This window comes from Rattus rattus, chromosome 5 (assembly GCF_011064425.1).
Source record: "Rattus rattus isolate New Zealand chromosome 5, Rrattus_CSIRO_v1, whole genome shotgun sequence".
Classification (NCBI taxonomy): Eukaryota; Metazoa; Chordata; class Mammalia; order Rodentia; family Muridae; genus Rattus; species Rattus rattus.
Window position 1 is genome coordinate 113,991,100 of NC_046158.1, and position 144,179 is coordinate 114,135,278.

Genomic DNA, 144,179 nt, shown 5'->3' on the forward strand with positions numbered 1-144,179 from the left:
ATGAATGTGAACTCTGCTGGAGTGAGGTTATACTTAGGTGTTGTTTCAGATAATACGGTCTGAACAGGGAGCAGAAAGAATAAGTTTTATGTGAGAAATCTGACTCTCCCTTGGCGTTATGAGAGAGCTTAATACCTTCAGCAATAAACTTTGTTCTTTATACATATCATTAATGTAATGGGTTTTAAATGGCATCTCTGGGCTTCCTCAGTTGTGCCAACTCTCTGCCTCAAATCTAATAGAGAGAGAAGCTACAGTAAGCCAATGGAAAGCTTATCAGGATTATCTGTGCTTTATGGGTCACCAAAGCCAAAGAAATTCTCAGAGGCCATCAATGGCTGGGGATACTTGAGGAGATAATGTGAGAAGATGCTCCGTGATGGATGCCTGGAGCTTGCCTAAAGAGATGCTGTGGGCAGACACAGCATGAGGCATTAATTACTTTTTGTTTATATGATAAAATACCTGACAAGAGCAACTGAAGTGAGCAGTGGCTTATTTTAGTTCATGGTTTCTGAGAGATTTCATTCCACAATAGTAAGGGAAACACAATATAATAAAAGATTATCACCACAGGGTAGAGAGCATGATCACAAAACAAGAGCAGAAGGGAAGCAGAGAGAGAATAGGTCAGAAGCTGGAAGTCATTTCCTAGTGACCCATTTCCAGCAGCCAGGCCCCATCATTTCAATTTTCCATGGCTTTTTAAAATAGTGTCACAAAATAGGGATAATGTATTCAAAATAAGATTCTTTGAGGGACATTTTTAGATTTGTAGCACAATACAGTATCTTGACACAGAAAAGAGAAATTAGGTAAAAACAAACACCAAACACCAAATGTGATTCCAGCAAGGCATGGATGTTAGACTATGAGGAACTACTATAGGTCATTAGCTCTACACTGTATCTCACAGTCGAGAGCAGCAGGGTATAGGGTGTATGGGAACTTAGTAACATTCTTGACACACATATGAGTCTACAGTTACCCTAAATTTCTTTAGTTTATTAAGTATAGAAGTAAAAACATAAGGTAAAAATTTATCCATGGTTGTACATCTACCTCAGACCACAGGAGTAGGCTTTAAGGCATGGAGAAAAAGCTTAAAGTTAGATCTTTGTTAATAACCCAACATTTTGTAATAATATAAGCTTCTTTTCTAATCATCAGTTGTGACTCTTTACAATTTCTGCCCAGGAGAGGTTTGCTTTGCTGTCATTTGGGAATAATTGCAGACACCAGTCTGTCTGTTAGAGAAATTTGTTGATCAAATCGTTATTTTTATATAGTACCGTAAGTCAATATTTAATATTGCATCAACAGTTCGGGACATTCCAGACTCACAACTATGAATATGATTCAGGCTAAAGAGAAATTACACTTCCTTGGTAGGAGGACCCCATGACTGTGTAAAATGTATATGAGGATGTATTTATTTGAAAAACAAACCCTTCTGAAGTACTTATTATGAGTCATAGATTCTTGTAAACAGTTCACAAATACTGCATAATAAAGTGGTAATTAAAACCCTTCCTGAGAAGGCACTAGTATCACCTGAATGCTAATTTTGATTCCGTATTCCTAGTGTCATCTCTTTACTGAAAATAAACAGACATACAATAGAAGACTTGCCCAATTTGCCTTGCAGCTTGCTTCCAACGTCTTCCCTACTTCTCAGAATGCTTATGACCTTCTTCTGGAGACATCCCTTCGGGCACTTTTGATCATTATGGATTCGGCTGTCAATGAACAAGTTCTTTTTCTAGTATTCAGTTGATGTTATGTGCCAGAAACTTTAAGTTCAGAGACTGTTAATGACCTGATCCACACCATCAAAGCCAGATTATCAGAACTCATCAAGAATGGTTAATGGGTCTAAAACTTTCAAGAAAAGACAACCAGGATGCTCAAATAACCTAAAGATTAGAAGTTATACATTCAAAGGGCACTGAGCACTCAGTCAGTGTTGCCTAGGACTGAGAGATAACAGGCTGTACAGTTTTCATAATTATCTAGACACAGCCACATCAGATACCAACAAAGATGTGAGTTACGTGATAGGATCCAAGAACCAAAGACATTAAGAAATGGCCTTTATATTCCTCCTCAGGACCAGTTAGTTAAGAATAGAAAATCAATTAACTAGCCAAAAGGTTTCCCCTCATCAAATTATGAGTACTATGCTTATGATTTATAAATAATGATTATTTGCATCACAATAATTAATAAAGAAAACTTGTTGATAAACCAGAATGAAATCAAGCTATATTATTAATTCTCCAACACCATCAGAAAGAATATATAAATGATGACCATTGTTTATATTAAATTCAAATTTTTAGAATAATTTAACCAACTTATGCATGATACATGTACATTGGCAGAGATAAATGTTCTTGTGTACCTTGCCTTCTCTTATAATGGCATCCCCAGGACTGACTGAGGTGACTACAACCTGCCACCACATATGTGTATTTAATGAGTATATATATTCATTAAACATATATATATATATATATATGCATTCCTTGTCTTCTTAATAAATGTGCATTTTCCGTCCTCCTCTCCATATGCAATAATGAGGCTTGTGTTTTTGTACTGTTTTAATCTCTGTAAGATAAAAGGTCCACAGTGCTGAACACTGTCTCTCTGTGCTGAGGGATGAAGTAGCCTTTTCCATGTTTATTGGCATTTGCTGTTCTCCTTCTTAGACTGGCTCATTCATCTCTTGCCCAATTTCCATCAGATTATTTATTCTTTTTTCATTGTTTTGGAGGAAAGCCTTATGTATTTTGGCTCCCAAACTGTTCGTGGCAATGTTCATTGTTAATATCTTCTGCCAGTCTGTGCTGCGGGTTTAAGTTTTATTCATTGTGTACTTTTTTCCACAGACTTTATTCATTTTAGTGTGGTCAATTTATCACTCATTTCCTTTTTATGAACTGTGTGTTTTGTCGTGTTTGTGACGTTCCCTTTTGCTTTACAGCCATCAAGGGACTTTGCCTTAGCATCTTCTAATAGTTTGAAGTTTGTGCTGTTCTCATTAGACTTGAAATCAATTTTTTTGCCTCTCTCATAATAATATAGCTTTATTTTGTCTGTTTCTGTTCACAATAATTAATAAAGAAAATGTGTATAAATGCTGGCACAAACACATAGATCCCTCTCCTCTCCATTCCATCCTCGGTCCATTAAGCATACACTCATCTACTACCCATACCAGCACCTCAGTATGAGGTTGGACATAGTATTTATCTGATAAGATAAATTATTTATTTGCTATTTTACCAAATTTGTCTTTCAAAAATTGTATTTCAAATTTTATTCCAAATTGTATTTCATTCCATTAGATTTATAATGTTTTTTGAGAACTGTTAAAAAAAATCCAACTATTTTAGGGTTTTATCTGCAAATGAATTATAACTATGGATTGTTTTATTGAAATTGTCATTGTCATTTCATCTGTTGACACTGCTACATCTCTTATATTAAGATTAAATAGTTTACAATAAAATAAAGAAATTTTCTTCAGGAACTCAAGGCCTGCACTGAAGCCTTCCAGGAAACCCTTTTCCTAGTCTGTTTCAGTGTTCACGGTTTCCTGTGTCTAGTCTCCTCTCATACTTCTTCACAGTCTCAGGGGCACAACCCTCAGGAACCTAGAATTTAGTACCCTTCCTCAGTAAGAGGACCCCAGACTGTGCTGTCCCAGAGATCCTCCATTCGTGTGTTTTGTCAGGATAGACATGAGAGAGAAGGCATGGGCATGGACTCTGTTTCCAACTTCTCATATACACTATCTGTGGAGGTGATTGAAGACTTCTTTCTTAAAGATTTCTTTCAGTTTTGGTTTGTTGCTTTAAGCATTTACTTTGAGAAGTGACATCTTAGCTCTCTGGTTCATCCTAGCTGAGCTTACAACAACTCCACAACCTACCTCAAACCACAGCATTAGCCTTGGATCAATAAGATTAGATAAAAATCTTAACTTTGAGTGATGAGGAGAGACCCTGGTATCCAGAAGCCTGGAAACAGGTAAAGTTGAGTATTATTTTAGTTCCTTTTTCTGCTAGACCATGATCCCTAAGCATTGGGAATTTGTAAAGACGAAGGGTTTATTCCTTCCCACTAGAATTCACTAGAATCTCCAAAGTTCAAAACCAAGGAGACCATGCCGCGTAAGGACGTTCTCACAGTATCATTCAAGGAGAGTAGGAGAAGGACCAGGGAAGAGAAAAAGGCCCAACTCCCCATTGTAGCCTTCAGTAGTAGAGTGGAGAACATGTTCCTGGGACAGTGATAGAGACTCAGGCTCTAACTGTAGGAGCTATGATCCAAACTCCAGCTCTCAGCACTACCAACTGGAGATGAGTTTCCCGGCGTGGGAACTTTGGGGACACATTCAAACCATGGCAGTTATGAAGGAACTAATTTCTACTGGGCCTCAGAGGCATGACGTGAGAGGAAAAGTTTAGAAGTTTCTAGCATAGCCTAAAAGAAATCATTCAAGTTGATATTTTTTGTTATCCAAACTTTTCGAAACTGAGTTTCCATAGATAAGTCCATCGTATAGAGCTACATAAAGACATTACTAAATCAGTCTCCATTCATTTTCTTTCAGCAGTAACTATCAGTGTTGGGCTTTCTCCCATCTATCTCTAGACAGTATATAAGCAGTTTTTTAATCCTAAAACAAGCTGAAAGAATGATAAACTATCAAGTTTACAACTTCACACTAAGAACAACAAAGACTACAAAGAAGACGGTGACCGTCCATCTGATTACTCCATCTGTATTGCTCACAACCTCCTGCCATTCCTGAAACATTGTGGCACGTTTTCCTTCACAAGCAACAGCTTCTAAGAGTTTCCACATTCCAAAGACAATGAGGGCATCAAGCCAGTATTCCAGACACAAGATCTGTGACATAAAAGAATGTATGAAATCACCATTGTGGCTGCTAAACACTCATTAGATGTTGAAAGCAATTGAACTTAATTTTCAGGTAATTTTTTTCTGAATAGCATTTTATTTATTCCACACTGTGAAACAAAGGTTTTAAAAATATGTTTCAGAGTCATAATCCATACATTAATAAAGTTTCTAAAAGAAACAGAAAATAACGAACTCGATTGTTTTTTTAAGTTGTCTTGCATTCTCTTTGGAATTGACATTTTATGCCAAGATGATTTTAGAATAAGAGCAGGAATTTACCTTGTAATATTTTTGAAAAGAAAAGCTGACTTGGAGTTTGAGAGATGTGGGAAGCATAGTCTCTTAATGATGTGAAATATGCCCCAGCATTTCTGCCCACATATTCCAAATGCCAGCCATGTAGGTTCAGATTTAATGCTACTACTCACCAACAGTGATTAGAGCATGGCTGTCAGTCACTTTGTCCAGTTCGTATGTCATGAGGAGAAGGAGTGTGAGTCACTCTGAGCAGCTCCAGAAATAGCAAGGGAGTTTTTGTTGTTGTTTGTTTTCCCATAACTGCTGTGGTTGGCTGCATTTCAGGATCCTTCTGGATCACCAAACTGACTTCTGCAATCTTTACAAAATTAAAAGGGAGTTTATATCACTTCAAGAGCTGAATAGCATGGAGCCCTTGGCAAGCCTAGCTCATGAGAAGCTGAAGGAGGAAAACCCGGAGTTTTAGGATTGCTTCAGCTCTACAGCAAGGCCCTTCCTCAACACGTTAGGCTTGCCATTTTCTCATTGCAGCTATGAGTCAGATGTTTCTCCCTTTTTATTGCAAATCCTTCTTTGATAGTTTTATCAGAAGTCATTTTCCTGTTCCATTACACCACAGAAGAAAAGAGAAAGGAGGAATTGCTAATAAAATCATCTCTCCTTTGCTTAATCATTTTACACTCTCAAGCAACACAGCAAAAGTACTCCAGGGTGTGATTGCTGAACACTACTGCAAGTCTGAAAATAGACTAAAGGCATCCATTGGTGTTTACCCAGTGCTAGATGTGGCACAGCAATGCCTGGAGATTCCTGGAGTGTTTAAAGATGGACCTAGGAGAGTGTATTTTGCTATAGGTAGAACAGCCTTGTAAATCTCTAGGGACAAAGTGAATCTGTAGAAAAATAACAAGGCGAGTGATTCCCAATGTCAAGGAGTTAGTCCCTCATGACATCTGAACTCATGAGATATACATGATAGATAAATAATTTACATTCTTTTGTTCTGTAGTAGGAATTGAATAAAATATAACACTTTACTTTCTTACAAGAAATTCATTACTCTAAATTATTAAAAATTTTGTTTGCCATTCACAACAACTCATATGTTTGTGTCACCAAAGCATAGTGGCACACGCCTGTACTAGAGAGACTGAAACAGAAGGGCTATGATGTTGATGCCAGGCTGTCTTTAAAAAGAAAAGAGAGAAAGCAGTAAATAAAAAGAATGTATATATATATATATATATATGTTGTGTGTGTGTGTGTGTGTGTGTGTGTATGTGTGTGTGCATGTAATCCTGTATTTGAATGTATGTTTTGTGTGTGTGCTATGTATTGTTTATGTGTATATGAATTAATATGTATATATATTTAAAGGTCTATGTGTTTATATGCATATGTACGTTTATGTACATATATATTTGTGTGTATGTTTGCATATATGTATATATTTACATGTGCGCATGTATTTATATATTTAAATATATGTGTGTTTGTATGTGATTTTTGTGTGTTTCTGTTAATTTGTATGTGTTTGTGTTTATTTATGTATATACATGCATGTGGATGTATTTGTTCATATATGTATGTATATGTGCACATGTATATGTAATTGTGTACATATGTCTATGTTTTGGTGTGTGCATGTGTGTATATATATATATGTATGTATATGTATGTTTTTAATATTACCCCTACTACCTTATTTGGTCACTTCATAATTGGCATTAAAGTACTATTTAGCACAAAGTGATTTCATTTTGTATGAAAATTATGTATTTTGTATGAAAGTTATGTATTTAACTTTTTGACACTTTTAAATTTTGAGACAGTTTTAGAATAGTGCTCACTTTTAAGAAACAACACAGACATCCAATAGACTTTGTTAAGTATTTTCTCTTACAAAACTTGTTGATAAAATCACAGCCAAGAAATGGTCAGTGCTAATAACCCAAGAAAGAGAAAGAATGTCATCATCATCTTGTTACCCACAGAAAGTCACACCACTTGTCCTTTTCAAACCTCCCTCCCTAACCCTGGTTCATTAGTGTACTTTGTTTCCACAATTGCGAGAGCACAGCAATGCTATAGAATTGAAGTCGTGCCCCTGCAACCTTACAAGATTAGCTTTCACACTGGACACACAACAGTGTCAAGTTGTTTAAGGTCTGAGTCGCTTTCCACCTTTTTGTTCCTAACTAATATTCCTTGCTAAACATCTGCTACAGTTTGTTCAGACAGTCAGCAGTTAAAATCCATCTGTGGTGCTCACCTTGGGTCACTGTGAATAAAGTTGCTATGAATATACGTGTGCAGGCTTTTGTGTCAATGTAAGTATTACTTATGTGAGCTTAGTACTCAATGCAATTATAGATCTGCTGCCAGTGTTTACTTCATAGGCCATTGACACGCTGCTTCCAGAGTAGACACAGTGCTTTGCATTTTAGTCAGGAGCACATAACAACACATACATAGCACAGAGCAGTTGCTCTGTGCATTCGTAGCAGTGGGTGTCAATGCTGTGCCTTTTTTCTCCATTCTGCTAGAGGCGTGGTGTTGTCTCACCTTGCTTTTGCTTTGCTCTCCCCAGTGGGGATGGTGCAGCGTCTTTCCTTGTGCTCATTTTCTTCCTTACGAAAGGCCTATACTGAATTATGATGCTTAAACCTTAGTAGCAAGAGTCTGTACAGTCCAAGCAGTGGTCCTGTGTCCTGTGTGTGATATATGGTTGCAACCAGAAATGGTTTAAATCTAGTTATTTCCAGTTTCGTTTATCTTTTTTTTTTAAACCATCCTTTTATTGTTAATTTTGAGAACTCTTCAATGTAACCTAAACCCCTAAATCTCAGAGAACTCCTGTCTTTATTCGGGTCTTTGACACATCTCAGGTACACATTTCAATTTTGGTTTTAATTGCTGAGTAAAATGTAAGGTTCAAGTCAAGGTTTTGTTTTAATTTTTGTGTATTTTCCTATAAACTGATGCAATGCAGTCTGTTAGATGGAAAGAATCTTTCTCCAGAGACTTGCTTTTCCACCTCTGCCCAAACCAATTTATATATTTACTTAAATATATGTTTAGGATCTCTTTCTGTTCGTCTAATAGAGCACCATGTAATTACCACACCTGTGTAGACTTGAACAGTGGGCACGGTGATCCCGTACATTTCACTCTTTGTAAGGTACTTTATCCATTCAGTGACTTTTCTCTCCCCACATACATTTTACCATGAATTTTGCATGCCCATAAAAACAAAAGCAAGCCATTGGCATGTTTAGGGATTTGCATTAAATCTCCAATGTGATTCCAGATATATCTCACAGAAAGACCATAGCTCAGTGTAGACTCTGTCCTCTGTGTGGTCTTTAGAGAGAGAGAGATGGGGTGGGGGAGGAAAAGAAAGGTCTACAAATTATATGCGTTAGGCTGGCATTTTCTTTTTATCCCACAGAAAAGCTGGGGATAATTTTTGTCTTCCTTGTGAATCTCTTGACATTGCTGGAATTATTAATTTATTAGTGAGTTCTGCATTTAGGGGTTGGTGTTTACATTTCTGGGTATATATTGGGATTTTGGGGTTATTTTCTTTCAAACTGGTTTGTTTATGCATTTAATCTGTTTTCTTTGAGACGAGGTCTCACAATACAATACTTTTGTTTGTTCCATTGTAATCCAATGTCGCTATGTCCTTCTCTTTCATTTGTTTCTTGTTTATACTTTGTTTTTGCCTATATTGCAAGAGGAGAAAGACTGAAATTCCTGTTCAGTTTTGAGTAAGAAAATGACTTGCTGCATTTTCGGAAATTTTTTTTTTACTATTTTCATTTTTTCCCACCTTTATTAAATTGGGTATTTATTATTTACATTTCAAATGTTATTCCCTTTCCCGGTTTCCAGGCCAAAATCCCCCTAACCCCTCCTCCTCTCCTTCTCTCTGGGTGTTCCCACTGGGGGTTCAGTCCTGGCAGGACCAAGGGCTTCCCCTTCCACTGGTGCTCTTACTAGGATATTCATTGCTACCTATGAGGTTGGAGACCAGGGTCAGTCCATGTATAGTCTTTGGGTAGTGGCTTAGTCCCTGGAAGCTCTGGTTGGTTGGCATTGTTCATATGGGGTCTCGAGCCCCTTCAAACTCTTTCAGTCCTTTCTCTGATTCCTTCAACAGGGGTCCTGTTCTCAGTTCAGTGGTTTAATGACAGTATTCGCCTATTTGCTGTATTCTGGCTGTGTCTCTCAGAAGAGATCTACGTCCGATTCCTGTCGGCCTGCACTTCTTTGCTTCATCCATCTTATCTAGTTTGGTGGCTCTATATGTATGGGCCACATGTGGGGCAGACTCTGAATGGGTGTTCCTTCTGACTATCCATTTTTAAATTGTTGCTTCTAATGGTGACGTTCATATTAAAATCCCTCTTTGATCATAGCATAGCTCTGATTTTTATCCCCAGTTTAATTTATGTAATTTGTTAGTGTTGTGAAAATTCGCTCATTGTGATTACTTTTCTATATGTTTGGCTTTTATTGATCTACTCGTCTCATTATTTCTTTGATTTTTCTGCTTTGTACTCATTACACTTTTTTTTCTATTATCTGTGGTACATTTGGATTACTAACTGGAAACTTTATCATCTCCTAATGCAGTCGTCTTTTTTGTCTTTAATGATGGGATAATGTTTATGTTCTTTTTGTAAGAAAGATTAATTTGCTTTAGTTAACATGAGTATGCTATCACTGTCTTCAGACACAGGCACACCAGAAAAAGGCATCAGACCCCATTACAGATGGGGGAGTCAGTGTGAGGATGATGGGAACTGAACTCAAGAGCAGTCAGTGCTCTTAACTGCTGAGCCATTTCTTCAGCCCCATCTTTGCATTCTTTTACTTTGAGTCTGTTTGTATATATGCACATTGCACAAGTTTCCTGCTCACGTGGGGCTGTGTTTTCTTATCTAATATGCTAATTTTGACTTTTAATTGCTGTATTAGAAGTTACTGCTATCATTTAGGTTTTGGTTTTGTAATTATTTTTCCAATGATTTCCTTTCATGGTGTTTACAGTAAGCCATGGTCTTCCACAGCAGGATATATCTGGAATCTGGAAGACAAAAAGAGGGCAAAGTGTCACACTTTATTTTATTTTATTTCATTTTATTTTATTTTAAATAGTGTTGCAGAAATCCAAATGTTTCTATTTCTAGATAAAACGTTTTTCTCTCTTTGTTATTTTAAATTTTCCTAAAGAGTATAAGATTTGGTCTCAATTTGTTTGTAGTGATTTTTGGTGTCATTTTGTGTGGTTCCCCAGTGATTTGTTTCTGTATTACCTGTCTGGCCAAAGGTGACTGACACCTGAGCTTCAGCTACAGAGGGAGGTCCTGAAGCATCTTCTTTCAGCCATGATTCATTCCCTGTGCCCTGAAAAATAATCGTCTCCAGGATCATATGATTTTGTAATAATCAAGTTTATTACAATCTGCGTGCTTCTCCTCTGTGGCATGGAGACTCACCTAATTTGTAGGAATGCCTTCCTAGTTAAGTGAGGTAAGGCATGTTTGCATAGCCTTGGTCATGCATTGAAAACTCGTGAAATGATAGCTGTGTGTCACAGTGAGCTATCTGTGCCCCATGAGCAGAGACTAAACAGTATACTATCTCTTAGAAATGTATGGATCTTCTTAAATATGCAGAAAACCGATTCGCGGTTATTTTCACTACCACCCAATATCATACATAAGATATGCCTCATTTTAAAGAAGAGATAAATTGTACAAATGATTAAATGATGTTCCTTCTTGTAAAACTTGACTGTCCTCCATAAGCAAGATAACTCTACACATTTGGAAGGTGAATGTGTGTCCCAAAACACAACTAGAAATCTCAGTACAAATGAACAATGGAAGAGAAAAGAAGGCCAAATTCGAAAATGACTGACAGGGGCCACACTTTTATGTTTGGTTAACTTGGAGGGGAAAAATTGTTTTCATTTAGAGATTGTCTGGCCTAATACAAATTACTACTCACAGTTTATGACAACTAGTCTTGGGTAAGTTCAAATGTTGTTTCTGTTTCTAAATAATATGCCAAAGATAATTTAAGAGCATTATAATTAAAGTTGGAATCATAAAACTAATTCGAAGTTAATGATCCCACAAAATACCACCAAATTAGACCATTATCTCTGTGAGACAAACAGCAGTAGAAATAAGCTTAAGGCCTAACAGCACTTGTCATTGTTGTATGTTCTGTTGTGCAGAAGCAAACCTGAGGCCATCATGTGCTCAAGCAAAGGGACATAAAGAATGACATGATAGAAAAATGAAAAGCATGCCGACCCATGTACTCTTCCCTGAATAGACATGTGATTATTATTCTGTGAGGGCTTGGCATTAACCAGGTTCCAACTGAGTGTCTGAGGTATAACATGTACTTTAGACCTGGTGCCCCCTGGATATACTAAGGTGTACATCTTACCTGGGGTCATTAGATTTGGGCTGTCATAACACAACAGTCTTGAATCTAAGCTAAGGTATTTCACAGCTTTCCTTAATGTTCTTTGGTGTGATAGCTTGGGCACTCCAGTATAGCTGCTTACTGCCAAAAGTAACTCAGTTTCATTTGGTTTTTATTTCTCTTTCCTTTTCACTGTTTTTTTTTTGTAATTCAGCTTTACACATGGTATTTAGAATTAATTTTTGATTGTTGTCCATTCAGAAATTTTTTACTATTGTCAGATTTTCTTTGACACCCATACTCAGCATCATGACCCTCATAGAGTAACAAATCATAGTTCATGAAGTTGGAGTGTAGACATGTGAAGGACATGCATGGTCTTGCTTGGAACCAAAATTATCCCACACCTCATTAAGCGAGTGCTGTACATAAGGAAACAGAAGTTTAAAGAACACGACTAAGAAAGTGTACACTTCTTGACAATTTATTGTGCTCCTTCTGGAACTATGACAATAATGAGTATCTGAAAAGTTGTGGTAAATGTTAAATGTTCGTATTCACAAAAAAGAAAAGAAAACCACACGTTATAACCATACATGTCTGCATAGAGTTGCAAAAAAATTGATTCTTCAGTGAGACTCACAGTTGAATTGCTAATATCTCCTCTGAACCACTTGACCTTGATTTAGCCTTCACATCAGCACTGGAACAGTAACCAAGCTCAGAAGACCCAAGAAAGTCACGTAAGGGGCAATATGTCTATCTGTGCTACCAAAATATTTGAAAGTCTACAGCTGAACCAAAAGAGCCATTGCTTACAATGAGAAACCTGGCAGACTTATTCTCTGGAGGAACACATGGGTTGGTCAAGAGGACTTGGAGAACAATGAAAGAAAGGGGGTTAAAGTCTCATTTCCTGCAACTTACTTTCCTAAAGCTGTCCACATCCTGTCCACACATAATAGTGACATCCCCACCCTTCTAGCATAGATCCTATCAGTGCTTAACAACTCCGTGTGTGTCACTCTAGGCAAGCATAAGGAATACTGTTTTCATGTTACCTTTGCAGATGTTCTCCTTACGTCCTAGCTGTTTGATATGTAGCAACAGTAAAGTCTGGCGATGTCCCGTGGCTCAATGGTCTCCCTCAACATGCCTTCCCACTCTTCAAAATCTTGCCATATTCCAGGGGAAAGAGTAGTGAAGTACATTCCTGAGGAGTAGGTACTTAGTGAGGTGCAAAGTAGCCATGGCTTGTAGAACTTTAAGGATGACTTTCTGTCCTCATCTCAAATAAATGGACAAAACAGGTTTTTGTTTTTAATATGTGACACACACACACACACACACACTTGATGAATTTCCCTTGAGAATTTCTGTGTGACCTCCTCCAGCTTCAGAAAGAGGACTTGACCTGCATCTTTGAAACTAATTGATAATGAAGTCACGTTTCACTGTCACTGGTGTAATACATACAACCTTTTCTTACAAGCAAACCACAGGTGCCGTGAGATTCAGTCCAAAAAGCATTCCTTTTCACAGTGCATTTAGCCTGGCTGTTTTCACTGTCTCTGCCCATGTATCTTTATTTCTTTCCAAGACACTCAGACTCCAGGTAAGTTGTGTGCCAGGCTCTTTATGATGCCTCAAGATAAAAACCATCCACCTACCTTTCCAAGTAATTCTGTCAATTCAGGTTCCCAGCGCCAGGAACTTAGACCACTAAATGACTCCAATGAGAAGTGGAAGGAAGCTTTCTCCATCCTGACCTCTATTTTAAGGATCATTCATTTAAGGGCTCTTGTCTTGGTAGGAAGCAGTGTATCACAGAACAGGATAGGAAGTGCTGATTAAACACTGATATCCACAACACTTGGGCAGGGAAAGTGCAAACTTTGGAAATATTACAGGGACTTAGGCAAGAAAACAAGCCGAGGTGCATTGAATCTTCGTTGACTCAGAACCTAAGTAGATGTTCTTTCATTGCTGTGAAATACAATGACAGGCAGGGCTTCAGATAACCATCCTCAAATCCGGATACTTATCTGACAGCTGAGAATCCTTTTAATTAAAAAAAATAGAGCCTGAATTCATGATGATCCTGGCTTCCTAGGTAATATAGGGCAGTTCCTGTGTTTAGTAAGGAATATTTTTAAAGAAAAGAATTTATTTCCTCCCCACCCCTATTCCCTCCAGAATGAACTCAGACCATGAAAACAAATACAGAGCAAAGCTCACCAAACAATAAAGGTTAAATAAGTAGTAAAGAAGAAAGGTGCGTATTGTTATTCCTGACAGCTCCATTTTTAAACAGGACAGCTTTCCTAGTTTCCATTTATATGCTAGCCCTTTTAATGCTTTTTAAAATCAATTTGCTGTGACATTGGGGGTTCTTTGGATATCTGATATATAAAAAGTATTCCTATGTAGCAGCGCAGGCTCCAGCTAATCTGTGAAAAGAAGGGTGTCTAAACTGAGAACATTCTAGCTAAATGTCTAAGCACCAACTCTCTGCTCTTCTCGTAGATGCATCAGTTCCAACACACTCCTTTATTCTCCCTGCTTGGTCTTTGTTCATTAAATATTAGTTAAGTCATTACCTGACACTCTTTATCTTCTTCCAAATATCTTCATAAGAACTTTGAGGAAAATTTTATAGTCAATGTTTCTCAAGGCATAAATGCTCATTACCCTAGTTTTCTCATGTGAATTCATAGGGGAGGAAAAGTTTCTGTGTCAGTATGTCAGAACCCAGCCCTATGAAGAAAAGACACTGAGTTGAGGCTCAGCTCTCTACAATCTCTTTAGGTAATTGGTACATTGCCTTGTCATGTTATGAACAGAGTCATGGAGTTCCTACTTGGATTTTTTTAAAGGTTATTCGTGTTTAAGGGATATTTTGAATACGTTATGATGGGGGATTTGACTACAAGTCACTGAAGTCTGTTCTGCTGTCTTTGAATTGTCTGCAATGCAGCCTAAATGCTCTCCAGCCTCAGGGAAGGTAAAATTCAGTCATGACAGTCACGGCTTATACCTTCTTACAAGAGAAAACTCAAACTCTTTAGGTTCTCAGAGTCTTAGAAGAGCCAATTGAGTTTCTTTTGTTGACTGTCTCTTCATTCCAAATCTAAGCTGATATGAAGGACGGAGTCAGTAGAGTCTGGAAAAGTCCTTGAAGCCCCAGTGAGCAGCACTGGCTACTAATGGCCTTAGAGCTGGCCTTGATAACAGAAGTTAAAAGGCTTGCTACCAGCTTCTCTTTTGAATTAAAATACAAGAAAAATAAAAATATGTAAATGTCACTTTTATTTCCTGAGATGAAGTGGTGAGATGAGAGCCATACACAAGCTGTGCGAATATATGGCTTAGGCTGAGCCCGGATCATCTCCTTCTCTGTTCTAATTATTCCTGGACGCTTTTAGCCTCTGTATAATCTAATCTTTCAACCTGACTGATGCAATCCGTCTTCTTCTGGCTTTTCACTGAATTGTGCTGACTGGCTTCATATTAACTTTGACCATATAGTCTAATCTTCTGGCTTTGTCTCGATCTCCGGCTTGTCCCGTCTTCACCTGTGTCGAGCTTGATTTTTCTGTAACCTGTTTGTAAAACTGTCCTGGTAAAGCTGTCACACACTCACACACCACACACCGCACACCACAACACATCACCACACCATACATTTTTTCTCTTTTCTTGCTCTTAAGTAGTCTCTTTTCCTCTGCTGTTTTTGTATGAGTTGGGTATATTCTATCTCTGACTCATTCTGTCAAACATTTTTCTGATTCATCACTTTCTCTGCCCTTCAATTAGATGTCACTTTCAAACATGGGTGCTACCTTGTACAAACTAACCCATACTTTTATTGTTAGGGACTAAAGGTGTGTCCTAAATTCATGTCTGTAATCCAGGGAATGTCAGCATTCCAGTTGGATCATACCTTTGAATGAGATTCCTTGCTAAGAGCATCTATATTACTCGATTAAAATTCCTCTACAAAAAGTATTAGTTTTCAACCAACATTATTGTGGATTAACCATTCTGGCAGTAACAGTAAACCACTGTTTGGTGTTTTTTTTTTTTTTTGATAAATAGAAGATGTATTTACAAATACTTTAAAGACGCAGAGGACATATTTAGTAATTGTCACAGAACCTAAGGGACTTTTTTACTAAGAGACATGATTTACTATTCTGAAAATAAAAAGGGTAATTTCATAGTGCATAATAATTTAAGAATCTCTTTTAATGCTATGATGGCTACTGATCAGTCTTAGAGCAGATGGTCTCTAAACTCAATTAAAGTATAATAGGCATTTCTCCTTGATCTCATGGACTGTTAGCTGTCTGTATAACTACAACCACTTCCACCATTATTGCATGAGTAAGTCACAACTCTGTGTGCAGTTATTTATGAAAATATGAGAACAGAAGAACTTGCATCACTCCTAGTCCACAACCTAGCATGGCTACATTAGCATGCTTACAGAACATCCTGAATGCTGCCTCTTGTGGAGTTTTCTGCTCTTGCAGCACAAGTTCACATGGACTTTCATCATTTACTTAGGGAGCTAAACTTGATGATTCTGTGTTAATTTGGAGCTTAGAAACAAATCATTCATGGGTTGCTATATACGATGATATGATTTCTTTAGCCTTCTGGGTACTATGTTTGCATTATAATAGTAAAAGGGAAGAAATGTGAAAAATAATTTGATTAAATTTGAAACCCTCTGTTTCTTGAAAGGCCAAGGTTATTCAGATGCTTAATTTTTAATGTTTTTAGGTTTTTAATTTTATTTATAAAATTTATAAAAACATTTATAAAATATTTTTATGGGGTTGGGGATTTAGCTCAGTGGTAGAGCGCTTGCCTAGGAAGCGCAAGGCTCTGGGTTCGGTCCCCAGCTCCGGAAAAAAAAGAACCAAAAAAAAATATTTTTATTATATTCTTTCCTCTTTCAACTCCACCAAGATCTCTCTCTCCCTACCCACTGATGTAGAGTCTGAGCCAAGCGTTCGTATCCAGGAGAACAGCAGTGGTGCTCAGGTTCTGTCAGATCTACCTAGTTATTTCTTAGACGCTAACTACACTGTCTGTAGTTTGTCTCTCTTTTGTCTTTGTCTGTCTGTCCTTTCTTTCTCTAAAAAATAATCGTAACTTTCAAGAACTGTAACTGTGTCTCAGTTTTTCTAGTATTGTATACTTACACATATATTTTGATAGATTTAATTAGTAATTCAGTAGTCTTCTTGAGGGAAAAATAAGGTTTAATAATGAGGAAAGGAAGCGTCTATGACTCAGAGTCATTTTCATTTTTATGATTTATTTTTGTTTGTGCATATATGTATATCATCTCTGGGTGTAGATTCCTGTAGAAGCTGGAAGAGGATGTCAGATTCCTGTGGTACTGGAGTTTTAGGCAGTTGTGAGCTGCCTGACCTGTGCACTTGAACTTGAACTCTGGCCTTCAGAAGAACATCAATCACTCATAACCACTGAGCCATCTCTCCTGCCCTCAGAGTCATTTTCAAGAGTTAAAACTGAGAATTTCTGTATGTCTGTCACATAGTCCAGCAGTTGACATATGGCATTTGCTGAGTAAATAAGTGTTGAAGGGAGAGTGGAAGAAATGAATGAAAGGTAAGTTATAACTCTTACGGGATTTCCTTCAATCAAGTAATGTCCAATGAAAAATTGTAGGGATCTATAAAAAGCAATGTGATAAAGGCACATTTAAGAGAGGTCCAGATATGTGATTAGCCAGAACACAGCTGGAAGCACAAGTCCAAAGTTCTTGAATATTTTCTCAAGATTATGTGGTGGAAGGTGAGTTTGCTGGCACTCTGAGCAATTCACAGAAAGTCTGTCAGCCATGTATTAAATTTCTATCATTGCCATACTTGACAATAGACAATACATGACATCAAAAAGGAATGATACGAAACAAAGAAATAGCATGCAGAATTCTTTCCTTAATTAAAAATACATTAAAAGCCCAATTAAAACTGATTTTTACACCGAAGAGAGCACTTAACTCCCACATCAACTCTAATGTTTCAGAGACCTCCCTTCCTCGTGCCCAAAAAGATGAGGCTCCCGAGTTCCCTTCTTATTTCCCAAGCCATGCTTAAAGAATATAGCAAATCACACCTTCATTCTTTCCTGGGCCTAGGTCTGTGAAATTCTTTTCAGGTTGTTTTTGTCAATAGGGACATCAGAGTCTGTTATTTGTAGTAAAGTTAGTGAATTATATATAGAACATTGTTCATCTGAAATGCTCTACTCTGGTCAAATCCCATTAGTCCTAGTTTCTTCACCCCCCCCCCACCCCCAACTCACTTTCTGATCAGACTTTCTACATCTAGTGGCTTCCATCAGGGACTGTAGTCAGCAGTCAGATCTCTGCTTCTCTGGCTTTTATGGACTTGACCATATCAGGGAATAGCTCTAGGGACACCAGAACACAGGACACAATTTCCATGAATCAAAATAACCGAAATTTATCTTAATGAAGCTGAAGACACCAAATCCAAGATGTCAGTAAGGAAGCACTTCTGGTGGAGGTATTGAGGAAGATTCTTTTGCTAACCTCTTTCACTTGCTCTTTCTCAAACTTCTGCTCACACAGTAACTTCCTCTCCTCTTCTATCCTCTCCCTTTCTGTTTCTCATAAGGACAGATGCCTTTGGGTCGGGATGATCTCATCTCAAGTTCCTTAATGCAATTATATCTTCAAAGACTCCTTTCATAAACAAGGTAACATGCACAGGTTCCAGATTTTTATGTGAACCATATGAATCAACCCTGTACAGTCTCATGTGATGAGCATCCTGGGTTTCTGACCAAGTTCTCCTTAACCTTCTCAACAGTAAGAAGGAATAACTGCTCTAAATGCATCTCATCCAACCTAATTGCAGCCATCATCATACCTTTGGATGAAAAGAAGGAACTCTTTTTTCCTTGGTCAAGGAGAAAAAGAAATTAATGAAAAAAAATCCTATAAACAGATTCATTCAAGAAAAATTCACTCGATTTTCCTTCTTCCTGAATATCTGGCACTTAACAGGCATTATAAGATGTCTCTTCAGTGGCAGCCTGTGAGAAGATGAGACAAAGGATTACGAGTTCAAATCCAACCTATACTACATGAAGAGTTTGTCAGAAAGACACATTTCTTGAGAAAAGAATAGTATTTTCTATATCTCTACACACACACACACACACAGACGCACACACACACACATGCAACACATACATACAGACACACACACATACACACCACACACACACACGCACACACACATACAGACACACACACATACATACACACACATACACAAACACACACATACACAAACACACACATACACACATACATACACACACAAACATTTATGTCAACAGGTATGACTATGAATAAATAATAGATTCACAATGTTCATTCATGATTGCATATTTTAATACATTCATAATAAATAATAAATTATGATCTCTTTTCTGTGGTTTTTAGGGTAGAACTTTCTTGTTTTTAATTATGTATTGTTTATGAATTTCTGAATTAAGTTTAAGGCTGAGGGTTGAGTTTATGGCTAGGGTTATGGCTATAATTAGATACTTGCTTAGAACTGAGAGAGTTATGATGGGGGTTTAAGCTAGTGTTAGGACCAAGACTAGAGCGAAGGGAGCAACAGAACCACATGGAATTAGGGTTCTGCTTAAGATTAACTGTTGGCTTTAAGCTGGAATCTGAGTTAACTTTCCGGCACAGCCTTCTTAGATGTGGCTGAAATTTAAACCTTGACATTATGTAACTTTAGATTTTATTATTAATGTCATCTGAAACAGAGTTCTCTCTTGTGGAGAATTATATTTGCCTCTAGTGCATTTGTGAAAGTACAAGGAATGAATCTCACTTACTTTCAAACTGAAGTCCAAATGGAGAGGTGTTCAATTCCATGGCAGTATGTAAATCAGAGTTCTAGTTTCCCAGGATAAAGCTGAATAGAGATGTTCTAGTTAATGTTGTGTGGTTTTCATTCAGATATTCTTATTCATAAACACTTCTAATCCATTTCAAAATCATATTAGACAGTTGATATAGGATGTTCATGGGAAAGGGAGTATACTGAATAATGCTTTTGACAAAAGGATTTCTTATTTCTTATTTTTTCAGCAAACCCACCCAAAACTAAGATAAGAATTTGAAGTAAACTATATCTGCAAGTATATGTTTGACTGAAGTTAATATTTGTGAAAAAATTAGTGAGTGTTCTTTTCCTCCTAAAATCCTTAAAGGATGGAGGTTTTATCTGTTACTTAACAATTAACATGGATTTAGAGTGGAGATGGGAGAGGGCATTTTTGTGCAAGAAAATCAGAGAACAGGTTATAAGATACAGATGACTATTTTGTATCTAGGAGTAATTGAGCAAGTAATAACCATGATAAAAGAAAATGTTTTGTAGTTTGAGGGCAAAGGATTCAGGGGTATTGATTCGTGTGTGGAAGCCATTGATAAAGGAACTTTGAAATTCACTCTCAGTCTAAACATCAATCGAAGCTGAAACTGGATGATGGGGGAAACAAAAAGAAAATCTATCAAACTCTTGAAAGAAAAATTCCCTAATGGATGCGAGTGATGTATAGAGGATGGTCAATGGGCACAGAGTAGGATCGAAGGAGTAACTTCCAGTGTTCTGTACAACAGTCAGATAACTGTGGGTTATACAGACTATTTGTTTCAAAGTGACTAGAAAAATGACTTACATATTCCAAAGACAAATAAATATTAATTGCCAACTAACTTGATAACTATGTAGCACATGACTACATCAAATACACCATAGTTTAGCACACTGTGGTAGTGAGTTCTAGTTGTCAGCTTGACATAACCTAGAATTGTCTACAGAGTCTTAATGAAACTGCCTAAGTCAGTGTGAACTGTGTGTAATATATGAAGGTTATCTTGGCTACTCTAGTTGATGCAGGGAGACAGAGATTGAAGGGGGACCGAACCAATCCCTGGGTATGATCCCTGAATTATGTCTCAGTGCTGAGAGGGCTGAGTCTGATGAAGCACAGATACATACATTTCCCTCTGATCCTGACTGTGGACTTGACAGGACCGACTGGTTAAAGTTATCACCTTGGCTTCCCTGCACTAATGGACTTTAATCCATTACTGTAAACTGAGAAACTCTTTTCTCCTAAGTTCCTTCTTGGGGCATTTTATTATAACAACAGAAATGAAAGTTGATACCCCAAAATATATAAATTACTCCCAAATGAGTCTGAATCATTGGAGATGGAACGGACCTCGATTACATACATACAGATACAGATATAGATGTATACTCTTCATGGGATTTTAATCGACCCCCAAGTTAGTTTCTAGAGAGCAGAAGGAAGCATAAACTTCACACAGCATAAAAGCTAGGTAAATGGGTGTTCATGACTCATCTTCCTGGTCCAGTGCTATCCGACTCTGACTCAGTGCCTCTGTGTTGGAGTTGAGTGTTGAATGAGTAAAGGGCAAAAGGGCAGATCCTTGCTAATTCCCCCTTGTTAAATGGGCAGCAGTGTTATGTTTGTGATTGTATAAGTGAGGGATTAAGTTTGTACGTATGTCTGTGTGTGTACATGCATGCATGTGTGTAGGTACATGTATGCATACATGGGAATGTGAGTGTACATGAGTGTGAGTATGTGCATGCTTGTGAGTGTGTTTGTATGCATGTTGGTGGGTATATGTGCACATGTGAGTGTGCATGTATAAGCATGTTAGTGTGTGTGTGCATGAACACACATGTGCCTATGTATGGTCACACATGTACATCTTGAAGATACAGGACAACCTGGGGACTGCTCCTCAGAAGCTGTCCACCTTATTTTTTCCTCACCAATTGGAGGTCACTAAGTCAACTTCTCTGCCTCATCAAGCTGCAGGAATCCACTTGTTTGCACCCTTCCCATATCCCCTGCACTGTGATTACAAGCATGACTTGTTATTTTATGTTGGTCTGGAAGGTTCAATTCAGGTCCACATCCTTGAGCAGTGGAGATGTACAAATTGGTATAGCCCTTATACTCACCGACAGCATGTTTAACTTTCTTGTGAGCTGAAGAATAAATATGGAAGGATCATAAATATTCTGTACATATTTTATTTGACCATAGCATGTCTTGGTCACTGTGAACAAGGCAACGCTTCCCACGTGTCAGAATAGAGGCCAACATTTGCACACTAGCACACCCATCCTGTTGGACATTTACTACTTTATTTTTCTGGTTGTAAAAGCAATACATGTTCATACAAATAAATCGTCCCACTACAGAAATAAAACTTTAACGCAGTCAAGCTGCTCGTATAATTAATTAATTAAATAGAAAAGTGGGGCAAGGGAGGATGTAAGATGGAGTTTTGCTGTGGATGAAGGAGCAGGAAGAATGCAGTAAGAATATTTAGAGAGGAAAAACTCTAACTAGATTTATCAGCTGTTTTCATCTAGAATTTTGAGAACAATGTAACTTAGAAATCTGGACCCATTATATAGACCAGAAGGAAAGTAATTCAAAGTTACTTTGATAGTTTGAAAACAAATACTATGGATACATAGCTCTGGTTATACAGCATTTAGGGTGCAAATACTCCTGCCTTGGTTTCATGATCATGGGAACATGCTGAATCTGTCATGGATGGCTGTGTGCTTGCCGATGTTCCTGTTGTTGTCCCACAGTTGTCATAGACTCTCCACTAACCTCAGCATCTTTTTGTCCACATGGTAGATGCTTTTTGCCACTTGCTTGTCAAGTGAGGGAGGTGAATAGCAATGTATCCCCTGGTAAAGAGCAGACCATCATCAATTGAAACAAAGGGCAGTTTAGGGAATGGCCCCATATTTTATTCTGAATTTAACTTGAAAATTATTTGAGCCACTCTCATCATTCAATGATAGTAACATTCACTGTTATATATTCATATACATAAATACACATACAGAGAGAGAGAGAGAGAGAGAGAGAGAGAGAGAGAGAGAGAGAGAGAGAGAGAGTCGTAAATATAGTTAATGTTGCTCGTCAGTCTTAACATTACCCATGCCAGGCAAGGCGGTGTATATTATTAACTCCAGCACTTGGGAGGCAGAGGCAGGCAGATTTTTAATTTTGAGGCTAGTCTGGTCTACATAGTAAGTTTCAAGAATGCTAGAGATACGCCAAGAGATCCTGTTTTGATAAACATAAATCAAAAACAAAGACACAAAAGAAAGAGAGAAAGAAAGAAAGAGAGAGAGAGAGAGAGAGAGAGAGAGAGAGGAAGGAAGGAAGGAAGGAAGGAAGACTATCATAACTTTTACCTTTACATTTGAAACAAAACAAAAAAATGCATCAGTATGGATGATTGATAATATAATTACAAGAAGAAATCAGGCATTTTGGAAAATACATAAAGCTACCACAGTAAAATTGACCCATGGTAAATGTAAGATATAAAAAGGCAAGAGATGAGATACAATTTCTAAAGATATGCGTCATTCTCAATTTGAGTAGTCCTTGATACTGTGAAGCAGCATCATGCTATTCCTTTGAGCATGCTCAGCAGGATTCCATGCTGGGATATTTCTTATCACACACAGTCAGGCCCAAGGTCATGCCCCATAGCCATTCTTCTCTGTTTCCAAAGTAATTTTCACAATTGGGTGTAGTCTTGTGTAGGCTGTTCTTCATTATTCTCTATCTCAAAAGGTCAATCCATAATATGGAAACTCCTGAACCTAAAGAGACACTCAGCCCAGTTATCCAGCTCTGCCCATATTAAACATCCCAAAATATCATTTATTCTTCCAACAGCCAGGGCTCATATTATGCCCAGGAGAGTTAGAATGTCCTTTAATAAGACTTTTAAATTGTCCTAAATTAAGTCACTCAAAGGTTGCCAAGTCTCAGTAAGATTCTTGCTGAACAAAAAAGAGAAATGAATGTTTGCTCTGTAACGTCATTGTCTGCAATGAGATAAATCCTTCTACCAAAGCCTAGCCATTCTGAGGGTTTCCTGCTATTTACCAAAATAGAACAGTGGGCCAAAGAGCTGGGCTTTGCTTTTTGGAAAGTGGGTATCACTTTGAGAGCAATAACTTGGCCAACTCCTGAGATAAAACAGGAACACACAGAACAAGCTGGGAAAATTAGGAAATGCCATGAATGACAAATCAATATGACAAAAATAACAGTTTTTCACAAGATTGTTACTTGGTGGAAAATTAATTGCTTAATGAGCTGTCTAGTTTTTTGTAACTTGGCCCAAACTGGTGTCACTAGAGAAGACGGAATCTGAACTGAGAAAATGCCTTCATCAAATAGACAGTACTGTAGAAAATTCTCGGGATTGTGATAATCTTGGTGGAGGCAGCATCAATTCTGGAATAGTGGTCCTGGGTGCTATAAGGAAGCAGGAAGAGCAAGCCATAAGGAACAAGCCAGTAAGCAGCGCCCTTCATGGCCTTTCCATCAGCGCCTGCCTCCAGGTTCCTGCTCTTTTTGCATTCCTGGCCTGATTTCCCTAAGTGATGGAGTATGACCTGAGAGTTTTAGATGAAATAAACCCGTCCCTTCTTAGGTGTGTTATTTTGGGTCATGTTGATTTATCAAAGCAATAGAAGCCCTAACCAAGATACCTGGCATTCAGGCTAACGCACAAAATTGCAGAACTATTGGTTTGATTTAAGAGGATAATAAATGATAGAATTATTTGCAGTCTTAAGCAGACTATCCTAATGATTTCATAATTTAAAAAGTTTGCCCTACAGCCTATATATATATATATATATATATATATATATATATATATATATCCACCAAAACTAAATAATATTGATGAAGCCAAGAAGTACATGCTGACAGGAGCCTGATACAGCTGTCTCCTGAGAGGCTCAGCTAGAGCATGACAAATACAGAGGCAAATGCTAGCAGCAAACCATTAAAGTGAGAAAGGGGTCCCTGTTAGAGGAATTAGAGAAAGGATAGAAGGAACTGAATTAAATTGCAACCCCATAAAAAAAGAATACCAACTAACTAGAACACCCAGGGACTAAACTACTATCCAAAGACTACACATGGACAGATCCATGGCTCCAACTGCATATGTAGCAGAGGACGGCCTTGTTGGGCACCAATGGGAGGAGAAGCCAATGGCCCTGACAAGGCTGGACACCCCAGTGCAGGGGAATGTCAGAGGGTGGGAAGGGGAGTGGTTTGGGAGGGGAAACACCCTTATAGAAGCAGGGGATGGGATAGGGGGCTTATGGCCGGGAAACTGGGAAAGGGAAAACATTTGAAATGCAAATAAAAAATAATTTGCCCTAATTGCAGAAGTTACCTTGAAATCTGTTACCCACTATCCAAAAGTTGATAGATTTGGACCTGGGTTACATACACACACATTTCTTCTCTTCCTCCTCCTCCTCCTTCCTTTCCTCTTTCGCCTTCTCTCCTTCATCCCTCTCACCCCTTCTTCATCCTCCCTTGATAAGACCTTGGGTTTGAATACAGAGGCAACTTAGTAGCCTTCCATACATCAAACAGTAGCAGGTAACAAAATTCACACACAGCAGGGAATTTGCAGTGTAAAAAGCACTCAGTCCAGAATCTATCTCTCATAAGAACATGAATCTGAAAGTTGAAGAAACATCTCATCTGTCTTTCATATCCAGTGGAGTATTATACACAATCAGACTTTTATAACTGCTGCTGCACTGTATGTTCTGTGAAACTAAATTCATCTGTGATTACGCCTGTCATGGCACAAAGCAGAATTTATTAAACATGAGATGTATTGGGTAACTGAATGAACCAATAGGTTTTAATTTTATTTCTTAAATTTTATTTGTGTATTTACTTACACATGGGCACCTGTGTGTAAAGGTCAGACATTAACATTGAGTGTCATTATTCTCATTTCTTATATTTCTTATTATTTTCACACCTTATTATTAAAATAAACATGGTGATTTTATTGTACAATTTCACTGTAACTTGTTCTCTTTTTCTTTTTATTGAAAATAGGTTGTTTTCCATGAAATAGACTCCAATTGCAGATTCCCTTCCCCTAACTCCTTCTCGATCCTTCATACCCCACCCCTGAAAACTTGGGAGTATAAACTTGTAAAACCACTCTGAAAATCAATTTGGCAGTTTCTCAAAACCTGGTAATAATTTGACCTCAAGATCCATCTCTATCATTCTTTGGCATCTATTCAAAAGATGCTCCACCATCCCACAAAGACACTTGCTCAACTATGTTCATAGCAGCTTTATTCATAATAGCTGGAAACTGGAGACAGCCTAGTTGTACCTCACCTGAAGAATGGGTAAGGAAATGTGGTACATATGATACACAATGAAATACTATTCACCTATTGAAAACAAGGACATCACGCATTTTCCAGGCAAATGCATAGAACGTGAGAATATCATCCTGAGTGAGGTAACTCAGTCCCAACCAGGCACGTATGATATGTACTCATTTATATGTGGATATCGCTCTCTCTTGCTCTTTGTCCTTCTCTTCTCTGCTCTCTTGCCCTCTCCCCTTTGTCCTTTCTCTCCCCATCCCACCCTTCCCTCCACTGCCCATGGCGGCCTCCTTTACCTCTCTCCTCTTCTACTCTTCTCTCCTTAAACTTTTCCACGTGGGAGAAAACCACACAGAAATCATGTCACACTCCAAGACCCAAAAAGTAGACAAACAGGAAGGAAGGTACAAGTGAGGATGCTTGAATGTCACTTACAAGGGAGAAGAAAATAGTTCTAAGAGACACAAGGAGGGAAGGAACCTGGAGAGAGGGGAATAGGGTGGTTCAGGATCAGTTGTGGGAAGGGACGGGAACAATGGCCAGATGGGGAGGTAGGGAACATCCTCACAATGTGACAGAGACTTGTTCTAAGGGAGGTGCCCAAGAATCAATGGGGAATCTGTGGGATGATGTCACAGGTGAGGCAGGTACAAGATAGAATGGTGCTTGTCATTGGACGAGAAGGAAGGATGGACGGGAGAAAAGTTTGAAGAAAGAGGAGACAGGAATGGAGGAGGAAGGGAGAGAGAGTAGCAGGGGACAATATGGCAACTGACGTTAAGATTCCATGTTGTACCTTTACAGGTTGTTATGAATGTTTTTAAGGGATGGATGTGTTCAGGGCTTTTTATGTCTAGGCGGGCAATTATATCTTATCAATTGGATCAAAGGTTATTGCGTTGTGTGTTCTTTCATGTGTAGATTAAAGTATAAGGGAGTGTGGGGCGGCTGGTCTGGGCCTTCATGGAGTTGGGATGTGTGTTTCTGGCATGGAAACCTGCCTTGGGAACTAGATAGGTAGAGAGATTGCTGCCAGGCTCAGAGCGAGGCCTTCGGCAGTGTGATAGGGGGTGGAGTAAAGTGGGTGAGAGGCTTTGCTGACTGAGTTTTAAGATATCCAGCAGATATCATGGGACACTGCAGTGCTGGATCTAGAGCGGGATAAAATACTGTTTTATTTTTTATATTTTTACAACAACAGGGACCTTGCTGTGACTCATAGCATTAAGGATATGGAACCTGTAGAGGCCACCTCCTGTAGCTGGCAGGAACCCCAGTGGAGCAATAGGGACATCAACCAACTCGCAAAACGTATGGTCCAGTATTTATCCTGTCTGCAGGAAATGCAAGGATAGGGGATGGAGCAGAGACTGAGGGAATGGACAACCAATAATCAGCCCAACTTGAGACCCACCCCATGGGCAAGCACCAATCCCTGACACTATTAGTAATATTCTGTTATGCTTACAGAGTGTAGTCCATCATGGCTGTCCTCTGAGAGGCTCCACACAACAATTGACCCAGACAGAGATGGAGCTTGGGGACACTTATGGAAGAATAGAAGGAAGGATTGCAGGCCCCAAAGGGAATTGAAACTCTACAGGAAGATCAATAGTCAACTAACTTGGACTGATGAGGCTCTCAGTCTGAACTGCCAACCAAAGAACATACATGCCTAGGTCTCCCCACACATATGTAGTAGATATGCAATTTGGTCTTCGTGTGGGTCCCAAAAAACTGGACTGGGGTTATCCAAAGGCTGTTCTCTGTCTGTGGGATATGTTCTTCTAGCTGGACTGCCTTGTCTGGGCTCAGTGGGAGAGGCAGTGCCTAGCCTCTCAGAGGTTTGAAATGCCAGGGTGTAGGGATACCCCACCCACTCAGAGGAGAAGAAGATGGGGGATGAGGGATAGATTGTGGGAGGGAGTGAAGGGAGGGGAGCAGTGAGTGAGATTTCAAAATGAATAAGTAAAAATAATTAAATTAAATTTTAAAAAGGAGTTATTTTTCATGAAATAAATTCTGATTGCAGTTCCTCTCCCCCAACTCCTTCCAGATCCTTCACACCACTCTTACCATCCCAATCTATACTCTTCCACTTGTTAGAAAACAAACTAGCGTATAAAGAGTAAGAGCAAAAACAAAAAACAGAAACAAACCACAATAGCGCAAAACTAATAATCAAGAAAAAGAAAAAGAAACAGACACTTGAACACACAAAAATCTCAAAAAAGCCCAGCATTGGAAACTAGTGTGTGTGTGTGTGTGTGTGTGTGTGTGTGTGTGTGTGTGTGTGTGTGTGTGTGCGTGTATGATGGGGGGACCTATAAGGTAAGGAGAAAGAAAGTGGTGGAGCGGATTCCTGAGAAATATCCTGCACCTTTTACATGATGCATTGGAGATGAGTCCAGTCAATACAGACATAGTGAGATGTTGTCATGATTTTAGCTCAGATGAAATAGGAGGACGATGCCACTCTCCAGTGTGTCCCATCTCCCTTCTATCCATTCTCCTTTGGACACTCCAGAAGATTATATTTACGACCTCTTAGTATTCTATCCTATTTCTCCACTATACAAGTAGATTCATCTCTCCATGGCCCATCATTTTTCTATAGCTCACTTAACCACAATGTTCATCTGATCCTCACTTGCTAATTCATCATGCCAAAATCTTATGTCTAATACCACGACTCCCAACATGGCCTAGTAGAGTATGCACTTGTGTTAGAAAGAAGGCCCCATGACTTAGAACTTCTAACCAATAAATAACTACTTTTTCTTATTCAGGTAGTAACCATCCTCACTTAGAATTTTGTATTCTTTACATCATCTCTGATGGTATTATTTGCATCCCTAAACCAGTGCATCTCAAACATTAATATATGTATTAACTTAAAAATCTAATGAGAATAAAGGATTGGAATGGAGGTATAAAGTCTATACCCCAACCCTCTAACAACGCTTCAGTCCTTCTGTTTTGATATGATTTGAGAAGCAATTCCTTGAACTGTAGCCATACAGTAAAGGATTGTGTGGGTAAAACAGTATCTGTTCTTTCCAACTCAGTTGATTCTATTCTTCAACTAGGGATGCCCTCTTGTCTGTATTGCCCTGTCATAGTTGGTCTCATTTTTCCTGGAACCCTGCTCATTACAGTTAAAGGACCGCAACTTCTTTTCCAATCCAGTCCATACCCACAGGTAATCTGCATAATTGTGTTAGTTCTTACAGAATCGGTGACACCTAGTTTTATAGTTACTTTCTGTGTGGTTTATAGGTTGCCTTTTTCTGGTTTAAAAGGTCTTTAGGAAACAAATGGTAGTGGCAATTTTTTTTTTTTTTTTTTTTTTTTTTTTTTGGAGCTGGGGGAACCCAGGGCCTTGGGCTTGCTAGGCAAGCGTTCTACCACTGAGCCAAATCCCCAACCGGCAATTTTTAACTACCAAGAAAAAGAAAAAAAATTTTCAGAAGAGGGGGAAGGGGTACAGACGCCCTAGTAAGTGATACAGAAACCAAAATGAGTAATATGACCTTTACACATTTCCTTTTATTACCCTTGGCAAAAATTGTAATGATGCATGGTTATGTCATCAGAACACAACACCTGACACATTGCTAGATTTCCATCTTTGTTTACATTTGACAATGTACACACACACACACACATACACACACACACACACACACACACACACACTCACACAGACACACACACTATGCTTAACATTAAGGTATTGGAAGAAAGCCCAGATAAAATGGTCTTCCTTCATCTAGAATTTAAGCAGGTAGGAGATACTCAAAGCAGGGATAAAAACGGGTTATTTGGGAGAATAAGTATCTTCATTCAACTTACAGAACTGAAATTTTATCTTATTCTCTCTCATGGCCGACACATATTTATTTCTTGAGACATAAGACCAGCATCATAGTCAAATGCCCCTTCATATCACTGGGCCCTGGCCTCTTTTATATGGCACATTTATAAAGACAAGACACCAAGTTATTTATTTTTAACGAGGTTCAAAATATATCTTAAGACAATAAAATATTACTCACTGATCAGGTCAACATATGTTAATCTATATGATGGAAAATATATTGTACCTGAATCTTATCTTTATATAAGCTGTCTTTTGTAATTCACCTTATTTTTTTAGAGTTCTAGGGACTCTCAAATGCATGGCTTATACAACCGTACACATCACTTTATCTAACTCCAATCATCAAAGGTCAGAAACATGTCACATCTGTCACTTGCCAAGCTTACTTGCATTGCCAAATATCTCACAGCTTAGGCTTTTTTCTCTTCCAGCCTAGTCTATGTTTTACCATTAGATTTGTCTCCCCAAATTCCAATTACTTTCTTGTGACTTATCTAATCAGAAACATTTGTCTGCATCCAGCTTTCAGATGCGTCATGTTTAAAACGTCAAGTCTTACATTGATGTATATAAATATAGAAACTCTACAGCTTGTATTCTGTTTGTACAGAGTATTATAAGATATATAAGATTTATTTGTAAGCAAATTTACTTGTGATAGCTTGATGTCCATCTATGTGTTCATTAAGTTCTTAAATGAACATATTATCTACTTCTGTGACAAAGAGATCTCCCAATTTAGAGCTCTTGCTCCAATAACTACCATTGGACTTATGGCTATGCCCACTCTAATTCAGTAAGCACCTTCACACGTTCTTTAGCTTATGATTTGGATCTAAGATAGTGGTGCTTTGGGAAACTTTGAGTGAAGCAAATATGCTCTTCAGTGGAACTGAGTGATTCCATGTCTCTGGATCCCACACGGAATAAGTACAGGGTCTGAAAGAATAAAGGCTTTGGGAGCCAGTCTGGAAAGTCCCTGTGAAGGAAAGGCACTGTACTGCAAACTCCTTTGCACTTTCCCCAAATCATGTTCTTTAAAAATATATTCCTCCCACAATGACCCTGAGGTCAGCAGAGTAGCGGACATTTTATCCAATCACCTCATCTCTACCTGAGCTCCTATGCTTTCCCCAGAGTTCACAAGATTAATCACAGAACAGAAAGAAAGCTAATCCCCTATGTGCTAAGCTGGAGCCTTTCATACGGTCTTGGACTTTAGGATACAAAGAGGTTGGGAAGAAGCTAATGCCATGGTAATTGATGACACATCATAAGCAATATTTCTGAAATGCCTAATAGTGGGGAAGAAATCTGGATGCCATAGATGGTGAGATAATTGCAGAAATTAATGTCTGTAGTCATTTGAATGGGAACTGCTTTCCAAGGGCTCAAGGATTGGAACACTTCTTCCTCAGTTCGTGCTGTTTGCAAATGTTTGGGAGTTACAGTTGGCTGGAAGAAGTACATCATTTGAGATGGGATTTGAGAATTTACAGACTCACTGTATTTCCAGTTTGCTTCCTCTGCTTTGACTATGTGGCTGAAGATGTGGTCTCCCAGCTTCCTGCTCTGCTCTCCTACTCACATGCGTCTCATACCACTAGGGACTCTCCTGAAACCATAAACCCAACAAGTTGCCTTTGTCATAGTGCCTTACCACAAAAGAAAGGTAACTAATACAAAGTGTGCATTTACTGAGAACCTACAGAGGGCAAAGAAGAAAAAAATCAGCAGAATCATGAAGTCATTCAGCATCTTGAAAGTTTTGTGAATCTCTCTAACTGTATTTAGTGTCTCAGAAGCCTTACTGTGCTTAAAATGACATCTCAGAATCCATAGTTAAGAAAACCCTCAGATTGTGTTGCCTCAAGTGAATTATTCTTAACTGGTAATCATACTGGTACCATAACCAAATACACAAAAATATACAGGAGGTGTTATATCAAAGAACTTAGGAGCACCAACTTGTACATTTGTTGCCTGAAATCATTCCCAGTGTAACATTTCTGGCTCGTGAAATAAGGCTAGTAGTTTGAAACAAGTTAATGCACACTGTAGAATTTGGATGACAGCGTTTGATACATGCTATTGGTTCTAGTTAACTTTGTGTTGCTGTGTAAAACACCTACAAAATGAAATTAGCGAAAGAAATGTTTTGTTCAGCTTATAGGTTACAGTCCATCATTATGGGAATAAAGTAAAAACTCAAAGAAAGGAATCTGAAGTTAGGAATTGAAAGCAGAGGCCGCAGGAGCATGGCTCACTGGCTTGCTTTTTCTGGCTTGCCTGGCTTTCTTCCTCTTTCTCTTCTTGCTCTTCTTGTTCTTGTTCCTATTCCTCCTCCTCCTTTGCCTCCTCCTCCTCTCCCTCCTCTTCTTCTTCCTCCTTCTTGTCCTTCTCACCTTTTTCATCCTCATCTTTCTTTATATCTTTTTTCTTCTCATTTTCCTTTTAATAACAATAGATTATTTTCTTATACAATATATATTGATTATAGTTTCTTCTCCCTCTACTTCTCAATTCCTACCCACCTCTCCCCATCCTCTCCAGACTCTCGTTAGAAAAGAACAGGCTTCTAAGAGATAACAATCAAATGTGACAAAAATAAAAAAAATAATGAAATCTGGGAGCAATTCTTTTATTAAGTATGCTCTCAGTCACTTGGGGCTACATGTTCCCCAATAACCTCTCCTGGCTCCTTCATGGACTCTAACCCTACTACATGTTGTCCGTTTTCAGCTTAATTCATTGACCTTTTTAACCTTGAGGTTTTCACTGCAGCTGAGCTACTTCTCCTGGTCTCTCTCCAAGTTCACTCCAACCTTGAGAGCCACTGGCAACCCTCAATTGCTTTCTAGCCTACAAAACCAGTACCATGTGGGGGATTCTTACATATTACCAACATAATTGCCAGCTTATTGTGCAGCCTTGGCCTCTAATGGACCACAGCTTCTGTGTGCTGACTTTGAGGAAATACTTCCCAGAAGATCTCACCTCAATGAAGCTGGCACTTATTAATCACAGCTGATAGTTAGGCCTGTATAACCAGTATTGATTGTTTTAGTAAAACACAGAAAGTTTCACTTCCACAGGTTCACATAAACAGCACCAATAGTCTTTACTTCTCTCTGAAACTTCAAGAGCAACGTCTCCATTTCTGAATTTCTTTCAACATTCATGTATTCTAAGCTCAAGCAAGCCAAGGCAGGAACATAAGGCAGGAACTTAGAGACGAGAACTGAGCCAAAGTCCACAAAGGAGCACTGCTTACTGCCTTGCTTTGTTTGTCTTATTCAGATACCTCTCTTAAATACAACCCAGGACGACCCACCCAAGGATGGCTCTGTATAAGTAATCTGCACCCATCCCATCTACATCAACCAAAAATTGGTGACATGGTCCACAGCCATGTCTATAGGTCAAATAGATGGTGGCAATGCCTGAATTTATGCTCTTTCTCCCCATGTAGATGAGGTTGACAACTGAGGCCAGCCATGACTCTATGTATATATCCTTGACTTAATTCCATTTGCTTCCGGGACTCACTATTCTCCACTGTGTGTGGTAAAAGAGGCAGTCTGCAGGAGACGCATCTCTTCCGACTATAGAGTCAGAACTTTGTCTGATAAGGAGCTTTGAGAATCAGCCGTAATCCTCTTTGTTTCTTCCCCACATGAACCAAGATGCAAGAACTAGTCTAGTCTCAGGGAGAACTAAACCTTGAATTGTGCTAAGGAAAGGAAATACCTACCACCACTACTGTTATATATAGTAGTTTCCTCCAAAGACACTTTTCTAAAGGGGAAAGAGGGATAATGAGGGGAGGAAGCAGGAAGGTAGATCAAGAAGGGTTTTGAGGAGTAGCAGGGGTGTCTTGAGAAAACATCAGCGAACAGTTTAAATTGTAGTTATTGATGATCCTGGCAGCTTGCTCAAAGATGTACTATCCAAGCCCAGCTGACCTCTTCGTTGGCTGCAAGAAAAGCACTGTAAGAACAACAAAATTATTAAAGCAAGATCTACTGCTACCAGATTGTCTAAAATGTCCCCTCTCTACCCTTTCCCTTTTGATCTTTTCTCCCATTATTCATTGATAATCATGTTAACTATGTTTCATTGCAAAGATGTGAAAAGGCATATTCTGTTTCTGAGTTCTGAGTCCTTGAGTCCTACAGGTCAAAGCTACACACCGGGTAACACAGGGACATATATTTAAACACAAACAGTCCTACATGTCTCATGATATCCTCCCCAGGGTTATATTTATGTACCTGTAGTTCCAGTATACCAGCATCGATACTATAAAGGAATTCTGTGTGAGAAAAAAAGTGGCAGTGAGTATCCACTGTAACACACACGTTTTACACACACACACACACACGCACACACACACACACACACACACACACACACACACACACACACACTCACTTTCTCTCCTCCCTCCCTTCCTCCCCCCTCTCAGAGAAATGAAGGAAAATGGGTCACATAAGCCTTTTACAATAGGAAGTCTCAACAAGGTACTCTAGAAAAAAAAGGATGCATAGTTCATTTTTACCTTCTATAAATATCTCCATTCTTGTCCCTATCCAATTTCCAAAGCCTTTATTCCTATCATGAAGCCCCTCCAGTATCTTATTCTGCCTACAACTCTATAATTTCTGGTCAACTTTGCAGTCATCCATCCCTGTAAACCTGGTGCTTCCAAATCCACCAACTGTAACAGCAGAGTACCTCAGATGATAGCCGTATTCTCCAGTTCTTAAAATGCAGCATATGCTTGATAAATATTTATAGACAATAGAAATCTGAGGTCTGTGCTCAGTGGTCTTCTAGCTAATTGAGTAACTCGTCCCATATTTTCTTCAACAAAAACAAAGACAAGTCAGCAGGAACCAACCAGAAATATGTGGCCAAATCTATTTGATGGCAGAAGTTGTTCTTTCCAAATGGAAAATAGTCTTGAATTTCTGCTACTTATCTTTTCCATTCTCCATATGTGCCAATTATTTCTTCCATTCACATACATATTCTTAGTGACCTCCAAATGGATGTCAGGAAACATTCCACAGAAGAAAAAATTGCCAAGACCCTTCCAGGTGCTGCAGGGATTGAAAAAAAACTATATTAAATCTCAGAGACTAGCAGCTCAGGGCTTACTTCATCTTTATTCACTGGGCTACAAACAGATTGAAGCTCCTACCCAAGCAAAGCTTAATAGCAGAATTCAGTCAGAAATCTTTGATGCACATATCCTGGACATTTGCAGTTATGCCTGTGATTTGAGGAACACACCCCAGTTCCATGCGTAGATCAACCTCTGAGACATTCTTCAATCAAAATGGCAGCTCTCTTTGAAACAAAAACTGACCTTAATGAAGCTGATGGGATTCCATCGAGCTAAAATGTGGGAGTCAGACTTCTTCTTATTTAAAAATAGAGCAAATCCACTGAGATAGCGGCAGCTGAAAATAGAATTCACCACACCCTTCATTTGGCTCCATCAAGAACTTGACTTGATGGTTGATTAGCCCATAGTCTGGTGGACCTGGTGGATTACTCTGGCATTAATTTTGTTCCTGTGCTGTTGATATCCTCTTTAAATGACAAGTCTCTTTTATCTATAATGTTTTGATGTCTATTGCCCACGAACCCACTGGTAGTTTCCGATGCCACATTTTGGATATCAAGAATAGTTATTGTCATCTTCAAGACTAACAAAATTAAATACATTCAAATATTAATGCGAAATATGTGAATTTAGGACATTCACAACTATGGCTTTAGTATCTGCAATGAGTCTTGGACCCGTTTCTCCGTCAATACAAATATGATTTCCCCCACTGTGTGTGTGTGTGTGTGTGTGTGTTTAAAATAATTTTTAAACTCACAATAGTTATTTTTTTATTCCTGATCTGTGAAAAACTAGAGAAAAGATAGCACCATGTTTGTGGAGAAGAGATAAAGTGTAGAAAGGACAAGTGCGTGTAAAGAAGTCACAACTGTTTGTGCTGGCATCACAGCACCCTGGAAATTTTCCCTATGACTTTTTGGACACATTCTAATGCAAAAGCATTCTTCTGGTTTTCACATACTGGTCCAAGCACCTGCGTATGCAATTGCTTTGGTTTTAACTTTGCGCCTCATCCCTGATCCAGACCTGGCACCTGCAGAAGAAAATACCAGGGGCTAACATAGAGCAAACAGGGCCATGAAACAGTGTAATATCCTCCCTCTGTGGTTCATAAGTGATGTTGTTTCAGCGTGTACGTTTCATCTCACAAGACTCCAGACAACAGAAGAGCTAGACAAAGGGAACTATGTGATGGAGTAGTATTTATATTGCGATCTTTCCAGCATTTCAGGAGGGAATGGTTTGCAGATGTACAGTCTCCAATGACATTTACACATCTATTGTTTTCTTAACCTCTTTCCCCATCTTATTACAAGATTCTTTTCATGCAAAAGATTACAAACTGCCAGTGCTTTTCTGTGATAAAGAACACATGTCCTTCTGATTACAAGGGAAGTCATGATGGCCTAGATGATAGGCCAAGTGTTAATGTCAAATTGGCTTCAGAAAAGGGAATATTTTTATGATTGCCTAAGCATTGGAATTTTTATACCATAAATTCTACTCAGTCTAAAACACAGAGCTTAACCCGGTCTTAGGACATCAAGCTGCTAATTTACACAGTCCTCTGACAGGAGACCATCTACAGTCATGAAGGTGCAGTGGGGGAATTTAACAGAAGCACATCTGGACATGATGCTGAAGAAGACATTTCTCCTTAATAGTCTGTTAAAAGAGAAATACCAATTTCACTTTTGATTGTAAATTCCATCAGGGACTTTATAAGAAGCCTCTTTTTTCCCCCCAACAATTTTCAAAGACTTAATTTATTGATATTTAACTGCGTGTCCTTAAGCCTCATTATGAGTTTTGGAGATTTTAGAATATTGTTGAGTCCACAGTACTGAGGGGAGGACGCGCTTCCTTCGAGTTTCTCTCTATGTCTGTCTCTTTCTCTGTGTATCTCTCTGTGTGCCTATCTATTTTTCTCTGTGGGTGTCTCTCTCTGTCTCTCTGTATGTCTCTCTTTCTCTCTTGTTCTCTCTCCTGGTCTTGTTCTGTCTCTGTCTCTCTCGGTTGGTCTCTGTCTCATTAGTGTATAGCTCCATTAGCAGGTAGTGATTTTATTATTGCAATTGTAATTATATAATTTCATCATTGCCTTTCATTCCTCAATATCCTCTTTTGTTTTGTTTTGACATTTTCATTTCAAAATTCAATAAATAAATGTTAAAGTATGGTCATAACAAATTCCTTTGAAGGCATATGAAGGCTTCTTTAATTCCTCTGGTCCCATGCTCCCTCTGACATAAATTTCTGCATTCTTTCTTCAAGCCACACCTTTCCACTGACACTTCCTTGAGGTTACAAATATGTCCCACTTCTGCCTGCTGACAGATTCTTCCCACCACTTGATTTCTTAGGGATATGTTGCTGTATACTCAGTTTGTTCTGTAGTGTCTCACTTCAGCTATGAGAATGGACCTTCCTGAGAACCTCAACTACTTCCATGTCCCTAGAACTGAGAAAAGCACAAAGTGGATTTGGGGTGAATGTTTTTGTGTGTATAAAGGGATAGGTAAGAGATAAGATGTATGGCGAGCGCATAAAATAGAACAGGACAGCAATGGCACACCTAGAACTTGCCATAGCACCAGGCCTAAGCAGTAAATGCATATCAGAACAGCATAAAGCTAGAAAATAAGGAAGTTAACAAAAACCTAAGCTGAACTAAGTAACACATGAACTAAAGTGAAGGGCCAACCATTCACCAGCATCTCTGAAACACTTACTGAGGGGCACTGAGATGAGATAATACACCCAATTCTATTTTCAGAGTAAATCTGTTGAGCATAAAAAGAACAAGACAGAACATTTTAGAACATATTGTAGTGTTAAAAATGGTGTTCTGATATTCTTAAAATATTAAATGGAGTTACCAAAATGTCTACATCTTTAAGAGAGAGAGAGAGAGAGAAAGAGAGAGAGAGAGAGAGAGAGAGAGAGAGAGAGAGAAGAAGGAGGGGGTGGTTAGATGAGATTAGCTATATACACTAAATTCTACCTCCCTAAAAAATATTCCTAGTATCAGATTTTGTTTAATTTCTAGAAAATATACGCTACTTTATAATATAAAAATGTATTAATGGGATATAATATAAAAAAGTATTAATGGGAAGTACTTCAGTAGTGGATATTATTAATTAACTGGGCAAAACAATTTATTTAAAGCTACTAGTTATTAAATTTATGTAATTGTTTATCAATAGTAAAATACTAAATATGGGTTAGGCTATTTCTAAAGAACCATATAGTGTACCTATTAGAAGAATATAAGAGGGTAGGGATTTAGCTCAGTGATAGAGCGCTTGCCTAGCAAACGCAAGGCCCTGGGTTCGGTCCTCAGCTCCGAAAAAAAAAAAAAGAAAGAAAGAAAAAGAGAAGAATATAAGAAAGAAATATGTATGTATTTAGATATATATGTGGTTTTCTATTCATGTACTTATTTCATACTTATAGAAGTCAATGATGAAATTATTAAAAGACCAACAATTCGTTGGCAAGGGGAAGTATAGAAGAAAGAATGTTAAGGAGTTGTTTTTCAAAAGTAAGATTAAGGTGAAAACACACACATAAATATGCATTTTTTGTTTTAGGGGGTTCTCTTGGATTTGAAAAAGTGGTACCTGATAGAATATAATGAGATGTCACCAACCACACTTCCACTTCTTTCCTATTCAGAAAGACATTCTCCACCGTTTCTGCAGTTAGATTCCGACATGTTGTTCCCACTCTGCTTCCCCACCCATAACAGTGTGATCTCCAGCAAAGACTATCTGGCGGCCTGAAAGGGGAACTGAGGCATGAATATCTGTGGTGATGAGATTTCAGGTAGTGAGTGCCACGGGAAAACACTCATGTTCTGAGAGGCAGGCATCAGTTTGTTTAATTGGGGAGAAGAAAGCTATTTGATGCCCCCCTAAACTGGAAATCCTGCCTCGAAATAAGAGGTAACCACTTTGGTCTCTATATTTTTCTGTGGTAGAAACCTCAGCTAGGGCCACCCATATAGACTCCTTATATCCTCTCCTGTCCCAGGCCTTCAGCTAGTTGCCAAAGATGTCCTCCATTTCCATTCTCACTTCAAGCCCTCTCCAGCCTTTCTCTTTCTCATCACCTGATCCCTATCTCCATTGCCCTCCTCGTTTCCTCTCCTACCCAGTTCCCTCTGTCCACTCACCTCCAATGATTATTTAGTTTCCCCTTCTGAGTGAGATTCACGAATCCTCCCATGGTACTTCCTTATTACCCTTTGAGTCTGTGGATTGTAGCATGGTTGTCCTACCCTTTATGGCTAATATCCACTTATAAGGGAGTACATACATACCGTACATGTCTTTTGGGCTCTGAATTACCTCAGTCAACATGATATTTCCTGGATCCAACTTGCGGTTTGCCTGTACATTTAGTGATGTCCTTGTATTAATAGCTGAATAGTATTCCATTGTGTAGATGTGTCAGATTTTCTTTATCCATTCTTCAATTGAGGGACATCTAGGTTGTTTCCAGTTTCTGGGTATTGTAAATGAAGCTGCTATGATCATAGTTGAGCAAATGTCTCTATGGTATAGTGGGTATCTTTTGAATATATGTCCAGGAGGGCTCTTGAGGTGGAACTCTTCCCAGTTTTATGAAAAAACCACCAAATTGATTTCCAAAGTGGTTGTACAAATTGGCACTCCCAGAACCAATGGAGGTATGTTCCCTTGTTCCTCATTCTTGCCAGCATGTGCTATCAATTGAGTTTTTGACCTTAGCGATTCTAGTGGTTGTGAGGTGGAATCTCAGGGTTAATTTGTTTTGCACTTTCCTGATAACTAAGGACTTTGAACATTTCGTTAAGTGTTTCTTGGCTATTTGAGATTCCTCGGTTGAGAATTCTCTGTTTAGTTCTTTACTCCATTTTTTTAATTGCGTTATTTGGATTGCTGCTGTCTAATATCTTGAGTTCCTTATAAATTTTGGATACTAGCCCTCAGTTGGTAAGTATATTTATCCTTAATGAGATATACCAGGAATTATTACAACTGACATTTGATATTCTCCTTATCAAGTAAAAGGCCAGACAGATAACAAAGCATGCACAAGGGTGAAAGATCACCACAGGATGACAGTAAAATTCCTTCATTCAAATGTTTAAAGAATCTTTTTGTTGTTATATAGCAAACAAAACCCTGAAACATTGGGGTTCCAATCTCAGAGTGTACCAAAATCCAAACCAATTATAACTAGTACTTTTTTAAAAAATCTATTTTGTGACTGAATAACCTCAATGTTGAGTTTATTCCAATACAGAAGTCGGAAAAGAAAACCATACATTTCCCTCTTATTTTCTCCTTTGGCAAATTTTTTAATTCACAGATTGTGTACATATTTTAGTATTCTTATATAAAGCATCTTTATTTATGATTTTGTCCTAGAAGTCTGTTCTGTGGTTAAACCACACGTTGTATACTTCTGATGTTGGACACATGATCTGGGCTAACCAAGGCAAGAAGCAGCCACAGGAAATATCATCTGAGCTGCAAGAAGTTGGGCCAGAAGGCTTTAAATGGCCATTTTATAGGTCACGAAGCAAACTGGGAGTAGGATCAACCAACACAACATTCAGTGAGTAGGAAAAGCAAGTGTGTGATGCTCATATTGAGCCAATGCAGACCTCAAAAGAAACTTATTCACAAGGAACAGTGAAGAGAAATACTTTGGTAAATCCTTTTATAAGCAAAAAGAAGAGAAAAGAATTTGGTAAAAATTAATCCATCCTCAAGAAAACCACATTTTTTGATAAATAACTATTTGTTTGTAGAGATTTGCACCCCCTTGTAGCATGAGGATGAGTCTTTAGATAGAGCACAGTATATATGGAAATGCACTTATATTCTCCATCCTTATGTGTTTGAACTTCAGACAAATATGGAGATTTAATAAATATTCTTGGGCCAATATTTCAAATTCTTTTCTAAGACAAAAACATTATCACCATTTTATAAATCTATACCAAACACTTGAAAAATAGAAACATAAGAAATTATGACACAGCTATCAAGTTATTTTTTAGTTAACCTAAATTTAACTGGAAAAATTATAGAAAATTCAGATCAATTAGGAATTAATTTTTAAAGTATCTGGGTCTAAACTTGTCCTATCAATGATAACATGCACATGAATGAAAGGCTTCTAGACAAGAAACAAATGAAATGAACTGAGGTACACAGGAAATTCCTTGAGATATGAAGATAGCAATTATATTTAGGTATTTAGGGATCGAGGGAGATGGGCTTGATTTTTTCATGAATCAAGAAGTTACACAGAAACATCACAGCCTGACATCTGGTCAGTCTGAGCCATACATGTTCGACTACTTTGTTGAAAGAATTCAAGCATGCTGTTAGGAGCACAATTTCAAGGGGAAGTAAACCACTATTAGATTTTTCTTTTCCTCTGTGGGGCTAAGACACATGACTAAACAGTTTATCTTGTTGCACAGTCCAAATTTCATAAGGTCAACAAGACAGTCAAGCATTCCAGGAAAAAAGTGTGTACATTAAGTTACCAGAGATAGACATTCAGGAACTCTACTGTCTAGATACTATATTCAGACTATAAACATTTGTCCTTGAAGGGCTTGATTTAATATTTTTACAGATTTGGTCATGTGCAAAATTAGAGTTCCCTGTGTAACCCCAGCCAGTAGGCCCAGCATGGATGTGTGCCCTCATTGCAGTCTTGTTGAACCAGGGTCCTAACCACTAACATTGCAATTTGCTTTGAGATCTTCCCTCTCCTGGGTATGAGGTGCTATGAAACCAATTGACAAAAACCATGACATATCTTAGGCTGATATCACTACCTGGTTCATTTATTTGTAAGTTGAGCCATTTAAAGACCAATAAACTTCCTCTTTGAAGAAGGAGGAGGAGAAGGAGGAGGAGGAGGAGAAGGAGGAGGAGAAGGACGAGGAGGAGGAGAAGGATGAGGAGGAGGAGAAGGACGAGGAGGAGGAGAAGGAAGAGGAGGAAGAAGAGGAAGAAGGAAGAAGGAAAAGAAGGAGGAGGAAGAGGAGGAGGAAGAAGAAAAGAAGAAGAAGAAGAAAAGAAGAAGAAAGAAGAAGAAGAAGAAGAAGAAGAAGAAGAAGAAGAAGAAGAAGAAGAAGAAGAAGAAGAAGAAGAAGAAGAAGAAGAAGAAGAAGAAGCAGCAGAGGCAGCAGAGGCAGCAGCAACAGCTACACAGAGTTAAATCAAAATGGGGGTTTCCTAAAGCTCATTTCTAAACACAGAGTTGAACTTTCCCAATGCTTACTAAATAACGAGCAAGAAGTTTTAATTCTGTGCATGAGAACACACTTAGGGAGGCTGACCATGGGAATCTTATCCAGCTGAATTGTGGTAAGTTTATTAAGGGCAGAGAGTATTGACCTACAGTGAGGCTACATCAGCATACAGGGGAAGGATATGAACACGAGTCCACAAAAAGCAAGTATGGAACAAGAAAACTGTTTAAAAACAGGACGGCTGCTGTGCTTCTGTTAATTTTTAAAAACTGGTTATATATCGAGTGTGTTTGTGTGTGTGTGTGTGTGTGTGTGTGTGCACACGCGCGCGTGTGTGTGTATGTGTGTCATCCCCTAAAGCTTGTGTACCAGATGAGTCACGTGATATAGGCACTGGGCTATGATCTGCAGCTCTCTGGAAGAACAGCATGTTCTTAATCACTGAGTCATTTTCTAGCACCTTACCCCACCTTGCCTTATAATAATTAAATAACAGCAAAAAAAAAATAGTGTTATTGGCCTTAAAGCAGGGTCAGATAACGGTGGCCTATTTCTCTAAGATTGTAAGAGTCAGAAGTTCAGGGTGTTAGCTGTGAGGTTGTGTCTCCTGGGACTGTCTGAAGCTACACCCATACAGTCTCACCAACAGGAATACATAAGCATAAGCAAGAAAATTAGCAATGCAGATGTTACAGTAGACAGGGAAAGCCCGTACGGCCCCAACGTTATACAAAGAGCAAGAAAAAATTGCAACAAACAAAGCAGGGTATATTTATTTATTTACAAATATATACCTAGATACATACATACATATGTAATAAAATTTAATAGAAAAAAAAAAGGTCATGAATTTACAAGAGAATAATTTCACCCTTCCATTTCTTACTTTCTGACCTATCCCATGTTCCATCCCATACTCCCAACTCTATTCTCAATCTCACAGCCTGCTTTTTTTTTTTTAATAAATTGTTCTTCTATATGTTTCTTAATGGTTGTAACTAAGATTGTGCAGCCTAAATATTTTACTCTCTGGAAGTCAGAGAAGAGATTCCTGAAAATGGAAAGTAGTAACAACCCATGAGAGAGCTTACAGTAAGTGGAGAGACACAATGTTTGATGCCTCACACAGGAAGAACAGTGGGGAAATGCTGGTCTACTATCTCCCATGGTACCATTACTGTGAGGTGGTGTGAAACTATTTGTGGAAGTACTGTGAGTAAAGAAATGTACTGTGCACTCTAGGACATGATGCCAGATATACAGCAAGTAAAAACCAAATATACATACCCTCCAAACAAACAAACAAACAAATAAACAAAAAAAAAACTCAAAATGATCATGAAGCTAAAGCACAGCTAGGTGGAGACAAAAGGAAAGGGAAGCATGGGTGGAGACTTACGTGTCATAGGCCAGGCAATCGATTTGAGCTGAATCAGGGTGAATTATTATGGTGAATACAGATAACCTGACCCTTCCTTAAATAGCGGTCTTCAAACTACATTTTCAACTGCTTTACACAATACAGGCATTTAAAAAGAGGAAATACATTTAAAGGATTATAAATATACTGGAAAAACACTAATCATATGGTTGTAGGGCAGTATGTATATTGAAAATCTACAGAGAATATACATGTCATGTCATTTAATAGCAATGACTTCAGTCATATATCCGGGTATTTTTTAACATTAACATAAAATGTACTTTAGGACAGGGAGTATCGTTGCAGTAAGGTTAAAAAGGAACGTTTTGTATCAGTTTGCACTAAGCGGATCCACTCTGGCTGCTACTCTACCACGAAGCCGCCCTCTCCCAGCTGTCTGTCTCCCTTTTAGTCACCCTCTCCCAGGTTCCCTAGGCGGTACCACCATGCCTTGTACCCCGCACACACACACACACACACACACACACACACACACACACACACACACACACACACACACACACCAACGTTCTCCTCCAGAGCAACAGAACCAGATCTGCGTGCTCCAACTGCATCTCAGTTGTTTCTTTCACCCACTGTCCTCGTCAGCCCGGTAAACCAAAGTTCCAGAAACTTGTAGTTTAGCAATTAGATTTACATGTTAAATTCCCAATCCACGAGGCATCCACACAACAAATTCAGAGCCAATTAATAAAGATTTAAACCGCCCTTCTAGACAAGACGAAATCGACCCAGTCCACCTGCTCCTCCTCTTCCCCCTCCCTCCTTCCTTGACTTTTTCCCTGCCTACCCTTCCTTCTCATCCAATGATTGGTTATGCCATATCCTGGACCCGCCTTGCTGCATAATGACATCATCCTACAGAGTATTATTACACATTATATGGGATATTCATAATCGTTAATGTTTAGTTCAATCAGAGCATGTATAAAGCAGAAATTGACATAATAACAAGAAAATAATGAAAGGACATAATTAAAGGAAATTAACTAATCTTCAAATATTAATGACTTTTATAAGCAAGTGTTCAGAAAATCAGGCTGACTCTTATGACTGGTCACAACCAGTGTGAACCAACTGGCCATGCCTCCCAAGAAAAGAATAGGAACCTTATTTTAACTGCCAAGGGCATTCATATATATATATGGGTCATGGTCTGGGTTGTAAAGACGGTCTCTAAAATATTGCAAGCATACAAGACATATCATTCCCTTGCAGAATTAACAGGTACATATAAAACAAATGCAATCCAATAAGAAATTACGAAAATAAGTTTATACAATAAACATTCCATTCAAGTTGTTAGGCATAGGGAGAAAGTTCTTCACAATTAACTTTAAACCACCACCTACAATTATTTAATGCTTATCAAAATGATTAGAAATAATAAACCTTAATAGCCCTAAATAGCATAAACAGTGATATTTAAGTATTATTTTATACTAATCAAGTAATAGATGCATATCAACAACAGATTTTTTTCTGAAACACAAACCCACCCAGTTGCCTACTAGCAGCTTGTGTTTTACCCACAGGTGATATAGCCCAAGTGCGTTTGTACAATGGCAGGACAAACGATTGCCACCATCTACAGCCCAATTATTTTTATAGCGTACAAACATTGTCCCAATGCAGTTCATTATGGTAAATCGTAATATCCTCGGGAATTACACTCTACTGTCAAATGGAGACCATCAACATTTTCGCATCTATGCACTCTCTTCTCCCTCTCTCTTCTCCGTGTGTGTGTGTGTGTGTGTGTGTGTGTGTGTGTGTGTGTGTGTACATATATATATATATATATAATTATGTAATTTTATGACAATAAAATATTTAGTGGATTAGAAAATAATTTTTTCCAGGGAACTCTGATTCAAATCTTAAGGCATTTAACAAACCTTAGTTTTATGGTGTAGAATTTGGGAAACAGACTATCAAACCCACCCTTTCAAAAAAGGAGCACATAGGTACATAAGTGAACAATTGTATACAGTTATATTTTCTTAGAATAAAATCACTTATTGGGAATATTTAGAGGCATGTCTATGATCCCAGAGTTTAAGGCAATGCAGTTTTAAGGGAGGAAAGTAAGATCCAGGCCAACATTAAACCCATCATGAAATACTCATATGTAACTCCTATACGGTTAGAATTAATGAGGCATCTTCTCAGCCTCCTGCCTGTGGAAAAGGAAGCAGAGTCATTCTGTCCTAGAGAAGCATTGCCAGCCTTTGTTACCATCGCTTTCAGGACGTATTCTATTGGCATAAAACCATGGAAGGGAAATTTAAACATTTCCTCTTTTTCCACATCTTCTTTCACACAGAAATCTCATAAAAGGAAAAAACCCTAACTTCCTCCTATATCTGGCACTTTTAGAAGCTCAGGATCACTCGCCTTTTGGAAAAATTGTGGTTCCATACAGATCAGAGAGACCATGTCTTCAGAAAAAAAGGAGGAGGAGGAGGAAGAGGAGGAGGAGGAGGAAGAGGAGGAGGAGGAGGAGGAGGAGGAGGAGGAGGAGGAGGAAAAGGCTAATTAAGAAAGGGAGAAAGAAGAACAGAAGAGGCAAGGAAAGGGAGGGAGAGGTAGAAGAAAAGAAAGAAGGGAAAAGGTTTGTCTTCATATTTATGTAATTTATTTTTATGGCAAAATAATACCTGAGAAAAATAAAAAGAGATCTTTAATTTCCAAAAAAAATATAATATATGAAGACTTTCTCTGCTACTCTAACCCTATAGATACTACATATTTAACTGACAGGTTGAATTATGGACTCTAAGATTATCTGTCAATTTCTACCCAAGTGCTTAAGCTATTACCTTGGTACTTGTAGTTTTAATTCATTTTATATCTTACTGAACATGTGTATGAAACATTTTGTACTTTATATAAATAAAAGATAATTCCAGAGACAGATGTTTACCTTTTTCTTAGATAATATGCTAGCAAAAGGGTAAAATAAAGCCAAATATTTAAGGCTAAAGTTGAGAAAGGAATGGAAGGAACATATTGTAAGCACAGATTGACACGAAGGAAGCCATTGTGTCAAAAGATGTTAACTGGGATTTGTAACACAAACAGAAATTATTTTAAAATTAGTTTTTGAAATATCAATTGTTTGAGAAATTTGGAGAGAATTTCTTTGTTCATTTTACTGAAACAGCAACTTTTGGAAGTGAAAATTATTAACAAAATGTACTATTCACGTGGTTGCATTGACTTAGGAGAAAATAATTGAAATGCTTATATTTGCACATCATTGGACATAGCACATTCTCAAACAGAGACATGATTTTTGGCTCCATCACTCAGCACTGTGGAACTGTGAACTGCCCAGTAATTCTCCCACGCCCACGTTTGCAGTTCTAAAAGTTGAATCCAAGTTCTTAAAGCACATTTCCTACACTTTCACTTGAAAACATAATTTTCTAACTATGCCATATTTTATTCTATTTCTAGAAAAGATTAGCTGCTTTACAGTCTAAGAAAGAAAAGTAATTTAAATTCTACGTAATTTCAGAAGTAAAATGAAAATATAGGCAGTTTGACAATTTTTATAATGAAAAATTAATAACATATTTATATACTTATATAATATTTAAATGGAAGGAATGTCCAGTTTTTTTTCAGTAGACTCCCAGGCTCATTCCAGAATTCCTCAGGTCCATGCAAGCTCAAGGGCGATAGATAGATAGATAGATAGATAGATAGATAGATAGATAGATAGATAGATAGATACTTAGATAGATAGATACTTAGATAGATAGATACTTAGATAGATAGATACTTAGATAGATAGATACTTAGATAGATAGATAGATAGATAGATAGATAGAGACTTAGATAGATAGATACTTATATAGATACTTAGATAGATAGATAGATAGATACTTAGATAGATAGATACATGCACTATATATGCATCAACTTGAGTTTCAAAAGCAAATTTATTGTTGAAAATTATAGTCACAAAACAAAATATATGGAAATTTTAAAAGAAGGCAATAACAATATTTATGAATATATTATGAATCAAAAATATTAAAAGACAGACTAGAAAATACATAAATTTATTATAATGGTTGCTTCAGAGGGGAAAAAAGTGTGACAGAAAAGTAGAAAAGAGATGTGGTCTCTGACTCCATTATTTCATCAAAACTCAGCGAACATTACAGTATGACTTAAATATTCAGCAAGAATAGGCTCAGGACACAGCAGTAAATGGGACCAAGTTGTACCTCCCCAGTCCCTAGCTAAGTTAATACTGCACCTTAGGTGAGTAAGCGCCCTTCTTACCTCACCATCTGTACTCCCAGACAAACTGGCAACCATCAAATATTTAATCTCTGTTCAGAACTCAGGCTTTGGTCTACATCCTGGTCAGTTTTCTGGGGAGCATAGCAATATTTTATACATGGAAACACGTCTGTGTTAGTTTGAGTCACAGGAAGTGTGTAGTATAGAGGGAGAAGCATTCTGGTATAACTTTATCTCCTATGGTGTAAAGTAGAGATAGTCTGCATGCTTCCCCTATTTCAAAAATTATGGGAAAGGAAGGAAAACAGTGGTCTTAGTGTTCTGATGCTTACAAATAGAAATGTGAAATTTGAAATCAAGAGTGCCACAAATCACTACATGTGTGTTAATCAAACAAAACAGAACTCTGAATTCTGTTATTTGGTTTTGGATTTGGTTTTGGTTTGGTTTTGTGTTGGTACGTTTGCTTTTGTTTGTTTGTTTTGTTGTTGCTGTTGGTTTTTAGGTATAAGCTTTTATATCTATGCAGCCCTGGCTGTCCTGGAACTGCTTCTGTAGACCAGGCTAGCCTCAAACATACAGAGATCCACCTGCATGTGCTCTCAAGTGCTGGGCTTGAACGTGAGTACCACCATACCCCACCAGAACTCCAGATTCTTACCTGAGAATTCTTACAGGATCACATGTACAGTCTCACATCCCACAGCATGCCACACAGACCTTCCTCTGTGAACACAAATGAAATTCTCCGAAGATGATTTCAGGCATAGCATTTTCCCTGGCTTACAGAGACTTTACCTTAGAACCTGACATCCAGCTAGGACCAAAGATCTCTCTACTAATATAGTTGCCAAATGGGTATCTCAAATATTTTGGAAATGTCTTTTTAGATATAAAAATATCTTTGAGTGAGATCACTAGTAAAGCCATACCAATGAGAACTCACCTGTCATGATATTTTAGGCAGGAAGAGGGAAGGGGAGTGCACAGTCTGCACACAGTGCTTGGTTAGCAGAGAGTAGAGTCATGGCATGTCACTGCTGTTATGGACCAACTTTGCCACATACCACCACCAGGAGACACCTAGTACATTTTTTAATCATTTCATAAAATTCTAAAATTTTCTCACATATATATATATATATATCCCAACACTTTCCTATTTTTTTCAGGTTCAATTTTCATCAAAATATGGCCATTTTATTAGAAAAAGAACAACTTGTTTCTTTAAACAAAAAGTTAAAACATTAACATAAACCAAATACATGGTGCCAAAATAAATTTTATGTAAAGGTGTGTTTGGTTGTCAGATTTAGTTGTCCATTCTCCCCTTTTGTATGACTTTAATTTTTAGAGCAAACATTATTTACCATGCATTTTTTCCAAAGGAAATACACAGAAAAAAGATTTTTCTAAAGTTCAAGTATTAGGAAATATAAGAAGTGAACAATAAATATCAAGGATCTTCTTGTCTCAGCACTATGCTAGGTGGATTATATTTATTATTTAGCAAAAATTTAAGAATGGAAAGCAAAATAGTAGTCAGAAATTTCATAAAATGGGTTCCATAGATGGTAAAGGATAGGGAATTTAAACGAATCAGACTTCAGAAACAGGTCTTAAACAACCCTCTGTAAGAGTGTCTGTGAGGTACCTACTGCATTCTGACATTGCACTTGGGAATTATGACTGCTGAACACTCATTTCAGGATTCAAGCCATGACAAGTGGTGACCTTGCCTTCACTATGAAAGGGAAACATTGAATGCTTTGTAAATTCAGAACCTTGAGTTCCTGTTCAGTAGATGAAGTGGGGACACCAACTACTATTTAAAAGTACTTCAGAATTTTCATGGGATTCTTGGTGATCAATGGGAGGGATTATTTTTCCTTTCTTTTTTGTTGGGAATCAAATAGAATAAATAAATTCATTTCCTACATTAACTTAAACAGATGAATGGTTCTTTCAGATTTCCCTCATATTGGTTTCCTTTTTTTCTTGTCATCTAAAAAATTACAAAAGAAAAATAACAGAGGTGAGTGTTGGGTGGGTAGGGAATAGAGAGAAGATCTGGAGGAATTGGGTGGAGGGAAGAATGTGATAAAAATATAGTACATGAATTTTTTTTGAAAAATCATATGGAAAAAATATGATGAATTTCAGTGGAAAGGTTCTCCAATCCTGCTGTCTGAAGTCACTGTGTTGTGTTTATTCATTAATTCTTGAGAACCAATGGCCATGATGTACCCCTGAGACAATGCTTCATTCAACTCAAGTGCACACACAGGGGTATCCTTCAAACTTCTCCATCACTCAAAGACACATCTTGCTTGACAGAAGCTGTTGTCAAGTGGGCTTTATTCAACAATCATCCCACTGGGTCTCAGTCCTTCATTTGCATGGGGAGTAATGCCTTCCTGACAGATAAACAGCAAAGAACATAAAAGCAGGATTAATTCTACAAGAACTATTCAGGAGACCAAGATGGGAAGATTTGTGGATGAATCCTTTCATTTTATACATATGGCCTCCATCTATCAAAAATTTAAGATTTAGCAATTATATGGCAAGTCAATTAGAGCCAGGACTACAATACACTACTATTTACTCAGCAGGCAAGGTGGAAAAGACATGTGCTCTTGAACCTGTGTGCTAGCTCTAACAAATTTAAAGAAACCCTGAGTCTTAAAGAATATTTTGAAATTGCATGGACCCTACCTTTGCAAGGACATTATAACTGTATTAACACAATTACATGTCATATATATTTTTATTTTACAAAATCATATTTTTTGATATTTTACACTTTATATTTTACAAAATGATATATTTCAAATGAAAACAATATTGTTTTAAATTGTTTTTTAACTTCATAAACGCTGTCTTTTTTCTTGTCATCTTGAACATTGCAAGAAGGAAAAAATACAAAGTTAATTGGATAGAAATGGGGGAAGAGTCTGAGGAGAGTTGGAAAAAGGGAAGGAAGGAATATAACCAAAATATATTGTATGAAAAATAGTAGTAATAATTACAATTAATTAAATTAAAAATTTTGACAAATATATTTAATAATACAATTTGTGAAGGTATCTCCATTAAAACCAAGAGATCACAACTATCCAATATTCTCCTGGAGTCCAAGTTTATGTAATAAGTAAACAATACAAAGATTGGAATATAAAAATAAAATTTAAATTTTAAATAAGATATAAACATTAAAGTAGAAATACCTATAGAAAGTAGAAAGAGGAGTGGCTCAAATAACCTTCTCCTAAGAATGGAAGTCATTATAACTTTCTCTGCGCTTCTTGGGAGGTGTACAGTCCCTCACCTTCTCACCATACTGTTTGCTAGTGGACTTCCGGAAGTGAGCAGAGCAATCTCATGCTGCAAAGACATTCTCAATTTCACCTCAAAGGTTTGAAATGCAAACTACTCTGTATCTAATAACGTATCATCCAATATTTAGTGACTTTTCCCTCTTTTCGAAAGAGGAAAATAATCTTGAGCCACATCTAAGAACCTTGCCAGAAGAAAAGCAGTATTGCCCACTTGTTCAAAAAAAGAGTTGAAAGGTGTATCATAGGGCAACAGGACAACCAGGAGACTGATAATAAACTGGTACTGGAGACGGGTCTCACCATTTAAAAACGTTTGCTATGCAATCATAACTCAGATCTCAGCACCCAAGTCACAAGCAGGCATTTTTGAAACTCTTACCACTCTAGCTCTCAGGGATCCAGTGCTCTCTTTGGGCCTCTGTATGAAAAGGTACAAGCATGCGCACACACATGCTCACATTTATAAAAAGACATACATTCAGATTGATAGACGATAGATAGATAGATAGATAGATAGATAGATAGATAGATAGATAGACAGACGATAGATGATAGGTAGATAGATAGATAGATAGATAGATAGATAGACGATAGATAGATAGATAGATAGATAGATAGATAGATAGATAGATAGATAGATAGATAGATGGATAGATGGATGGATAGATGGACGGACAGATGGACGGACAGACAGACAGACAGACAGAATCTTTAAGGAAAAACAAAACAATCCTAACCAGAAAGCCTGCATCATAGTGACAGAGTGTCAAAGAAATATGGTTATTCAGAGACAGGAACAACACCTGTGTGTAGTTGCTGTAATCTTGTCCAACTATCTGTCACATTCACAAAAGACCAAAATATATTACAGGAAACTAGAACATAACTGCAGTCATATTAAATAATGACTGTTTCATAAATGCCAGTTCTTCTTTTTTAAATAGTATAGTTTTACCTAGAGGAGTAGTTACTTGAAGATAGCTTAATATCTACAATAAAAGAGAAACAAAAGGTTTGGGTTTGTCCCTACTCTTTCTATCTACCATTAATGCTTCATTGAAATTACCTTCAAGTGGTAGAAAACATAGTTGGGGGAGTTTGAATCTGGCATTTTACTTTTGTGTAACCAAGTCTTCCAAAGCACTCTTCGCTGCAAAACCACAAAACCTACATCATATTTTCAGAGACTGTGGTAGCTGCGTCTTCTCTCCATCCTCGAGTGTACAATCCTCAGATGGGATGGACCTAAAAGTTTGAGAGGATACCTTTTCAATGGAAAGCTGGGCCTGAGTTGGGATCAATGAAAGATGAGCGTATCACAGACTGAAATAGCTCCATGTAACTGCGGCACTCTGGTTTCGGTGGTCAGACTTGGAAAGGGTTCAAGTCTCTCTGAGTAAGCCTGATAGAAAGCAAGCTTAGTCTCTATCGTCTTTTATAAACTCGGCTTGAAAAAGAGTGAATTTTGCATCTCTGTGGGTTTCGTAGAACACCTGCCTTTTTGCTGTTCTTTAATGATTTGAAACAGTCGCAATGCTGTACAAAGTCAATAGAATGTCACAGGTAGCCAGCCTCCAGAGAAAAGAATGTGTGTCTTCTTTAAAAACAAACCCATTTAGGCAAATAGAAAATCAACATAAATGAAATAGTAAAAAAAGGTTTAAGCAAGGCTGCGTGGATTAAGAATCTAAACCAGAAATAACCCTACGCTAGACTTCAGGGTGTACCTGAGTCTCACAATGGAGTAGCGTGAGTAATGTTTCCAAGTTCTGTAGGGAAACAGCAGAAAAACCAAGCACTTGCTACTTTCTATAATGACAACATAGATTATATAAGGGAAGCCCTAAGTTTCCCCCACACATAAAGCGAGAGGTCATATAGGTGAAATGCAGCTCCTCCTTTGAGGATATATTTTTTAAACCGTGCATACGACTTTATCTTCAGGAGTAGCAGTCTGTGCTCCAGACCAACTTCCATTCTTAATATGATGCTGGGTGCTCAATGACCAACTGCTTCTTTTCAAACAGGGTTCCCTTGCGTCCTCTGGCAACTGGTTCTTGCTTGTTCTCCTCACCTCTTTTCTTTCCCCTTCAATCAAGCTACGCCCTGCCTTGCAGACCTTTGAGGTTTTGGCTTATTTTATGTTCTTAGCCTCAAATTCCAGCGGAACCTCTCAGCCCAAAGCTGCTATTACTGTTTCTGTAGGATGTGGTTAGTCTGCTGGTCTTCAGTTACGACTTGTAGACCTCCAGACCTTGCTGTGGCCAGTGGGGAGGACCCTGGACATTCTCTGCCTGGGATGGATGACTAAAGCCAAGCACATGACCCAAATTAGCAAAGGAAGGAACAGGGACAGATGGAAAGAATTTCCTTCAAACAAATAAAAGTTTTTTTGGACTCCTCTTTTATGATTCAACTCTTCTGTTGCTCAACTAAAAGTTGGAGTCATAGAAAAGGGGAAAGTGTTTGATGAGTGAACAAAAAAGAAAAAAAAATCCGAAGCATGCTCACTTTTGCTCAAAGGAAATAGAAAATCAAAATGAAATTAAGAGAGGCCTTCATACAAGTTTATCATAAATGCTGCTCAGTCTCCAGTCCAGTGCTCTCTATCCCATTGGGTTTCAATTTTGGTTAGCGCAAAAGCACTGGTGACCACAAGGCTTTTATTTTATGCGCAAACAGAAGGCCCTGGTGAGTTCCCATTTGTCTTCTGATTAACAGCCACACAGAAATGCAGCAGCCCACTTTGAGGGAAGCAGCTTTTCACTCAAGTATACACTGAGGAAAACTAGATCTGAACACTGCTACTGCCCAGTGAACTGGGCAAGGGGATGGCTGGCATTTAGAGATTCTTTTAAACTCGGGAACATTTGACAGGTCTCAACTGTTGGAAATAACCGTTGTAAATTCAGTTTTCAATTAAAGAAATCATTTCCAAATGACTGTGTTTATGACAGAGCTACTCAGACCTCATTCCACAGTTAGCTCTCTGAAACCGCACCTCCTCAGGGCAAGGCATGTCACTTCATTCTTCTTGCTAATTTTTAGAGATAGAGTTCCATTAGGTAGCTTAAGCTAGTTTTGAACTCATGGTAATTCTCCTGCCTCAGCCTCTCTAGTGCAATGCATGAGTAACAACACCTGGCCTTACCATTTTTCCTAACCAACATCTCCCGCCTCCTAATCTAAAATTTTTCTACCCAGTTTCTACAACCTCCATGCTGTAAATGAAATGAAATGAAGCCACTTCAGTCCCTTAGACTTTCTTTAATTCTTTCCTTTGTTAGTTTCTACTTTATTTTCTCTTCAAAATGACAATTGCACTTACTAAGTCTGTCTTTTACTTGACATGATGATCTCCAGCTCCTTCCACTTCATGCCAAGCCAGGCTCGCAAAGCCAAGTAGGGCATGTTTTCCCACATACATGAATTTAACTGGGAGCAGGTATATGGAAGGGCAAGGGAGGCTCATAGGGAGGGGAAATGATAAAGAGGATAAACAAGAGGAAGGATAAGAAAGGTTCCTGGAGAGTGAAGAAGATAAAGGATGCTGCATACAGATGTGAACATACAGTTTTGAACAGAGTAAAACTCCTGTATAATTAACATATGACCACAAAAGCCCAGATAATGAACAATAAGAAAATCAAATGCCCATGACCTTTGAATGTGGGTTCCTTTTTTAAAAAGTCTTTAATAAAACAACCTGCAGCTGAATGACTGTTCTTTATGAGGTAGAATATCAGGAAGTCTGTGTCTGGTGTCCTGGCATGTACCTTAGTTAACTCGCTGTCATTGAGACAAAGTATCCTGACAAAAACAGCTTAGTGGAGAAAGGGTTTATTTTAGTTCTTAGTTCCAGATTCCAGTTCATCATATTGAGAAGTCACAATATCAGGAACTTGAGGGAGTTAGTCATGGCTGGAAGACAGTGCACAGAGGCCTGCTTGCTCTTTCTACTTTTACAGGGCCTATTGCCCAAATAGAAGGAGTAGTGGCCCTGACTTTCAGATTCAGTCTTCCTACATAACTAACACAATGGAGACCATCCACACAGGTATTCCCAGTGGCCAGGCTAATCCAGACAGTGCCTCATAAGGACTCTAATCTTCAAGTGATTCTATAATTTGTCCAGTTCAGACATAAGTCTGAAGCAGGACTGTGTGTTAAGAAGCCAGAGCAGTGGGGTTGGGGATTTAGCTCAGTGGTAGAGCGCTTGCCTAGCAAGCGCAAGGCCCTGGGTTCGGTCCCCAGCTCCGGAAAAAAAAAGAAAGAAAAAAAAAAAAAAAGAAGCAGGGCAGCAAGCAGCTAAAGGACTCAAATGTTCAAGACTTCCTCAGGAAGTTGAGTAACAGAGAAACAACAATAAAACTCCACAGGCAAATCATAAATGTCCCAGAAAAAAAATCACCTACATAGGCATTTTCACAATACATAAATTTAGGCAAGTTTGTCACAGCTGAGAAAATCATTGCTTGACATCACTACACTGGTTTGGTAGGATACATCAGACTCATCAATTCTGAGCGCCCTGAAGGAATACTGTCTCATCTAGTCACAATGCAGCCCACGTCCTGTGGACGACCAGTAGCCACACTCAGTGATGCCTCAGTCTAAACTCATATTTTCAGCAAGTTATGCAGAAAGATTCTGCAATCTATGAGCACATTAAATTTGTGGAAGCTCTGTCCTTTGAGCTATAAGTGAAGTGTGAAGACTTTCCCACCCTCTGATTAAAGACAGTCTGCTCACCTGCTTCTAAGAGAGCTGCAAACTGAAACAGACAATCTTACATAAACCATGGTTCCTTGTTAATAGTCACTTTGGAAATTCCCAAACTGTAATGAGGGTTAGTGTAGACACTGTGGTTACCAGCCGAGCAGAGGGTCCAAACCACCTCAGAAAGATTCCAAAAGCACATTCTGTGTCACAGTTTCAAAACAAAGCCAGTAATATTTTAATCCCTTACCACAAGGACATATCTAACATTGTCCTGATGCCAGATACTTAGAGAAAAAAATCTGGATTTTCCTGATTCTATCAGTTCATTGGTATTAAAACATAAACTGAAATGTGGATTGTATAGGGTAGCAAATGAAAACATTCCAAACAGATGTAGCTGTGCCTCAGTCACTAATGATAACCCAAGATCATTGGACGGGTTTTAATGTAAGGCTTTCCAGAATGTTCACTTGATGATATCACCACATATTCTGAAGTTCTTTTTAAGTTACCATAACATCCACAGAAAAATACACAGGACTGAAAACATCCTTCTCCGTTGAATTTGAGGATTTTAGAGCTCCAGGTTCTTAAGGACCTCCTCTTTGTCTTATCTTGAGATTGAAATTGCCAATCCTCTTCTCTGAGAAAAGCTCCCTTTCTGTATTAAGAAGTTAATGTTCCAGCAAAGACTGATATAGCAAAAACTCTGTACAGAAATCACAAAGTCTAAATCAATGTTGGTAGAGAGGGCTAATAATACCTGGGGTTTTCCTTGAGCGGTACCAGATGTCAGAGGTCCAGCACCATTGCCTTGTTCACATGTCCCCTGTGTTTGTCACTGGTCCTTGGGGCTGACTCATACAGACAGGGTAAAGACTTGATCCCCACCCCTCCCAATCAAGAAGAAGGGGCTCTCTAGCCATAGATATGGAGAGAACCCCTTTTCATCTTTCACTCTCCTTTTATGGAAGGTAACTTTGGCTCCAAATTTTAGAGAACACATCATGATTTTTGCTTTTAATATTAAGAAATGTTTAAAAATCTAGTGGTTTGCACTTTTTGAATCCAAGCTCCAAAACAACCAGTTTACTGCCTGTTGCTTTAGTTTCCCCTTATTAAATTGGGTCCTAGATGTTTTATTCGACCTAAGGAGACCAGTGCCATTTAGCACAAAGTGTTTACTCGGATCCTGAGAATTCCTGAATCTCCAGAAGATTGGGATTAACAATCATCCCAAATAAAGCTCATCAATATCTACCACCTATGTCGTCAAGTTTCCCTGGCAAATGCATACCATCTTCTTAATACCATGATGCCCATTCTCTTTCGCTTCTACACTGACACACACAGCCTTTCATTATTTCACTCTCAATTTTGTTTGCTTAACCTTGTCTCTGATAAATAGTGTGACCTGGGTAAAGGGAGAAAAAGCAAGCAAACAAACAAAACAACAACAACAACAACAACAACATTTAACAATTTTTACCAAAACTATAATGAGTTATTAACACAGGCAGGAATAAGAATAAATCAGGACAATGCCTAGACTCTTGTGATCAGCACTCTAAATGAAGACATAATGGAATCTTTCTGATTGTAGAGGCACATTTTGCATTAGAGTCGGAAGGAGATGGCATAAGTATAACTTTTAAGTATTCAGGCTAAATGTTTACACATGACCTTATTTTGTCTACAGATAAGAGACCACTGCCCACCCTACGTGCTCAGATCAGAGTCACGAATGAAGACACTGTGCTACAAACAAGGAAGCTGGCCATGTGCTAATGGCCATCAAGCGAGTCAGTGGCAGAATCTGGATTCAGAGCGCTCTCTTAAACCAGTGCAGTTTCCATCCAGAGAAGAGTAGATCCAAACAGTACTATGCGTGGAAAGAACGCAGACATTGTTGAACAGATGAGTCTGTTGCTCAGAGTGCACACTGTGGATGCAGGCAAACTTAACAAACTGACAAGCCAGCAGAGCGAGAGTTAGGTGTCGTGAGATCCAGTTAGACGTCAGACCCAGAAGTACAGACATTTCTGAGACATGGCTGGTGAGCCTGGAAAGACAATAGCATCTTAGTAACTTAAAATATGCTTTACCTCTTAAACATTGTTACAATGCCTTAGCAGTGTGGTATGAACCACCTTATAGCAGTAAAAATAATGATAATAAAATGAATGTGTCATTTTAATATCTGTCAAAACGGAGTTTTAAATGTTTTGTTTAACTGTTTTGAATAGATCCCAAATAAAGTTTCAGTGCAGCCCTATCTTAAAACAGAAGAAGATTGAAGAATGGATGAATTAATAATTAAGAGGTAATGATTAGCTTGTCCATCACTGCATCCTGAAGATTGGCCTGTCTGAAAGGAAACCTTCTTTTGCAGTAGTCTATGCAAACCCCACTGCTTTGAAGGTCAATGCTTAAGGCCATCTACACTGGGTAATAGCACAGCTTGAAGCTAAGCTCTTTCTCAACCTCAATCTTGCCTGAACTGATTGTCCACTGCATCCCTGGCATCCAAAGGGGAGGATACACTGAGAGTTGGCCTCTGTCAGAGTCTGAATGTTGCTAGGAAGAACCTATGGATAAAAGAAATTGTTGGTCTATCAAGAGGAAACAAACTGGATCCCAGGCAAAAGGAATAGCATGCAGGAAGCTGAAGACAGATGCAATAGAAGAGTTGGACTTCATGGAACCAGCAATAGAGGAAACAAGGAGGCTGGGAATTCAACGAAGACAGACAGCAGGGGGACAGCCTGTAAGATTCAGTGTGCATGAAAGGGAACTCAAATTTCAAGCTAAGATACTAAGTGATAAAGCAACGTTCCAATGCAATTATTTTTTTAATGTTGAAGTTATCTCAAAGTAATAGGCTTCCACAGGGGTGTTTATGCATATTTGATTTGGATTCATTCTTCCTTCCTGACACGGGCTTCCCTGTGGTACCCCTTTGCCCTCTTCAGCCTGCTTCTAGGTACTCTGTTATCTTAACTAGAGCCCAGATAAAATTTTCGAATTTAGCTTTTCCCTTAAAACTTTTTTTAAAAACCTTCTCAAATGGTTTCCTTTGCTTACCCGTATTTGAGATGATCCTGCTGTATGCAGCAAAATGCTCGTTTGCTACATGCAGGCAGGTAAAAGCAACGCAGCATGCTAAATGACTTTCCCCTTACTATTAACCAAATTATCTTATTTAGCATCACCTTCCCTTTCAATTATGTGGCACAACCTGTCTAAGAGGCCCTTTGACACTCCACATCCATGGAGAAGGTGATGAGCAGTTCTTCTCTTTAGTGGTGATATGTCATGGGATTCTGTGCATGCACATATACGTGCCTGTGTGAATGGAGATGTGGAAATGTTGGAAACCTCTCTGAATGTCTCTGCCTCTGCCTTGCAGACATCTGTATAATCCCAGCGAGGCACTCAGCCCCTGGACCCTCATCTACCCGGTTTTCAGTGCTTACACTGCTACCTCCCACCCATCCAGAAGCAACAGTGATTACCTCAATGGAGCAGACAGAAATTCTAGATGCCTGCGTATAACACATGCCCGTCCCCCGCCCCACACCATCACATTCCATCACATCACACACATGCTACAATGCCAATTAATCAATGTGTTTCGTTGTGTTGGGATATTCTGACAGGCAGTCTTCCCAAAACGTCAAACAGAAAGTGAGGTAATTACATCTGTTTTCTATCCTTTAACCGTTCTAAAAATAAATAAATAAAAGTAAGGAACTTTAGGCTGCAAGTTTAAGAGCCCAGTTCTAACCTTCCCCCACTGCCTGCCTGCCTTCCTTTCCTCCTCACATACCTCACTCGTGCAGGAAAGCAAAATCTTCCCATCCCATCAATGTTGGCTGCACTTCCTCGGTCTAATAGCCTCCAACCTTCTTGCCGCTCTGAACCTCAACATTTAAATGGGTTTAGAAAGGTAACGTGTGACTTGAGAATAAGACATAATTCTGGAGATAGAATTACTCAGGCACCGTGGAAAGGCAAACGCCAGAATGAAGATGCATTAGTTAATATGCTAAAATTAAATACTCAGGTGCTTTTTCTTGAAAACCCTATCTCCCTATATACCATGGAGCAGATATAGATTGGATTCCTTTCAGCCTAACGTAGTGCTGAGGGCCATAAACAGCCTTGTAACTCTCTCTGGGTGATGCCTATTGTCATGAGCTAGGAGTTTGGTGCAGTAATCTGAGAGGAACAACATTAAAGCAGGTACAGTTTCACTTTTCTTCGTAAAGTACCTACTTTGCTAAACCTATAGCCCATCTAGGCATAGACTTTCCTTCTCGCCTCCTCTCTTCTCATGCCTTTCTTCCCTTTTCCTGCTCCTTTGCTTCCCTTCCTTTCTTTCCACTTAACCCTCTAGCTGGCTGCCTATTGCCCAGAAAACCTGGCCTGGGGAGCCTTCAGTTAACATGCCTTGCGCATTATAATACAGAAAACTCTTAGAATTATGCGCTTTCCAATACAACTGCTATCCAATGCTTTGGGTTCCCTGTCTCCATCCTTCAGTCTAACTATTACTCAGATTTCCGCAGTTACACGCTTTCTCACCAATTATCTGAAAGACCCTGAGAATGGTACTCACATCAAAGCCCAGCCTAATGACACAGGACACCTGGCCACAGCAAACACAAGCATCCCTCAGCTCTTTGCTGCATTTGGCAAAAGGCTATTTCCATCTCAGTCGCAGCGTAACAAAGGACTAATTGATGGAAGTATTTTTTTTCCATCTCTCAAAAAATAAATTGAGCCAACCCCACAAGCTCATCTAGAGGAATTAATTAGGGAATAGGAAATCTCCAAAGCCATCCTTAAATTGAGATTGAACAAAGCCCAGGGAACAGATGGCTTTTCATCCGAATTCTTTAAAAACCTTTCGCTCTCTCCTAATTCCCTTCCAGCAATGAGAACAAACTGGCAAATGAATTTGAGCAAACCATGTCACCAGGTGTTCAGGTCCCCTAAGGTTTCTTCTGCTCTAGGAAAAAGAAAGAGAAAAAAAGAAAAAACCCAACAGGTATCCTCTTTACCGATATTATTATGATTTCATTTGTGCATGTGAGTGCTTCCCCGGGGGCTCATTCCGAGTCTCCGGGCATTTCTTACTACCTAGCTGGGGAAGGATTGCCTTAATTGGTGCAGCTGATTGTGAACAACTGCTCAGAGCTAAGGACTCTGTCAGCACAACCAAACAGCTGAGAATGAGGTCATTCCTCATGTAAAGTAGAAAAATGGCCAACAATTTCGTTATTTTTGTCCCAGGTATCTAGAGATTTCAGGAGCAAGGGTTGAGAGCAGAATGTGCTATCCTAATAGCTAAGCAGATGGTTTTCCTCCACAGACTTGGCATGCAAAAACGCAGTTAGGGAGGAGGATGATCCTCCTACTTGAGCAGTTAACAAGAAGGTGCCATACAGAGCTAACCCAATCACAGAAAGACATACATGGTATGCACTCATTGATAAGTGGCTATTAGCCCAAATGCTTGAATTACCCTAGATGCCTAGAACAAATGAAACTCAAGACGGATGATCAAAATGTGAATGCTTCACTCCTTCTTTAAAAGGGGAACAAGAATACCCTTGGCAGGGAAGAGAGAGGCAAAGATTAAAACAGAGACTGAAGGAACACCCATTCAGAGCCTGCCCCACATGTGGCCCATATATATACAGCCACCCAATTAGACAAGATGGATGAAGCAAAGAAGTGCAGAAGTGTAGATCGCCCCTGAGAGACACAGCCAGAATACAGCAAATACAGAGGCGAATGTCAGCAGCAAACCACTGAACTGAGAATAGGACCCCTGTTGAAGGAATCAGAGAAAGAACTGGAAGAGCTTGAAGGGGTTCGAGACCCCATATGTACAACAATGCCAAGCAACCAGAGCTTCCAGGACTAAGCCACTACCTAAAGACTATACATGGACTGACCCTGGACTCTGACCTCATAGGTAGCAATGAATATCCTAGTAAGAGCACCAGTGGAAGGGGAAGCCCTGGGTCCTGCTAAGACTGAACCCCCAGTGAACTAGACTGTTGGGGGAGGGTGGCGGCAATGGGGGGGGGTGGGGAGGGGAACACCCATAAGGAAGGGGGAGGGGGAAGGGATGTTTGCCTGGAAACCGGGAAAGGGAATAACACTCGAAATGTATATAAGAAATATTCAAGTTAATAAAAAAAAAAGAAGAAGAAGAAGAAGAAGGTGCCATACAGTTTCCCAAGCATGACCAAGCTGAATGTATGCTTGCTTTCCCTGTCCCTATGATATCTAAATGTTGAAACCAAATCTGGGAAAGTTTTAAAAACATGTTGTTTTCTTTGCTCCATTTTTGGTGGATAAAATTAAATGCACTTGTTGAATACCGTTGATTCAAAATATGTGTACTGTTTTAGACAACTATGGATAATTAACATGTGTCTTCCTTGGGACAGGTCTGGGTCTGCAGGCTCATAATCCCAGCTTGTAGGAGATCAAGTGAAAAGAATCAAGCATTTGAGCCTACTCTGGGCTAATTAGTGAGACCTGTTTCAAAAGCTAAAACAAAATAATTAAATTGGTTTTTAAAACTGTGCCTTACCTAACAAAATTGTCATGTCTTTGACAGGAACACTTACCTATTGCCAGCAATTTAAAAACACATGATGGTTAACTACATTCTCTGTGGTGCACAAGAGACCTCCCAAGCTCCAACCTAATGGAAGTTTTAATATTTTTGATTTTCTTGCTTTTGTAGTATGTGTGTGGCATGGATACCCCATAGCACGGGTATAGAAGTGAACGAACAGCCTTCAGGTAACTGCTCTCATCGTCCCCCTGTTGAGGCAGGGTCTCATTGTTTCTGCTCTGCTTCATGCTCCTGGATAACTGGCATGGGCTTCTGGGAAATTCATCTGTTGGCACCTCCCATTTTGCTAGAGAATTCTTGGGGATATAGATGCATAGCATCATGTCCTGTGCTTTTCTCATGGGTTTTGGGGAATAATCAGAGTTCTCAAATTTCTACAGCAGTTTTCAGGGTTGAGCCATCTCAATAGCCTGAACTTTTATATTCTTTGACCAACATTTCCCTTCCTTTCCTTTACCAGTGTCCCAGACCCTGGTACATAGCATTCTACTACTCTACTGTCTATTTCTGTGAGCTGAACTTTTATATATGTTACAAGTGACAGAGGTCACTATTTGTCATTTGGCTTTATGCAACATAAGAGATGTCATCTAGACTCTTCCAAGCATTTGTACAAGAACGTACCTTTCCTTCTTTGCATGACACACACACACACACACACACACACACACACACACACACACACACTTTGATTATATATATATAATCAAAGGACACTTAGTTGATTCCATATCAGAATCTCATAAATGTGGGAGTGCAGCTTTATCACCTTAAATGATTTCATTTCCTTTGAATATACACCCAAAGTGTGATTTCTATCTCATATGAAATTTTTATTGTTAACTTTGGGGAAAAAGCCCTCATAACTAATATCACTCACAACACCTTTTTCTCAAATTCTTGTCAACATTATTTTTTGTCTTTTGGGTCATGGCCATTCCATCATGTCTGAGATTATTTCTCATCTCACTGTGATTTTAATTTGCACTTCACTGTTGATTAATGATGTCCAGAAACTTTTTACAGACCTTGAGGGTTTTCATGCAGGGTACCCTTTGGTCCTCATTCCAGGTGGATTAGTCCTTTAGGGCTCTGACATCCATCTACCTATTCCTGTGCACTCGTTAAAGAGCAGCATCAGTGACATTAGAGAACATTGTGCTTTTGTCTCCGTCCTTATCATGCCCTTCTCATCCATCCACACTTACATAAGCATACAATAGCTTACTTTGGCAAATATTAAAATCTTAACTAACTTCCATCAGTTCTTACCCAAAATGCCCTGCAATCAGGAGTTAATAGTCCCAATCCCTACATTATAATATGGGGAGTGATGGAGAAAGAGAAATTAAAACTGAAATCTAAGCAGCCATTGCCTACAGGCTAAATCCAATGTGGCATACCACTGGTTCACAGACAAACCTGATTTTAAAATCATAATCATTCAGTTTGCTTCAGTATTTGCAGGCAAAATGTACACTTAATTATGCCTTGCATCTATCTAATTCTAAAACGAAAAGAATTAGTTATAGATGTCGATAAAACCCAGCAACATGGTAAGCATAATAAGGTTTACCTTTCATCTCTGTTGCTCAGCATTTAATAGATTCTAGTGAATGGAGGATAATGATTAATTATGAAAATTAATAGAAGATGAAAGAAGTCTGCTATGGTTAATTTCAAGCACCAAAAAGTGAAAGATGAGTCAAATGTGGTAGCACAAAGTTAAATGTCATAAGGAAAATATTTTTATATTGCCTGTAAAGCTAGAATTTTTGCTTATTTTTTGAGTTTTTTGTTTCTTTTCTTCGTGTGTATGTGTGTGTGTATTATATATATATATATAATATATATATATTGCATACATTTTTATGTGTGGGTGTGTGGGTGTGGATGTGTCTGTGCATGTAGGAGGGGTGTTGGGTGAGTCAGAATTTGACATCCAATGTCTTTACCCTATCATTTTTGCCAACCCGTTCTTTGAAACAGTATTTCTTTGAGCTTGAAACACACATATTTAACTAGCTTTGAGGTTTAGGAGTCTCTAGGAATCTACCTGTCTCTATTTTACCCAATATTGGGAATACAGACACATATTATTAAACCCCACTTTTTTCATCTTTATTAAATTGGATATTTCTTATTTACATTTTGATTGTTATTCCCTTTCCCGGTTTCCAGGACAACATCCCACTATCCCCTCCTTCTCCCCTTCTATATGGGCTTCCCCACCCCATCCTCCCCCCATTACCGCCCTCCCCCCCAACAATCACGTTCACTGGGGGTTCAGTCTTAGCAGGACCCAGGGCTTCCCCTTCCACTGGTGCTCTTACTAGGATATTCATTGCTACCTATGAGGTTGGAGCCCAGGGTCAGTTCATGTATAGTCTTTGGGTAGTGGCTTAGTCCCTGGAAGCTCTGGTTGTAAACCCCGCTTATATATAAGTAATATGTATTTCAGTTCCTTACACATACACAAAAAACACTATACCCTGTACTCACTGAGCTTTCTCCACAGCCCCTAGTTTAGGCTTCACATTTTTTACTGTGAGAGTAAAGTGAACTGACATGTCCAAGAAAGATGTCTTTATGAAATTCTATCCATATACAAAAAAAATGTTTTATATGCATTTCTGCATCTGAGCAACAGAAAATACTTTTCTGCGTGCAAAAATGGAGAATCATGTCATCATTCTAGAAGAGTCTCTGTTTTTTGATAAATGCTATACTCTGTCCTCACATTTTGCTCATGACAGCTTTTTTTTTTTTTTTTTCTTTTTTTTTTTTGGGGGGCGGGGGGGTGGTGGTGGTGGTAGTTGTAGTGATGTGCATGTATACATGCCTGCTTACATGGTGTGTGTGTGTGTGTGTGTGTGTTCCTTCTCTTAATTTTGCTTGTCTGAGATTATTTTTTGTCTTTTCTTGGGTGTGATTAACTTCTTTTTTCCCATCTTTATTAAATTGGGTATTTCTTATTTACATTTCAAAAGTTATTCCCTTTCCCAGTTTTCATGCCAACATCCCCCTAATCCCTCCCCCTCCCCTTCTATATGGGTGTTCCCCTCCCCCATCCTCCCCCCATTACCGCCCTCCCCCCAAGAATCCCATTCACTGGGGGTCCAGCCTTGGCAGGACCAAGGACTTCCCCTTTCATTGGTGCCCTTACTAGGCTATTCATTGCTACCTATGCAGTTGGAGCTCTTTTAAAGAGAATATTTCCACTCCATTGACCAGAACACAGAACTTATAGCTTAATATGTGTTGAGTCTTGAGCATTACAGTGTATTCTGCAAAATGAGCTCACCAGGCTTTGCACTATGTCCTGAGTAACCTTGTCTGTGAATGCCCAGTAAAAAAAAAATGGGGAAGGAGAAGCCCTGTGAGTAAGAAAGAAGATCTTGCTGAGTTCCTACTTTCAAGGATTTTCCACTAACCTTACAGCTAAGTTCTATCATTTCTAACACACTTGTCTATTTTGCAGGCAGTGTACCATTCCTAGATAGTTATCATGTATGACCCTTTTCCCAAATGAGAAAGCACTCACTGATTAGCCCCAGGATTACAGAAGAATGACTTCCAAGGAGACATTACCATAATAAGATTTGTTACACGTACTTGGAAGGATTTGGAGTTGGGAGAATATTCTTTTCTAAGCTTTTTTTTTTTTGGCTGAAGTTTGAAGCACAATTTGAAAATTTAAATATCTTTTTCATCTGGCAATTAAAGGTCTGGCAATTAAAGTATAGAAGGGCTGATTCACCATTTTAGAAACATCCTATATCAGGATTAGATATCCATGTTTCTTAAATAGTAATACTATGACTTCAAGAAAGCTCGTGCATATACTAAAATAACAACTGATAATAAAATCTAAATTTCTCTATTAAATATGAGTGTTTCATACACATGTTGAGAATTTCCATTTTGCAATCTGTACAGAGGTTGTAACCATCCTCTACTTTTTTTTTGTCAAATATAAAATAGTTCTTTCTGGTGGTTTGATTTCCAACCATGTTTTTGAGGGTTTAATGAAACGGTATTTATCTCAGCTTGTTCTGCATCAACAATATTTCTGACTTCATTTAGTCATTTTCCAGAATTAGCATATGATGTGCTAGATACTATCAAGACTTCATTGAAGAAAATGTGCTTCTGTGGTTATCTATCCCCTGTATTCCCTTACCATCATCTTCCATGGTTTTGTTTGTTTTGTTGTTGTTGTTGTTGTTGTTGTTGTTTTGAAATCCACCCTCCCAGTCTCTTACCTTATTCCATGGTTCATTTGTCCTTTTGCCTACTGTACATCCTTTTTTTACTATCTAATGCTACTATCTTTTGTCCTTTTGCCTACTGTACTTCCTTCTTTAATATCTAATGTTACTATCTTTTGTCCTTTGCCTACTGTACATCCTTCTTTAATATCTGATGTTACTATCTTTTGTCCTTTGCCTACTGTACATCCTTCTTTAATATCTAATGTTACTCTCTTTTGGTCTCATTTCTAGATGTTTAAACTCTGCCCACACTTGCCCCTACTCATCTCTATAGAAGTGCCCGGTAAGAGCCATGGACCTCCAACGAGGGAGAACATTGTCTCCCTGAGTTTGGCTCCTTCTGCTTAATCTCCCTAGACCCACAGATTTTCCTACAAACTTCGTGCTTTCGTTTTTCTGTATACCACATTGTCTGTGTACCACATTTCGTTATATATTCATCTGGTGACAGCCAGATAAGCTTCTTGCTCTTCTTTGCTATGGTCAATACAGCACCCATAAGCAAAGGGGTAAGCCTCTCGATAGTCACGTATGGCTGAGTCCATGTTCTTTTCCTTTGAAATGTTAGCAACCACATTAAAAAAAAAACTTTTTACTACTTGGGTGAGACATTTAGCAAGCAAATTATTTCCAACCAATGACATCACTAAAGTCTGGCACCATAGGTGATCTACATTGGAGGTCAGTCCCATACAAAGAGTTGGGTGTACCTTCATTTGATTCTAATTAAACACAAATGAAATTACAGATGCATTTGATACTTCAGATGATGGCGCTTCCCTATTTATAATTCATATCAACGAGTACTATCTCATATATATTTTCAACCTACAGTGGTCTAAACCTTCCGTAAGAAATGTACCTGGCCTCCTCAGTAGCCCGAAAGGGTCTATTTGCTCTCCTCCACAACTTCATCTGTGCCATGCATTGTGAAAGTGGTCAAGGCATGTAAAAATTCATAATGCCAAAAGAACAAAGATGTCAGTTGGCTCCGTTTTGAAAATAAATAATGGTGTCTGCCATTTTTTAAATGCTCTGTTACATCTTTTGTGGGCAGATCATTAAATTAAAAGGCAATAATAGTTTGAGACATTTGTGGATATTGTGTGGCTTCATTTCAGGCCAGAAACAACATTTAAAAAAAATTCTTGAGACTTTTACTGTCACTGATTTGGCGAGACATTTAGCAAACAAATTGTTTCAGAATTCTGACGTCAATAAAATATGGTACCCAGGGTGATGAGAATGTTCCTAAAGTGTACACTGAGGGTTGCTCATGCTGTAGTCAGAATTGATAAACACTTGTGTGCTCTTAGTAACAAAGGGTGTGTGATAAATGAATTATAAGTCAGGGTTGTCAACACGATTCCAGAAGTTACTGTTCTCGTCCCTTTAAGAATTTAAGAAGATATGAAAATATTTTTTTACCTCAGGAAATATAAAATACTCTTGTCTGAATTTTTCAACTTTTTGAAGGTAGCAGTTTAAAGAAATTTAAGTCTATAGACCCACACCACTTCTAGGTTATATTTAAAAATTTGTTTTCACATTTCTTACTTGATTCTAAAGTTCAACCTTTTGTAGATATGTTCAGACTTCCATTTTACAAATAAAGTAAACATAAAGCAAACATTTTATATGGAAAGACAGCGTTTCCACACTTACCCACTAATTGGAATCATCTGAAGACTTTAAAATACACTGAAGACTGCCAAACTCAAAGTACTTTATGAATTCTATAGCATAAGATGAGAATCAGAATTTTAACAGATATTTAAACATCTCTAAAATAAAAACAAGTCTGGAGGCTCTTGGTATTTGCAAAACCCATATTCTTTTATGTGGAAATGTTGGAAGTTATTAATGATCTGCATTTCATTAAATATAACATTAGGTATTAATCTTAGCCTGAAATCTGAGCATATGTGTTCAATGAACAATGGTGTTCACTCTTCTCAGGGTTTACATTCATAAGAGACATATTCTTGTCTCTAGTTGTGAGATCATGTTTAGTTCAAGCTTAGGAGTTTTCTTGATAATTGGATGATAACATCTAAATTTAAGGAGTACTCTTCCCAAGAGCACTTAAGTTTATAGATGTTTTCACACGGATGCTTAATCCCTTGGGAGAATTTCCGCATCCTGATAGAGGGGAGGCACCAAGACACAGTTGTGGTTGAAGAACTCATGGTCATAAAGGTAACAAAGATAAAAATTCAGGACCAACTCTTCTGTAACTTCCAAGCTGATAATCCGTGTCACCAAGTTGCACATGTTTTCAATATCTCTGAATCATAAAATAAAATATTTTATCTGATATTCAAAATCTCTTCTTTTCAAATTATTTGTCACAACTAATTTGACTTAAATTTCTTGAGGCATCTGGTTTTTTTTTCCATTCCAATTTATAACATGATGTCTTATGTTACATTTTTCAAATATTTTATTATATCTTTATTTGACAATAAAGGGATAAATACAAGCCACTGAATCTACTGCTCTGTAATTTCTGTCTCTTGTTGCTGAGAAAAATTTTAAGGTAATGCTCAGAAGACAGATTTTAATATAAATGAAAGTCAGCCACTACAAGGCACAAACACTTCCTGAGTTTGGGACCTGAGTAGGTAAGCAGAAAGCTGGTATTCTACAAGTTTCACCACAGAACAGATCATGATCCATAATCACTTATGCATTAAAAAAAACAATGTGAAATACAGCAATTCAACAAAGGAACCTATCAAAAGCATCCATATGTATATTTCTTAAAAATTAATTTCCCCTTTAAATTTTTTCACTCCTCATTCCTATATAATAAGTAAGAACCAACCACCTATGAAAAAGACAAGGCACTATTATTGATACCTTACATGTGGGAAAATCATCACCACTTATTTTTTAAACAAGACATGTGCAGACCACAACATAGAAAGAGCTGGAGGAGATATGGAGTAAAGATTCTAACACGTTATCTTAAAGGCAAAGATACAAAGTTTGAAGTGAAAGACAACAGCAAAACATGGCAAGGTTATAGGATAAGGAGACGGAGTGTGTGAAAAACAGAATTATAAATGTAGAGATTCAACAGCCAAGTTAATTTCAATCATTTCTGAAATCAAAAATTAAGTAGTGATGAAAAATTAGCCACAATTATTTACTTTGATTACAATGATACTATTCTAGAGTGTCCTATGCAGCCAAGCTTAAAGTGAGAGCTATGAGAATATGCAGAGGCTTTTCTTCCATTCAACTACTTGAAACAGAGCATAAAGAAATATCAGACTATTTATGAGCCAAAATTCTATGCCTCCCACCCCCAATGCCGCCATCTCTACAGTCAAAACTGAAGACTGGAAGACCTTTTCAGACACAATGACTCAGGTTGTGTGTGACGCATTTATTTGTCTTGAAAAAAAATTACTCAAAGAGGTGCTTCATTTGACCAATAAATGAATCAAAACCAAGAAACTAACTCAATTCAAGGGCATGTGTGGTTCAGGAGAAAAGGTAATGAGTAATGGCCTCAGTGCAAATGGTGTCTGAGTAATGGTCATAAGCAGTACTATAAAATTCAACAATTATCAAAAAGGGGTTCTAGGATAGGAAAAAGAAAAGTTCATATTGCTTAAAAATGAATGAATGTTTCTGGGTGTGGTGGTATACACCAGTAATCCCTGGGCTCAAGAGACCGAAACAAAAACACTATGAGTTTAGATCCATCCTGGGCTATGCAGTGAGAACCTGTCTCAAAAGGAAATGCATCGATTACTGGTACTATTCATGCTTTGTTGATATAAGAAGCATAGAGTCAGGACTGTGGACAAATGAATATTTGTGGACAAATATTTTGAAATATTCTGAATGTTTTATTCAGAAATAGTTGATCAATTCTATTTTATTAATGAAGTTTGGTAATTTATTTAGTCATTTAAGATACTTATCCATCTTCTTAATGATGTTACAGCCCCTATGTCACAATGAGCACAGTCCAATGACAGCAGTTATTTAAGTGCTAAGCAAAGATAGCAAATCTCATACACTCATACATGTCATTGTGCCATCCTGTTCAGGGACGGTTAACAGATATGAAGGTGATCCTATATAATTATGAGAAAGAGTCTTTCTAGTCCCCTGCAGCCTTTTCTACAAACACCTCACTGGAAGCAGCATTCTGAATTTCCTAGCTAATTCTGTCCTCTCCCTCAGCTTGTCAATGATGATAGTTTTCTGAAGCTTGACATTCATTTGGGAAAGAGGACTTGAAGCTGAAAAAATGTCTTCTTAAGATTTGCCTGGGGGTTGGGGATTTAGCTCAGTGGTAGAGCGCTTGCCTAGGAAGCGCAAGGCCCTGGGTTCGATCCCCAGCCCGAAAAAAAAGAACCAAAAAAAAAAAAAAAAAAAAAAAGATTTGCCTGCAGGTACAGTTTCTGAATTAATGGATGAGACAGTTTCTGGATTAATAATTGATACGGGAAGACACAGTCACTGTGGGTGCCATCACTTTTGGGCCATGGTCCTGAGTAGCATCAGAAAGTAGTATGAGTAGTAAGTAATAGGGAATAAACCAGAAGACAGTGCTCCACCATGGCTTCTGTTTCAATTCCTGACTCCAGATCCCTGCCTTAAGTTCCTGTCCTGACTTTCCTTGATCATCTGTGATGTGGAAGTATAAGCAAACTAAACCCTTTCCTCCACAAGGAGCTTTTGGTAATGGTGATTTATTGTTGCAATTAATACCCTAACTCAGTTACCCACTTTGCCCCACCCATCTACCAGGAGCCAATTTCCCAGGCTTTCTCCATGAAAGGATGTGGTCACTTATCATATGCTAGTTTTTAACATCCAAGCCAGGCCAGGAACTCATCTTCATTCCTTTTTAATGAGTTTTCTGAGTGCTGTATCCCATGCTTCCTTTCCCCAAATTAAGACCCACCAAGGAACCACATTAGGGGATATTATTGTACCTCACACAATCACGCAGCAAGTCTGAGACACCATAAGATACATTGGTGATAACTAGTAGCAACTAAATAAGGATCACCCCAAAATCTCTAATCAAGAAGCAACACCAAGTATCAGAAAAACTGAAATATAAACTCCTCTTACATGAGCTGAAATCAGGCAACTATGCATAACAGCAAACAAAGAACTCAACTCTTATTCACTAAAGATGGCCTAGAAACTGACATCAGTTACTTGCCCAAGGAACTAACTTCAAATGGCCACGTCTTCTCCAAAAACATAACAAACAAACAAACAAACAAAACCAAAAAACAAAAAACGAACAAACAAAAACAAACAAACAAACAAACAAAAACACTGGAAAACCAAAATGTTGCATCCTCTCTATATACCACCAGTCCCTGGAAAGTGTTCTTCAGTGGTTATCAACTCAGTGAAACTCAGGACATGAAACTTAAAAGAACAGTTATTAGCACGACCAAAGAATTGAAGAGATATGAAAGGGGCATGAACAAGTATGAGAAAGAATGTAATTTGGAGAAATAAACAACTGATTAATGTCTAAAGAAGCATAAACAAATGGCTTAGTAGGCTTACATAGTCAATGCAGAACTGGAAAAGAGACTGAGATAGATACATATGAATAATGATGATAACCCAAACTGAAATGAACATGAAATTGAAAAAAAAAAATGAATGACCAAATGAGGAAACTCAATAAAAGGCTTACCAGTAGACTGGATCAAATGGAAAAGAGTTACATCAAGACTTGAAGACAAAGTAGAGAAACTGGATCAGCCAATGGAAGAAAAATATTGAATAAAGCATAAACTTTGGAACACCATGGACAAAAACCAACCTGACTAACTGTGGGTACAGAATAATCATCTTAGGTCAACAGAAGAGATCAAATCTTAAGCAATATCATAAAAAGAATGTTAGCAAACTACGGAAAGATCAACTCATACAAGTGAATACAAAAGATACACAAAGCATGAAAGTAACTGCCTCCATCATATTATAGTTTAAAAAACCTACTACAAAACTAAGAAAGGGCATTATAAGCCATAAGGAAAAAGCGACGTATAACATAAAAGGGTAAACCTGCTAACATTAAAAGCCAGAACAACATGGGACAATATGTTCTGAAAAATAGAGAAGCCAGCCAAGATCTCTTTACCCAGAAAACCTGACAGCCACAGTTGATAGTTTTCAAAAGTCTACCATATTAACAGGTTAAAGAATTCATACACACTAAACCAACCCTACAGAGAATATTGGAAGCAATACTATGAACTGATTGGGGGTGGGGCGCTAAGCATAGCCAAGAGTCTACAGAATGAATATAAGGGTAGATATAAAAACTGAGATACAAAATAGGACTAAGAACAAACACAGGGGCTGGAGAGATGGCCCAGCAGTTGAAAGCACTGTCTGTTCTTTCAGGGATCCTGAGTTCAATCCCCAGCAACCACATGGTGTCTAACAAACATCTGTCATGGGATCCAATGCCCCTCTTATGGTATGTCTGAAGACAGAGACAGTGTACTCACATTCTTAAAAGAAATAAATAAATAAATCTTTTAAAAAAGAACAAGCAGAAAAAACAACAAATGACAACTATCAACAGATCCTTCAATAATTAGTTAATATTAATGGTCTAAATTCCTCCATCAAGTTGCAAAGACTAGTCAAATGAATTAAGAAATGAGATATATCTTTTGTTCTCTACAAAAAAAACCCCACATCTTATATTTAAAGACAGACATTACCATAGGGTGAAAGAATGGAAATTTTTTCCTAAATAAATGGCACCAGAAAATAAGCAGATATCATTATCTTAATATTTGACAAAATAGATGTCAAACTAAAATTAGTTAGAAAAGATAAAGAAGGAAACTTTATTTTAATCATAGGAGGAGTCAATCAAGGAGCATTGTAACTTTAAACCAAACTCTGGCCCACCTGAGTTTACCAAAAATAAATAAGTATATATATACATACATACATACATACATACATGCATATATACACACACACACACACACATACTATTGTAAGATCCCCAAAGTGGCCTTACCTCAGGAGCACAACCCACAGAACACAACTTGAGAGATTGCTAAAATGGCAAGAGCTTTAATAATCCAAGTACGTGGGGTTGCTTATCCACGCAGGGAGAGGCAACCCTGAACCCAAAAAGCACACAACTTTTATTCTCTACAGAGGGAAGACTTGAGCAACAGTGTTAGCTGGCCTATTCTCATTGGTGGTACACGGGACAAAGGATCTGGTCAAGTATTGGCTGGCCTGCTCAAGGGACTGTTCTTGGCTTAGTTAGTCACTTTCCTCATCTAGCCCTACACCTGACCTTGGAGAATCACTGAGAAAGGGCTAAGTTGGCATGCTCCTTAGAGGGGGGAGGAACTGGGTATTCGGGCAAGGTCAGGATGACATCTTGTGGTTATTCTCAGGATTTACCACAGGGTAGAGGGGTCTTTCCGAGAACAGTTACTTTTGTTTTGTCTTAACTTTAGCTCGGTCAGAATAGCCTGGTCTTCTGATTCAATATCTTGATCACCAAAACTTTGTCATAACATTAAGCAAACTGACATCAGATGTATTTCTCAAAACCTTGTTCTTACATCTTTGTTTCTTGTATCTATGAAACTTTATTTCTTCCATACAAACAAACAAGCATTGAAACATTGGCTTAAAGTCACTACTTAACCTCAAGTAAGTAATAGTTGGCTATTGGAATATACCATCTTCTCCAGCAGTCATCTGAAATTAAACAGAAAATCAGAGTTATATAACATAATATATCAAGTGAATGTAATAGATATACAAAGTATTCCAAAAAAACACCGCAGAAGGCATATATTTATTAGTAGCTCATGGACATTTCTTTAAAATTGATAATATATTGGGAGACAAAACCAATCTCAGTAAATATAGAAAAATTAAAATAGCCACATACACTCTATCTGACCACAATGCAATAAAGTTCAGAATCAACAGTGAAAGGATTCCTAAAAAAGCTGCAGCGACCCATGGAAATTATCCATGCACTACTGAAGGATGAGTATGTCAAAGAAGAAGTCAAAAATGACATTTGAAAGCTTCTGCACTTTTATATATGAAAATGAAAATAAACCACCAAAATCTCTGGGACATGTTAAAACAGTTCTAAGAGAAACATTTCTAACACTAAGTGCTTACATTAAAAAATCAGAACGAGCACCAGTAACTAATCATGCACCTCAAGAGTTTGGAAAAACAAGAACAAACCAAACTCGAACTGGTAAACAGAAAAAAAACAAAAACAATAAAAAAACAGGGCAGAAGTTAATTAATGTAAAAGAAACAAGCAAAAGCAATACAAAGATTCAGAGAACCCAAGATCTGGTTCTTTGAAAAAATATTGACAAGACCTTAGCTATATGTTCATGATGCATTGTTCTGTTAGTTAATATATAATAGCCTTCTTTATCTCTTCACACTAAATTTACTTTGAACTCAACTCATTTTAACTATTCAAGTACCTACAACATTTTTTCAATTTCCATTCATTTGATAGATTGGGTCTCTTGACATCCCAGTCTGTGGATGTTTTGTCAGTAAGATGTATTTCTTGGAAACAATAGAGAGATGGACTTAGTTTTCTAAATTTAATTTTAATTAAATATAATTATATTATTTTCTATTCCTATATTCCCTCTAATGACTTCCATGCCTCCTCCAATGTCCACTCAAATGTGTATGTATAAGAGTAGTGTATGTCTCTAATAGATAAATGTATTCTGATTTGGAAACCTATGGCAAACTGTATCTTGACCAGTTGTGTGTATGTGTGTAGCTTTCTGTAACATTCTGTTTCTTCAATGGGGATTAAGTTGTGTGTGTGTGTGTGTGTGTGTGTGTGTGTGTGTACGTACAAAGGAACATAGGTAAAACTAATGCTACTAGAGTTAAGGAAACTACTTTCATTATATTCTAAGGTGAAGAATTTACGCTATCCACTGCAATCACATTGAAATAAAACTAGAATATAGTACCAAAGGAATGACATGTGAGACTCAGAAACTTAAATATAAAGAAAATCAAAGCAACTTTCCATCCTTTCAGATAATGCTCATGCCAGTTGCCAAGGGAGGAAAGCAATTAAATAGTCCTACCCAGCTGCAACGCCTATGAACCAGGACAATAACAGCATGCGAGCTATGCCAACCAGCAGCTGTCTAATTGGCTCACTCGACAGAAAGGAAATCAAGCCTCGTCCAGAAACCTAGCCAGCGTTCTGGGGCTAGTAAGACTATGCTAGACCAGCATAATTTCTTACAACGCTCTAAAACTTGTTCTTATTTCTACAGAGAACTGTAACTACCAAGCTCATCAAAGAAACTTCTCTTTCCAGTGAATGGAGACCATCACAGAAAACCACAAAGGACAGAAGGCAGCGGTAACAGATCAGACTGTGGGGAGCCCAACTCCGCGAAACACATCTACATCACAGCATCTACAGCTCTGTGAACATGGTAAAGTGGAGAGGTTGTAAGAGCCTGGAGGTGCGATTTGAAACAATCCCTCCTAGAGTTGCTATGTGAACAAGACTAGAACACTGAGCAATATCAATGGTCATATTAATATGGAATGGAGAAAATTTTAATGGGATCTCACCCATAGCCAAAGAACTATGAGTAAATAATGTCTGACGAGAATTAGCCTCTGAAAAAGAATGAGCCTTTTTACTTATTGTTCAGTACAGAGTGTTTTTTATTTATTGTCCAGTGTGGAGTGGTCACCCCTGAAACCATACACAGCATTAAAATAAACCAGTTCAGCTGGTTGTACTTGCACGTATTTGAACATAAGCATACATACATACAAACATACATACATAATGCATACACACATACATACATGATACATGCATATGAGCTTGAACTTTAAACATGTATTCAAGTAAAAATAACTATTAGAATAAAGGCATATATAAAAATGTTCAGAAGATTGTGAAAACTTATAATGGGTGGAAAAATTTAATGATAATTAATATTATAATATATAAGCATTTGATTCACGAAGTGAAAAATAAAACTTTGACACAAAGAAGTACAATTTTAATTTTGAAAAAAAAGGTCAAATTACATATTCAGAGATAGAAAAATACATTAAAAACATGATGACTTTGACTTTTATAAATCCTTAGCCAAAGAATTAACCTTTTCAATGTCTTTTATAATACTAAAGAAATATGTATCTTTTTCAATTCTGTTGCAAAGAAACATTTCTTCTCCTCAAATCTGTAGACATATGACTTTTAATCTTTATTCATCTTGAAATACCAGGCATATGGGTGTGCTGGTACATGCCTGTAATCCCAGCCCTGGGGAAGTGAAAACAGTCAAGTAGAGCCTGGCCTACATAGCCAGTTGCCTGACGATCAGAGCCACACAGACCCAGTCTCAAATAGGCAAAACAGAGAAAGCATCAGGCTTAATATCCAATTTCCTTCAGTCACTATTATTCCTGGTTTATCATCATTTTACCGTGTGCTTAATTTTTAAACCAATTGCAAAAGACTCTAGCCTGGCCATGGTGTGCTAAGAAATGTGAAATCAGCTCACTGTGTAGGAGACAGGGAGGTGGCACTGCGTGCAGATGCTGAGCATGGGTAACACGCACAGAGGTCTGTTACCTGGAACAAGCTGGCCTCTAGCCTACCTCTGCAGATGCTGTTAGAAGGTCCCTGAGCACTTAGTTATTGGTGGCTCGATGCAAGGAGGAAGTAAATCAGCCAATTGACAGCAATTGGCCATGTGCACTGGCCTCTTCTTTTACCTCTTTTATTTCTAATAATGAATTGAGTAAGAAAATACTTATGGCTGAGTGTCATTTATGAGAAAGTGTAGCTTGTAGAAAAGCTTGAAGACCGTGAAAATATTAGTGAAAAAATTAAGGGATTGTACGTCAGTGTGGTAGAATAAGATAGTGTCAGATGGGTCCCCAGAATCAACAAAAATTAAAGGGGAAAGAAATCTGAGCCTCGTGATGTGCACGTGTGACACATCAGTGCTGCAAGGTGACAATAAAGTAGGGCCCTGTATCTTTCTAACCAGCATTACCACTACCTTGGGCTACTGGATGAATCTAGGCCAGTTGGAGATCCTGCCTGGACAAGGATGATGGGGAACCTGAGGAACAACACGCAAGGTCATAATCTGACCTCCATGTCTACCTGCATATACACATGCACTTAAGCACACACGAGCATGCACACATATACTCTACATTTGCACTCACATGCCCAAATGCACAAATGAATAAACCAAACATGACCTTTACTGAGGGTTTTACTAGTATGATGTTGATATCAGTTTAGAAGCTTGACTTTGCCGGGGAAGAATCTTTCCTTAGCAACAATAAGTCACAAAATTCGCATTTCTTGACCAATACATGATGTGCCACATGAAGAGAAAAGACAAATACAGTTGATAAGCTGCTTAAAGCGCTAACATATTCTGATCCTGTGATTGTATTAGTCTATATTAGTCTATATATTTGCTAAAGTTGATTTTATATTTAGAAAATATACAAGCCTTATAATAATTCAATTATTACAGGATATACTTTTCTGTTTTCTTTTTTTGTGGAATTCACCAGTGCTTAGAATATTAAAACAAGAAACTGTAATAAAACACACGTGCAAATAAGTTGATAAAAGTGCTGTTTGAGTATAATGTGCCTTTTGGTTATGTTATTCCTAGACAAAAGCAATAGTAATTATATGATATGATTAGATGTATTTGTACTATTTGGAATTTTTACTCCAAATTTTTAATTAACACTCTTAAACATTGTCTTCAAATGTGAAAAGAAAATATTTTATGATCCAAAAAACAAATCTGAAAAAATAGCCATATTCTTTGCATCTTAAATGTTTCTGATTATCCTCCAATTATACATTATTCCTGCATGTTTTAAAGGCCATGTGTTATTCCGGAGCTGGTCAGAATTTTCAGACTACATTTAAAAAGAACCATAGAGGTGGTAAGATAATTGCTTTGGTATCAAAATTGCACCTATGTTTGGTGTGGGTAGTGCTCTACATAATTTGGTAGTTAAGACCCTCTGATTTCAATTATTTTGCATAGATAATTGGAAATTGGGTTTCTAGATCCTGCAACCATAAACTTTCAGGGTTATCCTCCTAGTTTACATTTCTACCATAAATGACCGCATGGCTGAACCGAGAGTACATTACTAAGGAAATATGTCAATCACAGATGAACACACTTGAGTCTGCTTCCCTTATATGAACACCTTATGTAGTCATCCACTAGGGAATAATTGCCTGGGAAATAAAAGGGAGAGAAGTACTTGCCCATGGTGTAGTACAATTGTGCAAGAAACAAAATCCTAAACCCTCATGAGCACTGACTGAAGGGACAGTACTGAACTGTGCACTTCAAACTCCTCAGGGACAGATAAGGCTCCTGTAAAATGCCCTCAACCAAAATAAAAATAAGCTAGGACACAACAAATAAAATGCTTGCAGCTATGAAAATGTGTGTTAAAAGGGTTGTTATGAATCTAGGATAAATATATGATTATTTTATTATCTTTTTATGGGCTCTTTTGGTCAAACAAGCCTAAGAAACTTGTCACCAAATGAAAGTGCATTTCAAACACTGGACACCATGTTCTATCCTGTGAAGAAAGAACAAAAGCTTTACTAGATGTGCAAACCTTACAGATTTTTACATGCGGTTAAGTACAACTTTATATTACTAGTAAAATAAAGTGACAGGAAATAAAAATAAACATGAGAATAAAAATAAATATTACAGGAGTAATGAGAGGGAATGTTCTTAACAGAAAAACAGAAAAACTTTCTAAACCAACAGCTTCCAATGCTCTTAGAATTTTGGAATGAATAAGCCAATTAATTTATGTTTAATATATTTACATGTAAATATTTACATTTTCTATTGTGCAAAAGTTTACATAACACAAAATGCTCATTACAGACTTAACTAATACAAACCCATTCTGTTACAAACTGCATGCAATAGCATGGACTGGTAGAAAAAAGTGTTGCAAATAATTGAAGAACAAATGGTTTAGAACATAGAGAACAACAAGATGTATCTGTCTACTGATCAGACATGAGGCCTGAATACAACAGTACATTAATCATAGGAACAAGTGTCAACTATAGCTCTGATACAAGCTACACTTGAGCAGTTGGTTCACAGTACCTTGGAGGACTTGTGAAATCCCTGAGAACTTAGCAGTCCGCAGAGCGTGAGATAGAAGCGGCGGTTTTGATGGAGTACAAGGTGTGTGCTGTGGATGCTCTGCTTAGTGGGACAACTCTACCATAGCGTGAGGGACTCAGCAAATGGGTTTGGTTGCTTTCCTCTTCAGTGTTTAAAAAAAACTGACAAAAGGAAGTGGTCATTTTGTCTCACAGTTTGAGTACTCAATCTCTCATGATGGCGGTTGGAGAGGCAAGAGTGTGAGCTTGGTCACATTGAAAACCCCAGAAAACCCCAGCCCATGAGACAGCGCCACAGGGTAGAAATCCCACCCCCTTGGTTATACCTTTCTGAGAACCTTCTCCTTGGCTTGTGAGACTAACCGTAGCCTAAAATCATATTGTAATCCTAAGGACTACTTTCAACATTCAGCGGATCTGTCCATGAAAGTAGTGTTTTCAGTTCAAAACTGGGATACCTGGAAACGTTAGGCAGGAAAAGGCCAGAAAAAATGAGAAAGATCATAAAATAGAGGTAGAAATAGAGATCAAATCACCTCATTCTTTTCCTGAATTGTTCTAAGGAAATAGTTGTGTGGTCTTAATCCTGAAGAGGACCATAAATCAAACGTGTCTTTGTTTTCTGTCACTTCCAATCTACGTAGTAACAGACTTAAAAGATAGTGCAGTGCTCTTTAATAAATGTCTTCACATTTCTTCCTTTAACTTGCTACCCTAGCACTCAAGCACATCCACTTAAAGATGGAAACAGAAAATTTAGTGTTCTCATTAGGGGGGTACTTGGGCATTTCACATGTGGCAATCCACATGTGTGAGCATCCTCTTAACATATCATTGCCTGGGTACACTTAAATTTACAGAAATGAAGGAAGTGAAATCTCTTTCCCTCCCTCCCTCCCCCTTCCCTCCCTCCCACCCTCCTTCTGTCTCTCCCTCCCACTTCCCTCCCTCCCTCTCTGTGTCTCTCTCTGTGTCTCTCTCTGTCTTTCTCTCTCTGTCTCTCTGTGTGTCTGTCTGCCTCTCTCTTTCTCTCTCTCTCTCTTTCTCTCTCTCTCTCTGTGTGTGTGTGTGTGTGTGTGTGTGTGTGTGTGTGTGTGTCTTCCCCACCCATCCATCTCCTTTCCCACTGGCTATTGCTCATTCCTACAACAATGCCACAGGCAGTACATGGAATGGTAACATTTAAAAGAATTAAAGACATTTTATATTAAATTGATATCTAATAATGCATGTATAGGTGGGTTCAATGTGATATTCCAATACACCTATAGGATGCATGTTGTAAGACTAGAGGAATTGACAGATCTATTACTTCAGACTGTATCACTTAGTTTTGTTTGGGGACCACTTTAAATTCTCACCATTAGTCATTCAGAAGCATCTTGTTGACAGTTACACTTATCCTACTTTGCCACAGACATTAGACATGGTTTTTAGTATTCAAATCCAACCTAGGCCTAGAATAATATGGTTTTGAGGGTTAACAGAGATGGTTGGTTGAAGCCTACTTTCGGGAACTCCATTGAAATCTGTTCTTAATTTAAGCACAGTGTACATTTGAAACTTCTCAAGCAGCTAAGTCAATGGCAATATAAACATATAAATAGGTTGACATGTCAGTTACAGTTTTGCAACAGTGTTCACTTCCTTGCAAGAGTCACAACGGATTAGAACAGCTTTGCTCTGTATATGGCTGGCATGCACATGACCTTCAGATATCCTACTTGATGCCCCTTAGATATAACAAGATTCCCTACCTCAGGAGAAGGTCTATATTTTCATATGGCAAAGCACATGTTCGTTTACTCAAGAAATCAGTCTTCTTAAGGAAATGTTTTCCAGTCCTTGTCTTCAAAATTGGAAAACATAATTGAATACCACAAAATACAAAGCATACCTAAGGAATGGAAACTAAGAGAAATACAATTATACGGTAGCTATTGTGAGATAGTTTTCAAAGATATGCTTTGAGAACACAAATAATAGATTGAAAGATCACAGATTGTGTCAATTTTGTTATACAACCACAATTGTGTCCCACTTCCTAGGAGTGATATAATCATTACACATCTCACTGATAAAAATAGATGGGTGGACTCTCAATATATTTTTATTAAAAGGGTTGACCTGAACTCTGGTCTCAATCATTCCTATCTCTTTTGTCCCACCCATGTGTGACCTAAGAACTTTGCCAAAGGAAGCACTCTGGGTTACTCCCAGTATCCTGGAATTCCTTAGAAGTGTTCAAACTTCTAAGACCTATATTTTTGGAGAGTAATTAGCATGATACTTCCTGAATGATTAGCACTCTAGCCAAGATTAAGCTTGAAACCAAACTGAAAGCCTTTCACAGTTAAGCACTGATAAGTTATTTATGTATTTATTGACTTAGGATTTATGACTTATTTACTGCCTGGGTTATGTTTGGCTGAATTAATGCGGTTAAAGTGTAAATTTTTGACCTGTAAAATATCCCTTTGAGAAATCTTTGCTACTTTAAAAAACAAATCAAAATTATTGTATAAGAACATGGAGAAACAGGAGAATAATTTAAGGAGAAGATATCAAAGAGCTGTCTTCAGTGTTGGCCGAAAAAGGCCACACAGTCTATTGATTTCTATCTAGGACATAATCCCTGTTTGTTTACTCAAAAGTGAATCAGTGTGTAGCTGGCATGGGGTGAATGTGCCTTCCTTTTACATTTTCATGCCTGTTATGCACCAGTGACACTTTGCTTGTAAGTTTAATATAAAACTCAGAGCTCAATGTACTGATCAAGCACTTCAGTTGAAGTTTTCCCCCAATAGAATGTCATACAGAATAACAATTAAGAAAATAATCTCTGGGCTCCACTGCCTGCCTGACAAATTGCTTAACACCAGAAATTCCCTCCAGTATCTTCATCTGGAAAACTGAAAATAATAAACAGTGGTTAAATATTTCAACTCTGATAAAATCATTTTAATGCTAGTGTTTCTTTGTTTATATTCTGCATGCCCGAAGACAAATTACATAATTTCTCTAGGCTTGAATTCTCTAGTTTATGAAATGGTAATTATAACAGAGCCCTGCCAAGCCATTCCTGAGTGAAGTGGAATCCAAATTATACACTATGCCAAATTGCCTTCCCAAAAGATTATGAACTTTTTCCACTATCGCTGGGTATTAGCACTTTACTTTTAAACAAATGATGGGAGAGCAATAGAGATTTTCTTAAACAACCCTAGTTTTTCATACATTCGATGATCATTTTTAACTCTAATTCAAATGTCTTAGAATTATTGTTTCTTAACATTCTTTGTATGCTATGGATTCAAAACAGTTGCCCAATTCAGCTGCTACTTCGTTCCTCTGCTGAGAGTTTATCCTGTACTAGGAACTACTGTAGGTTCTCTGCAGAGTGCTGTAAGCCACACAAATAAAAAATAATTGCCTCAGTGGCGCTAATGTTCTTGGGCTGAGATTAATGGTAAATTCATTAGTCAATATCTACAGTGACAAAAAGTAAGACAAGAAACCAATATAATAATCTACTGTGGGGAAAGAAACTTTTGTACCCAAGTGTTCAGATACATGACTGAAAGAACTTAATGATCTTTGAGGAAAAGCAGTGAGGAAATAAGAGATAAAGTCAGGTGTATCACTTGGGAAAGACACTAAGGAGAGCAAGAAACAGACACAAGCAAGACAATGGTTTGTCTGTGGAGTTTAGGGACACTGCATTCTGATGCTACAAGGGGAATAAGGTGAAGTCAAAGGAAAGCGAAGAGTCCTTGAATGCCATTGCAAAGCTTTTACCTTTAATTCTGGCTAAGACAAAAAGAAAGCAGACATTCTCCAGGCAATTTTCATAATCCTACTTATTTTTTAGCATGATGGCCTTATGTTTCATGATAAGGATAGGTCCCTTGGTCACGAATAAAAGCAAGTAGTTACTAATGCCATATAGAATAATCAGAAAAGGTGTTGGCTTCTATAGTGGTAACAGTGCAATATTTTGCTGCAGTATTTAAGGTAGAGCCAAACAGGACTTACTGGTAGATTTCATGAAGTGAAAGAGAAGAAATTAATCAAGGATGACTGTGCAGGTTTGGAGTTGAACGTTTGAGGAGTTTACAATGGGTTGGTGATAGAGACCTCTGAGAAGTATGGATGTGGGGGAGATTATGAGGGATTCAGTGTGAGTATGTTAAGGGTGAGAATCATTTAGGTATCTGAATAAAAATACTATGTGGAAAAATGTATACAAGGGGTCAGATTTCAAGATGGGAGTTCAGGCTAGGAGCGCACATGGAGCAGACAGGGAATAAATAGTTCCAGTGAGCAGAACAGCAAGTATTTACAAAGAAGAAATATTAAGCGCCAAACCTTGGAGCAACCTAGAATAGAGTTGAAGGAGCTGAGTGAAAACAGCAATAGAAATGGCGAAGGAAATGGCAGTGAATTAGAAGGAAAACCAGGAGAGAGCAATAACTTTGGAGCCAGGATAAAAAGTGTTTCCACAAGAAATGCTGGCATTGTCGAGAGGCTAATTCAACTGCAGTCTGTGTACAGTTGGAGTTACGAGACCTATACAAGAACAATTTCACAGGAGCATACAACTCAAGGCTTGGTGGGAAAGACTTCAAGACAGGAAGAGGGAGAAATGAGAAACATGGAGACAACCCTACCCAGAGCCAGTGCTCTCATGAAGACCAGTTAAGTTGCTCTAGCTGGAAGGCATTTGGAACTGGCAGGAGATTTCTTAATAGGAGGAATTAAAGCATGTTTGCTTTTTTATGGACTTGATCCAATAGAGAGGAAAACTGTTGATGAAGTAGACAGATAGAGGAAAAGTTGGGGTTTTCCTTTTAGACGTTAAAAGAGGGCTACAGCAAAGTCGAAATGCTTGCAGTGCATTTACAGGCAGGGAACGTACTAGAATAAGGTAGTAAGAGGCACGTATGTTGACAGGTATGTATTTGGGAAGGTAGCAAAATTAGCACCTGATTTTTCTATTGTTGAAATAATACCAGAAATAATCTCCAATGTTGTTATTCAAACATGAGCTCAGAGCAGAAAGGCAAATGGAAACTCCTGGTAGAGACTTGGGTGAGCAAGAGCAAATGATCCAGGAAAATGCAAGCAATAGATTTGCCCAGTATTTGAACTTGGTGGTCATGAATTTGTAATGTTTCACCCCATTTCCATAGGTGCAGGTATGTACTACAAGGAGAGGGAGCAGAGGGAGCATGAACACACACTAGGGGTTGGCAAAGCAAAGAAGAGGTAAGTGTTTGGAAACGAGTAAGGTCAGTGTTACAATGAAAGGGGGCCTGTAGGATATTTTTAAGTAGTAAGCATAATGAATTTTACTCTCTTGCTGTGGAAGAAGAATAATTTGAGTCTTGGCATTCTGAATTTGCTAGCTGGAGAAAAACTAAGGGATTTGAAGGTAATATGAATGCACCACTTATTAATAGTTGACAAAACCCCCAAATGTACTTATGTAAAACAACCATTTTATATTATACCCCATAAACTTATAGCTCGGAAATTTGGTAACCACTTAACATTCCTCATCCATACAACCTCATGCCTACTCCCCTCATGACAGCTTCCTCGGGTGGGCTATGGGAGTGGGATTTGGCCTTCTTATGTTGTATCTGAGGACTAGAAAGCTAACGTTGTGAGCAATAGAAGTTGCCAGTTCCTTGCAAGCAAGTCCTATACAGTGATACATCACATTGATCAAAGAAGTCACAGAACAGCTAAGATTCAAGGGGAGGATATCAGATTTTCAAAACTACTGAGCATCTTTGACCAGCTGCTACCGTAATGTGGACTTCTTATGGCCACTGAAAGAAATTACACAAATCTGAGGTCAATCCATTGGTTGTCTCAAGATAGGAAATGCCCAGGGCATGCATGAAAGCATGAGAGTCACAACCACATCAGTGGAGTTCGTCTGCTCCTTGGCCTCGTGCCAGGACAGGTGCACTCTGAACCTACAGGCTTAGTGCCAGGAGTCCGCCATACTCACAGATTTAGTGTCCACGGCTTCCCTATCCTTATACTGAAGTAACTGCTATTGAAAAAAGCAGCAACAATAAACAAAAACAAAAGAACAAAGAAAACTTCACCTGACTTGAACACATACTCACATTTTCTCTTGTTATTTTTCTCTAACCAACACAGAACCATTTCAACAACACTTACAGTGCAATATATTTGTATGCAGCTTAGAACTTAAAATGTGTGTGAGGACTTGTGAAAGTCACCAGTAAATACTACCACACCTTTTATAAGTGAAACTGAGTATCTGTGAAGTAGGTTGAAAATGTATTCTGAAATCAATCTCCCTAGGATGACAGACAGTATCCCTCTCTTTAAAACCTGCCATTAAGGAGCCTGAAGTGGAAGGGACATAAATATATTGAAACTGCCTCTGCCTCTGTATGCATCTGCTAACTGTCTATTCTGTACACCTTAATAGTTTTTAAATTTTATTTTGTTCTTAAATATATTTCACCAGTTCATTCATTTATGTACTGTTATTTTTCTGCACTCATAAACTATAAAAATTAATGTTATCTTTATTCAACTGCCTGATAGTTTCATAGAAAATGTTAAGTAAATACACATGTAGAAAGACTCACAGTCAGCTCTCAGACCACATAAGCGAACTTTATTTCTGTAGTAGATTGTGACTGTGACTCTTCAAAGGGAATAAGTGTCGGTAGATGGCACAGCTACAATGGGACACCTAAATTATAGATCAGTGCTCCACTGCCAAGGCTCAGGGACCATTAGGAAAGAAGAAATGAAAGAAAAAATTGTAGAATTAAGAATAAATTGTAAGAGTCAGAGGTTTTAGAGGACCAGATCAAAGCTGTCTTCTGACATAGCAAAATTACTAGATATATGAACTCACAGTAGCTCTGGTATTGACATAACACCTACAGAGGATTAAGCTAGCCAACAGCCTAGCATGGAGTAGGAAGGTTTTCATGGGCTCTCATGCCTGAAAGTCTATGGACAGCCGATGTCTTTATATTTTTAACTATGGCTCTTGGCTACTTTACCACGATCTCATGTATGGTTCCACATCCAGGAATATATAGTCAATACAAATTGAAGTCAGTGGGTCATTTTTTAAATAAAAGGACAGAAAGTTTGGGATTAGGATCAAAGTGGGGGTGGAATTTAGAGATGTCAGGATAGGAGTGGGAAGTGAATATTACTAGATTATATTTGTGATTCTAAAAATGAATAATATATAAAAAGGTATGCAAAACTGATAGATAGATAGATAGATAGATAGATAGATAGATAGATAGATAGATAGATAGATAGATAGATGGTGTTCCTTCTTGTTTCAATCTAAAAACGCTCATACATGCCTATTGTATCTTGATTGGATGTACCCTTTCTCCCACATTCTACCTCCATAACCCACACATCATATCTCTCTCCCCCTCGAACTTTACGCCTTCCTTTACTTGTTTTATGTATTTATTTATTTATGCACTGAATTTAATTAGTGATACATATTTGTACATCAGTGTGGAACCATTCATTGAACATGGGAAACCAACCAATGAACACATCCCAAAAGAAAAGTGACTCTATCTTCCCCAGAAGCCACGAACTTCCAGTAGCACCTCAGCTAAGAATGGGCCCTCAGTAACATCTTCCTCACTCTATGCTGGAATTGCTATCAGTTTTGAACTTGTACATATCCTGTGTACATAACCACAGTACATGTCTTCTCATCTATGTAACAGCAATTTAATGAATATGGTCATTTTTTTTACAAAGCTACCCACATGCTCTCCCTCTATCAGGATCCCACTCCCATTGTCCAGAATCCTACTTCTGGGATTACTCTCCTTATTTCTGATACAGCTTGGCTATTTAATCATACATTCTAAACAGTATGGATGGCATTTCCATGTATCTGTGTACATGTCTGTGTGTGTGTGTGTGTGTGTGTCTGTGTGTCTGTGTTCATTTCTGTGTGTATGTGTGTTTTTACATATTCATGTGCAGATGTGTACCTATGTATTTATGTAAATTTAATAATTGGTTTTGCCTTCTTTGTAACTTCAATACAAAATTATATGCTTCTAATAGATTCTTGCTGCTGTGTGATGGCTTCAAGGAAAAGTGCACCAATTAATAATTGATATGTAGCTAGGACATATGAAGATTCAAATTATTAGGAATAATGATATGAATCTTTGCTGCCTTGTGCATGCATTTCAAGAGTGATATTTAAATGACTTTCACCTAACATGTCTTCAATTTGGTATCAGAACTCAATATATTGTCCAAGTTTTGTACTACTTGACATTGTCAATGCCACTGGATGAAAATTCCTTTTGACTACCTGCTCCAATGAAAATGACTATAAATCATTTTTCTCTTCCATCTTTATTAAATTGGGTATTTCTTATTTACATTTCAATTGTTATTCCCTTTCCCGGTTTCCAGGCCAACATCCCCTTAACCCCATTCTCCCCCCATTACCGCCCTCCCCCCAACAATCATGTTCACTGGGGCTTAGTCTTGGCAGGACCAAGGGCTTCCCCTTCCACTGGTGCTCTTACTAGGCTATTCATTGCTACCTATGAGGTTGGAGCCCAGGGTCAGTCCATGTATATAGTCTTTGGGTAGTGGCTTAGTTCCTGGAAGCTCTGGTTGGCTGGCATTGTTGTTCATATGGAGTCTCAAGCCCCTTCAAGCTCTTTCAGCCCTTTCTCTGAATCCTTCAATGGGGGTCCCATTCTCAGTTCAGGGGTTTGCTGCTATTCAATATGCAAATATACAAAATACAAATATGTATTTGCCATATTCTGGCTGTGTCTCTCAGGAGAGATCTACATCTGGTTCCTGTCAGCCTGCACTTCTTTGCTTCATCCATCTTATCTAGTTTGGTGGCTGTATATGTATGGGCCACAAGTGGGGCAGGCTCTGAATGGGCGTTCCTTCTGCCTCTGTTCTAATCTTTGCCTACCTATTTCCTCCCAAGGGTATTCTTGTTCCCCTTTTAAAGAAGGAGTGAAGCATTCGCATTTTGGTCATCCTTCTTGAGTTTCGTGTGTTCTGTGCATTTAGGGTAATTTGAGCATTTGGGCTAATAGCCACTTATAGCCCCCATTCTAGTTACTAGGGATCCGCATGTAGACCAACCTGTACATCTGCTACATATGAGCCGGGAGGCATAGGTCCTGTCAGTGTATGTTCTTTGGTTGGTGCTTCAGACACTGAGAGCCCCAAGAGTCCTTTGGTTTTCCTGTGGAGTTCCTATCCCCTTCACAGTCCTCAATCCTTCCTCCTATTCTTCCATAAAAGATAAAAGGCAGATGTAGGCAGGGACTTGGGATGGAAAGGGTGGGTAGGGGAATGAGGTGTTCAGATCAGGTATGAGGAAGAAGAGGATAAATAGCTAGATGTCTATGAAAAGGAATGGATATTTGCAATGAACAGGAGTGAGGAGGTGGGGGGCATCTCCAGGACAAGTCAGAGACCTGGGATAAGGGAGGTGCCCAAGAATCAATGTGATGACTTTAACTATGACTCACTACACTGAGGATATGGAACCTGAAGAGGTCACCTTCTGTAGCCTGGCAGGAACCCCAGTGAAGCAGTAGAGACACCAACCCACCCAAAACTTTCAACCCCAAATTTATCCTGTCTACAAGAAGTACAGGAATAGGGGATGGTGCAGAGCCTGAGGCAATGGTCAATCAATAACTGGCTAATCTTGAGACCCATGCCATGGGCAAGCACTAATCTCTAACACTATTAACGTTGTTTTTGAGAGGATCCACCCAGCAGCTGACTCATACAGACATCCAAAGCCAAAGAGTGGATGAAGCCTGGGGACTCTCATGGAAGAGTCATTTCAATTCCATCCGTCTACAAATGTGCCACTCGCATTATATCCCTGCGATTTAGTTTAATTAATAGTTATGGTTAGTATGTCTTCAGGCACATGCGCCTTTATGAATGACTTTTAACATGTGGTTCTTTTTTATACTTATTTCTTTTTTAATTTTTTTCAAAGGTTATTCCCCTTCCCAGTTTCCTATCCATAAGCCCCCACTCCCTCCTCCTCCCCCTCCCCCTTCCCCTCCTCCTACAGGTGTTCCCCCTCCCCCATATTCCCCTGCACTAGGGGTCCAACCTTGGCAAGACCAAGGGCTTTCCCTTCCACTGGTGTCCCAAGGCTATTCTCTGCTACATATGCAGTTGGAGCCCTGGGTCAGTCCATGTATAGTCTTTGGGTAGTGGCTTAGTCCCTGGAAGTTCTGGTTGGTTGGCATTGTTGTTTTTAGATACTTGCTCCACTATATTCATAGCAACCTTATTTATAATAGCCAGAAGCTGGAAAGATGTCCTTCAACAGAGGAATGGATTTAAAAAATGTGGTACATCTACACCATGGAGTACTACTCAGCTATCAAAAACAATGACTTCATGAAATTCATAGGCAAATGGAATGAACTAGAAAATATCATCCTGAGTGAGGTTACTTAATTACAGAAAAACACACTCATTGATAAGTGGATATTAGCCAAAAAGCTCAAATTACCCAAGATGCAATCTATAGACCACAGGAAGCTCAAGAAGAAGGATGACCAAAATGCAGATGCTTGCACTCCTTCTTAAAAAGGGGAAATATTCATAGGAGGGGATATGGAAACAAAGTTTAGAGCATCGACTCAAGGAACAGCCATTCAGAGCCTGACATACATGTGACCCATATCGATACAGTCACCAAAACTAAATAAGATTGATGAAGCTAAAAAATGCATGCGGAAGAGGACTGGATATAGATCTCTCCTGAGAGACACATCCAGAGCATGTCCAATACAGAGGTCAATGCTAGCAGCAAATACTGAACTGAGAATAGGACCCCCTTGGGGGAATTAGAGGAAGTGTTGAAAGTGATGAGGGAGCTTGCAACCCCATAAATACGTATTTCTAACATTCCATTAAATAGTCAAGAAAAAATCCTACTTTGAATATATATTCATTTTACATAGTCAAATATAGTCATTTGTCTTTTGAGACAGTAGACATCCATTTTCCTAAGTCATGAATATCTCTCATCTTATTGACCAAAATTTACCAACTTAACTTTATAATTATGTCTACAACCAATATGGAAATGATTTAATTTGGGATATGAATGTGAATTAAATCACCTTTTCCCTACAGAACCATGTCCTCTTTTTGGTCTTAATCCTTTGAAACATCTTTCTCTAGAACCATTGCTCTACAATGTGAATTTTTGTGTGTTTAATTATATTTTTTATTTTTTGAGATTATAATGTAATTATTTATTTTTCCCTGTACTTTCTTCCCTCCAACCCCTTCCATATATTTCCTCCCTTTCTGTCTTTCACATTCATGACCTCTTTTTCTTTAATTACTGTGACACAACATAAACCTTAAGTACATGAATACAACCTGTCCTGTCTGTATTATGTTACTTGTGTTTATTTCTTTTCAGGGGTGACCAGTTGCCATTGTGTAACCAATTAATGTGCTCATCCCTGAAGAAAAACTGTTTCTCCTACTCCCAACATTTCTTAGTTTCATATAGTTCTTCATCTAGGTTGAGATCTGTTGAAGTTCCCCCTTCTAATGTTAGCTAGTTGAGTGACATCAGCATTTTTCAAGTAAGACATTGGTAAGAAGACATCGTGGGATTAGCTTCTGTGATATTTCTAGAAGACACAATCTCACTGAAAGCTGGTATTCCTTTGACTTTTACATTCTTTCCATCCCATCTTCTGTAATGACTCCTGAACCTTGGGTGCAAGAAATGAGTTGTAGATGTGCCAGTTAAGACTGTCTTAGTCAGTGTTTCTATTCCTGCACAAAACATCATGACCAAGAGGCAAGTTAGGGAGGAAGGGGTTCATTCAGCTTACACTTCCACGTTACTGCTCATCATCAAAGGAAGTCAGGACTAGGACTCAAGCAGGTCAGGGAGCAGGAGCTAATGCAGAAGTTATGGAGGGATGTTACTAACTGACTTGCTTCCCCTGCCTTGATCAGCTTGCTTTCTTACAGAACCCAGGACCACCAGCCCAGGGGTGGCACCATCCACAGTGGGCTGGACCCTCCCACCTTGATCACTAGAGGAGAAAATGTCTTCTAGTTGGACTTCATGGGGGCATTTCCTTAACTGAGGCTCCTTTCTCTGTGATAACTCCAACTTATGTCAAGTTGACACATAAAACCAGCCAGTATATTGTCTATGCAACTCTGCATTTTGATCAGCTATGGCTTTTTGTGATTCTTCTTCTATTGCAAAGAGAAATTTCCTTGATGAAAAGTGAAAACTATACTTCTTTCTGGGTTTAAGGATATTTAGACTGTAGTTAGAGATTAGGTTGATTTAGTAAAGCAGTGGTGGTAGTTTCTCCACATGTTACAAAAAAAAGTTTCCTTGACAATGAATGAAAACTACAATTCTCTGAGTATAAAATGGTAAGTATTTGGAATGTCATTAGATATTATGCTGGTTTGCTAAACTGGTAGTTATAGGCTCTTTTCCAAGATCTACGAGTTGACTAGCCCTAGGTAGTTGACTAGGTTTCCAGTACCAAGCATGATTTCCCTCTTGTTGAGTAGCCCTGGAGTTCAATTATAGAGCTACCAATCACTGCCAAGACATGCATGCCAGTATTGCACCCAGTATTGACCCATGTTGGGGATTGTTATGATTTGAAGATGTCCAAGTTTGGTAGAACTATTGGTTACCTCCATCCCTTAGAAGCTTTGATGGTGTTTTTAGTTCTGTGAAAGTTATTTCTCCGAGAGGAGGCATTCCAGTCAGAAGCAATGGTATACCTTTCACTTCTAAGAGGTAACCATGAGCAATAGCAATAGCCTATCAAGTTTAGAAACTTTCTTAGATAATCTTTTTTATTTCATGTGGAGAGGTTTAATGAGGGAAGAAGAATAGAAGAGGGGAGGAACAAAGGGTGGCCATGAGCACGTGGAGGGAAGGGGGAGGGGTGGGGAGAGAAGGGACAGGGGAGAGGGCACCAGAGCAGAGCAGAGTAAAGGCAAGAGAGCTTTCTTAGATAATCTTAACCAATAACTAAAGAGATGTATTATCATAATGGGTATTGCTTTTATAGCTGAATAGTATTCCACAGTGTGTTTGAATCAAATTTTTGTACAATGATGAATTTTTATAATTCAACTATCCAATTCTTATCTGAGAAAACTCTGGTTCTCTGGCATTCTTCTGTCAATTCTGTTAGTGGTCAACAGTGAGACCTTATAACAAATATTTACTTCAAATAGAGAATTGCTCAAGAGTCGTTTAACAGATTTTTTGTATTTCAAATACAAATACAAATTTTATATTTTATAGTCAGCTAATCAGTATACAGCAAGGGTTTTTAATTAGCCATTATGATTTTTACTGTGATTGCCTTAAATATGTACATTTATTTACCTTTAACAAATGATAGATTTGTGCATTGGGTCTTCTAATCATGAACTTAAGTTATTATCTCATTTTTTAGTCTTCTATGATTTAGCTAAACAATGGTTTATAGTATCCATATAGAAATCTTAGTAGTTGATATTTTCACAATTGTAAAGAGTAAGTGTGTCATGTTGTTCTTCTTTTGTGGCTGATATAAAATGCTGGTAGCTACATAGCACAAGCCATCCTATCTCTTGAAAATTACACGTGCCAGTTAGGCTTTTCCTCACTGTAATAAGTACCTGGGATTTATGTTTACTAGAAAGACTTCCTTTTCCTCATGATGTCAGAAGTACAGTTAGCTGGATACATTATTCTCTGATAAGACAGGGCTGCATAGTGAGATGATGTGAGTAGGGGATGAGATCTGTCTACCTCATGTCAACCAGAAAGTAGAGAAGATAGGGAAAGACCAGGACTGACACCTTTACAGTTATTTGCTTTCCCAGTAAGATTCTTCTTCCTATCCCTGTCTTCTCCTACTAATGCCATCAAATTATTAATCTATGAATGGATTATCTCACTGATAAAGGTCAAATCTTTCTGGTCCAATCATCTCTCAATAGCATCACCAGCTGGAAATTCTGCCTTGAACATATGACAATCTGTTGTAGAAACATCCCATATTCAATAGCAACCAGGTTCAAATTGCTACTGAATGATTGTTTCTTCATTTGAACAGAAATGATATAGTTGCCTGTCAGTATAATTAAAAAGAACAGCCAACAGAAAAATTGAACCACAGTGGGATACTTAATCATTTTTGTCAACAGATTAAGGCTTCTTGTGTTTATCTTTTTACATTTACACTTTAACTCATTAGTCCACTGTATAATATATACCAGTCGAAACTTATTTTAGTATATCATATTGCAGTTTAGTTGAACAAAGCTTATTTTAAAGCTCATCCTCTTCAAATATCTTCTGAGCTTGACTTCAGAACATCTAAAAGATCAAATAGGTGATTTTGAAAGCTGGGGAAAGATATAGCCCTAGTAGCTATCCTTTTTAAGCTTTTGAAGATTGTTTTCCAGCACAGTTGGAATTTATTAAGAAGGGTTTTGGAGTGTGGGAGATGGCTTGGTCAATAAATTTCTTGCCTTGCAGTCATGTAGACCTCAGCTAGATCCCCAGAGCCCTCATGAAATGCCATATACCATTGTGTGGTTGTCAACCCAGCAAGGAGGAGGGGCAGAAAAGAAGAACACAGGGGCTGGCTTGTCAGTCAGCTAACCTACCTGGACATCACTAGGCCAGTAAAAGACTCTGTCATTCCCCCAATTCCCAAAGCAAACAACAAAAAAATTGGTACCTGAAAAACAATATTAGAATTTGGCCTTTGGCCTCCATACATGAGATCATGTGGGTTGACATAAATTGAAGCACAAGGATTAAGAGGGAGAGTGGGCCTTAGAGAAGAAAAAAGACAAAACACACCCAAGACATGGATGCAGACTGCTCTATAAGGCACTGGAGAGAGAGCCACATTCTGTTTCAGAATGAGGATTAAATTCTATTGTCAACTGAAACATCGACAGCAGTACTTTTGTGGATTATACACATTGTAACAGTTCATCTTAAATGAATGTTTGAAAAATTGCAGTTTTTCTGTTCCTTTCATGGCTTAGTTGACAGAAGAAATCTTAGTCTTTATGTACAGTATTATACTTTCCTTTCATTATGATCTATGGTCCAATGTTAATCTCTGTTTATGATGTGATGATAATGATTTTCACAAGTCAACTTATTACTCACAAGTAGTATGTTTTTCAAAAGTAGGATTAAGAAATCAAGTCATCAATAACATCGAAAGGCAAACACCACACATCACTTGCTGGAACATATACACTCATCCATCTGTGCTGAGCAATAACCTAAAAGACCAAGGATGGACCTCAAGCCAAGGAAAGAAATGCAGTGCCAAAGGCACTTGAAGAACAAGCCTCCTGCCCTACTTTGTGGATCATCTCATGAGTCTAAGCCAATATCTTGCTGAAATTTAAGAGCAACTAAAAAAGAACTGTCAAGGACAATGTTCCTTGTCTTGTCACTGTCAATGGTACTTCTACTACTGGTGTGCAATGAATGTTCTTGTTGTTGATGTAGTATGTTTCACAGATGATCTTTGTGAATAATCTATTTCATGCCAACATGTCAAGATAACACACATGTGTGCACACACACTCTATTTGCTTAAAGAAGCACACAAGAGTTGCCACCTTCCTGGAGGTGAAAATCTTGTTAATGACATGGGAATGTACCGATAGCCATTACTAAAGCAATGAGGAGGAATACTTTTCATATAATTTTGCATGTGAAAATTTATAGAAAAATTATACAAACTATTCTGTTATTTTTCTTTGGAAAATCTATTCTTCAATAGATCTTTCCACATCAGTGTTCTTCAGTATGTGCTTCACATATTTTAAGTACCTGCAAATCTTTTGTCATTGCTGCCTAGCTGAGTTGACTGTGTGGAGGTGAGGGTAGGGGGAATGTCAAGATCTTCATTTTCTTGGAATTATGGAAGGTTAGTAGTAATGTACTAAGTGAATAACTAAATTGAATAAAACTTGTGGAATTAGTGTGAAATTAGAACAGGGTAACAGTGTGAGAAGCAAGAAAGATGATTTTAATTAACATGTCTGCTACAATGATCTGACCAACGAGAGAGAGCGTTAAAGTAATAAAAAGGAGACTATCTAAAAGATTCACAAGGGAAGGACAGCAGATTTTTCAAAAACAATGCACATTATCCAAAAAGTCAGTATTAAAAGTACTAGGAGAAAAATTGACTCTTCACCCTTATTGTTTCTAATTGAAAATAGATTCTCCTTTCATACAATACATTTCGACCACAGTTTCCCCTCCCCTCCTTCCAGAAAAGGCCTCCAAGAGACAACAGCCAATAAGGCAAGACAAAGTACAAGAAGACAAGGCAAAAGTCCTCACAAGGCAAGCCAATGGGAAAGAGAGTCCTAGGAGCTGACAAGAGTCACAGGCACCATTCCCACTATTAAGAGTCTCACAAAAGCACTAAGCTAACAATTTTAATACTAATATTATGATAGGAACGGGAAAAAAGAGAGGCATAAAATGTGGGAATCTGCATTAATCTCTCAATTAAGCAAATCTTTTTCTAGCTATATTGTCACATATAATAGAAAATTAACCTTTTAAATCATTTTCCCTAGGTGGTACCACATTCATGATAACAATAGTTCCCTGATGCTCATTTCTTAACAACTAGTGTACGTTAACTTTATTTCTTTGAATTGAAAATGTCAGTGTACTGAAAAATTACAGAAATTTCTGTTGTAATTACCGTATTGAAAACAAGATGGACAAAGATAAAGGCAGTCCGTGTGACTGGAGTCTGAGGAATCTCATTAATCACAGCCCAGCCAGATTTCAACATTAACAGAGTGCATCATCTTTAATTTCATAGTTACCTTCCAACCCAAATAGAACAAAACATACAATTAAGCCACTTAAAATAGCTGGGTTAGGTCACTGTGCTTTTTGGTCAAACCCTTTCCTTTTTGAAAGACAATAGATTTCTTCATAGGGAGCTCTGCTGCCAGACCCACTTGTGAATGCTCTCTATTACTTTTAGAACTTCCCCAAAGGGAAAAGTGCCCAAGGCCCTAAAATAGTCATTGCATCTTGGGGTACAACTACTGCAGCATGAAATGTAAGGCTTCCCACTGTTGTCCCTGACTTCCCAGGGAACACATTCAGTGTTCTCTCAAGGCATAACTGCAGCTTGGTTACTGAGATAAAGCTTTATCAGATTGAGGACGTTCCCATCCATTCTTGGTTGGTTAAGAATTGTTCATATAAAAGAGATTTGAATTGAAGGATACATTTCTTACATAGTAAAATGATATGAATCTTTTGCTTTTCTCTGGGAATGTGGTGACTGCAATCAAGAACCAATGTAGTTTTAAAACAAACCCAATCGAGTTATGATGTTTTCATTGCTATCCACCACTGGATATTTACTTTTAATGTATTTAGTAATTTAAATCATGAAGGTTGACAGGTAATTCCACTTATATGTCTTTTCTTCATCGGGTTTTGTCACTGAGAAAATTCTGGCCTCATAAAGTGATGACACTTTTCTAGTTTCTGAGCGCTTTTATAGTTTCTGAGCTGAGTAGCTGTTATTATATTTTGAATATTGTTTTGTTAAAATCTAACAGTAATATTTCATTGTTTAAGAATGCTTGCTAAGTGGCAAACAGACAAAACAGTGTTTGGAATTTCCTATACGTCTATAATGATTTAAGAAAAAAAAACACCGAATATGTATTATCCCATACCTTCCAACAGATTCAATTATATTATAGATTCAATGTTATTAATACATATGGAAATATACAAGGCTTACTTTTTCTCTATCAGTTTTATAGTTTCATTTCTGTTTTTTTTCCAGAGTTCTACCATGGCTCACAGGTCTGCTTTGCTATCCTTCAATGCTCACATGTCCCTGACGCCATGTGTCATGCACTTGTGTCACAGACTTCTGCATTTTTCCCCAACCTTGTCAGTTGAACATCATTTTATTTGTCTTCACTGCAGGCCACATCCTTGCCTTGTTGGTACCTCATATTTTTTCTATACCTCATATTTTATTACATTAATATTAGCTTGTATTTTCCTGTTTCCAGTTATATTATTATAAAACGGGTTTCAGTGTGGCTCCTCCATACAGGCATATAGTTGCTCTGTTCAAATTTATCTGACTAGTGTTCTTAGCACTTCCCCTTACACAGCCCTAGTTACTACTTATCATGGTTTCATTTTTGAGATATTCTTAACTCTCAACATGAAAAAAATAAACATTTTATCATTTTCTATGAAATGATCTTATTTCCCTTAGCATAATAACTTCAAATCCAGTCATTCATCTTCAAATAACATGATTTCCTCCTTTGTGTATATTCACCACACTTTTCTTGTCCATCCATTTGTTGATGGGCTCCTAGGCAAATTTTGAAATTTTAACATTGTAAATAATATCTGTGTAAACATGTATATGTAAACATGTCTGCACTAAGCACGTTTGCTTCTGTTGTATACACACAGGAAAGTTGTGTGCTGGATCACATGGGGGTTCTGTTTTTAATCTTTCGAAGAACTTCATTACTGAATTCCATAAAAGATACATTGGGTTACATTCCCACCAAAAGTCAAGTGTTCCTGTCTCCCCAGTTCTTCACCAGTAATTATTGTTTGCTTTTCTGCTAAGTCATATTTAGAATAAGAGAATTGACTAATAATAGAAACTTAGTGTGGCATTTGTTTGTATTTACTTAATGGTAAATACCTTTTCATATATTTAATGGCCACTTAGACATCTTTGTGTGAAGAATGCCTACTGAACTTTTTATTCACTGTGTTATTCTTTTGTTATTTAATTTTTAAAATTTGCTATCTATTCTTGATATCAATCCCCTGACAGATGAATATATAGATTTCTTCTCACTCTTTAGGCTTCCTCTTCACTCTATTGATGGTGTCCTATGTTGTACAGAAGCTTTCAATCTTATGCAGTCCCCTTCATCATTCTTACTCATATTTCCCACGCTGTTGGAGTTCTATGTGAAAAGATACTGCCTATCTATTACAAGATCTTGACATAATTTGTGTTTACTTCTTGCAGTTCCAAATTCTCAGGCCATGTTTGGGGTCTCTGATCCTGTCAGCATTGATTTATGTACAGGGTAGAGAAGGACTTGTACTTTCAGTCCTCTCTATGTAGAGATCCAATTTCCCAGCATCACTCACAAGAGCAGATGTATAGTTTCCAGTGTGTTATTATAGCAAAGTGTTGTTCTTTTCCAACATTGACTATGATTGAGGGTTTTTTCCCTTCAATATTTTTTTACATTTCTAGATTGATTTCTAGATCCACATCAAGTGGTTCATCATATCTAACAGGGATTTTAAATATCCCCTGAATTGTGCTTTTAACTGTACCCAAGTGTATAATGTTTCCATGATAATCATATTTACTCTCTAACCTCATCCCTGTGGTTTTGTATGCCATGTACTTGTATTTGCAACTTAATGAGACTTGTTTTACAGTGTTTGGTAAAATATAAAGTGTATGAGAAACATGACCGCCTGTTAGTGTCTGATAGGCTATTCCATAGTAATTTAATTGTCAAATAGTCGTAATTAATTATGCTGTTGGAGTGCTTATTATGTCGCTTTACTTCTTTTTCCACCTTGGTCACTGAAAAAAGTAGTTTTTAAAAATTTTTAAGTTTAATTGCGTATTTTTCTACATTTCCTCATCATTGAGTAAATTTTTTGGTGAATATTTTGATACTTTTATACCTTTAAATTTAAAACAATATCTTCTTGGTACTATCACTGGTATCTAACCTTATATAATTAAAAATTATTGCTATTTGATGCTAGTGTGTCTGCCCTAATAATTTAGCTGACTAGGGGATTCATGGTTAAGGTACTTTGGGATAAGTTGAGAATTACCTTTTTTTCTAATCCAATAGTTTTATTTCCTTCTTGGTTCACTACACAGACTTTAGAGATTATATCATTGGCCTTAACTCTAGAATTTTCTGACAGTGCCCATGTAATAGCTTCAAATGCTACAATGAGCTTTTTTTCTAGTATACTGTTCAAGTCCAGGTCTTGGCTCTCCATATGGTATGATGTGTTTGGCTAGTTCAGTTTCTGATCTTTCACCCCGCCAAGCAAGATATTTATCCTCTATGAGCACTTCAATGCATCAGCACCATCATCTCTTGCTCTTCCTATATCAACCATCAAATCAACTATAGAACCTCAACACAGTATAGTAGAAATGGGACCACCTTCTTTTTCGTGATTGAAAACAACCACCCGTCATCTCTAACTTAATAGAGGCAAATGCTGCTACCTCCATACCTTGAAGAAATGCTCTATTTCTTCGAGAGTAAGAGGAATCAATCTGGGGAGAGCTGTAGCTCCAACTCTTTTATTGTCTCTTGAGGTCCCATTTTGAGTTGAGCCTTACCAACATGGTATTGCCTTTGTTTGCAAAATGACGAGCCATGCTTGCCACTTTGTCACCTGTTTTAATGTCAGCTTCATCACTTCTGACAGTAGCTTTGCTTTGTGTACCTATGAGATTTTCTTCTCCTTTAATGAAATCCAGCAACTCTTCAGCAGTCTTTCTCAGCACCATTCCCTCATCTGTTATGCCTTCAAAAGGATAAGAGTACTTCCAGTTTCTTTCTTAAAAAAACAAAAAAACAAAAAAACAAAAAAACCAATTCACACATTACCAGATCCCAGAAGTTTACAACTCCGATGTTTTCATCATTGAAATTACTGGAATCAGGGAAAAATAGTTAAAGATGGATGAGTAGTAAGTGTGAACAAAAATGTCTTGTTCACACAGTGTGCACTCATTATTGGAGTAAGAAGTAGAGATGATATTTCATCAACATCCTGAGAGATTTACTGTACCCCATTCAGAAGGATACTCATAGGCTTTTTTTGTGTGTGTTTGATTTCATAACATTCTATCATTTCTGAAACTGACCAGCTAGCTCGAAGAAGTTATTCAGCTTGTTCCAGAAGGTCTTCAGCAAATATCAGAACAGAATTTCTGCCATCTCTAACTTCTTATTCCCTTTCCTGCTTTTCTGTCCGTAAGGTACTCCCTCCCCTCCCCCATAAGGGTGTTCCCCCCATCCATCCCCTTTACTGCCCCCTGACATTTCCCTGCACTGGGGCTCCAATCTTGGCAAGACCAAAGGCTTTCCCTTCCACTAGTGCCCCAACAAGACTATTCTCTGCTACATACGCAGTTGGAGCCCTGGAGAATTATTTTATACCTTCATTTTTTTCAATTTATGAGCATGTTATATTCATTTTCTTTTAAAGTGTTATCAACTAATTTTATACTGATGATTAATTGATTATAGGTATAAAAATTATCATGAAAGAACTGAACAAAATTAACTCAAAAAATACAGCTACTAAAGTAAATTACTTTTTAAAAACATACCATATTGCCACACAAACAAATACCCAACTTGGGATATTTACAGCATATTTAATCTAGATTGAGGTGTAAAACAAAATGAAAGAATACATATCACTTTTTAATGAGATTTTTAAAATGCTGATAGATAAGCTAGATAATAAATAAGAAGCAGAAAATTGATTATCAACTTTGAGTAATATACACCTAAACTCATAAAATAGCATCAATATGAAGTGTGTTATTTTTTCTTTTTGAAAGTTAATAGATGATCATTAAGTTAGTTGACTTTTCATTTAAATAGATTTAATATATTTTACATTTAATACACATAGCATTGTTATCTCATTCACAAATAGTGAAGAACACTTGCAATCATCTCCAAAGGCTTAGATAAAGCATTTATTAAAATGTCATCATCAATTACCTCACTCTGCTTGTCCAACCATAAAAAAAATGCCTCAACTGTAAGGTATGCCTCACAATGCCTCATACAGTACAGAAATCAAGTCCTCGCCATTCTGGAGCCTAGGGCATCCTAGGCTAAGGCCATCGGGTTTGATATTTGAGGAAAGCCAGTTTTCTGCATAAAAAATGGTGTGTGAGCATCATGTCTTCACGCAGTAGAAAAAAGAAAAGGCCTAAGCTGACTCCCCCTAGTCATGAAAATGACTTAATTATTCACAAAATGACACACATTTCAATCTTACTATAATAGACATTGGTTTCAACATGAATTCAGCGTGTCGTTATGAAAAAGCAAAGAGCTTTAAGCAAGTCATCTTCCTAAGCTGATGAACCAAAAGTCTAAGTATGAGTAATGATCAAACATTAATCAAAAGCATAATTAAAGTAAGAGGGTGTGCTATCATTATTTCCATCAAAGGCCTGAACTCTCAACACGGTGCAATGAGAAAAGAGGAAGAAATGAGAAGATATGTTCTTATGTTCTGCTACACAGAAGAGTGACTTTAGCTCATCAAGCTATGTGCTTCAGGGATCCTGAAGACAGGCCTTTCAATGTTATTTCTATAAAGGAATTGTAAGCAGTTGAAATGCAAGCAATGCTACGTGTTCTGCTTTGATTCTTCTAGAATATAGACATGGACCAAAGACCATACTGCTGCAGAAATACATATGAATAATGTCTGTTAAATGTAAAATAAAGGGCTAAGAAGATAGTTCGTTTGGTAAGGTGTTATCAACGAAATCATGAGAACCAAAGTTGATCCCCAGTACCCATGGAAGTCTGGACATAAAGGCAGGCCCTTGAAGTTCTAGAGAGGCAGAGAGATGTCTCATTAACATGACAATATACCAGGCAAAAGCAACTTAAGGAATGAAGGGTTTATTTTGGTTTAAGATTTTGAGGTACTGTGCATCGTGGAAACTAAGGTATAGCTACAAGAATGCGAGGTGTCTGGTTACATTACAGCCACTATAATGAAGGAGAGAGTGAAGATTGATGCTCATCTCTCTTTGCTATTCACTTCAAGAACCCAACCTTGGGTTAAGTTCCTCTTTGTACCAAACAAAGGCCATTGTTGAATACTAAGAAGTGAGAAGGCAGAGACCAACTAATATGGAAAGCCCAACTCCAGTGGGTACAATTACAGCCAACTTCTTCACCCAAGTATCAGAGAACAGAGGAGAGGAGATGGAATGCTTCTAAGAGCCAGAGGACCACAAAGTCTGTTGTTAGATTGTGTCTCCCAGAAATACCAGAGAAGCCAAACAGGTGAGGTACCTCATCAACCTGTCATGTTAATGAGTTCAAAGAGAGGGAGAAGTAGTCTCTCTCAAGAATGAGTTTTCTAATTGGTTATCCAATATAAAATGGTTAGCCCTGAAATCGTGGACTCAGAAATAATATGAAATAGACTCAGAAAGAATTATTTTTATATAAATATATATGGTTTTTATGCCATAACTGTCAAAGAAAGTGAGGACATCAATGTGAGAGGAAATGAGGTAGAATAAATTGGAGGGATTGAAAATGAGAGGGATTGGAGGGAAGAAAAGGAAGGGGAATCAATAAAATTGCATTTTAATCAAAATTTAAAAATAAAAAACAGAAACAAAAATGATAATATTAAAAGGCATGTTTACCCTGTGGAATTGCAAATTACCTTTTTAAGGTAGAGTATAAGAAATAATGGTATTATTGTCCAATGAGTTTTAATCCTCACGACTCCTTGAGTCACACTTACAATTTTTCTGAGTAAGATATTTGATATTTACATTCATGTTTGTATGGTGCATAAAAAATATTCGAGAATTCCACTTTTATTTCACCTGCCTGTATCCTAAAGTGTTCTATGTTTACATGAGGACCATATTTTTATCTTCCTGAAAATTAGGCACTGACTAGCAAAATTGGAGACAAACTCACCAGCATCATCTATGTGATACCAGAAACAGCACACAAACATTTGAGTTTAGAAATGGAGGCAGACAGTGACACCCTCCCTTTGTTGATCAGATGAGGTCATAAGTTTTCTGTGAGATCAAGTTCTCCTCATCTTCTTTCTCAGTATTCCTGCCAGAAAATACCTTTTTAAAGCTGAATAAAGACAAAGCTCACCAATACAGCAATGTGATGTTCCATTTCTGCTATTCCAGCACTGCTACCTGATTATAGATGGATGCTTATTTGGAATCCTGAACCTCACATAAAACAAGTTTACTAAAATTAAGAAATTCTGAGCTTTATTAAGCAAGGCTCATGTGCTAATTTTCTGAAATCTGTAATGTTTAAATCATGGGACAATGTTCTTTTGATGGCTTCTTTTAAAATTAGAAAGTTTATAGAAAGGCGAACCCTCAGTTTTACACAGAATGGGTTCGGGTTAACTTTAGGGAACACCGTGAAGCTGAAACAGCATACTTCTCTGACTTTCCAACTGGGTGAAAAGCTTGCTTCTCCTTGTCCCTGTGATGCCATCGAGCAGCATCCTTGCACAGATAGGTTTACTTATAAATTTCTTGGTTATGCCATTTTGCTAAGTACAAGTTAACTATTGCCCAAGAATGTTAAACGTCCCCATTCCTCTCACTCCATAGATATTGAGCACAACCAAGAGTTACTTAAACACAGATTCCTTGGCCTTCCTTTCTTACCCTTAATCTAATGTGTTAAATATTTCCTATTACTAGGAAAATAAAATCTCGATGCAAAACCCCACTTAACCTGTCTACCAACACTTCCAAAATGAGTTCTTTTGGACTCTTTAGAGGGATTACTTGTTCTTTTCTATTTCCCTTTACTAGCAAAATTTTGGTAACTATTGTTACCATTGGTCCTGTGACCATGAACAAGGCCTCTGAATCCCTTCCAATCAAAAGGAAAATCCTTCTTTTGATACTTATCATCTGTCACTGTTTTCTTTCCATATTAATATCTGTGACCATCTTAGGAGTCAGATGATGGGAATATGTCTAGTGGTGGAGCCCCAGCACCAACATGCATTACCTAGGAGATTTTTTTGCCAGCCAATCAAGTAGCTCTGTGCTTCTCCTTTCACATTATTTATACAAACTCAGGGCTATACAATTTATGTCTTCTGCCTTTTATAAGTAGCTAAATCTGACTCAGAGGCAATGTCATCCACAAGGGTATAGAACACTACATCTTGTATGTCTTAGCTTGACTTTCAGATGCAGTATTTAGTGAGTGCCCAAGAAGAACTTCCTTTAGCTGCTCAGTATCCCTCTTCTGGAAATAGCCCTCTGGGGAATCATTTCCCATCATTATGTCCAGTCTTCCTTAGGCTGTAAATCAAGGTGCATTGCTTGCCAAGCTTGTGGGTATATGACTTAATCCAGACAACTTGGACTTTCAATTCTGTTAATTTGTGCCTTAAATTTAGTAACGGAAACCTGGAAGAATAAAAGTGGAATGGGTCCACGCCAATATGACAGTTGTCTAGTTGCTTTTACTATGATTCCTTACATAACACCACTTAAATTCTTCCTCAATCCCCTCACTCCACCACTGGAATCTTTATAAGATAGTTGTGCAGATCCTACTGACACCCATGGGTTACCAGCTTTCATGCTTTCTCAATTTTCCTCCAGTATCTTTCCCCTCTCTCCTGTTCTTACAATAAAGATTTTTACATAATAATATTTATTAATTAATATTAATAAGTGTTTCTGTCTGATTTAATAAAATTTAAATATGCTGCCTATATCCAGCTCTCCAAACAAAAGAATGTGTCATCTACCTTCTAACTTCCTGTAACCAAAGCCCAACACCTAGAACTTAAAATCCTCAGTATTTTTATGATACAAAAGAATTATTCAACTTCTACTGTTCTTTTCTAGTGGAACATCATTATCTTAATTTGCATTAGAAATAAAAATTGGTGACATTGTTTGCTTCTCCTCTAAAGATTAAATATTTGTGCATTACCATTTTTCAAAAATAATTAATATTTATATAAAATGAGAGAAAGAGAAGATTGTTAAGTGAATGTGATTTTTCATAAAGAAAATTGTAAAACAAACTAACCACTGGACCATTGTCTTAATTATTTCAAATGCTTCCTATATGATATAGAATTTGCTACTCCATCTGTCTCTTAGACACATCTGGGAAAGTTTTTTGTTTGACTTGCTCTGCCTTGGAGAGCAGTTTTGTCCAAGGCTATGGTTGTGCAACCTGGAATGCAGTAAGTTTCACGTGCTCCACATAATGCTGATATAGAATAAAATTAGAAAATTGGGAACTATGGAGCCCATTGATTATGTAAAGTGTAACATACAATGCAGGGGGTTTCCCATGTGCTAGATAATGCTGATACAGAGGAAAATTGGGGAATTGAGAACTACAGAGCCCATTGATTATGTATGGTGTTTAGAATGTAGTGTGTGTGTGTGTGTGTGTGTGTGTGTGTGTAACATTTTGCAAGTGAAGAAAATCTTCATCTAGATTTGAAAACAAAAATATTAACATGAAGAATCAATAAAATAAACTCTCCTGAAAAAAATACACTAAAATGCTCTGCAATTATTTTCCCATCAAAATAAAATACTGCCAAGTACACTGTCTCCTCTAAGCAATAGATTTTTAAAACTGAAGGGAAATGCTAAAAGCAGTGCTTCAAATAGCATCCGTCCGGTTAGGCAAATGTCCTGTTTTAGTTAATTTCCCGTTTCTACTTGGTGGAGTTCATGAACTATTTTGAGAATTGGTGGGTAATTGGAAATTGGGTGCCAGCTTAGGTATTTGATTTGGAAATAATGTCCTTGAAAACTATCAATTACAAGTACAAAGCAAACTCTCCTTGTTATGCTACCCATTTAGAAATGTAGGAGGCAGGTTCCCTGGTTACAGGTGGAGACAAAGGAATGTCAGGAAATGCAAAGCACCTGCGCTGTCCCTGGGTGCCCTTTCATGGGTAGGGAAAGAAGAGCAATCAGATCTGCTATAGACAAATCTGGAAAGTGCATTGGCATAACAAAACTTGAGTCCAGAACTCTGAGGAGGCATTCTGACAGTGCCTGCAGCTTGGTCCTTAGCACAAGAAGTCTGAGGGCCCTAACCACCTCACCAAATGTGAAGAATGTCTAAATATTATACACCTGACTCAGTCATCATTAAAATGCTTTGCTTCATCAAGACACAGGCTTAGTTGACAGGTCTAGAAACTCTAATATTGTCCATCCCTATGACAGATCAATTTCAGACCAAATTGATCCCTTGAACATCTTATGAGAGTGAATTGCTGAGAGTCAAGGCCAAGAGTTCTGATTAATAAGAATGTAAAAGAGGGAGGAACCTGAATTTCCATTGGAAACTCAGAGCAACATCTGGAGCAATTACTGGATTACTAACAGAAGTACTTGAAGAAAACAATGAAAATACGTGTGTCCTTGCTTCATCAAAAACAACTTAAATATAAAGAAGGGCTTCATCTAGCACATTCGTCAGAAAAGTAGGCCCTTAGCAAAGGAACCTGGCTGAAGTAAAGAAGTCTCAGAGATCAAGGAGAAATGAAATAAAACCTGAGTGCAAAATAGTCCAAAAAGTGGGAACGTCATCTTCACTGGTAGGAAGTGGCAGTCTAGGATTCAGGAAGATAGTTTCTCACATTCCATGTACCAGACGGTCTCTGAGAACTCTGAGAGACACTCATTCTAAGGCTCCAGGTATGGAGTAGAGCCTAAAACCTCTGTGTTCAATGCTCCTGACAAGAGTTGAAAAGCAGTTTTGGCTGTATAAAGACCATCAAAAGAACACATAGGGAATACAGGCTTGTGGTGGTTTGAATATACTTGGCCCATTGGAAGTGGCACTGTTAGGAGCTATGGCCTTGTTGGAAGAAGTGTGTCACTGTGTAGGTGGGCTTTGAGGTTATCTAGGCTCAAGCTCCTCAGTGTAGAAGAGAGCCTCCTCTTGACTGTCTACAGAAACAGTCTCCTTCTGCTGCCTGTTGCTCAAGATGTAGGACTCTTGTCTCCTCTAGCACCATGTCTGCCTGGGTGCTGCAATACATCCTGCCATGATGGTAATGGATGGAACTTCTGAAACTCAGTCAGAAAGTCAGTCCCATTTAAATGTTTGCCTTTATATGAGTTACTCTGGTCAGACTGTCTCTTCTCTGCAATGGAACTCATAAGTCATTAATTTTTACCAGGGACTGGGGTATTGCTGTAATAGACCCAACCATGTTTTTGTTTAGAAGACTGTGGATTTGGGGACTTTGTATTGGAAAGCAATGGAATGCTTTAAGTGAAGCATCCTAGTGGGAATATGGAAAACATTTTGTGCTGATAGTTACTGGAACTCTGGGAGCATGGCTCAAGAAGTTTCAGAGAATAATTTTAGTGTGTTGCCTAAAGATCATTCTTGTGATATTTTGGTGAGGAATGTGGCTGTGTTTTGTCCGGTCTGAAGACTCTGCCTGAGGCTAAGGTAAAGAGATTTAGATTAATTACATTGACAAAGAAAGTCTCAAAGGAGCCTAGTTTAGACTTTGCCTGTTAATAAATTACTAGTGATTAAGAAGAGACCAGCATCATAGTGGTAAAGCACAAAGAAGCTGTGTTCCAGAGATAGACATTATGGCAGCAGCTGTACTTGGTAATATATAAGAATCACCCAGGTGGTTCTAGTTTTGAAGGCATGAAGTGTGGTCATGGAGCTGAGACTTGTCACTATGAGAGGCCGGAAAGGGCCATTGGTGAAGGTACAGCCTCAATTACAGTTGATGGCCATAGGGTGAAGGGGTCCTGCAAAGAAGAAGAGGCTTAGCACCATGAAGAGAGCCAATAGGAGGTCATTGGTAAAGACTAGTTGTAGTGGAAGTCACCAACGTATTGGATATGCCAGTACCATGGGATGGTCAAGAACAACAGCAACAGTGGAGTAGAGTTAGCCAGAGCCTGGAGTACAACAGAAGACAAGAGCTGCAAAAATGACTCAAGCCCATTGGAGGAGTCCAGAAGATTATGTGTGGATCCCAGATATTGGAACAAGAAGTTGTAAAGTTGAAATTTCCTTGTGCACGCCAAAATATTAGGCATGCCAGAGTCATAGAATACATGCCCAGAAAAGCTGCTAACATGGAATAGAACCAACCCAGGTGAAAAAAGTTTGTTGCAGTCAACAAAAATAAAAGGAGTTGGACATCGGACACAAAAATGCAGAGTCTGGAGTTGTCCAGCTGCTCTTATGTCTTATATTATTCCACCTCACTATGATGTTTTGGAATGAATATATATACATACATATATATATGTATATATATATATATATACACACACACACACACACACACATATATATATATATATATATATATATATATATATATATATATATATATATATATCTCCTGTGATGTTGGAAGTTTGTTACCCGGTTTTGGTTTTTATTTTATAAGTGATTACAGTTACGTGATTTTATGAATTTCATAAAAGACTTTGAATTCTAGACTTTTAAACATTGCTTCAACTGTGATAGACTATGGAAACTTTTGAAGTTGGACTCAATGTATTTTGCATTATGATATGGCTAGGTATAGCCACCATGAGTCAAACATAGACTCATATGTTTGAACAAGCCTAGGGGAGTCAGGTAGTGGAATGTGGTGATTTCCATATGCTTGGCCCATTGGAATTGTCACTATTAGGAAGTGTGGCCTTGGTGGAATAAGTGTGGCCTTGGTAGAGGAAGTGTATCAATGTCTAGGCAATCTGTCAGTTCTCTGGCTTCATCTAGTGAAGAAGAAAGTCTCCTTCTGACTGCCTTTGAATCACGCTACAGAAATTTCAGCTCATTTTTCAGTACCATGTCTAGTGGCATGATGCCATGCTTCCCACCATGATGATAATAGACTGAACTTCTGAAACTGTAAGCCAGATCTAATTAAATGTTTGCCTTTATATGTGTCGCCTTTTCATGGTGTTTCTTCATAGCAATGAAACTCTAAGACAAATGCCTTCTTCAAAACTTTCCCATTTCCAGAAAATCATATAAATGTTTACAGTCCAAGGTCTCTGTGGGAAATAAAGATACTGACAGAAAATATTTCTGACTTGATTTGAACTCTATCAACCTCTGTGCAGAGTTTAGACCATCTTTACTGTGAGAGACTCTCGTAAAACCCCAAACTCCTTGCCACAGTATCCAGTGGCAAGAGGAAGTCCGTGAACATGAATGGGGATCTGTATGAATTTAGCTGTAGTAAACTGGCATTACGGTAAATTTTTCTGAATCATGGTCACCGTACATTTGAAGGAACCATAGTACATTAGTGTGATGTCTGGACCACTATGTATTAACTCCACCAAACAACCAAAGAATAAAGAATGATGCCTCTGAGACACAGCAAAATCACAGGCTACCAACGTCTGCTTGTATAAATAATCGCATAACTCCCACTTTTATGACTGCAAAACTGGCAAGCATCATTGAATCCCCAGGGGTATCTCCTGCCAGAGAAAAACCCTTCCCTTATAAACTGTGGCATAATTGTAGATAGCTATCTTATTCCACCCAACATTTGATTAATGTAATAAACACTAAACTACTCATAAGGCAAGGTTATACAGGGTGTTTTCCCCAGGTCTTTTGGACCAAGATTCAGAATAGATCTCTGATGTTCTTGGGAGACCAAACGCCTCCTGCAAAGGACAAGACAATCAGATTCTGTGCCTTGGATCAGCCAGTAGAGGCTTGGCAGTGTGAGCCACTCACCAGTGGTGGGAGGTGGACCTAAGGGAGAGAAGAAAATGGAAACTCTTAGAAAATTTTATCGCAGTTGTGACAGAGTTTTGAGTCTCCTTTGCCTGTTAACTTTATTATCCATACCTTCCTGGGAACGATACTGCTGATCCAAGGTTATCTCAGGAGACATTCTTTCTTCTTTCTTATTTTCGGAGCTGGGGACCAAACCCAGGGCCTTGCGTTTGCTAGGCAAGTGCTCTACCACTGAGATAAATCCCCAACCCCTCATTCTAAGTGAAGCTCATGCAAAGGGCAATTCAAAAATATTTATCTACTTCAAAATTTTCACACTCTGTAAGACTTGTTGGTTCTTGCTAACTGAGGTGCAATTACATGACCTTCTTCCCCTCATACTCCAACTGTTATAGTTGAAACTGACCCAGAGGAAATTAACCAGATACTTTGTGAAGTTGATTATAATCTGCTGAACTTCACAAGAGTCACACTTTTGTATAAGTACCATGAAAGTAGCACATTTAAACATCTTGGTTGGGTTTTATAAGTTGGAGCGGAAGTGAAGCCTTTAAGACATGCTCTTTAACATGGTTACTATTCTTTTTTAGACTGTCAAATGAAAGATCATGTGAGACCATTAAAAATAACTGGCTGTGTTAGACCAGTTTCTCTAAAATATAAACGTATCAATGCTTTGTTTCTTTTGATGAAAACTGTCAGGTAAATACATTCGTGGAAGAAACTGGCCAGGACAGTATGACATTAGTATACAGTAGCTCCAACTTCACTTGGAGCTTGTTAGAAATATACATTTTGAGGCTCTGCCTAAGACCTAAAATGTCAGAATTGCTGAAATAACGGGTCCAGCAATCTACATTTTATGATGTCCTGCAGCCTATATTGGGACACATTCAGGTAGGGAAGTGGCAATGAAGATACTATGTCTTGGTGTTAGATTTGCTGTGTATTTGCATCACCGGTGGATCTAAGAACCCAGAGAACACACTGATCTAGGATTACCACATCTGTATTTACAGTGGTTCCTGCACTGCACACTCTGAAGACTTTTGAGGTGTTTCTGATACCTGCTCAAGATTTTGAAGCATTTTACCAACACGATGGAATATCCCCAAGCTTTGTAAGGAAGTTGTTTTCTAAATAAAAGCATGAGTTACCTAAATGTCTTGAATTCTTGCCTCCTTGAAATACGAATAGCATCCTTCATTTAAGATATGTAAGTTAGATGGCACCATCTGGCATTCTGACTTCTCATCATCCAAGTCTATTTAAGAGAATACTTAAGAGCTTTTAGGAATCAAGTGTAATAGTAGATCAGTTCCCATGCAAAAATGTCACCTAAGGGAATAAGTTCAGCTCTCTCACACCCAGGCAGAAACAGTAATATTCAGGGGCTAGAGAGATGGCTCAGCAGTTCAGATGGCTTGATGCTTACTATTTAGTCAACGGAAGCAAGCATGAAACAGTTCATTCTGGGAGAGAGAAGCTGAAAAAAATTTCTGTAGTTCTGATAAAACTGTGGTTAAATCCATTTAATTTCACAAGGAAGAAAGAAAGAGAGAGAGAGAAAGAAAGAAACAAAGAAAGAAAGAAAGAAAGAAAGAAAGAAAGAAAGAAAGAAAGAAAGAAAGGAAGGAAGGAAGGAAGGAAGGAAGGAAGGAAGGAAGGAAGGAAGGAGGGAAGAGAGGGGGGAGGGAGAGGGAGGAAGGAAGGAAAGAAAGAAAGAAAGAAAGAAAGAAAGAAAGAAAGAAAGAAAGAAAGAAAGAAAAGAGGAAGGAAGAAACAAACCAGGGACTGAATGGGTGGCTCAAAAGTTAAGAGTGTTTGCAGCTCTTGCAGAGGACCAAAGTTTAGTTCCAGAATTCATATCAAGTTGACTGCCTGTAACTCTAGGTGCAGAGAATGTGACATCCTGGGTGTTAGGCACAAATACCCATATGTACATACTCATATTACACACGCACACACACATACAGAGAGAGAGAGAGAGAGACAGAGACAGAGACAGAGACAGAAAGACAGAGAGAGACAGAGACAGAGAGAGAGAGAGTCTAACAGAAAAGCTTCACCTTCCTCTGGTTAGCAAAGCAATTAAACTCATAATTTTATGCTTTGCATGTTGTAAATAAACAATTTTAATCTCAAAGTTACAAGACAAAACATGCAAAATATTTCCGAAGCTATATTCAAGATTGTTTACATTTTAAAGACTGATCACTGTTAAGAAGCCTAATTTATAAAGATCCTTACAGTCTTGCTTATGGAATTAGATATATGATGAGTTCAGCTTGGTGCGAGATTGCTTACATGGCATTTGAAAGATCCAGAGCTGGGTCAACAGTGCCACAACAATAAAAAGCCATAGTCTCATACAAAAGCATTCATTTCTTTTTTTTAAATCCAAAGAAAGTGCAGAATAATATTCTATATCAATGACAAAGCGGGTGGGAGAGAAGACAGGCTTCATCAACACCCAGAAGACCTCAGCAGGGTAGGAGAGGCAAAGAGGACCTGGAGAGTGGCAACTAGACAAACAGATGCAGAAAAAAATGTGCATCACATCACCATAAAGATGTATGGAAGAAGAGAGATGGTGGTTTTCTTGAAAGCCTGGCACTCGGAGGGAAAGACAGCAGAACGGACACTTGCAACATTGAAAACTAAGATCTATTACTAATATAATCTCTATAGAATGAGGAAGATCAAACTTGCGGTTCCCAGGAAAGTTGTGAAATATTTCTTTTCCTCAGACCCGAGTAGCCAAAATACACAGCAGCATCGTTTGTATTGCAGCATGAGTTCCAATAGTCGCAATGCTAAGTACCATGCCCACAGGCCAGATAATCACTTCCACGCAGATCCAGCATCTGAAAAGCCCCACTAGAGCATGTGAAGTTGACAGAGCAGTTTAATTCCTTATCAACGTGAACTGCAAAACCAAAGATCACCAGAACCTTAGATAAAAGTGAAAATATGAAAAAAAAAAAAAAAAAGAATCCCCAAACCTGAAATCAGGAATCGACAGAATTCTAAAATGACAGAGGAAAAAATTCTGGGTATTAAATATAGAATTACCAAAGTCACACTATTCAATAAGATAATATCCAGAAAATATATCACACAATAAGAGAGAAGAAACAAACAACAAAGACAAGAATCCCAAGACAAAAAGTAAGAAGGTCATGAAATTAACATGAGAAATAGGTGCTCCAAATGCAGAGAACAGGAAAGAAAGTAGTATGCATTTTGTATTAGATAAGAAAAATTACGAGGTAAGGGATACACATTTCTTAATTTTAAATTCCAAAGAAATAACAAGTAAGAAAATGTAACAAAAAGACAGTTGTCAGTGCCCAGTATCATGAGGTTGAAATCCCCAGAAGATACTCTATGGAGAATGGAATGAGGCTGTCTGTCTTCCTCCATATCTCTCTCTCTCTCTCTCTCTCTCTCTCTCTCTCTCTCTCTCTCTCTCCTCTCACACACACACACACACACACACACACACACACACAATCTCCTTAGCGAGCTCACAGTCAGATACAGAATCCTAACAGCATAGACAGGATTGAACTGTTGAACCTCAGTAAAAGCTGCATTCTCCCATAGAATAATGTGTATTGGTAACTTGTGAATCCTCAAACCCAGTCCTGAGAGACGTTATTTGTTAGAGAAGAACAGTTAATGGCTTGTAGGGTACAGTGAAGTGTGATTGACCCTGACTGTCAACACAGAAAGAGTGAAAGGGTTCAATTAAAACAGTGATAGTGTTTTCCAGAGGCAGAGCAGTTGTGAGTTTAATCCTATAAAGGTAAGAGACCTCACATTTAAGATGCATATCAAATATTAAGTCCGAATGTACTTTAATTGTACTTAATGGCATTTATTAAACATACTTTTGTGAGCTTGGTGAGGAAAGGGACGTGTTATCAATATCTTATTAAAGGTACTCACAATTTAATAAATGTATAAACATTCAGTTAATATAAAGTAATGAGCTTGAATCAATATCTTTTGTAACAGGAAAGAGAAAATATTTGTGATTTGTCACTCTGCAGTAATACATAAATTGGCAAAAACAAAAACTATCCTTAAAGATTAAAGGCACGTTATATAAATCAATGATGAGGAAGAGTGGGACACTTGGTCAATGCCACATCCTCTTTACAAGTGCCTCCATGTAGAGCAGCGTTTCCAGCACATTGGCACTGTCAGAACACTCACTGTGTAGTTTTTCTTGGTGCAGACATTACTGATTACCTACTGATCACCATGGGTGCAACTAAGTCTGTACTAGCTCTAGAACGGCATTCCTTGGCCAACTCTACACTCTCCTTCTGCCGTCTCCTGGCTTTTCCTCTCTCAGTACCACAAGCTCATCGTGAGCATTTCTAATTAAATTGGGTTGCTATATGGGAATCCATCTAGAAGTCAAGTCCCAGAACAATTTCGTTCAGTTTTTCAAGCTGCCTCAAACACCAGAAGGCACTTTTCTCATCTCTTTTATCTGAGCAGGAAGTTTCCCTGAATAATAGTAAATACTTACTTCCGGATCTTCTGTGATGTAGTCTGACATCATTAAATGAATGTTCCTATGCTACTGTCAGGCTTAGACCCAGCTTTACCTTTTTGTCATTAAAAACACAAAGAACAGGTCCGTTATGCATTTATTTTGCCTTTCTATTTTTACTAGTCGTTCAAGGTCAGAGAGTCTGCATGACTACACATGTGAGCCAATCACCTCACAATTTCTCTGGCAGATTTCTGAGCAACCTTGCTTGGAGACCACCTGGTAAAGCATGCTTTCACTCAGGTTGAAAGTCACTTAAGTGGAAACCCAACTACAATGCTGCTTTTCCAATCAAGAGCGAAACTCTCAGCGTCACAGGATGTGGCAGAGTGCCAGGTGTTTCATATTTTGCAGGACAGACACACCGTCAAGCTCCTCTTTGCATAATCGATAAACCAAAACTCAACACACCAAGGGTAACAGTCCTCTTCTCTTCAGCTACAGAACTGGAATTGTGATATTCCTCTACAGCCCATAAATCACTTTCCTAAAGCTATGAGGAGGTTGGTAGCAAAGTAGCAATGATGCTCTGGGCAGCTGAACGAAATCAGACAAGGCAGAGGTGGGTTTGGGGTCACTGCGTATCCACCACCATTTTCATTTTTGTTTTAGAATCTGACAGATTATGTTTGGTTCAAGGACCCTCGTTTGCTCGTAGGTGGAGCAAACCTATTGATGGGTTGAATCAGGACATCAAACATTGGCACAGCTCCATATGCAGCAGAAAGCTCTCCAGAAGTCCAAAGGTTTTGTTTGTTTGTTTGTTTTTCACTTTTGTTTTTTATTTTGATGACTGGTTAATGAGACAGACATTTAGACAAGGGACATTACACCTTATAACAAGTTACTGGTAAAGAAAAGTTGAGTCTTACATTTCCTTCTGAGTATAGCATAAAACATTAGTAGCATTATTAAAGGAAGTAGAGTGCAGAACTCTAACTCAAACAAGAGCTGCCCTGACCTGTAAAATGTTTTAAAGCAAAGACAGAATTACTGCCAGTCACTTTACAATACTTATTTTCTTTGAAGGGAGAGAGGATGTTATGGTATTTCCGAATACCTGTGTCAGCTCTCTTACAAAATGTATGCATAGTATATATTTAGAAATCATTCGTTATATATGGTTAAGTTTTTCATTTAACTCTCATAGCAAATGCATGCTCAGAAGAGGATTATTAGGTCATTACAAAGCACAACCTTCCCAGGTTGGCACAAAAACTAAACTGAAATCTTCAGGATTTGAACAACATTAATAGTTGACTTCAAAATATAACTCTAGCCATATGGAACATGTACAGTGACCATGCCACAACCATTCAGATTTTGTTTTGTTTTCCTGATTTTCTCTTATTTCATCAAACAAGTAAAACATTCATTCTGTCTCATTCACATTTTTACCATGCATTTTCCAGTACCTATCTCAGGACTAAGTTATTTTCAAGACTTTGAGTCCAGAATATAACCAGTCACCACTCAGTTATTAAGAGTAATTTTAATATTATGTCCATTTAGCGAAACAATTGTAGTAGGCTCTCCTTTGGGTCCTGTGACCTACCTAGCTCCAAGTTCTTGGCTTGATAATAGTGCCAGGAACGGATTCCCTCTCCCGGGTGAACTTTAAAGCCAATCAGAAAGTGATTGGACCTACCATGACATTAACACCACTATTGTACCATTTTGCATATATTGACAATCATTATAACTCATCTATTTTACATCTGTATAAGATTGATATTGCTTTTATATTCTAATAGCATGCATAGGACCTTTCAACACTGTAAAAGCTAGCCACTAAGGGTGAGTTCAACATCAGCACCAGTTTGCTTTCTCATTGCTATATGATTCAAATATATTTTGTCTTTAGCATGTTCTGGGTAGGAGGAGTAATGAAATGTGTCAATAGTCTATTAGTATTTGGGGGACTGTAAGAGCTCAGTAACAACTCAAGAAGATGTGAGTCATTCCCTGCAGATTACCTTGGTAAGATGCCTATTTCTACAACAAACCTATCAATTTATGAGCATGGTGTATTTTTCCATTTTGTAGTATCTTCCTTGTTTTAATATTTTAATGTAAATTTTTACTATACATATTTTATTTCTAACAGATTAATTTCAAGATATCTTAACTTTAAATCTAATAGAGCTGTTTTTTCTTCCTTAAACTCTTGTTAGGAGCATAAAAGTGATTGGTAGAAATATTTCTTCTTATCTAATGTTTGCACTTAATACTGATTACCAGGTTGTATTACATTTCACATTATATGTATTACATTGATGTATCAAGTGTTTTTTAATTTTCCCTTAATAATTCTTCTTTCATGCCATGTTATTTCAAAAGTTCTATTGCTTTGTTCCTACATTGTTATTCTGCCACCAGTTTCTTATATGATTTATTAAGAGTAAAGAACACTTAGTATGATACTAATCCTTTTACATATCTTGTAGCTTGTTTTCAGTTTATGATACCAACTATTTGAGTATATTTTCTATGGATATCATAAAATAATGGATATTTTTATATTTAATAGCCTACAAATTTCAATGAGATGGAGTAACTCCGTTAGTGATCATACTGACTTCTATCATGATGATTTCTGTCCAGTTATTATCAAATTTGACAGAGGAATGTTGGTGTCTCCAACCATAATGGCAGGCTTGACTATTCCTCTTTCCACATCCAGCTTTCTTACTCCCACTATTTCTTGTTGGCTTGGTTAGCACGCACACATTAAAATCTTGGGCCATCTTGGTAAGTTGCTTCTTTTACCATACACAGTGCTTTCTTGACCTCAGATACCCTTTGCTCTAAAGTTAGCTTCACTGATATCAACAGCTCTCCCTGCTTTCCTTTGATTAATATTGCATGTTCTATCATTTTTATTCTTTACCATTAATCTTTTTAAAAATTTTATTTGAACTGAATTTCTTGTATATTTTGCTTTTGAACTAATTTTGATCTTGTAGTTGATTTTGTTCTTGATGTAATGTGCTTTTTGTCCTTTAATAGACATCTAACTTAGTTAAAATTAATGCAATCATTGGGGTGAGAGCTAATTTTACAATTTTTAAAGATCTATTTTATGCATATCATCTGATTCTGTTTCCCAAGTTTCTTCCTCTGAGTAATTTTTTTACCTTTATTTTAAGATGAGTATCCTAGCATCAGATGTCCATTTCTTTGGTTGTTGTTTCTGCTTTGGTTTTGTTATTTTTGTTTGTTTGTTTGTTTGTTTGTCTGAGAATATATTGGTTTCATACTCCATTATGAAGTATCTCATTTTGTTGAGGAATCTGATAACAGCATTTTTCCACCCCAACCCTACTAGACTGAACTTTCACTTCTAGTTTCTATTTTTTTAATTTAACGTATTTATTCATTCACTTTACATCTCACTCACTGCCCTTTCGTGGTCACCCTTTCCCATAATCCTTCCTTCATATCAGCTCCCCTTTTCCTCTGAGTAGGTGGGGGCTCCTGGGTATCCCCACCACCCTGGCATTTAAGTCTCTGCAAGGCTAGTTGCTTCCCTTTGCACTGAGACCAGACAAGATAGCCCAGCTAGAGAAATATATACCACATACAGGCAACAGCTTCTTGCTTTCAATTTTCCTTTTGTTTGTAGAAAATTGTCTCTTAACCACATGTTAACAGAAGGATGATTAAAATATTCATTGAATAGACTGTCTTTATATTTCTCCAAAGTATAGAAAACTAATCATTCTTGAGTGTGTGGATCCAAAGTCAGGCAACAGATTCAGGGACAGACACCACTCCAGTTGTTGGAGATCTGCATGAAAACCAAGCTTCATATATGCTACATGTATATATAGAGAGTAGAACCTAGGTCCAGCCTATACTAGCTCTTTGAACAGTGGATCAGCCTCTGGGAGTCCCCAAGGGTCCAGGATAGTTGACTCTGTCCTATAATCCTTCCCCTAACTCTTCCATTTGACTCCCTAGCAACCATCCTTGGTTATGGGTCTCTGTATGTCTTTCCACTGGCTGCTGGGTGGAACTTTTCTTGAGACAGCTATTCTAAGATTGTGTCTGCGAGCATAACAAAGTATCATTAATAGTGTCAGGAATTGGTTCTAGCTCATGGGATGGATCTGAAGTTGGGGCAGTCATTGGCTGGCCATTCCCACATACTGTTCTAACTTTGTCCCTGCACCTCTTGTAGGCAGGACACATTTTGGGTCAAAGGCTTTGTTGGTAGGTTGCTGTCCTTATCCCTCTACTGAGTCCTGCCTGGCTACAGGAGGTGGTCATTTTAGGCTCCATAACCCAACTGCGAGGAATCTTAGCTAGAGTCACTACTATTTCCTGAGTCCCTCATCCCCACCCCAGATCCCTGGCATGTGAAAGCAAAGAGGCCTAAGAAGCCCTTGATACAGTTTACAGTCCAAAGAAATAGAGTCTCTAACATTCTGAGGTTAAAAAACACATAACTGTTGAAAAGTACAGTCTCTCCCTCTAGTTAGACATGACCACCACATTGCTAGATAGTATTAATTATAATTCCTCTTACATACTGCCTTGTATTCGGTTTTCAAGAAAACTTAACAGACCATACTAAAATTAGTAAAAAACAACAGTTTGGAAAGACAAAACAAGGGTGAGAACTAGACTCAGGTAATTCAAGAATATTAAAATTAAAAAAATGAGGTTTTCTAAGAATGATATTTTGAGGATTCTGGGTCAATATTCTGAGGCAGTATGAAAGAACACTTGGACACTGTAAGAACAGAAATGGATATTCTAGATTGTCATAGATCCAGCAAAATAGAAGGGAATAAAAAATACTCTGGCAAGAAGACACAAAAGAAAAAATTAGTAATCTAAGCTGCCACCCCAGGAAATTAGAAAATAGTAAATTAGTGATGATCTAGTCAAATGAATAAAATCAACAGAACAGAAATCAATGAATTTGAAAAGTATCAAATCCATGAGAAATTTCCTCATCTTTGTAGAAAAAAATCAACAAAATAAAAACCTGATTTTTTAAAAATGGCAGTAAAATAAATAATATCTAGTCACATTGTCTATTGAAAGAGAAAGACATTATTGCAGAACACATAGACATAAAAAGAGAGAATCATAGAGTGTTATGAAAACTCTGTTCTGATATTCTTGAAGACCTCGATGAAATAGGCCAGTTCCTAGAAGACTACGATCTGCCAAAGCTACACAACAAAATGAGACAGAGCAAATTTCTATTTATTAAAGATTTCATTCAATAAGTCACGCCTGCCTAAAGTATAGTGTTAGGCACAGATGTGCTCTATGGGATTTGTTGAATCACTGGGGAAAGGGTATTACTACTTCTCTAAGATTTCTTCCAAATATAGAACCAGAAGGAAAACTTTTTATACTGATTCTGTGAAGTTGCCATCAGCCCAAGGGTAGTACCAGGTAAAGACATCAGAGGAAAACTAGAGATCAATACCTCTCTTGACATAGATGAAAAGATTACCTGGAAAGATACTATCAAGCCAATTCTCAAATTATAATAATTATATATTTCAAACAAAGCAATTTAACACAGGTGTGATGGCTGCTTCAGTATTCAAAAAGCAGTTAGTATGAGTCTTGACAGAATGCTTAAAAAAACAAATTACATTATTATATCAACAGATGCAGAAAAATCACTATGAAAACCATTTAAGATGAAAATAAAAAGCACACGAAGAAAGTAAAGAACCTCTTTGACTTTGTAAACAGCCTCTAAAAATCTACCCTTAAACATTAGCCTTAATGCCATGTATGTACAAGATGCTTTCCCAGTAAGGTAACTACAAGCAAAGATATCTCCTCTAAGCTCTTCTTTTCACTCAATCTTGCTGAAAACAATAAGGAAGGAAAAGAAATAGATAACTAAATAGATAAATGTGTGCAACTCTTAAGCCTTTCTAAAAGCAAACTTAATCCTACACCCTCAAATGTGATCATATACAGCCTCAAAACACAATCCAAAATAGATCATATACCTAAATAGAAAGTAGGAAAAAAATTCCTCTAAAAGACAACAGTGCCAAAAAAACAAGATAACCTTGTATATACGTTTGATGTCCTTCTAGGGCACCAAGGATAGAATGCCCAAAAGAATAGATATGCTGGTGTCTTTAAATTGAAAAATGCTGGTTTTAAATGCCATTGTCATGAGAGTTGGAAGAGAAGCCACAGACTGAGGGAAAACATTTGCAAATGAGTACAGAGAAAGGACAGTTAGCTAGTAGAAAAAGTTCTTACAGCTCAGCAGTAAGAAAAGTCACACCAATTTTTAAACAGGTAAAGGAGGCTGTGACTTTATTTCCATAGGCAAGTGCACACATGGCATGTACCAGGCCACACGATCAATCCCCACTGAAAAATATCATAAAAGAAACACTACAGCACTCGCCCAAAATAAAAGATAGACAGATGACAAATAGAAGTAGAAAAAAATTCAATATATTTCATTAGGGCCCTGAAAATCAAGACATCAACTAAGTTACTATTATGTACCAATTTTAATCCTCAAGTTTACAACTCTAATAACATTAAATTCTGGTAAGGATGTAGAAAACGAGAAACAATTGTCACAGAGATCCTGGATGACCATTCTTTCAGTTTCTTGGAAAATCAAAGATACTCTAATAATATAATCCAGCACTTTCTTCTGTGTTTACTTCACACAGATGAGAAATATTTGCACAAGAACATTTATAGCCACTTTATTCACAATTTTTAAAACTTGGAAAGAGAAGATGTCATTTAGTAGATAAATAAAAATATTAACAGGGAGTGCCTGTAAAATGGAATGGTATGGAGCACTAACAGGTATTATCTTACCAAACCACTCAGGAAGGTAAAAGAAACTAAATGAAAGCACTTACACTGAAAAGGTCACATGCTGTATGATGCCAGCTACAGAACATCTGGATTAGAAATATCTACAGAAATAATAAAAATGGCAGTGTTTGCACAGGTTGAAGAATAGAAAGGATGAGTGTGCAAAGAATGCTAATGCCAATCAAACTATTCTGTAGGACACAGTGATAACAGAGACAGTGGCTACTCATCTGTAAAAGTCTACAGATGCAAGAACAGTAGTAACCCCTAGTAGAAAATACAGATGTGAGATAAAATAAAGCAGCAGTCGAGCTACATCTCTGACGAATATGTCATTCTCAGTGGGATTTTGGTAGTTGGAAAGTTACACACAAGTGAAGGCAAGAGATAGTTGAAAACAATCTGTGTAGCTTCCATTCAACAGTCTACATCTCTGACCCCTTGAGTCTGTGTCACAACAAAAACTTTGTCCAAGATACAATGTGGCTGTCAAGCAATACAATCTTAGTGCAGTTCAGTTCTTCAAAACTCATCTTCTCCTAGATGAGACAAGTGTAATTACGTGCCACATGTTTTTCAGCTGTTCCCTCGGATTAGCCTCTGTAGACCTTCTTTCCAATGTGACTGTCTTGCCACTGTCCTCTCCTCCAAACTGGGCTTGCTGATGATGCCTGGGGAATGGATTTTGTGCACTGATGGCTGGAGGAGGACTTGAAACTCAGTTTTCCGTGAGTTATTGTTGACAGGCTTAGTCTGATGAACTAAATGACTCATCCTGACCCTCCCACGAAACGGGCATGGCAGCCACCTCTTCCTCAAACCAAGGATTTTGCCAAAACTGACAATAAATCTCAAGGATAGGGTGCCATTGCTTTCTTGATGAGTCGCTATGGGAACTCAGTTACAGTTCCTCAGTACTGAGGGTCCATTCATGTCCAGCTTTATGACAGAAGCAAGGGCAATTAGAATTTACTGAGCAGCTTACTATACAGCTGACAACTTGCTATAAAATTTCCCAGAGATAATATAAGATTCACATTACTATTTCTTTCTCAGAAACAAAGAAACTCCAAATTTCAGACTTGAGTTACAGAATTTTGTTTGAACCATACTTACAAATACAGTTTCTAGTTTTAAAGCTCATTACCCCAATACAATGCCCTGTGAGGATCTTGGCATCATCTGTGGTCCTCCTGCCAGGAGCATGCCTGATTCTGAGTGTGCGATTAAGAATGACAGCTACTGGTTCCTGTGGGGGAGGGCCCAGGAGCAGCAGGAGCCCTGCCTGAGACACCGCTGGAACCTGAAGGAAACAGACCGGATAAACAGTTCTCTGCACCCAAATCCCGTGGGAGGGAGAGCTAAACCTTCAGAGAGGCAGACACGCCTGCGAAACCAGAAGAGACTGCTCTCTGCACACATTACTGACTCCAGAGGAAAACACCGGAGGCCATCTGGAACCCTGGTGCACGGAGGCCCCGGAAGAGGCGGCGCAGATCTTCCTGGTTGCTGCCACTCATGGAGAGCCCGTGGGGCAGAACCCTGAGAGCATGAACTTGGAGCCTTGGGACCACAGGTAAGACCAACTTATTCTGCTGCAAGTGACCTGCCTGGTGAACTCAAGACACAGGTCCACAAGAACAGCTGAAACCTGTAGAAAGGAAAACTACAGGCCCGGAAGCAGAACACTCTGTCCCCATAACTGACTGAAAGAGAGAAACAGGTTCACAGCACTCCTGACACACAGGCCTATAGGGACAGTTTAGCCACTGTCAGAAATAGCAGAACAAAGTAACACTAGAGATAATTTAATGGCAGAGGCAAGCTAGAGGAACCCAAGCAACAGAAACCAAGACTACATGGCACCATCGGAGCCCATTCTCCCATCAAAACAAACATGGAATATCCAAACACACCAGAAAAGCAAGATCTAGATTTAAAATCATATTTGGACCATGATGCTGGAGAACTTCAAGAAAGACATGAAGAACTCCCTTAGAGAACAAGTAGAAGCCTACAGAGAGGAATCGCAAAAATCCCTGAAAGAATTCCAGGAAAACACAATCAAACAGTGGAAGGAATTAAAAATGGAAATAGAAGCAATCAAGAAAGAACACAAGGAAACAACCCTGGATATAGAAAACCAAAAGAAGAGACAAGGAGCTGTAGATACAAGTTTTACCAACAGAATACAAAGAGATGGAAGAGAGAATCTCAGGAGCAGAAGATTCCATAGAAATCATTGACTCAACTGTCAAAGATAATGTAAAGCGGAAAAGCTACTGGTCCAAAACATACAGGAAATCCAGGACTCAATGAGAAGATCAAACCTAAGGATAATAGGTATAGAAGAGAGTGAAGACTCCCAGCTCAAAGGACCAGTAAATATCTTCAACAAAATCATAGAAGAAAACTTCTAACCTAAAAAAAAAGAGATACCCATAGGCATACAAGAAGCCTACAGAACTCCAAATAGATTGACCAGAAAAGAAACACCTCCCCCACATAATAGTCAAAACACCAAACGACAAAATAAAGAAAGAATATTAAAAGCAGTAAGGGAAAAGGTCAAGTAACATATAATGGCAGACCTATCAGAATCACACCAGACTTTTCGCCAGAAACTATGAAGGCCAGAAGATCCTGGACTGATGTCATTCAGACCCTAAGAGAACACAAATGCCAGCCCAGGCTACTGTATCCTGCAAAACTCTCAATTAACATAGATGGAGAAACCAAGATATTCCATGACAAAACCAAATTTAACCAATATCTTTCTACAAATCCAGCACTACAAAAGGATAATAAATGGTAAAGCCCAACATAAGGAGGCAAGCTATACCCAAGAAGAGGCAAAGAAACTAATCATCTTGGCAACAAAACAAAAAGAGAAGAAAAGCACACAAAACATAACACATCCAAGTATGAATATAACAGGAAAACAATCACTATTCCTTAATATCTCTCAACATCAATGGCCTCAACTCCCCAATAAAAGACACATAGATTAACAAACTGGATACAACGAGGACCCTGCATTCTCTGCTGCCTACACAGGAAAACACCTCTCAGAGACAAAGACAGACACTACCTCAGAGTAAAAAGGCTGGAAAAACAACTTTCCAGGCAAATGGTCGGAAGAACCAAGCTTGAGTAGCCATTCTAATATCAAATAAAGTTAATTTTCAACTAAATGTCATCAAAAAAGAGAAGGAAGGACACTTTATATTTATCAAGGAAAATCCACCAAGATGAACTCTCAATCCTAAATATCTATGCCCCAAATACAAGGGCACCTACATACATAAAAAGAAACCTTACTAAAGCTCAAAAACACATATTGCACCTCACACAATAATAGTAGGAGACTTCAACCCCACCACTCTCATCAATGGACAGATCATGGAAACAGAAATTAAACAGAGACGTAGATGACTAAGAGAAGTCATGAGCCAAATGGACTTAATTGATATTTATAGAACGTTCTAATTAATGCAAAGGATATACCTTCTTCTCAGCTCCTCATGGTACTTTCTCCAAAAATTGACCATATAATTGGTCAAAAAACGGGCCTCAACAGGTACAGAAAGATAGAAATAATCCCATTATATCAGACCACCACGGCCTAAAAACTGGTCTTCAATAACAATAAGGGAAGAATGCCCACATACGTGGAAATTGAACAATGCTCTACTCAATGATAACCTGGTCAAGGAAGAAATAAAGAAAGAAATTAAAACTTTTTTAGAATTTAATGAAAATGAAGGTACAACATACCCAAACTTATGGGACACAATGAAAGCTGTGCTAAGAGGAAACTCATAGCGCATTGAGTGCCTGCAGAAAGAAACAGGAAAGAGCATATGTCAGCAGCTTGACAGCACACACCAAAAGCTCTAGAACAAAAAAAAGAAGCAAATACACCAGGAGGAGTAGAAGGCAGGAAATAATCAAACTCAGAGCTGAAATCAACCAAGTAGAAACAAAAAGGACCATAGAAAGAATCAACAGAACCAAAAAGTTGGTTCTTTGAGAAAATCAACAAGATAGATAAACCCTAGCCAGACTAACGAGAGGACACAGAGAGGTGTCCAAATTAACAAAATCAGAAATGAAAAGGAGACATAACTACAGATTCAGAGGAAATTCAAAAAATCATCAGATCTTACTATAAAAGCCTATACTCAACAAAACTTGAAAAATCTGCAGGAAATGGACAATTTCTAGACAGATACCAGGTAAACCCAAGTTAAATCAGGAAACAGATAAACCAGTTAAACAACCCCATAACTCCTAAGGAAATAGAAGCAGTCATTAAGGTCTCCCAACCAAAAAGAGCCCAGGTCCAGACGGGTTTAGTGCAGAATTCATCAGACCTTCATAGAAGACCTCATACCAATATTATCCAAACTATTCCACAAAATTGAAACAGATGGAGCACTACCAACTCCTTCTATGAAGCCACAATTAATTTTTATACCTAAACCACACAAAGACCCAACAAAGAAAGAGAACTTCAGACCAATTTCTCTTATGAACATTGACGCAAAAATACTCAACAAAATTTTGGCAAACCGAATCCAAGAGCACATCAAAAACAATCATCCACCATGATCAAGTAGGTTTCATCCCAGGCATGCAGGGATGGTTTAATATATGGAAAACCATCAACGTGATCCATTATATAAACAAACTGAAAGAACAAAACCACATGATCATTTCATTAGATGCTGAGAAAGCATTTGACAAAATTCAACACCCCTTCATGATAAAAGTCCTGGAAAGAATAGGAATTCAAGGCCCATACCTAAACATAGTAAAAGCCATATACAGCAAACCAGTGGCTAACATTAAACTAAATGGAGAGAAACTTGAAGCAATCCCACTAAAAATCAGGGGACTAGACAAGGCTGCCCACTCTCCCCTACTTGTCTATTCAATATAGTTCTTGAAGTTCTAGCCAGAGCAAATCAGACAACAAAAGGAGGTCAAGGGGATACAGATCAGAAAAGAAGAAGTCAAAATATCACTATTTGCAGATGATATGATAGTATATTTAAGTGATCCCAAAAGTTCCACCAGAGAACTACTAAAGATGATAAACAACCAAGCAAAGTGGCTGGGTATAAAATTAACTCAAATAAATCAGTAGCCTTCCTCTACACAAAAGAGAAACAAGCCGAGAAAGAAATTAAGGAAAACATACACCCTTCATAATAGACCCAAATAATATAAAGTACCTCGGTGTGACTTTAACCAAGCAAGTAAAGATTTGTACAACAAGAACTTCAAGACTCTGAAGAAAGAAATTGAAGAAGACCTCAGAAGATGGAAAGATCTCCCATGCTCATGGATTGGCAGGATTAATATAGTAAAAATGGCCATTTTACCAAAAGCGATCCACAGATTCAATGCAATCCCCATCAAAATACCAATCCAATTCTTCAAAGAGTTAGACAGAACAATTTGAAAATTCATCTGAATAACAAAAACCCAGGATAGCTAAAACTATCCTCAACAATAAAAAAAGGACTTCAGGGGAAAATTATCCCTGAACTCAAGCAGTATTACAGAGCAATAGTGATAAAACTGCATGGTATTGGTACAGAGACAGACAGATAGACCAATGGAATAGAATTGAAGACCCAGAAATGAACCCACACACCTATGGGCACTTGATTTTTGACAAAGGAGCCAAAACCATCCAATGGAAAAAGATAGCATTTTCAGCAAATGGTGCTGGTTCAACTGGAGGTCAACATGTAGAAGAATGCAGATCGATCCATGCTTATCACCCCTGTACAAAGCTTAAGTCCAAGTGGATCAAGGACCTCCACATCAAACCAGACACACTCAAACTAATAGAAGAAAAACTAGGAAGCATCTGGAAAACATGGGCACTGGAAAAAATTTCCTGAACAAAACACCAATGGCGTATGCTCTAAGATCAAGAATCGACAAATGGGATCTCATAAAACTGCAAAGCTTCTGTAAGGCAAAGGACACTGTGGTTAGGACAAAACGGCAACCAACAGATTGGGAAAAGATCTTTAACAATCCTACAACAGATAGAGGCCTTATATCCAAAATATACAAAGAACCCAAAAAGTTAGACCGCAGGGAGACAAATAACCCTATTCAAAAATGGGGTTCAGAGCTAAAAAAAGAATTCATAGCTGAGGAATGCCGAATGGCTGAGAAACACCTAAAGAAATGTTCAACATCTTTAGTCATAAGGGAAATGCAAATCAAAACAACCCTGAGATTTCACCTCACACCAGTGAGAATGGCTAAGATCAAAAACTCAGGTGACAGCAAATGCTGGCGAGGATGTGGAGAAAGAGGAGCACTCCTCCATTGTTGGTGGGGTTGCAGACTGGTACAACCATTCTGGAAATCAGTCTGGAGGTTTCTCAGAAAATTGGACATTGAATTGCCTGAGGATCCAGCTATACCTCTCTTGGGCATATACCCAAAAGATGCCCCAACATATAAAAAGACACGTGCTCCACTATGTTCATCGTAGCCTTATTTATAATAGCCAGAAGCTGGAAAGAACCCAGATGCCCTTCAACAGAGGAATGGATACAGAAAATGTGGTACATCTACACAATGGAATATTACTCAGCTATCAAAAACAACGACTTTATGAAATTGTAGGCAAATGGTTGAACTGAAAATATCATCCTGAGTGAGCTAACCCAATCACAGAAAGACATACATGGTATGCACTCACTGATAAGTGGCTATTAGCCCAAATGCTTGAATTACCCTAGATGCCTAGAACAAATGAAACTCAAGACGGATGATCAAAATGTGAAGGCTTACTCCTTCTTTAAAAGGAACAAGAATACCCCTTGGCAGGGAAGAGAGAGGCAAAGATTAAAACAGAGACTGAAGGAACACCCATTCAGAGCCTGCCCCACATGTGGCCCATACATATAGAGCCACCCAATTAGACAAGATGGATGAAGCAAAGAAGTGCAGACCGACAGGAGCCGGATGTAGATCGATCCTGAGAGACACAGCCAGAATACAGCAAATACAGAGGCGAATGCCAGCAGCAAACCACTGAACTGAGAACGGGACACCCGTTGAAGGAATCAGAGAATGAACTGGAAGAGCTTGAAGGGGCTTGAGACCCCATATGTACAACAATGCCAAGCAACCAGAGCTTCCAGGGACTAAGCCACTACCTAAAGACTATACATGGACTGACCCTGGACTCTGACCTCGTAGGTAGCAATGAATATCCTAGTAAGAGCACCAGTGGAAGGGGAAGCCCTGGGTCCTGCTAAGACTGAACCCCCAGTGAACTAGACTGTTGGAGGGAGGGCGGCAATGGGGGGAGGGGGCGGAGGGGAACACCCATAAGGAAGAGGAGGGGGGAAGGGGATGTTTGCCCGGAAAACGGGAAAGGGAATAACACTTTTAAATGTATAAGAAATACTCAAGTTAATAAAAAAAAAAAAAAAAAAAGAATGACAGCTACTTCAGTTACTCTCTGTGCACTCCTGGGAAGTCGCGGGCATGAAAGACCAGAAATAACCTCAGTAACAAATAAATTGCCATAGAGGGATATGATAATATTAGACCTTGGTCTGGCCCTGGATGACCTAGAATACACAGAGGTCCACATGCCTCTTTCTCCTGAGAGTGAGCCACCTCACTCAGCCCCTCTTCTTGTTTAGGAAATATACCTTACCATGTACAAGAAAGTTTTCTCTAGAAACTACAACTTTTTGAGGGAAAACACATGTGTGTAGCCATACACTGCCTTCAAATATAACCCTTTTTGCTTCAGAGAACCCTAAAAGAAATGACAATTGCAATTTGGTCTTCTAACTGCAATCCTCAAATAAGACAACTGAAAAAACACAAGTCATCCTTAAGGGAAGGGGAAGACTTTTCTATAATTAATTATTGATTTCAATATTTATTCAGTCTTTTAAATATTGCATTAGAAAGTAATACCAGGGACCCATGAAATTCCCAGTACCCAACAGGGAGGACTTTAGCCAAAATACCCAGCAAAGGGAAGAGAACCTGGAGAGACCACATCCAGTGGATAGATATGACCCCCAGTTGAGGGATGGGGCCACCCACCCACCTCAAAAATATTAATGCAGAATTCCTCCTGTCAAAATTAAATGCAGGAACAAAGAGTGGAGCAGAGACTGAAGGGAAGGCCATCCAGAAACTGCCCCACCTAGAGATCCATCTCATCTGCTGACACCAAACCCAGACACTATTGCTGAGGCTAAGAAGTGCTTACTGACATAAGCCCGGTATAGCTGTCCCCTGAGCGACTCTGCCAGAGCCAGAGCAATACAGATGTGGCTGTACACACCCAAACATTGGATTAAGCATGGGGTCCAAAATGGAGAAGGTAGGGCAAGGACTGTAGGAGCTGAAGGAGTTTGCAACCCCATAGAAAGAACAACAATATCAACCAACCAGACCCCCCCCCATTGCTCCCAGGGACTAAACCACCAACCAAAGAGTACACAGAGGGTACCCATGCCTCCATCTTGATATGTAGCAGAGGACTGCCTTATCTGGAATCACTGGGAGGGAAGTCTCTTGGTCATATAGAGCTTGATGCTCCAGGGTAAGGGTAAGCTAGGCGGAATGGGTGGGCAGGTAGAGGAGCACCTTCATAGAGGCAGGGGGAGGTAGGAGGGAGCAGGGGGCTTGAGGAGGAGAAACTGGGAAGGGGGATAACATTTGAAGTGTAAATAAATAAAACATAAAGTGAAAAGATTCAGAGTACCTGAGAATTTAGAACCACTTTCTCTTATAGACTCAATTTTAATTAAAAGGACTGAAATTAAGGGTTTCTCTGGGGAGAAAAATTCTATAAATCTCAAAAACAATTACCTTTTTCCCCCCTCCACCCCCCAATTACCTTGCTTTAATAGACAAAATAAGGAACTAGCAGAGAGTGTTCATGTCACCAATTTATTGATAAATATTTCAGCTAGTTCTTAGACTGATACCAACAATGAAGCTTAAAGTGTTCTCCTTATACCCAATTACTCATCATACAGACAAGATCCCACAAACAAAGCAGGACTTTCCTGTCATTGTAATATCCTAACAACTGAGGTGCCAGAACACCCAAACCTTGTTTAAAATGTCCTGAACAATTGTCTATTGGAACAGATCTCATCAATGCATCAACACTGGAATGTGGTTGAATGTTTCTTCCAACCATGGAAAAACCACTAACGTCCATGTCGCTCTAGTGCCATACAAACTTGTTACCATTCTCTTGAAGTCACCATGGCTATGTGACGCAAGCCTTTCCCTGTGTGGTTTCATAGGTCAGACCTTATTATACAGAAACAATATCCAGAAACAGAGGGCAGGTCCCCTAGGCCCTGGTTCCACAGCTGCCTTACAACACTCCTTCGTTATCTTGATTTAATTCAAAATCTGAGACAATATTACATTCATTTTCATCCTGATAAATAGCTTCAGTTCCAGTTATGGAGAACAGAATATAAAACAATTATACTTTGAATATGTCTACCGCTTCTGCAATTCCCCTTCTGACATCATCATAGGATGGCTGGATGTGGCTTCCATCAATCACCAGTCATGAGGACGCTATGAGGATGTGGTGAGTCTGCTTGCAACACACGTCATCAAGCATCACCATGACAAGTGTAATTTCTCTATCTTGGTGGAACAAGTAGTCGCCATCACCCAGCAATTTAGATTGTGTTATGGGACTCTTGTGGACCAGGGATGAGGTTTGGAAACAACTGTGTAGATTCAATTAGTCATGTGTTTCTATGGATATTTATAAATATTATGACCAGACTTAGTCAATATATGATGATTATAAATTATTGTTGTTTTAATTGCCAGAAGCTGTTTTCTCTGAGAAGCCTTTTAGGAGTAATTTTAAATTCTGTTGACTCTGACGAATGTAACTTACCAGACAGAACATACTAACAGGGCCAACATCTTGGCAATTGGACATTTGGCTGTTAGTCTGCTGCAAGGAACAAGATGAAGGAGAGAAGATCGATGCTTCTTGTAGGTATTTTTTTGTGGGGGTGCTTATTTGTTAGCCTAAGACCAGGAGCATCCATGAGAAAAGTCACCTGTACCTTGTGAGCTCACTAGAAGCATGCTGTAATAACTCATCTCAAGGTCTGAAATTCTGCAAAATAAAATTAAGACTTCCCTTGTACCCTCACAGCCCACATTACTACTAGAAACACTGATGACACTGGCTCAGTAAAGAATTACACTGAAAGAATATTGAAGAGGATTTAGCAATATGCACTGAGAAATCCAAATGATGCTTCATATAAAATCTGCTGTCAGTTTCTATCTATTCACTCAGCTTTGAGCTAGGTGAGCACCTAGGAAAGATAGGCTACTAACTAGATGGCTACCATGTCAAGTAGTCGGTGATGGATTGCATACAATAGATAACATCATCTAGTGATTTCGTAGTCTTCTTAGTTTATTTCAAAATAGACTCATGTGAGCACAAGGATGAATTTGCCTAATGACTCTTTTATTAAAATATAGCCCTGTCTTTAACTGGCACATAATTGTATTGTAGTAAAAGCCTTGGAAGTCAGGCTTGTTTTTATTATAATCATAAGACAGAAGATTACTTAGTCAACAATGAAGCATAGCAGGGAAGAAAGTCATATGTCTAATGTATGTATACATTTGCAAACATTCAATTTATCATTAAATATGACATGACATGCAAAGCCACAGAATTAACAACTTTAATGAGTTTCACGTAGCTCCATGTGACCATGGACAGTTAAAAGTCACAATGTTGCTTCTGTACATTAAAGTTCTTAATTCCTTGCTTATTTGTAAATTTTTAACAATTTTTGAGTTGCAACATTATCTTGTAGGGTGTTTTTGAGAGAAAGATTGTAAAATGGGGGTTCAGGGAATTAATTTCCCCAATACAGAAAAAAATCAAAGTAACAAAGAGAAAGTAAAACTTGTTTTAATTCTTGAAATAGTTGTGAGTTTATAACTGGGATTTTATAACATAAGGACAAAGTTTATGACTTCTTAGATATAATTGTCTATTATACCAGGGGTAGAAAGCAAAACTATAGTTATAATCAGATAATTTTCCACTTAATTTTAATACTTTAATTTAAAATTATTTTGAGAAAGGATTATGTGTAGCTCAGGCTGGCTTCAACTCACTACAGTGACCTTAAATCCGTAATCTTCCTGACATTACCTTCTGAGTGCTTAGATCCATGCCTGTGCTATGACAATTTATACATTGCTGGGGATCAAATCCAATGACCCACGCATATTTAGGCAATTGCTTTACCAACTGAGTTATATCCCAAACCTAACATTTAAGTTTTTATTTTTAATATAATTACGATCTGTTTTAGTTCATTTTGTATTGTGATAACACAATAGGGGAGCCTGGATAATTAATGCTGAATAAGAATTTTCAGGTTTCTAGTTGTGGAGGATGGGAAGTACCTCAGTGTTCTACCAACTCAACAAGAGCCTCCTCTTCAGCAGTCCTGTGAGTAGATGAGAAGATGATAAGAGCAAACAAGAAGGATCTAAGACTTCCCTTCATAACAGCACCAGTTCCACCATGAGAACAGAGATATTTATGATCCAAACACCTTGCAAAAGTGCCGTCTCTTTAATATGTACCAAATACCAGTAGACTATTTTCTATCACCACTTATCTAGAGCCTGCTGCAGTAAGAATATTCTATGTACATAAAGATAGGGAATTGGACCAATGAATTTTTCTTCAGTTAAAAAGAAGGGATGGGAGAAGTAATCCAGATCATGCACACATTTGTGATCCATGTAAATGATCCTAAGCGCATAGATTATAATTGTCCATGTTAATAGCATTTCCATGACTATGACAAAAAACTGAGATAATCAACTTATGAAGAAGAAAGACTTGCTTTGCCCAAACTTTTGTGGCTCCAGATCAAGGGTTCATGGTCATTTTTCCTTTAGTCCTTAGTTTAGGCAATGCACCACAGTAGAACTAAATGGTAGACTATGATTCATAAAAAAAGACAAAACGGGAAGAAAAAAAGGTGTAGAGTCTCAGCATCTCCTTCAAAGGCACTGTCATCAGCATCCAAAGGAATTAGTCATAAGCATGATCTCTTAAAGTATCCACCATTTCCAGTAGCTCCAAGAACTGGAGTCAAGACTTTGATGAATAGGTTTTGAGTAACTCTTATCCAAGCCACAGCATTCTAAGAATAATGGACTTAACTGAAAAACGATGTCCTAATTTGATTATGGTTTAGTTTTTAAAGCTCCCCATCACTGTTATGAGGACAAAAGCATCTAAGCAAGAGTGAAAATTTAAGAAACCAGTCTTCAAGCTACTGCAGATCACTGGGTAAATCATGAGAGTAGCTTCAAGAGAATGAGCTCTCAAGAAAAATTTGTGAGTATGAGGTGTATTTTGGAGGGAGAATTGACAGGACTTGCTGATGAATTAGATGTGGAAGATGATGGAACAGGAGGAGTCAAGAATGACTTGCAGGCTACTGGCTTGGGTAGTCCCTGGTAGCTCTGTTTACAAAAATGGAAAATGCTGAGGAAAGCCAAGCATGAGGGCAAGATGAAGTGATGAAGTGCTCTGTTTTGGCCATGTTAAGTTAAATGTACCTGAAAGACATCCAAACAAAAATACCAAAGAAATAGGTAGATTTGGGGGTCTCAAGCTTTTGATAAGTGTTGTGGCCTGGACATGGATGCTTTATACCTGTGGCTGTAAGCTCTAGGTTTCAAAGTAGACACAACCTCTGGGTATTGACTCTGCACATGTGTATTTATCTTTGGAGTCTATGAGTTTGCATCCTAGGACTCTCAGCACAGCTTGCTCTGCATTTGTCTTACCTTTGGGGATCCCCTCTTCTATAGACCTGTCACGTGAGAAAATGTCTGATTCTCCCTTCTAGGGTACCAGAAAACATTTTATTCTCATTGTTAGTGCTTCTAAATGCATTGGAAGAACCCTGTTATAAACAATTTTCAGTAAATCTAAGATGGCTTCTTATTGTAAGTGCAACAGTCTACAGAATTTTTTTCCTTTTGTTCCTGTTTTGTCTCTTGTCATTTAAAAGAAAAGTTTTCATTTATTTTTAACATTATCTGTCATCTCTAATAACATTACCAGAGAGCTTTCCTTGCTGAGTTAATGTTGATTCATAAACCCAAAAATCAAGATCTGGATAAATCTCCTAAAACTTGTACAGCATGTCCACATAACATATAGAGAAACAAAATTTAAATAATCTACACTATTTCTCCAACATTATTCTTATTCTTTATGATTATTAATTTCACATATACACAGGTAAAAAGCATTTCTAAAATAATAAATAATATGAAACATATGTTTCATTATTGTTTTGGTCATTCTTCATTATTTTCCCAAGCTTCCAGGTTGGAATAAGAATGCTTTCCCTGTGCCTTTTTAAATTAAAACCTTTTCATTTAGTAACTAAAGATCCTGAGGGAATTTTGCGAAACTAGATGACAGAGTTTTTGTTGTGTGATTTCCTTGATCCCATGGAGGCAACAGGTGACCAGTTAGGGCTTTTAATTACTGTGTTGTAGTGGTTAGTATTGCTATCGACAGGAATCAGCTGAGACACCTCTGGTTATGTCTATGAGGTACTATATAGGTTGGGTTAGACTTTGTCCATGCCTGCAGGGATTTCCTTAACAAGCTTAATGTGAGTGAAGACCAATTCTAAAGGTCAACGCACCATTTTGTTGGCTGGGAGTTGAATTGAACAAAATGGGAAAATCTAGCAAACAGCAGCATCCATCACTCTCTGCTTCTTGACTGCCCAAAACACCTGCTGCTGTGATTTCCACATCTCTGCAGGTTGAATGATGCCCTGAACTATGAGCCAAAATAAAACCTTTTGCCACTAAGTTGTTTTGCCAGGTATTTTGTCCCAGCAATGTATAATACCCATCAATTATGTACATTGATATACAAGCACATATGTAGACTCATGGTTGAATTGACTTTTGTGTTCCCTTTATTTCAGCATACACAAATCCATTCCTTCGCCTTGCAATTCCCTAAACTTGCTGTGTCTGTAATGTTCTGAGCCCTTTTATACAATGAAAAGATGCAATCAGAATCAGCAATCTGCAATCTACAATCTGATGGAATACCCTAAGCAGAGTTCAATCCTATGTGTACCAGTTCTCAGATATTGAAGTATTACAAAACACTGAGAATTAATTTCTGTCATTTATAAGCCATGCAGTCTGTGGTCCCTTATTATAACTGTATTAGCTAGCCAAGATACTGCCACAACATGCTTCAAATTTATCACACAACTACCTATGAAATTTATACTCCATTTAGGGAACTATAGCAGGCATCTACCCCAATGGAAGGGTCAAGCATGACATTTGAGCAGGGAAAATTGTAGTAGGTGATGCCAAATGTTCTTATGAGCCTCAGCCCATGGCCTTTGCCTGATTTAATCTAACTTGAGGTTATCGCATTCCTGTGTAGAACTGTTTACTTGGCTGGTTTCTTGTTCCTTTTCTTGATCTTTGACTAAGGATCACTTTCTTGGGTTACTCTACACCTAAATTGCCCCTGTGTATGTGTGAGTTATATTCTATAACTGTTCCTCACAATGCTTACTCCAGTTGATCATTTAGGGACTTATGTTATCTTACTTCCTAATGGCTCACTAACAATGGCCTCCATGAGAGTGGAGATGGAGTCAGATTTGTTCAAGGCTTTATCCTATCAAACACATAGAAGGTCTTGAGAATGACAGTAAATAATACAATGAAAGCAGCTACATTTCATGACTCTAATTTTGTGAGCCATGAGAAAAACAAATCATTTATCACACATACAGTCATGATAAAATATGGAGGTCTGAAAAGCAAAACTATCAGAGTAAATACCATTAGACTCTGAAAGAGTCTTGGGAGATCAAAACTAACCTGAGAACTAATAAAACTGAAGTGTACAGGACTGAGTGATTTGTAAATTTAACACAGAGAAAGTACAGTTGTGTGTGTATGTATATTTCTCAACCAATCGTTCATAGATGGATGGGTGGATGGGTGGATGAATGGATGGATGGATAAGATTATGTATCCAGAACATAACTGCCCATAAGTTGTTGAAAAATTGTGCACATAATCAATTTCTTTACATTTTAATAAAGTTATATTACCAAATCTCTATATATCAGCCATCATTTTATATATGAGGCTAGAAATGATTATAAAAATCTTCTCAATTCATTATTTCAATTGCCCATTAAATAGACATCTAGTATTTTTTTGACTGTGCCAAAAACATCATATTTTCCTAAGAGTTTTGCAATGAGCAGATAAACTAATCTGCCTCCTTGGAGCTTAATACTCATTGGTATTGACAAATGAAGTTTGTTGATAGTTAGGATGAGAAGTGAAATGAAATATAAATGATATGTACTGAGTGATTCTTTTCACAATGTTGGAACTGGTAGAGTCTATGAATGCCCTGCCCCTTTCCCTATTTCCTTCTTAACATGGAACCCTAAATTTATATCCTAGATAAAGGTATTTAGATACTTTCCTTTTAATTTTTAGTCTTTCTCTGAGCAAATTGCACAGGTATGTCACCAAAATATAACCAATTAAATAGGAAAAGTATGTGTTCTTCTTAGATGTTTTCCTAAAAGAGCACAATCAAGGTCTTCCCTTTTCCTTCCTAAACCCTCCTGTCATGAAGGTGAGATTGTCATTTCAGCAGTCAACTTGGATCATGAGGAATGTAACGAAGTTGAAGAAGGCAGGTTTTCACATGCTAGCACAAATGCGTCTCGGGGCTTCCCCTTCATAAAAACATCAAACATTCTATGCCTACATTATCTAAGGATTACCATTAATGGGAGGTGACACACCCAAGGATTGCTGGGAGATGAAGGAAACACCAAGAATCATTTTGAATATGGTATGTATGAGATGCTACTTAGATGTCCAAGTGGGAAGTTATATACAAGGTCTCTAATTCCTAAATTGTCTAGATTATTAAAGACCTTTAAGATGGCCATATATAAAAGATATTTGCAGCCCAGTATGGTGATTCATACCTTTAACCCCAAGACTTGGATATAAAAGCAAGAAAAATAAAATAGAGGAAATCTTCAGATTCAGTCAACAAAGTCTTACATGAGACCTGACCAAACTGGATGATTTTTTTTCTTATATACACACAATCATGTTAAAAGCAAAAGTCATTAAATAAGACTTGAACCATGTTCAAGCTTCTTGGTTGGTCTTTTACATTTTTTTCTGATCTAACTACCCAATGGACTTTGTCAACAGCATGAACTTTTTGTTCAACCCCTGCCAAACTTGAACTATATCAGAGTTTCTATAATACTAGTGATGTATCCCCAGATATTTTGATGCTGTAGTCTCCAGGTAGGAACTGAGAGTGCCCATTTCTGACTAGCTCCTAGGTAATGCTGCTGTTGGTATCAAAGAAAGCCTTTAGAAGATGGAAGATAAAACAAAGCTAGTTCCTGTCTATATATCTGAATCAAAGAGTAGACACTCATGAGACTTCTACAATCCATACTGGCATGTAAAATTTGTGTTATACTTGTGCAGGTCTTGCTCAGGCTAACCGTATCCTTGAGATTTCATGGGTGCAGCTTCCCAATCATATCTAGGACAGAATCTTACAGCAGGACTCCTGGCCTTTTGTCTCTTACATCTTTCTCCTCCCTTGCTCACAGTTTTATCTGAAAGTTTAGGTGTCAGTGTTGTTTGGTAGATGTGTCCATTGAAGTTGAGCCCATTGCCAGTTGTTCTCTCTGTATCTTGGCCAGTTGTGGGGTTTCTACAATGGTCTTAATGTGAATGTGCTTATTTGATGAAGTGATGGCTACGTTTATCTGTAGCTGTAAGTATTTAGAATACAGTTAGAAATTATGCTGGTTCAAAAAGTGACAGTAGGAGGTTCTCCTCTAAGATTTCTGACCTCACTAGCTATAGGTGGCTGGCTATGTTTCCAGTACCAGATCTCAATCCAATTAGACTACTGTCAGTTATTGCCAAGAGAGCAGTTCTACTACCTCATCTTTAGAAATATCTTGCTGAGCTTGTCCTTGTTAAGCTTCACGGACATCACAGTTGTGCGGGGCTGTTTACTGCTCTTCTCCCTTGGCAGTTGGCATAGCACATCCCTGTACTACAAAAGCTAGTCCTTGGGGAGGAGGCATTCTGGTCAAATCCAGCTCTGGTCCTCTGAGTCCTATTTTTGAAGTACACAGTGTCCTCAGCAATATGGACCTACTTCAAATTCTAGAAGGTATCCAAGGCAACTACAATAGCCTAGATTGTTGTGAGAGTCTCTTGGATTCCCCCAAGCAACAACCTGAAAGGAGTTCTACACCTGGTGCTACAGTTTTTCTTACATAGTTTATGACTCTTGGGAGGGGCACTACCATCTCAAGTATCATAGCATCATTTAAATAACTCTGTGTGTTTGTGTGTGTGTAGAAAATACACTTATTATATTGCATATTATATATGCAATCTGGGGTTAATATGCAATGATTCTATAGAGATTTTTCAAATATCCTTATTATTACTTTTCCCTCCGTCCTCTCTTATTGTTTCCTCCCTTACTTCTCACCAATTAAACCCACGCCTTGTTGTTTTTCCTCTTCCCTTTCAGATAACCTGCATCTCACTGTTAGAATGCAACAACAATCAAGCTGTAGGTGTATTATGGAAAGGGTACTTTGGAAACCACAGATCTTCAGTAGGAAGGTCATACATTCCAATCTATCAATTTTTTTTTTATTTTGAATGCGATCATCTTTTTTTTTATTATTATTAACTTGAGTATTTTTATATACATTTCGAAAGTGTTATTCCCTTTCCGGTTTCCGGGCAAACATCCCCCTCCCCCTCCCCCCTTCCTTATGGGTGTTCCCTCCCAACCCCCCCATTGCTGCCCTCTCCCAACAGTCTAGTTCACTAGGGGTTCAGTCTTAGCAGGACCCAGGGCTTCCCTTCCACTGGTGCTTTACTAGGATATTCATTGCAACCCACGAGGTCAGAGTCCAGGGTCAGTCCATGTATAGTCTTTGGGTAGTGGCTTAGTCCCTGGAAGCTCTGGTTGGTTGGCATTGCTGTACATATGGGGTCTCGAGCTCCTTCAAGCTCTTCCAGTTCTTTCTCTGATTCCTTCAACAGGGGTCCTGTTCTCAGTTCAGTGCTTTCCTGCTGGCATACGCCTCTGTATTTGCTGTATTCTGGCTGTGTCTCTCAGGAGCGATCTGCATTCACATTTTGATCATCCGTCTTGAGTTTCATTTGTTCTAGGCATCTAGGGTAATTCAAGCATTTGGGCTATTAGCCACTTATAAATGAGTCCATACCATGTAGGTCTTTCGGTGTTTGGGTTAGCTCATCCAGGATGATGGTTTCCAGTTCCAACCATTTGCCTACGAATTTCACAAAGTCATTGTTTTTGATAGCTGAGTAATATTCCATTGTGTAGATGTACCACATTTTCTGTATCCATTCCTCTGTTGAAGGGCATCTGGGTTCTTTCCAGCTTCTGGCTATTATAAATAAGGCTGCGATGAACATAGTGGAGCACGTGTCTTTTTTATATGTTGGGGCATTTTTGGGTATATGCCCAGGAGAGGTATAGCTGATCCTCAGGCAGTTCAATGTCCAATTTTCTGAGGAACCTCCAGACTGATTTCCAGAATGGTTGTAGCAGTCTGCAACCCCACCAACAATGGAGGAGGTTCCCTTTCTCCACATCCTCGCCAGCATTTGCTGTCACCTGAGTTTTAATTAATATAGTAAAAATGGCCATTCTACCAAAAGCGATCTACAGATTCAATGCAATCCCCATCAAAATACCAATCCAATTCTTCAAAGAGTTAGACAGAACAATTTGCAAATTCATCTGGAATAACAAAAAACCCAGGATAGCTAAAACTATCCTCAACAATAAAAGGACTTCAGGGGGAATCACTATCCCAGATCTCAAGCAGTATTACAGAGCAATAGTGATAAAAACTGCATGGTATTGGTACAGAGACAGACAGATAGACCAATGGAACAGAATTGAAGACCCAGAAATGAACCCACACACCTATGGGCACTTGATTTTTGACAAAGGAGCCAAAACCATCCAATGGAAAAAAGATAGTATTTTCAGCAAATGGTGCTGGTTAAACTGGAGGTCAACATGTAGAAGAATGCAGATCGATCCATGCTTATCACCCTGTACAAAGCTTAAGTCCAAGTGGATCAAGGACCTCCACATCAAACCAGATACACTCAAACTAATAGAAGAAAAACTAGGGAAGCATTTGGAACACATGGGCACTGGAAAAAATTTCCTGAACAAAACACCCATGGCTTATGCTCTAAGATCAAGAATCGACAAATGGGATCTCATAAAACTGCAAAGCTTCTGTAAGGCAAAGGACACTGTGGTTAGGACAAAACGGCAACCAACAGATTGGGAAAAGATCTTTACCAATCCTACAACAGATAGAGGGCTTATATCCAAAATATACAAAGAACTGAAGAAGTTAGACAGCAGGGAGACAAATAACCCTATTAAAAAATGGGGTTCAGAGCTAAACAGAGAATTCACAGCTGAGGAATGCCGAATGGCTGAGAAACACCTAAAGAAATGTTCAACATCGTTAGTCATAAGGGGAATGCAAATCAAAACAACCCTGAGATTTCACCTCACACCAGTGAGAATGGCTAAGATCAATCTATCAATTTTTAAAACTCTCATGGAACTATATTACCTTGGGCATGATACATTTAGGACTTGAATTTTCAGTCATTAATAGTTATGGTAAAGATAGAAGATAACACATTGCTAGTCATTTTTTTTAAATCAATGTCCTTCTCCTTCCATGTCTTTGAAGAATTGAGTTGGGATTTTGATGGAGATTGCATTGAATATGTAGATTGCCTTTGTTAGGATGGCCATTTTTACTATGCTAATTCTCCCAATCCATGAGCATGGAAGATCTCCATTTTCTGAGATCTTCTTCAATTTCTTTCTTGGAAGACTTGAAGTTCTTATCATCCAAATCTTTCACTTGTTTTGTTAGAGTTACCCCAAGATATTTTATATTATTTGTGGCTATTGTGAAGGGAATTGTTTCCCTAATTACTTTCTCAGCCTGTGTTATCATTTATACAAAGGAAGGCTACTGATTTATTTGAGTTGATTTTATATCTGACCACTTTGCTGAAGTTATCAGTTGGAGAAGTTCGCTGGTAGAATTTTGGGGGTCACTTATGTATACTATCATGTCATCTGTAAATAGAAATCCATTTAATTCTTCTTTGCTAATTTGTATCCCGTTGATCACTTTTTGTTGCTTAATTTTTGTAGCTAGCACTTCGAGTACTATATTGAATAGATATGGGTAGAGTGGGCAGCCTTGTCTTGTCCCTGACTTTAGTGGGATTGCTTCAAGTATCTCTCTATCTAATTTGATATTGGCTCTTAGTTTGCAGTAAATTGCTTTCATAATGTTTAGGTATAGGTCTTGAATTCCTGATCTCTCCAATATTTTAACATGAGGTGTGTTGTGTATTGTCAAATGCCTTTTCTGTATCTAAGGAGATGATCATGTGATCTTTTCCTTTGAGTTTGTTTATATGGTGGATTACATTAAAGGATTTTGTATATTGAACCAATCTTGCATCCCTGGGATAAAGCCTACTTGATCGTGGTGAATGATGGTTTTGATATGTTCTTGGATTTAGTTTACAAGAATTTTATTGAGTATTTTTGTATCAATATTCATAAGTGATATTAGTCTGAAGTTCTCTTTTTTGTTAGGGTCCTTATTGTTAGGTATCAGAGTAATTGTGCCTTCATAGAATGAGTTAGGTAGTGTTCCTTCTGTTTCTATTTTATGGAATAGTCTGAGAAGTATTGGTATCCAGTCTTCTTTGAAGGTTTGGTTAAATTCTGAACTAAATTCATCTGGGATACCCTGGGCTTTTTTTTTTGGGGTTGGGAGGTTTTTAATGACTTCTTCTATTTCCTTATTGGATGTGGGCCTGTTTAAAAAGTTTACCTGCTCTTAATTTAACGTTGGTATGTGGTATCTGTCTAGAAAACCATCCATTTCATCTAGATCTTCCAGTTTTGTTGAGTATAGGTTTTTGTAGTAGGATCTGAAGATTTTTTGAATTTCATCCATTTCTGTTGTTATGTCTTTCTTTTCATTTCTGATTTTGTTAATTTAGATACTACCTCTTGGGGCAAAAAATCAAGAATAGCAAAAACAATTCTTAAAAATGAAAGAATGCCTGGAGGAGTCACCATCCCTGACCTCAAGCTCTACTACAGAGCAATAGTGACAAAAACCCATGGTATTGGTAGAGACAGACAGGTTGATCAAAGGAATAAAATCAAAGACCCAGAAATACAACCACACACTTAATCTTTGACAAAGAAGACAAAAATATACAATGGAAAGAAGAAAGCATCTACAATAAATGGTGCAGGGCTAACTGGCTGTCTGTATGTAGAAAAATGAAAATAAACCCATATTTATCACCATGCACAAGGCTCAAGTCCAAGTGGATCAAGGACCTCAACATAAAACAGATACACGAATCTAATAGAAGAGAACATGGGAAAGAGCCTTGAACTCATTGGCTCAGGCAGAAATTTCCTAAACAGAACTCCAATGGCTCACACTATAGGATCAAGAATTGATAAATGGGACCTCATGAAACTAGAGAGCTTCTATAAGGCAAAAGACATAGTCAA

The 144,179-nt window shown here is 38.1% G+C and overlaps 1 pseudogene; it reads right to left on the reverse strand.

Annotated features, from left to right (window-relative positions):
* Positions 1-4,722: 4,722 nt before the first annotated feature.
* On the reverse strand, positions 4,723-111,100 carry LOC116901009 (annotated as a pseudogene).
* Positions 111,101-144,179: the final 33,079 nt, after the last annotated feature.